The sequence below is a fragment of the Schistocerca nitens genome, chromosome 4 (assembly GCF_023898315.1).
Source record: "Schistocerca nitens isolate TAMUIC-IGC-003100 chromosome 4, iqSchNite1.1, whole genome shotgun sequence".
Lineage (NCBI taxonomy): Eukaryota > Metazoa > Arthropoda > Insecta > Orthoptera > Acrididae > Schistocerca > Schistocerca nitens.
The window spans coordinates 965,264,788-965,408,966 of NC_064617.1; positions in this window are offsets into that span (position 1 = coordinate 965,264,788).

The following is a 144,179-nucleotide window of genomic DNA, read 5'->3' on the forward strand; positions in this document are numbered from 1 at the left end:
CGTTTTCAGTTTCGGTGAGTTGGCTCCCTCGTTCTTCTAAAGGTCGCTTCTCAGCTAGGACGTCCGACGACATTGCGTTTTTGATGTGTAAACAACTTTGCAAATAGCAACCTGCTTTTAACGTTTTGCTAGCCGCGTGGTGTGAGCAAAGGCACTCGTCTGTAATATTCGTGCAGACTCCGTGGCCGAAGCAGGTACATTCCATCTGCCTGCTAAATCTCAAGTCTCCTGCCGTCCGGATCTGTTGATTTGAAAAGTGTTGTAGCAGGTTTGAAATCTCTAATGAACTGCGCATATGGAATAAACAATGAATAGAGCGTAGTCTGAGTTAATAGAGTCTAAGCCAGAAGTAGCCTATACATTTTTAGTTATATTGCCTCTAAATGCTGATAGGGACAGCTTTCAAAATAGTGATGGAAACTACGTAAGCGACATGGAAATCAGTAAGAATAACCACTGAGTAGAGAGACGCTTTGCATAAATGTAGCAAGTTTCACATTCCGTTCCGAACGCTCTGATTAAGGTGATTCATATATTTACACTGCAACGAAGCCAGTTCCTTCTCCCGCTGTTGCGCAATGCAGACGGTAGCGCGTCTAAGCTACGTCGCTACGTAAAGTCGTTAAGTGGGGAAGACTCTTATCTTCAGCAAGTATTGTGACGCAGTCACCCGAATCAGCCAGCGAACCAAGGTCATCCGGAGGGTCTTCCATTGACGTGGTTTCCCGTGACTGCAACGTAGATTGTCTATTATTAAACCGCTGACAGTTCTTAACACCTGTGTACGGCAGCAGGTATCATACAATGTGGAAATAACTGCAATCAAAAGGTCGTGCACTGATGGAGGTGTATTTCGTTTCTTGATAGCTGTTATTAGCTACTGGTAGCGGAAAATTGTAATAAAATTTAAGGCTGAAGCAACTGAAAATATACCGTGAGTGCGCTAGCGCCCCTTTTGGCCGGACAAACGTATTCTCACCCCCTTCCATTTGATAGCCTTCCTCATTGACAAAGTCTGACGTGAATATATTACTTTCCTATTGACGCGATATCGTATGTTCGCTCGTCGATAGAACTTTCTTGTGTGACAAAATTCAGTTAGGTTTGAATTGCTAATAACTACGTAACTTATAGTGCATAAATAGTGTTTCATCCCACAGCGGACAAATCTCGACCGTGTGTTTGTCGCGCAGTACGTGTTTTGTTTGTGACGTCATCTTGCCAGTGTAGCCGCTTGTGCATTGTTGTTACGAATTAGCTTTGAGAAGCTTTGGAAACGTGTTTTCCCAGGGACGCGGATTCGAAAGTCATTGAGGAGAGTTTGTGGAGCACTGCTAGGACGCAAAATGAGACGATAAAAATATTCACCGGAATATAAATAAAAACTGGTATTCCATTGGAAAATCACGTGTAATGAAAGATATCGTCTCATATGACTCATAAATTTGCTCGGAATTATAGAAAAGGCAATTCAGAGCCGAGGAATCCAAAAAGCCTAAAATGTCCAGTGGCGTGCAAATGCTAGAGAAACGGAAAATAAAATGGAGAAACTGTGAAAAGCGATTTCGTAGCTGCTCCATCAGGCATAGTGCGACCAGCGGCATTCCAAAATTCTGATTAATCTCTTCTGTAACGTTAATCCTAACCTGTGTAACCATCGCATTAGAGAGATTGATAACTATATTGCATTTAATACCAAACACTCGTTATGATTTCATACGGATGTTTTAACGAAAAATCCATGATGTGGACCGGAACTGTGCAGAAAATTTTTTTACCTAATCTTTAGAGAAAATATTGTAAAAGGTTACAATTAATAAACAAACAATGGAGGTAATTTTATGGAGAATATTTCTGTTCGAAATTGGAACTAGTTTGTTACTTTGGTGGTAAATATGCAGCTGCACATATCCACATAAACCTCCGAATTTTATGTCATTTATAAAATTGAAACAAGCCTTCCGTAAAGAACAGCATGTCAGTTTTTGTCGGCTCAGGGTTCGTAAAACGGATCGTAAATCTTAAGTATCTTTTTTTTTTTTTTTTTTTTTTTCACTCCTCTCAGGAGCAGCCGACACCTCCAGAATGAAGATAGTTAGCCATGATGCGTTGTCTGTCCAACAGTTTTCCACTGTGTTTGACTCACTGAAAATCGTAGTGTTTTTCTAAATTTTTCGTACTATTAGTCCAAGTTACTTGGTATCGTATAAATATGCACATCTGTTCTCCAACGAACAATGTAATAACGTTGAATCTTAGGAAGTCAACTTGTGGAGAGTATATAGGAGCCATAGCAGGAATGGGGCTTCGTATCTAGTGATTGAGCTGCGTCGGAGAGAGGTCATTACCCCTAATATGCAATTTTCTGAAAATTTTAAACTTCCACTTTAGTTCTGAGTATGAGAAGAACCTAAGCCGACGGGAAACAGAATAAATAACTAAACAAATTCACATGCATGGAGAGATAATTGCGAAATACTCTGTTTGAAAATCGTAATTGTAATTCATCCATGTTGTGTGTAATTTGTTGAGGTCAGCGACTCTGTGATAAATTTATGAAAAAATTTCTACTGCTTCAATCACTTTTTACTAATATAATGTAGATGTAACTGTAATGCACCTGATGAAGACAATACGCTGCCGAAACGATTCGCGTCAATAAATATTAGTAAAAACCGACTGAAGCATGAAAGTTATTTAATAGAGTATAAGATGCTAATTGATCGAAATCCCATGCAACTGGGATGCTCGAAAGTAAGACACTGATACAAGTAAGAAGATAGTGAACGACCCAAGGTGTCCCGTTAAGAGTTCTGCAAAAGCATTGGCGGTAACAATACACGTGGCCGTTCGGTACGCATATAACAACAAGCCATAGCACTTGTAACGGTGAGAAGATACGGTCGATATGTTTCTAACCAGAATGTTGCGCAGGTGAATTTTGATTACGTAAAACGCATTTTTATTTTGTTATCCTTCACACGAACATAAATTATGTCAGGGACAGAGGGGAGAAAAATGTTCGCGCGCAGTATTGAATACAGTTTTGATCCATATTGGGTAGTTCACCGAACTCCGCGACTGTAGCAAAGAAAATGCTTAATGTGGGTATTTTTCAGTCATAACGCAATGTGTTTAGGTATTACTGACACTTTTTACCGCTAAGACGGAAGATTTTAGTCTGATGAGCTGGCAGTACCGAAGTAGCTGCGTTAGTAAAACGGGTACGCTGTCTCTCTCCTCTGGCACCTGCCTACGAATATAGGGGTCCTTTTTTTTTAGCCTTAATTTCTCGTTTTTTTTATGCTTAACATTGTGACAGAAACTCGACTGTCAGTTAGTGAACTTTTTGGTGAATTTTTTACGACATTGTATTATTCTGCTTGGTAATTCCTACTCACAAGGGAACCTCCCCATCGCAACCCCCCCTCAGATTTAGTTATAAGTTGGCACAGTGGATATGCCTTGAAAAACTGAACACAGATCAATCGAGAAAACAGGAAGAAGTTGTGTGGAACTATGAAAAAAATAAGGAAAATATACAAACTGAGAAGTCCATGAGCAAGATTTGCAGCATCAAGGATAGTGTAAGCTCATGAGCGGTCTGGTCCCGTGGTTAGCGTGAGCAGCTGCGGAACGAGAGGTTCTTGGTTCAAGTCTTCCCTCGAGTGAAAAGTTCAATTTTTTATGTAATCAACTTCGCTCTCCAAAATTCCAGAACATGTTCAGATTTGCTTGGACATATGCAGGATTTGACGGTCTACACACGGAAAATTTTGAAAACGTTAAAAACATATGTTTTGACAGAGCACAGGGAAAACTGTGCGACTGTGAAACTGTTGCATTCATTTGTTGCAGTTTATGCAACAAACTCTTATGTTTTCATCACTTTTTTGGGAGTGATTATCACATCCACAAGAAAACCGAAATCGGGCAAGGTAGAAGAATCTTTTTACCCATTCGCCAAGTGTACAAGTTAGATGGGTCAACAACATACTCCTGTCTTGTGACGCACATGCCGTCACCAGTGTCGTACAGAATATATCAGACGTGTTTTCCTGTGGAGGAATCGGTTCACCTATGACCTTGCGGTCAAATGTTTTCGGTTCCCATTGGATAGGCACGTCCTTTCGTCTACTAATCGCACGGTTTTGCGGTGCGGTCGCAAAACACAGACACTAAACTTATTACAGTGAACAGAGACGTCAATGAACGAACGGACAGATCATAACTTTGCGAAAATAAAGAAAATAAACTTTTAATTCGAGGGAAGACTTGAACCAAGGACCTCTCGTTCAGAAGCTGCTCACGCTAACCACGGTTAATTCGAGGGAAGACTTGAACCAAGGACCTCTCGTTCAGAAGCTGCTCACGCTAACCACGGGACCATGGCGCTCCTAAGCTCAAAGTCTCTTTGATGTTGCCTATCTTGCGCATGGACTACTCAGTTTGTATATGTTGCTTATTTTTGTCATAGTTCCACACAACTTCTTCCTGTTTCTCGATTGACCTGTGTTCAGTTTTTCGAAGCCTATCCACTGTGCCAACTTATAACTAAATGTGAGGGGGGTGTGATGGGGAGGTTCCCTTGTCAGTAAGGATAGTTAGTGGCAACCGAAAGGCCAGAAGAGCTTAAATTAATCGCATCCATTCGTGATATTTTATTATGTACGCCTGCGCCTGTCTATTTTGCTGGCTCTGCTCGTTGCGGTGGTTTTACGTGACGTTAACCACAGAAACCGCCGCTTCCGGTGACCATTTTGGGCCACACCACACAGCAGGCTAGAGGCGGAAGGAAGGAGTCGGGATCTGTCACCGTTAGTTCTTTCCTTCTCCGTCCTGGGATAGTAATATTATTTAATTTGTTTCTTACTCGTATGCTAGAGCAAACCGATACATCCTGTCGGTCTTTTCTCTCTTTGAATTGCGCGTTCTTCGTGTTCGTTGACGCACAAACTCAGTTACCAGTAACATCCGCTCGTTGACCAGATTCCACAGTTGCAGCCGTAACAACAAAAGTGTTGGAAAAATATCATGTTTCCAGTCGTGTGTCGCTTCTATAACAGCTCGCAGAGCTATCATACGCCGGGCTTTTAATTTAAAAAACCGCGACCTTACGACAGACAACTCGTTTTCTGACGAAAATCCCGTAAGACAGATGGCTCTCGCTCAGGAATATACGGTGGGAAGTCTACATTCATGTAAACAAACATTTTGTTTCGAAAGAAACAAGCAAACGGTGTGAAGCGAAGCTTTGCGAACAGATGTTGGCAAACATTTCTCATCAACTGCTACTTCAGTTATTATTCTGTTTCCTTAATGTTAGACCCGATAGCCAGCAAAGAATACACTATATTAGGGTAAGTTCTGAAGTTACTTGCGTACGTCCGGTAACGCTTACGCATGTCTAAGCTTTCCGCTTAACTATTAACTACTCCATTCCATCGTGCCACATAAGTCAACGAGGCGATGGAAATTTCACTCGTGCATCAAGCAAATGGCAGCCTTTTATTTAACACAGGGACAATGGAACGCTGCACTTAGTCAGTGAAAGAGATCACTCACAAAACATGTAAGTAGGCTGTTTAGGTTTTTATGTTGGTAACGCCACGTAGGGTTCTGTAGGAAAATCACTGACTGTGCTGTGTGCAGCCTGTGGCTGGTTTGCATTGTTGGAATATTTGCTATTGTAGTGTTGGACAGTTGTATGTGAACAGCACGTAGCGTTGCGCAGTTGGAGGTGAGCCGCCAGCAGTGGTGGATGTGGGAAGAGAGATGGCAGAGTTTTGAGAGCGGACGATCTGGACGTGTGTCCGTCAGAAAAACGAAATTTGTAAGACTGGACGTCATGAACTGATATATTTATATATGAGATGACTTCTGAATATTATTAAGGTGAATACATTGTTTGTTCTCTATCAAAATCTTTCATTTGCTAGCCGGCCGCGGTGGTCTAGCGGTTCTAGCGCTGCAGTCCGGAACCGCGGGACTGCTACGGTCGCAGGTTCGAATCCTGCCTCGGGCATGGGTGTGTGTGGTGTCCTTAGGTTAGTTAGGTTTAAGTAGTTCTAAGTTCTAGGGGACTTATGACCTAAGATGTTGAGTCCCATAGTGCTCAGAACCATTTTTTCATTTGCTAACTATGCCTATCAGCAGTTAGTGCCTTCAGTAGTTAGAATCTTTTATTTAGCTGGCAGTATTGGCGCTCGCTGTATTGCAGTAATTAGAGTAACGAAGATTTTTTGTGAGGTGGGTGATTCATCAAAGGTGTAGGTTATTGTTAGTCAGGGCCATTCTTTTGTAGGGATTTTTGGAAGTCAGATTGCGTTGCGCTAAAAATATTGTGCGTCGGTTTAGTGTTGATCAGAATAAGTAAAGAGAGAAATGTCTGAGTGCGTTCAGGTCTGCTCAGCTGTTTGAAAATCAAATAACGTAAAAGGTTTATCAGCACAGTAATTCATTAATTTTTCTAAGGGGATGTTTCAAACACTTGTACTGCCTGTGCTGAAACGCTGTTAGACCCACATCCCGCTATTTCAACAAGTCACACAGGGCATGAACATAGAACGATTCGTGTGGTTCTTAGAGGGCAGAACAAGAGAAATGAAGCAATATCTAATGTAGCACACACTAACTTGACAGAAGACTGTTAATTTATGGTAAAAATGCGCTAACTAAAATGGTCGGTATCAGGAAACCTAGGAATAATTGTCAATCCGAAACCCTTAGCTGCCGCAGAGAACATTGAGACAAGATTGAGTCATAACAGCAATGGCATAAGCCTTAGATCAACCATTATTCCTAAGATTCATTCGTCATGGAACGAAAGGGAACATTAATATAGGGTAAAAGTCTCCTCTGCCACGCACTTTGTGTAGCATATTTCATAAAACCATTTCATTTCGAACAAACTCGCTACCGATTAACTTATAAATAATTACTGAAACATTTGTACGTATGCACATGTAAACATTAAAACTTACTGTTTTATTCCGTACGACAGAAATTTACAAAAACAGAAAATTTTGGACACCTTATGCCGTTTACATTTTGCCGTTGAATAGTTGCATTTACCCTGTACCTTAATTCTAAGCATTGCTTCCATATTGGAACCGCTGGCGTCAGAAGACGAATGCCACCGGCTTCAGGGAGGCGAACTTTGTATGTCGCGGTGGCTATGGGCCAGTGTGCGATTTGCAGGGGGGGATTTCCCCCCCCCCCCCCCCCCCCGCCCTGTGCATCAGACCATCCCCTCCTCCGGTTTTAGGTTATGCATCCCAACCTGGGATGTTTATTTCCCACGCACTGGAATAAAACTTTACATATAATTTAAATTTGTGGAGCCGAACACTGAAAGTTTTTAATAAGTGTTACTAATAATACTATTAATATGTTTAAGTTTTCTATGATCAGAATAAGTACAGCTTTTCACAAATGTGCCTCTACTTTTTGAATTCCCCTCGTATACCTGTATATAGATGATTTTGTAAATAAGCTTTACCTATAATGTACTTTTAAAGATATAACGAAGGATGGCTTTTCCGATAGTGCATACGCGTGAATAGTGAGTTTCGGCATTAACATCTATTTATAAGTAGCTGTTTAACCATGCGTAACGCCACGGTCCAAGCTAGTGACATATATAATTCTACTAACCCCCTAAGACATCCCCCCCACTGGTAAAAGAACAAATCGCACCCTGCTATGGGCGAACAGCTTTACTCAGAAACCTGTGTCACCGGTTTGCACGCTTCAGACATCCGCCTAAAAGTTGCCGCTGACTGATACGCAATGTCTCCTTAAACCTATACGCAGTGCTGTGCAATACTTGTTCGACATATAGTATCCGCGCCCTTCAAGGTGAGTAAATACAGGGTGTTTCAAAAATGACCGGTATATTTGAAACGGCAATAAAAACTAAACGAGCGGCGATAGAAATACACCGTTTGTTGCAATATGCTTGGGACAACAGTACATTTTCAGGCAGACAAACTTTCGAAATTACAGTAGTTACAATTTTCAACAACAGATGGCGCTGCGGTCTGGGAAACGCTATAGTACGATATATTCCACATATCCACCATGCGTAGCAATAATATGGCGTAGTCTCTGAATGAAATTACCCGAAACCTTTGACAACGTGTCTGGCGGAATGGCTTCACATGCAGATGAGATGTACTGCTTCAGCTGTTCAATTGTTTCTGGATTCTGGCGGTACACCTGATCTTTCAAGTGTCCCCACAGAAAGAAGTCACAGGGGTTCATGTCTGGCGAATAGGGAGGCCAATCCACGCCGCCTCCTGTATGTTTCGGATAGCCCAAAGCAATCACACGATCATCGAAATATTCATTCAGGAAATTAAAGACGTCGGCCGTGCGATGTGGCCGGGCACCATCTTGCATAAACCACGAGGTGTTCGCAGTGTCGTCTAAGGCAGTTTGTACCGCCACAAATTCACGAAGAATGTCCAGATAGCGTGATGCAGTAATCGTTTCGGATCTGAAAAATGGGCCAATGATTCCTTTGGAAGAAATGGCGGCCCAGACCAGTACTTTTTGAGGATGCAGGGACGATGGGACTGTTTATTGACGAAGCCGTCCAGGTAAAAATAAGCTTCGTCAGTAAACCAAATGCTGCCCACATGCATATCGCCGTCATCAATCCTGTGCACTATATCGTTAGCGAATGTCTCTCGTGGAGCAATGGTAGCGGCGCTGAGGGATTGCCGCGTTTGAATTTTGTATGCATAGAGGTGTAAACTCTGGCGCATGAGACGATACGTGGACGTTGGCGTCATTTGGACCGCAGCTGCAACACGGCGAACGGAAACCCGAGGCCGCTGTTGGATCACCTGCTGCACTAGCTGCGCGTTGCCCTCTGTGGTTGCCGTACGCGGTCGCCCTACCTTTCCAGCACGTTCATCCGTCACGTTCCCAGTCCGTTGAAATTTTTCAAACAGATCCTTTATTGTATCGCTTTTCGGTCCTTTGGTTACATTAAACCTCCGTTGAAAACTTCGTCTTGTTGCAACAACACTGTGTTCTACGCGGTGGAATTCCAACACCAGAAAAATCCTCTGTTCTAAGGAATAAACCATGTTGTCTACAGCACACTTGCACGTTGTGAACAGCACACGCTTACAGCAGAAAGACGACGTACAGAATGGCGCACCCACAGACTGCGTTGTCTTCTATATGTTTCACATCACTTGCAGCGCCATCTGTTGTCGAAAATTGTAACTACTGTAATTTCGAAAGTTTGTCCGCCTGAAAATGTACTGTTGTCCCAAGCATATTGCAACAAACGGTGTATTTCTATCGCTGCTCGTTTAGTTTTTATTGCCGTTTCAAATATACCGGTCATTTTTGAAACACCCTGTAGTTACATCAACGAATCTAAATGATATCTGGTGAGGCGTGAACAAGTTCCTCCGGTGCGGTTACACCTCTCGCTAACGTAACTTGATCCGCTGTTAATCTGCATGTACAGACAATAATACTGTTATTCAAGACATGTGCCTACTGTTTATGACCCTAATGTCGGGTAATATTTTCGAATTAAAAGTATTTACACCTGTGTCTAGATTCATAAGGCGATAGTCTCAGCATACGCACTCTGTCACAGACATAGTAGCATTTTCTCCCAGAAACCTATGCAATTTTATTATTGCTACCTTGTGACTCACGTTGAAATCTTAACTGCGGGATATTAAAAAGCCTAAGGCAGGTTTGCACCTCACTGCCATTGCTGTTTTGCATTTACATTCCGCAAGCCATTCATTGTACTTCATCTGCACTCTGCAAAGCAGTGTGAAGTGGGTGCCAGACTGTACTACGTATTATGAATAAAGTTTCTTCTCGTTTCAGTCGAGCAAGGAACGTGTGTAGAATGATTACTTAAACGACCCCGTGCGTGGTGTAGTTGGTCTGATCTTGTCTTACATGGGTGAGGTTGTAATATATTCCTAAATTCTTTTTATAATAGAATTGTTACTTGAAACTTTGTAAGAAGAATTTTGTGGGATGGTTGGCCTCCATCTTCAAGCCTCTGTCAGTTTTTCAGTTGCTCAGTGACGCTCTCTCGTGGTCCAAACAAATCTGTGATCATTCGTGTTGCCATTCTTTTTATGCGTTCAGTATCCCCTGTTAGACATATTTAGTATCAGTCCCATAGACATGAGCATTGTTTTTGGATGGGTTGCATGGGACTTTCGGAAACAATTAGTTTCTGTATTTTCGTGGCATTTTCGTAGTATCCTATCAATAAACCTCGTTTTACCTTCGATTGAACATATGTGATCATTCCGTTTCATTTCCCTACAAGTTGTTACACGTAGATAATTATAGGAGTTAGATTTTACTCCACAGAGCATGGAGGGAAGGACTTCGTACCTATGCCAAGGACTCCCCAATTTATTGCATTCAGTATGAAGCGATGGAAAAACATTGCTCAGCTGCCTCAGTACGTTCCTTAATCCCAGTTGTATTATTTTTTTACAATGACCGCGTAAAGTATACAAAGCTGGCAATATGGTTCTTGCTTAGTCTCCTTAAAATACTTTTAACTTACCCAGCAGAGGTGCATGAGAATGTTTCTTCCAATTCCTATTTAAGTTCCCCGAGGATTTCTTTCGTAGCTGGTTACTAGTAGTTATTTCGAACTATTACGATCGTAGCAGCACGTTTCTGAGGGTGAAATGAAAAAAAAAAAGTGTTTCTCTAACCGACAGCCATTAACGGAACGAAAATATCGAAACTGGAATGAAAGCGCAAGGATAACAACTACAGTGGGATTTGTGGAAGGCAAATCCATTCTGACAGGTACAGAACAGCGAAGAACATAGAATTCGGGTTACGGACGAAACAAAACAAAGTCGGAGTGATGAACGATAGAAAAATTATTATCGCGCTACACTTACAAATTTGGAAGGTACAGCTACGTAAAGAAGACAAAGAATTTGTCACCCAGGAAGAAATATAGAATTAGATGTTGCAACGACAGCGAGGTCATTAGAGACGGAGCACAAACTCTTGATTAGGGAAAGACGGGGAAGGAAAGCGGCCATGCCCTTTCGAAGGAACCATCCCGGCGTTTTCCTTAAGCGATTTAGGGAAATCGCGGAAAACCTGAATTAGGGTGGCTGGACGGGGGTTTGAACCCTACAGCACTACCCTGCTCGGTATGTTGCAAGGAAGGGATATATGAGGAGGAGCTGCAAGTGACAGAAAAGGAATCTGGCTTCCTTTATACAAAGGAAGTCGTGTAGGCTTGAAACGTGGGTCCAAAGGCAGTCGTAAAAAAAAAAAATGACAAATTTTGGCACATGATAAAAGTTACAGAAAGTAGCATGGGAGGAACAGAGCCAACGCAAGACCTATTTGTAGAAGAAAGTCCTGGCTGAAGCAATATGTGTGCCTGGATTGCAGTATGTTAGTCGATAGAGTGAAATGAACGATACCAAACCAGTAGAAGTATTAATTACTAGGAAAATCAATTGAACCACTGCCTGGTTCGGGCGGCCAGCTTAGTAACCAATCGATTGCAGGATAGTCCTAAAATGAGAACAATAATTATAAAATGGAAACACTTTATCCCGAATTTTGTGTAACAGAGAATATAACGTCTTTAATGGAGATATGTAGTGAAATGCAGATGAGTAAGTAGTAGGTTACCACCTCCGGTGCGATTATGCTTAATTAACCATTTTGGTCTTCAAATTAACCCAGTTTTAAGGGTTTTACATTAAGGACAATAATTCCGAATTCTCAGTAGATAATTAATTGACTTGCAAGAATGATTCGAGTCTCTTTTTCTCCGTTAACAATGCGCTAGTTGGGTATCAGTTAATCCATCTGAATAGTTCTGGAAACTGCTTTCGTATTTTGCAAAACAATTTCGATAACAGATTAATGCCTCTTCGCTACAGTGTATATTGCTGCAGAAATTATTCAGTGTAGAATGTTTTATATGTACGAGAAGCGTCACGATGTATGTACTACTGCCGGCCGAAGTGGCCGTGCGGTTAAAGGCGCTGAAGTCTGGAACCGCAAGACCGTTACGGTCGCAGGTTCGAATCCTGCCTCGGGCATGGATGTTTGTGATGTCCTTAGGTTAGTTAGGTTTAACTAGTTCTAAGTTCTAGGGGACTAATGACCTCAGCAGTTGAGTCCCATAGTGCTCAGAGCCATTTGAACCATTTTGTATGTACTACTAATTGGAAAAACTCCATAGCCATATTGAAAGTAATCCCTCGACGCCAATGGGAGTCTGGCATTCTCGACTTTTAGTGTGCTACGCTAGGCCTTGTACCTGTTAGTTCTCAAAATTCAGAACAAATTTCCGACATACTTAGAGATATGTAAAAATACCATACGTGAATTCGTGATTTTTACGTGATTTTTGTAAGACACACTTCAAACATGATACTTGGTTCAAATTAAATATTGACAAAATTGTAACCAAAACACACTTTTCCTAAGCTTATGCACAGGGAACGTGATGCAACACGAAACTTTCGAAAAATCTGTTGCTGAGCGAGTTATTCTGGTAATCAAAGAAGACAACTAATTTCAGTGCGTTAGGTCGTTTTGGAGATTTCTTCTTCTTCTTCTTCTTCTTCTTCTTCTTCTTCTTCTTCTTCTTCTCCCAAAGGCTATGTCTCGTCTCTGCAACTAAATTTATCTCTCACCTGCTGACAATTTCAGGTCAGCGTACTATTTGAATTTAATTCCATCCGTCACGGAATAAGATGATTCTTTCGCTTTCTTCCTCTTCCTTTTGTTCCTTCAACCTTTCCTTCCAATAGAGTGGTCAACAATACGTTGTCGCTTAACGTGTGGCCAACGAATTTTTTTTCGCTCTTTTATATGGCAGTGATCAATTCTCCTGTTTCATCTATTTCTCTGAGGACCCACTCGTTCGATTTTTTTTTTCCTGTCCGTCTTATTTTCAGGATACTACTGCACATCCATATCTCCATTGCTTCCATGCGTCGTGTATCCTGTTTCATTGGTACCCATGTTTCACAGTTATGTGACAAAACACTCCAGACAGATGTTTTGATGGTTTATTTTCTAGTTTCTAATACTAACGTGCTTGCTTGTCAGAAGCTGTTTCTTGTTACTGAAGGCCTGTTTAGCAAGGGCAGTTCTCTTAATTTCCGTGGTTGCACACCTTGTCTCGAGTAACAATGCTTCGTAAATAGTAGAGCTGACTACATAGTTATACCATCTATCTTGAACTTTGTCTATCTTCATTGGTACTTCTGACAATCATTACCATGGCGTTTGAAGTATTCAGTTTGTTTTACTTCATTTAATGTTGACGATAAAACTCACGACATTTTTCTCAGTTCCTACACCGAATTTGCAGTTAATGCAACGTCATCTCGAAACCTTATACAGTTGATTTCCGGTCCGTTGAAATTGATGCCTTTTGGTCTTATGTTTAAGTTTGGTTACGATCTCCTCAATGAAGATATTGAAGAAGTACTGCGACAGTGTGCAGCCATTTCATTCCCCTTGCAATGGACGCAGTCTTTACATTTTTTGTACAGGAGTAGAACAATCTTCAGTCCCTCCAGTCCAATGCTGCATTCTTCACGGTTTTACAAACCTGCTTTCGGCTTACTTTATCGAAAACTTTCTCTGTACGCACGAATGCAATGTATGTCTTCCTGTTGATACAGTTTTCTTTCTAGAATAGTTTTTACTGCAAGCAGAGCTTCTCTGGCTCCCTATCCCGATGTGAAACCAAACTGATCTTGAGATGTGACATGACGTGACAAGATCGAAACTGTTTCCCGGACGCCAAAATTTTATCTATTAAAAAAAAGGAAAAGGAAAAAGCTTCGGCCACAATTCAAATCGAGAACAGATTTTGACATGTTTAGAGACCCTGTAGAGGTCGATAACATACTTTAATTCAGATATTTTACGCCGTTTTTGTTGGAGAGTGTGAAAAGAGATTTCATATGGCCGCGGAGAGCGCGTGCTCTTTGGCGGTTGGCTGCAAATAAAACTTCTCGCAAGAACATCACAAACTTCGGATCTCAAAGATAACTATGGAAGTATGGTTCTGCCTTGAGCAAACACAAACTCCAATTCTTCAATAACAAAACACGTTTCGGTGAAGTTTCACCATCGTCAGTGGGTTCATTTATTTTCTTAATATTGCATGAACATAAATATATAACACTAAGATAATCAATGAACCCACCGAAACATGTTTGGTTATTAAAAAAAACAATAATTTGTGTGTGCGCTATAGTTCCATAGTCACATACTTGAAAGCAAACACCGACAAAAAATGAGCTTTAGCACAGTCTCTATATCGGATGCCAACTAATTTAAATTATGTCCTCTTCCAGAGATGCCCATTGTCTTCGTGTATTACAGATTTAGCTGTCAGTAAATACTTATGCATCTGATGGTAAAGCCACAAATTTATTTAAAAGTCAACATTTTCCACCTTGCCAGTTTTACAGTCAGTCATTTACTTCACACGATCGGCTGATTTCGACGATTTGCCACTTTCAATCGCTTACTCGCAACATGAAGTACTTAAGTAACAGGCGTTCATGTTATGAGAAAGCGCTTGAAAAAGACACATCGTCGAAATCAGCCGATCGTTTGAAGTACATGACTGTGATCGAAATACGCAGAGTTTGATACTGGAATTCTCTTTTCGTTGTCAAGGACATGAGGTTCCAATTTTTAATTTAAAAAAAAATGGCTCTGAGCACTATGGGACTTGACTGCTGTGGTCATCAGTCTCCTAGAACTCAGAACTACTTAAACCTAACTAACCTAAGGATATCACACATACATGCCCGAGGCAGGATTCGAACCTGCGACCGTAGTGGTCGCGCGGTTCCAGACGGTAGCGCCTAGAACCGCTCGGCCACTCCGGCCCGCTTTTTAATTCAATTTCAGTGTTATGCTTCACTAAAATCTAAGACTGCCAAGTTTTTTCTTAAAAAATGGAATTTTTACGGAACTGCTGCTTCTGAAAGGAACAAAGTCTAGAGTGTTTAACGTGTGTTTTTTAATGTAATTTTCGCTTCCGTGAGACAATCAAACAGGAACGACCCACAGTACGCTCTGCATCATAAAAATTTTTGGTTCAGTTAAGCCATTCGTTGGTAAACTTGGTTTTCAGTTGCAACTTTTGATTCTTTTTCAGCAGTGACACGTAATTCGTTACGCGGTCTCGGGACGAATCCATTTTTTAAAAATGCTTCGCGAACAACCAATTGTTTTAATTGGCTTTTGACTCGCTACTCAAAGTGTGCGTCAGTTGTGTTTACAAGAATGCATTTCAAGTTATACATTCACATAATGAATGAACTGCTACGTGAAGTATGATTCGTTTCATATGAATGAGACTTTTACGTGTCCCAGGAAGGTTTAAACAGGAGTCTACTTTTCAACAGGAAAATCGGAATAATGCCACCTAAAGCGGGATAACTGGCAACCCTGCTAAAATTACTAGTAGTAATCTGCAATAAACTTTATTACAAATCCCTTTCGAGAGGATACCTGCTTCAGTCGGACAAGTACGCTGACCAGCGAGGTCAGAGAATGGACTAGTTATCGCGAGAGAACTTCAGAAGCGGTGAACAGTGTCAATTACCAGACGTTAAAGTATAAATGTTTTTTTAGCTTGTGGAAGGGCACGTAATGTTGGTGAACCCTTCCTGATTGGAAGCTACGCGGAAGTCTCGTTCGCTCTCCCCAGCAAGTGCAATTTCCCATTACTTCGCTCCGATATGGGGACGTTACGTCGTTTGTTTTAGCTCGTTTATATGGCTGGGCGCAGTGGAGTGCACGCAGAGTAAAGTGTTATGTTTCGCTCGCATTATCAGATGGGAGAGGACTACACCCAGCGCCCACACCTAACTTAAGCGATGTATTCATCAAGTTGAAGGTTTGTTGGGCACCACAAGGTTTTACTAGCCGTAGATACATTGAAGATGCAATACGTATTCTTTCCATTGATCTGAGAACTCTCTCTCACTGCCTGTTACGGAAGCCTACCGACCAAGTGGACAGTGTCTTGAAAGGAGGATATATGATGAACATCAACAAAAGCAAAACGAGAATAATGGAATGTAGTCGAATTAAATCGGGTGATGCTGAGGGTATTAGATTAGGAAATGAGACACTTAAAGTAGTAATGGAGTTTTGCTATTTGGGGAGGAAAATAACCGATGATGGTCGAAGTAGAGAGGATATAAAATGTAGACTGGCAATGGCAAGGAAATCGTTTCTGAAGAAGAGAAATTTGTTAACATAGAGTATAGATTTAAGTGTCAGGAAGTCGTTTCTGAAAGTATTTGTATGGAAGTGAAATGTGGACGATAAATACTTCGGACAAGAAGAGAATAGAAGCTTTCGAAATGTGGTGCTACAGAAGAATGCTGAAGATCAGATGGGTAGGTCACATAACTAATGAGGAGGTATTGAATAGAATTGGGGAGAAGAGTAGTTTGTGGCACAACTTGACTAGAAGAAGGGATCGGTTGGTAGGACATGTTTTGAGGCATCAAGGGATCACCAATTTAGTATTGGAGGGCAGCGTGGAGGGTAAAAATCGTAGAGGAAGACCAAGAGATGAATACACTAAGTAGATTCAGAAGGATGTAGGTTGCAGTAGTTACTTGGAGATGAAGCAGCTTGCACAGGATAGAGTAGCATGGAGAGCTGCATCGAACCAGTCTCAGGACTGAAGACCACAACAACAGCAATGATGTAGCTTCATTTTTGACATATAACAAGAATTCCGTTAACTTTTGGGCCAGAAAGTTATGCAAGCATCGACACGGGGAACGATTCTAGAACTATTGAATTTCCAATGTGACTCTTAACCGCTGAGTCATCAACACACGATGAGCACACTGTTTTCCGAGAGCATCATGGGTGTGGGTTTTCATCTGAATGAGGGGGGCCCCGATCATATACTCGCCCGACAGAAATTGTGAAGGGCTTGGAATAATACGGGAAACTCGTACAAAATTTGGTACTAGGTCTCGTAACAGTAAATCTTCGATCCTAAGCTCATCTTCAGGACATGATTCAGAATATATTAGCGCTGGGGAAGTGCTGATTGTCCCCTTTAAAAATTGAGGATGGTGGTAGTTCGCACTTTTCTAGCAATAATTGAATGTTCAGAACTGGTTTTTCTTCGCTGAGCGAGAAACTACATGCATAGAGACTTAAATTTGCCGTAGGTAATATGTTTATAGTTCATAGTAAGATGCAGAAGTTTCACATCTTCAGAAACTAGCCGACCATTACGTATCTCCAGACTCCCTCTTTCGTACATTGGGTTACGAGCGTACCCTGTCATTGTTAACAAATTCTTACGGAATGCCTGATGGTGGTCTAAACCTAAAAACTGGATGAGACACGTAAAAGCGGAAGGAAAAATTGAATATAGTATTATTTAAAGCGTTTGTTACCGGCAGAACAGCGCAAAAATATCGATATCCGAAAGCTTTCGATAGGGTCTCTAGGAGAGTGGCTTTGTGCCAAGTAATGAAACTCATAAGAAATACGATCCATATAGTGATTGGCACGCTGCATGCTGCACCGTCACGAGACAACGTGTCCGTTGTGGCACCCTGTGACGTCATAAGGGTTCGCACAGAGTAAGCACTTGCGATGCGGCAAGGCTGCCGGAATGTGGCAGTCAGCAGACACACCAACTTTACTGTGGAGTCCGGAATGTGCACCTCTTGCGCAGCACCCGTCGGCAGAGGGATACAGCAGGTTTGGCTTCGTTAACTCCCGAATCAGCTGTTCTTTGTGTCAAAATGACACTTCTTTTCTCCATCGCCATTGAACGTACATAAGATCTCCACGCAAACCGCCATTATATTGAACTGCGTCGTCGTGTTTCTATTGCTGATTATCTATTTTATTCTCTAACAGTCGACACGCCATGAAGCCCTGTTCCGCAGAAATAAGACACGTGGAGATGCAACGGTCATTCAGAACTTATTTTTGGTGCACGGTAGAGCTGCGGTCGCAAATGTCATTCATATAGTAGCGGAAATGGCGGTGATTTCATTTGTAAACAACTAACTTCTATAAATTTATTAGATTTTTCAATCCATTCGTAGACACTCCGTTGTGGCAAAACAGTGTTCTCGTACTGTACCGAAAGTCTTCGATGAATTTCGGCCGCTAATACGCCTTCCAACCACAGAAAACGGATCACTGAACGTTGCTCTTCTTTGGTGCAAATAGCCAGCGGAGCAGCCATGATTAACAGCACGGCAGCGATAACGGAACTAACCTAGCAGCTTGAAAGTTGCAAAGATATAACAACAAATAAACAAAGCATGCGTCATCAAAGCAAAATGACAGAACTAACAAAATAAACAAAAATATAACTAAATTGCGGATAATAATTGACTTACTCTCGTATATTCTTGTCACATGGCACATTCTGTAACCAATGTGTAGTACGACAATTGCCCAGACTACAAAAGGAGAAAAAACACGTCGACGTCACTACGGAAAGGTCATAATTTTGTGAAAAAAAAAAGAATTTGGTGCATGAGCGAGATTTGAACATGAATCTCCACCTTCGCAGTCCAAGAGCGCGACGACATAACCACTACGTCGTAGCTACAGATTGTTGATTGGTTGTTGTAGGGGAGGGGACCAAACAGCGAGGTCATCGGTCGCATCGGATTAGGGACGGATGGGGAGGGAAGTCGGCCGCGTCCTTTCAAAGGAACCACCCCGGCATTTGCCTGGAGCGATTTAGCGAAATCACGGAAAACCTAAATCAGGATGGCCGTACGCGGGTTTGAACCGTCGTCCTCCCGAGTGCGAGTCCGGAGTGCCGTAGCTACAGAACTGTGCTCGACGCTGCACATCTTGAGCTTGGACCGCTCACTGTTTCTATTTTGCTTCTCTTTTCACAGTTCAGAACACCTTCTTGCTGTTTTCATGCTTGATCCATTGGGCCATCTTACGACTAAGTCTAAGGGGGTGCAATGGGGAGTTTCCCTTCTATGTATCTGAGGTCTGACCACTTGTTTGGCGTAGCAGTAATAAATTATATAGGCTACGCAAACGTTCCTGTCAGTCAGACCATCTATTAGGGTAAACCGTATTAAAATACCTACCCAATTTCCTGAGATTAGCCTCCACTCACAGACAAAACTATAAATTATCCCGGGTGTTAAAAAAAAAAAAATATTCCGTAGTTTGAGAGCTGGCCAAATTAAGAAAAAAAATGTGCGGTAAATATGGGCTTTAAAATACTTTCCTTAAGAGCTACGCTTATTTACTCATATTCACTACAGTGAAATAGGCAACGGCCTTGCCGCAGTGGATACACCGGTTCCCGTGAGATCACCGAAGTTAAGCGCTGTCGGGCGTGGCCGGCACTTGGATGGGTGACCGCCATGTGCTGTTGCCATTTTTCGGGGTGCACTCAGCCTCGTGATGCAAATTGAGAAGCTACTCGACCGAATAGTAGCGGCTCCGGTCACAGAAAACCATCATAATGACCGGGAGAGCGGTGTGCTGACCACACGCCCCTCCTATCCGCATCCTCAGCTGAGGATGACACGGCGGTCGGATGGTCCCGATGGGCCACTTCTGGCCTGAAGACGGAGTGCACTGGAGTGAAATACGTCTCTTCAACTGGAAGCTCTTTGCTTTACGAGCGACCTGCAGAGTGCAGTAAACAAATGAGAACCCATTATTCTGTCTGTCTGAAAGATCAGAGCGTCTAACGTAATCTGCTATTACATGCGACCGTAACAGGTGAACCATCGCTAAAGGAGGAGCTCTATATGGTGTTCATCCGCAGTAAGGAATGTTTTCATTATGCTGGTAAGTGTAAATATTAAATTATATTGCATAAGTATTTCACAGTCTCAACACTGATTGTTCCATTATATCTAACGTATGCCCTGCACTTACGCAAAACTGTGAATTCGGTTCACAGTAACGACACTATCAAATGTTTACCGCATGCTGTATCCGTGGGCAATAACAGATGACTGTGTCCTCATTTGTTTATTGCATTCTGTAGGTCGTCGGTAATAGCGAAGAGCTTGCAGTAGAAGGATGTGTTTCAGGGCAGCGAAGATGAACAGGTGCTCGTAGCCCTTAAGGTATGCATTTTAGAGCCCATGTTTACCGGATATTCTCGGCATGTTTTGGTCCATACTAACACCCTTCAGTATATGGGATACTGTAACACCCTGTATATACATCAACACTCATAATCAGCCACGCCGATAAAATCGTACTGTGTAATTATGGTGTAGGTTTTCCGCCAATTCTTCCGTGTTTCCCGCGGCTCACACTCTGTTAACGTGAACGCCTCATCAAGAACTTCCTTTTATAATGCTATAATTAGATGCTTCCGGTGGTTTTTAATTAACGCTATGAAGTCCACGTTTACGACGTGATATTCAAACGACAGTGATGAATTTCTTTCAGGCTGGCACTCGTTCTGTGAAATGCAACATTCGTTTCAAATTCATTTTCATATTGGGCTCTGGTTGTTAAATTTAAGGGACGGAGCGAGGTGGTACAATGGTAAGATGCTGAGATGCACTAGCGAAATCGCTGGTTCAAATCCCCGTACGATCAACCAGGTTTAGGTTTAGTGGGATTTCCCTGAATCGCTAAAGGGGTGGTTTGCTATCTTTGGCCCGAGAAAAGCATGTTCTTTGAGAATGTTTTTCCCGGGATGTGTTATAGATATCAGTGTCAAATTTGGTCAAAATATTTACTGATATTCCCTCTACAAACTCAAATTTTTTCGAGCGGAAATATCGAAGAGGAAAGGCGAAAGTGCCGTCGGAACGAAACAAAATTTCGATGTAGACCTCCACGCGCGGTATGTCACAGGTCAGCCGGCTCGTCTGAAATCAAGACTGAGTCGACGTTAGCGAAGTATATAAGAGTCTTTAGGAGTTGTACATCGCTTAAGTTATTTGGACCATAGGAAACAAAATGGCGGCCATTTGAAACAAAATAGGGTTTTTTCATCGATTTTACGACTTCGTCGACCAAGTAAAAATATTTATAGTTGATGGATCGGAATAAAAGTGGTACAACTCCCAGACAATTTAGTTAGCTTCGTCGGAAACAATGAATCATGCCATCCCAATCGGTTCAGTGGATCTGAAGTTACCATACCGAACGATAAAAAAACCGTCATTTCGAGAAAAACGCGTTTGAAGTTTTGACTACGTATAAATGCAATATTATGCAACTTACCCTCAATCTGCTATTCCGGGTCAATAAACTAGTCCTTCCTCTTCCTCAGAGAGGGCGTTCTGCACCATCTGGGCCATCCTGCGCTGCTCCAGAGCCGCTTGTACGGCCGGTGACAAGCGGTTTTCGGCCGCTTGAATCCGGTGGTGATCCGAATGCTTGGCGAACTGCGTCGAATAGAGTCCCAGGGTGACGTCCATCGTTGTGATGGTCTTCAGAATTGCTGAATACCCTTCGTTGAAGCTGCTCAGTGCCAGGAAAGTCGCAATCTCCACAGTCTTTGCACCAGAATGCAAATGCTTGGGGGGCTGATTTCCAAACACACGCGTTCAAACTTTGATTTGAGTTCAAATGGGTTCAAATGGCTCTGAGCACTATGGGACTCAACTGCTGTGGTCATAAGTCCCCTAGAACTTAGAACTACTTAAACCTAACTAACCTAAGGACAGCACACAACACCCAGCCATCACGAGGCAGAGAAAATCCCTGACCCCGCCGGGAATCGAACCCGGGAACCCGGGCGTGGGAAGCGAGAACGCTACCGCACGACCACGAGATGCGGGCTTTGATTTGAATTGTGTGTGTTTCCTCCCAAGCACCAGTACAATAACTCTTCCTCCGAAAGAAAAAAACTGTTGCGTGAAAAATGCCCATCATGCAGGTGCATTTTTTTTTGTTCAACCGCGAATAACAAACATTTCCGTTCCGTATTCGGAAAAACCGTTTCAGAGGTGGATTCTGAACACTTTTATGGATCCAAAAATGCAATTTAAAAAAAATCGATTTTTTTGAACCAAAAGATAGTGAACCTCCCCTTAAGGAGAGTGCTGGAATGGTTCCTCTGGAAAAAGTTACCGCATTCCTTTCGCCCAATCCGATCTGGTGCTCCGCTCCTAATAATCTCGTCGTCGACGTTGCGTTAAACTCTAGTCTACTTCTTCTGGAAATCTGAGGCTGGTGTCTGCCTGAAAGCATGAGATGAGACTAAAGCAAACACTGTACTTAACGATGCCCTTCCTGGTGTTCAGACGAATATTGTTGTTTACCTTTTGTATACAATATTCCGGCGGCCGATCCAGTGGTCTTCTTCAGGTGCTGCGATTCGTGTTGGTACGTGTACTTGCTGCGTGGTCTCCAACCAGACCGGACATATCGTCGAAGTACAGGGCACAAAATGGAAATAGCTCATTTGTACATCCGGAAGCACACTATTAATCAGCCGCACAGAGATAGTCTGAGAGATCGTAAAACAAATACGGCTTGGCACAAAATGTTTTTTTAGGAAGTATTTGTCTGCTGTGGTTAATCGTGTGACGTAAATGATTCTCTTTGTGATGTTGTTTTGCTCTGAAAATTCTACAACTCACTCACAGATGTCACATTCTAACATGGAAACACTAATATTGGAACTGTGTTTGTCGATCGTAAAGACATTTTACAGAAATTCTGCACTTGTCGTGCCGAGAAGGTAATTCGACAGCACATTTGGGTGAACAATAGCACCATACGGAATGAGCATTTCTAGGCGACATTACAGTACAGATCCGAAGTCAAATTGTGATGACAAAATTTAAGCATCGTCTCATACAGATTTTGTGTAATGTTTCCCCTGTCTTGTAACAGGTTGAATTGTTCTGAAAAGGCCAGATGCTTGCATGATTCCAAGGAGGACAAGTCGGGACGACCACCCTGAGTTATTCGGGAGGACGACGGTTCAATCCCGTCTCCGGCCATCCTGATTTAGGTTTTCCGTGGTTTCCCTAAATCGCTTCAGGCAAATGCCGGGATGGTTCCTTTGAAAGGGCACGGCCGATTTCCTTCCCCATCCTTCCCTCACCCGAGCTTGCGCTCCGTCTCTAATGACCTCGTTGTCGACGGGACATTAAACACTAATCTCCTCCTCCACCCTGAGTTGTGACCCTGGAGAATGTTGAAAGAGTGCCAAAATAACTCAGTGGTGAGCCTACTACATCAACAAGATGTGCAGCGCAGCAACTCAGGGCATCACGACGTTCTTTCTAGAGGATAATGGAAGAGAAACTGAATATTTTCCCTTGAAAAATTCAACGGTGCCTACCTTTTAAAAACAGGGATGTGGAGCGGCAGTAGCCTTTTGGAAATGAGATGGCGGGCATTTGAAAATGGAACACTTGATTCGCATCAGATCTGGTTTACTGATGAGGCACACCTCCATCTCCACGAATACGTCAACAAACCGAATTGGCGCTACTGGCGGTACATACGTTCAAGCTGCTGCTCCACCTCATCAACAAAAAGTCACTGGTGCGTAGTCGGCGCACGATGCAATACTGGGCTTTGTCAGTTTTATTGACAGACCTGTCGCATCGGACATATATAGACAGGTACTGACGCATGAACTGCACGTCGCGGCCGAATGAACCGGAACTGCTAGTGCATGCGGGATGGAGCACGTCAGCGTTGTATTGTTGACGTCTTCGATTTCTTTCCAAAGACATTTAGAGATCAGATTGTACCCCTGGACTGATTAGCATTCACTGCAGATAATGCGGAATGGTTCCTTTATAATACGCATGTTTTTAGATAGGGTCCGGCTTTAGTAAGACACAATTTTGTTTTTTAACCCATAATCATCTTGGGGTCGAAGGTCTTTTCTTCCGTGTTTGCTTTAACAATACGTATGTTTTTGGATAGGGTCCGCCTTTAGCAAAAAACAGTGGGTTAAAAAACAAAATTGTGTTATGCTAAAGGCGGACCCTATCCAAAAACATACGTATTGTTAAAGCAAAAGACCTTCGACCCGAAGATGATTGGTTGCTCTATAATCTAGGTATCAATCCGTGTGATTATTTCTAATCGGGGTTTCTGAAGGACAGAGTCTTCAAACATGCATATGTAGCACTCCAGGATGTTGGGACTTCAATTTCCAGGGACACAAAATGATTTTCTTCAGAAAGTCATCACGAAATTCAGTTAAAGGCTCTAAACGCTCATTGCTGCAGATGGAAAGCACTCTGAAAACCTTCCGTATTAAATTTCATGTTACGCGGTACTAGACAAAAACCTTCTATATTGTGTAACCTCCCCCTCACTTATCGACCTTAATGACAGTGAAAAATTTAACCGCGTGTACCTAATGGAAATTTGGGAAAGCAATCGTCACCGAAGTTAATCTGTCGGTAAAGAGGGAGGAAAGGGTTACATCTAAATGAAAGGAAAAATGCAAATGAAACTGGTGGAAATTAATTTTGAAAAGGGGTAAAGTTAATAAAGAAAGTAAATGTGCGGCCGTTACGTTAACAATTAACTAGCGGTAATTAGATATTTGAGATTTGGGGGAAATCACGGTCGCCAGTCCTAAGGACAATTACTATAGTAACTGAAAAAGAAAGGTTATTACACATATAATTAGCACTAGAAGCGTGGCAACTGAAGGTTGACACGTGTAGTGTCAAAACTGAAAGTTTGTCAGAAGTAATAAATTTCGCTACACTCCGACTTAATTTAGCAAAAGAATTAATAAAACCGGAAAATCGAAAGTTAATTTAGTGATTGAAGTTAATAGTGAGCTTTCTTTCTGAAGCACATCGAAATCCAGTAAAATACGGTAAGTCTTGGACTACCTCAACAATCATTTCAAAAGCAACTTGACTCTACGCAATTTAGAAACAAGAGATTTAACTTTGAACTTGAATTAAATGATTCTGAACAATTAACAATAGTAAAATTTAGTACGTACCAAGCTGAGCTGCAGTCACAGGTAAGCTGAAATAGGCTAACAAAACTCGCACTCTTAATTTGTGCCCGTGTAATCTAAATATTGTAGCCAGCTATGAATACTTTAACTGAACTTTGAAATTAAAGCAGTGAAATCTAATTATATTATTTTAATGCTGGCGTTTGAATTTCAACGACACTCGGGTTCATTTCGGAAAAGGCAGGGACCCTGCTTGGCAATGCAATTGGGACAATGAGCAACAAAGGTTCATGCTAAGTTGCTGTAATTTTGCGAGGCAAATGGAACAATTTGAAAAGCTGAGGTCTGCCATACAGTTCTGAAACTTTACGTGCTTTTAGTCTTCCTTGTTGGTTGATTGAAGGTTTGAAGCCGTCGATCGAGGAGGTGGCGACAGTCACTCATTGTCGGCCGTCGCTGTTGCAGAAGCTGGATGTTGGCGCGCCTTCTTCTCGACACGGTCACCAGACGAAACGGGCTCTTGATGTGCGCCAGCTAATGCTTCCCGTCCGCGACACCGTGTCAGAAACTATCATAGCAAGTCGAGCGCAATTACATGCTGCCAAACCCCGAAAGCGCGGCAACTCGCGGGAGCTACACACAACACACCTACTCCACTCGCTACTGCAGCCAGACCCTCTCTCTGCCCGCGCTCCACGCGGCAGAGTTCACACTACCAAAGATCCTACACACTTTGATTCTTCACACGACCTATCGATGTAATCGTTCGATAGCAGTTTTCCCTAGGCAAGACCCAGCGTAAAAATACAAATAATATTTACGAAACAAACCAATTATACATCGACATATATATATATATATATATATATATATATATATATATATATATATATATATATATATAGTAAAACAATTACAATATATAAAGGCACAGAAATGTCATATATTCAGGTAACAAAATAAGGAAAAAACTTACAGTACAATAGATGGAAATAGGAGGATATGCATTTCCGGCGTTACAATTGTTCTCCCTGTACTAATGCATTCGTACAATGCCGAGAGTTGAATTTCGCTTTGTGGCTGTTTTAAGATTATGACTGTGAACTAATGACAAACGCCGCCTCTTCTTAGTACGTTGCGTGGAGAGCTTGACTATCACTCGGTCTGTAAATGGGGACGTGTGGCGCCGAAACGCCGCTACCTCACAGCTATCTCGCGGAGTTGCCTGCACGCTACGAGGACGTCGTCTTTAGACGCACTCTGCTAATTCGACTCGGGCGCAATTGAATTAATACCCCGAGGAGGCGTGCTCGGTGTAATTAGCGTCAATTAGGTCCACGCACTTGCTCTGCAGTTTAGTTACGGCGCCTGGACTTCTTAATTAATCGCGCATTGTTGTCCCGTCGCGACACGGCTGGCGCTCCTGCCTGAAATGTCAGACCACGGAAGCAAGTGCTCTTTGCCGTCTTCGGAGAAGTTTGTTCCACGTTCTGTGCCGGAATGCAGGCGGAAGTGCCAGTTGTTAATAAATAGTGTGTGTACACATCCGGCTGCTTCAGATTATGAAAGTCGACATTTGCATTCGTGCTTTGCAAGTCATTGTTCGCAGCTCGTATTACCTCTACTGTTCATGCCAAGAACGAGGAAAATGTAGCTCACTCTTTAGTCTTGTCTCTAAACGTATAATGTCGGAATACGTTGCACTGTATTTTGTACAGGTAGCGTTCCCATAGGTCGTAAATATTTTACGAAAGTCTTATTTTAAAAAAAACACCAGTAGCTGCTTAAATACGATACTTTCAAACACTCTGCATATAATGTCACCTTCGCATCAAGATGTATACAGAAATTAGCTGTCTAGTTCGTCAGTATACTGTGTTTCAGCAACCTGAATAGACACATTGTATTAGGATAACTGAACTATATCACTGCATTTTAATTTGACGACAGGTAACACTGTTCAAATGTGTGCTATTCAAGCATTTCGTTTCCATGTGCGAAAACTGCCAGTTGCAGTACTCGGAACTTTGTATCTTAATTTCAGTGGCGCAAGATGGTTTACTATTTTATTTTTGTCGCTACGGTAAGAATGATACCGTACAGATCGATGTAAATAATTTTATGTAAGTATGCTGCACAGTGTTATGGCAGTTTCGTGAACATTTTCACCGCATATCATTGCTCTGGTAGTTATATGGACAATTGTATCTCATGTGTTTTCTCCATTTACTATACGGGTTACCTAATGATGACTGACTGATAGAAAGTTTTAGTGAATAAAGGTTCATTTCATCAGATGCTCTTGACTGTTCTGAAATGTGATTTTCTTTAGATAGCAATGTATTAGGATTTTTAGATTCATCGCTTTCAACTTTTTCCCCATTAGCTTGTCTCAAGATAAGTGCAGCCTCTGTTAATACAATTTTTCTCGGTCAGTCACTTGTTACCAGCCTGATGTCTTCTTAGTGGCTGGATCTGTCGACGGACAACCGTTGGTGGACGCCTGCTTCCTTATTGTGAAGTAATACTGTGTGTAACTGTATCTCCAGATGAACACCACGCGATTTTCATTCGTTTTTCTGTCAGAGTAGGTAAAACTATGTTGCATTCGTTCCACTGTGCAAAGCAATCGATTAGTGTTCCCAACAGACCAAAGAAAAACTATCCACACTGTAACAAAGGAGAGATAAGTTTATATTTGTTTGTCTGATCGATTTATTCGCCGTCGGTAATACTGTCGTGTTATTTTTATATGCAATGAATAAGTAAAATTCGTGTCGCATCACACACTTGCCATATTAAATGGTACCTGTATACAGCAAACTACTATCAGAAACTTTGTTTGTATAACAATCCAGTATAAATTATAATGGTACATCGGAAGCTATCTATATGTGTAATGCAATAAATTTATCTGGAGATAAAAAATTAAGTCCATGATACATCGAACGCTTCTAACAATAAAATGAAATACTTTGGTTATTTCTATTGTTTACAACGATTTAAAATTCTTCCAGTTAGTTATAAAGATATCTTTATAACTAACTAATAATACGACCGAGTATTGAGTGCACTCGCATTTTATGCCGCTAACGATGCTTAACCAATAAGAGAGACACGTAGTTGACACAACACTAATTATATTTTTCTGAGACTCATCAGTACCGCAAAGATAGCACTATAAATTGTAAGAATTTTCTGTTTGTCATCATAACCTATTTACATAGCAGTCGTTATGTAATATTTTTTTTATTAAGTGACAAAACGGAAGAGATTTACATGGTTTGACTAAATTACAAGAGTCCATTCAATATGTTGCCAATCGGTATACTTAAAAAAAATTGTCGGGTATTCAAAGAGGTATATTTTGTTTCAGGTCGAAATGTCGAACTAAACTGTCCTTTCTATACAATCATCTTATTTACATTCTTCGCAGTCTCTTTGGAATCACTTTTAGCAGAAACTAACGTGGTTTTTTTCTTATTTTTTCCCCAAAAAGTTGCTTCTGATTTCTAGCCCCATCATCAAATGAGCATGTGGTCTGTCGCTAATGTTTTTAATAATTATAGTTTAAAGTGGTCGCTAGCAGTCTTAGCTGGTAGGAATCTAGATGGTTGTTTTCCCATTTCTACGTGTTTCAGGATATAAATCCCATCGTCGGACAACACGGACATCACAAGAACATTTATTACAATGATGCAGTTATTTTTCCGTGGTATCATCGTCTTGGCGTGTGCCGTGAAATTTCGTTGTTCGTCAATTTTGCCATGTCTTCCATAACTAGCCGACTGAACTGTGGTGAATCGTCTGGATGTTAGTACAATAGGACAGCATGTTGTTAGTGAGTAATGTTGTCACATTTGCCTTAAAATGAGTTTCCCATCTCGCAGCTTGTCGAAAAATATGAACAAATTAACTGTCGTGGATGATGGGACACGCATGTTCCACTAAAGTAGTATGAAGTTTTTAGCGTTGGGACGTCTGCATCTCACATCTGCCTAGCGTTAGCATGTAGCGAGATGCTTTCGGAACTTTGACAAAAATATCACAGACTTTGGGCTGGATGTACAGAAGGCTGCGACCCATCAAATGCGGCGGCATCTACATCTACATCGTTATTCTGCAATTCACACTTCAGTGCCTGGCTGAGGGTTCATCGAACCATTTTCATACTACTTCTCTACCATTCCACTCTCGAATGGCGCGTGGGAAAAGGGAGCACCTAAATCTTTCCGTTCGAGCTCCCATTTCTCGTATTTTATTATGCTGATCATTTCTCCTTACGTAGGTGGGTGCCAATAAAATATTTTCTCATTCGGAAGAGAAAGTTGGTGATGGAAATTTCGTAAATAGATCTCGCCGCAAACAAAACCGTCTTTGTTTCAGTGACTGCCACCCCAACTCGCGTATCATATCAGTGACACTCTCACCCCTATTGCGCGATAACACGAAACGAGCTGCCCTTCTTTGCACTTTTTCGACGTCCTCCGTCAATCCTACCTGGTAAGGATCCCATACCGGACAAGTGTAATGTAGGCTGTCTCTGTAGTGGGTTTGTCGCATCGTCTAAGTGTTCTGCCAACAAAGCGCAGTTATCATTGTAGTGAGTCTGTTTCACGAAAATCAGATCAAATCACCATCTTCTGCATTCCAAGAATGTCTGAAGTAACTGTTTTCTTATACATCATAGGCATTGTTTCTCAAACCTTAGTAATTATGCTGATCTGTACATAATTTGTATGTAGTGGGACGTATATACCCCAGAAGACTTCACAGACTACAGAAAACATTGTTGTGTGGTATTTCAAAGCCATCTTCCAATGTTATGTTGAAAACTTGTGTGCGATATTTCTTGTTTTTTATTCTGAGAAGAATAAATTTGTTTTGGGACTGATTTGTTATACTTCTGTCCATAATCGCCATCCTGGTGAAATCAAATATTTAACTCTGAAAATCTTAGGTGCACATGAAATGTTCAAATGTGTGTGAAATCTTATGGGACTTAACTGCTAAGGTCATCAGTCCCTAAGCTTACACACTACTTAACCTAAATCATCCTAAGGACAAACACACACACACACACACACACACACACACACACACACACACACACACATATGCCCGAGGGAGGACTCGAACCTCCGCCGGGACCAGCCTCACAGTCTATGGCTGCAGCATCTGAGACCGCTCGGCTAATCCCGCGCGGCGGTGCACATGAAAACATGGATCTAATTAGGTTCAGGCGCCACATGAGTGCCACTTCGCCGAATTTAAATATCGGTCAGCTTTTAATCTTTTTGGAAGTGAAACTGTATCAAAATCGAAGACAAGTTTCGAACTTTTGTTTTTCCATTATATGCCAAATAAATTTTAACCATGAAAGGGTTAAGCAGCATACCTACAAACCGAGGCTGCTAGCTATTAATGTAAACTGTATTCACTACTATAATCAATCAAAGATCGTAGAATAGCCAGTGTGGCAATAGAGTCTCTAACGCCCTTCATTGTGACAGGGCATTAATAACAGACCTTCACACCGGCATTTGCGATATACGGTAATAATAGTTCTCGCGGTCATATACTGTGCTTACGGGTTTCCCCAAGGATGTGAAACAGTCTTTCTCGACATTAATGGACTTTATGCTGTCGATGCGTGTGTACGGTAACGCGCGCCACATCACACACACACACACACACACACACACACACACACACACACACACACACAAATATTATCGGGTACTCTGCATCGATTGCTAACAAACAGAAAAATCAGCAACTCAAGTACACGTTTCTTCTTTCTGTTCGTTGTACGGTAGGTCCTGGTTGCGCCGAGAAAAAGACATCGTGTGCGAACATTACAGCAGTCGCCGACGGCGCGGGCGCATCTGACGCTTCGTCGTCATTTGTTCGTTGACCTCGTCGTGGGTTCACGCCGGGTGCCACCGTCAGCCAATAATAAGGGAGTAATCACTGGCAGACGGCTAGTTCCGTCAACGTCAAGGTAGCAGCGAAAAATAAGAAGCCGCTTGCTGCTTCGACAGTGATAAAAGGAGACATTTCCTTCTAGGGACGGGGCTGGAATACGACTTGTCCCCACGCTGCTAGCTGCCGGGAGGAAACGTTTCGCCGCTTCACAAATGACAGTTCTCGATATGACTGTCTGGTAGGACGCAAAACATCTTGTAAATGGTGTCTCCAATCACTCGTGGCGCTTCAGAAATATAGGAAGTGTTAAGAGCATTTGCCTTTGGCTCTGAAACAGAAATGATGTCTTGAACGTAGTCTGAAAACCCGTGGCTCAAGAAAGTTCGGGAAGATAAGTGTTGCCTCTGACACGGCCTAGTGTACACTGTTCCTCCAGGCCTGATTTAGGGTAAAATAATGCACATGGAACTAATTAACAAAGCTGAAAAATTCTATGCCAGTTTCAATCATTATTAAATCCATGATTCTGTAAAACTGTTTTAAATTAAAAAGATCAACAAAGAGAAAAAACTGTAACTCATTACGATATCGTGGAATGAAGTATTTATTTTATATTACCGAGAGCAAAATACTCAACCTGCTACTGTTTCCTTTAGTGATATATTTATTTTTCCTGTGACAAGTTTAGGGTGTAGGCCCATCTAATACGGCAGCATAGATTTCTTGGACAAATTTGAAGTGTTTCTCTTAAAAATTAAAATAAATAGTACGCTTCGTGCTAAAAAAAAAGCGTAATTTGAACAAAATCTATAAGATGGCTGTCGGAAGCTTGATTTGCGGCCGGTCGCCGTGGGAAACGGTTCTAGGCGCTTCAGTCCGGAACCGCGCTGCTGCTACGTCGTAGGTTCGAATCCTGCCTCGGGCATGGATGTGTGTGATGTCCTTAGGTTAGTTACGTTTAAGTAGTTCTAAGTTCTAGGGCACTGATGACCTCTGATGACTTGAGTCCCATAGTGCTTACAGCCATTTGAGCCATTTCTTGATTTGAGCCATTTCTTGCTTTGAGCCATTTCTTGCTTTGAGCCATTTCTTGCTTTGAGCCATTTCTTGCTTTGAGCCATTTCTTGCTTTGAGCCATTTCTTGCTTTGAGCCATTTCTTGCTTTGAGCCATTTCTTGCTTTGAGCCATTTCTTGCTTTGAGCCATTTCTTGCTTTGAGCCATTTCTTGCTTTGAGCCATTTCTTGATTTGAGCCATTTCTTGATTTGAGCCATTTCTTGATTTGAGCCATTTCTTGATTTGAGCCATTTCTTGATTTGAGCCATTTCTTGATTTGAGCCATTTCTTGATTTGAGCCATTTCTTGATTTGAGCCATTTCTTGATTTGAGCCATTTCTTGATTTGAGCCATTTCTTGATTTGAGCCATTTCTTGATTTGAGCCATTTCTTGATTTGAGCCATTTCTTGATTTGAGCCATTTCTTGATTTGAGCCATTTCTTGATTTCCGCCCTAAATCTTGCCTTAAAAGTAATTGTAATTAGAGCGTTTCCTTTTCCTCACAACTATATCCTGGAGCAAACGCGGAATTCTCAACCTATCCTGCATAAAGCAAACGAATCTAAGTTTCTGTCGGCTGTATTTCGAACGCTGAAGCTGCCTTCTACTCTGGGACTTGTAGCACCCTTGTTTGGCTTCGCATAGAACACACAGACGCACTGTGAGTTCAATGATGCAACGCTGCATTTACCACGCTGATGACGTGAGATATAATCTTACCACCTATTACGTTCCCTTTTACTTCCATTTCAAACGACGACCGCCTCCTGCCCTTTCCTGCAAAACTGAAATTCTATCCGCTTCCTATTACCCACATTTCGTCTCTCGATCCTTCTGAATACTCATCTCGCATTTTGTTTCCAGCATTAGTTCTTCTGTAATCGCTTGTGTATCAGATCTGTTACCAAGAATGTTATCAGTTGAGCAAAGCACCCATTATACTGCAGAGATCCAGAAGCACACACACCGCCATCTCAAGCTAGTGACAATGCTTTACGGTTCACATTCATATTACTCACTGTTTTTTGGAAAATTTTAACCTTATTCTTTGATCTGGTTGCATACGGGAGCAGTTGGTTAAGCTGTACGCGGCAACAAAAAATTTTTTGCCTACTGCCAATGTTTGAGCTATGGCCGGTTTTCGTGTTGCACGCGCTTGGGCGTAGTACACTGACGTAAAAAGAATTACAGCGCCGAACAGTAACTGATGTAGAGTGATTAAATTTCGGGAAGACATTTGTCTAGGTAACATTTCAGTGATCAACATAGCAAGATCACAGCCTAATGTCAGCGCGAGATAAGTCATTGACGTCCCCTTAGAAAAATTGATGAATTACTGTGCTGATAAACCTCTACGTTATTTGATTTTCAAACAGCTGAGCAAAACTGAACGTACTCAGACATTACCCGAAATGGTTCAAGTGGCTCTGAGCACTATGGGACTTAACATCTGAGGTCATCAGTCCCCTAGAACTTAGAACGACTTAAACCTAACTAACATAAGGACATCACACACACATCCATGCCCGAGGCAGGATTCGAACCTGCGACCGTAGGAGTCGCGCGGTTCCGGATTGAAGTGCCTAGAACCGCTCGGCCACCGCGGCCGGCTCAGACATTACTCTCTTTACTTATTCTGATCATCACTAAACTGACACACAATATTTTTAGCGCAACGCCATCTGACTTTAAACAATCCCTACAAAAGAATGGCCCTGACTAACATTAACCTATACCTTTCACAAATCACCTACCTCACAAAAATCTTCGTTACTCGAGCTACTTCAATACAGCGAGCGCCAATGCTGCCAGCTAAATAAAAGATTCTAACTACTGAAGTCACTAACTACTGATAGGCATAGTTAGCAAATGAAAGATTTTGATAAATAACAAACAATGTATTTACCTTAATAGTGTTCAAAAGTCATTATATATATATATATATATATATATATATATATATATATTCATGACATCCAGTCTTACAAATTTACTGTCTCTGATGGACACACGTCCAGATCATCCGCTCTCAAAACTCCGCCATCTCTCTCTCCCCCCACATCCACCACTGCTGGCGGCTCACTTCCAACTGCGCAACGCTAGGCGCTGTTCACATCCAACCGCCCAACACTAGAATATTCCAACAATGCAAACCAGCCACAGACTGCACACAGCACAGTCAGTGATTTTCATACAGAGCGCTACATGACGTTACCAACATAAAAACCTCAGCAGCCTACTTAGATCTAAACAGCCTACTTACATCATTCAAATGCGAAATGCTGATACATTAATAACCGGTGTAACCGCCAGAATATTGAATGCAAGTATGCAAAAGTGCATGCATTGTTTTGTACAGTTTGTGAGATGTAGTCCCATGCCTGTTGCATGGACGCGTAATGCTGGTCATGGATAACGCTGGAGTTGCCACCCGATGATGTCCCATATGTGCTCGATTGGTCACAGACCTGGCGATCGAGCAGCCCAACTCAACATGTCGACACTTTGTAGGGAATGTCGGGTGACAACAGTAGTATATAAGCGAGCGTTATCCTGTTGGAAAATACCTTCATCAATGCAACTCACGAATGGCAACACAACAGGTCGAATCACCAGGATTGGCATAAAAATCTGCAGTCAGAGGGCGTGGGACGATCACGAGAGTGCTCCCCCTGTCATACAAAATTGCACTCCAGATAACTCCAGGTGTAGGTCCAATGTGTCTACTACGCAGACGGGCCCTCAGTTGGCCTGCTCCTAACCAACATAAGGCCGTCACTGCCACCGTGGCAGAACCAGCTTCCATCATAAAACACAACAGATCTCCACCCTGCCCTCAAGTAAGCTCTCCCTTGACACCACTGGAGTCGCAAATGATGGTGGTTTGGCGTCTGCGGAATGCACGCTTGAGAACGCCGAAGTAACCTGCTTCTAACAGTCCGTTGTGGCATTATGGTGCCAAGTGCTGCTCAAATTGCTGCTGCAGCTAGTTCGATGCGACAGAGCTATGCACAAGCCGGCCGCTGGTGGCCGAGCGGTTCTGGCGCTACAGTCTGGAACCGCGCGACCGCTACGGTCGCAGGTTCGAATCCTGCCTCGGGCATGGATGTGTGTGTTGTCCTTAGGTTAGTTAGGTTTAAGTAGTTCTAAGTTCTAGGGGACTTATGACCTCAGCAGTTGAGTCCCATAGTGCTCAGAGCCATTTGAACAATTTAGCTATGCACAGAATGCAATGGTCTTCCCTCTCGGTGGTACCACGTGATCGTCCAGGGCCCAGTTATCTTGCGACGGACCAATGCTGCCAGTAATCATGTACAGTGGCTACATTCCTGACAAGTGGTTCTGCAGCATCGCAATAGAAACATCCAGCTTCTCGTAGCCCCATTACGCGGCCTCGTTCAAAATCAGTGAGTGTTCATAATGCCGTCATTGTCGCCTTAAAGACATAGTTGACAAACCAACTTACCACATCCAATCTCAAAGGTAACTCAAATGGTTCAAATGGCTCTGAGCACTATGGGACTTAACTGCTGAGGTCATCAGTCCCCTAGAACTTACTTAAACCTAACTAACCTAAGGACAGCACACACATCCATGCCCGAGGCAGGATTCGAACCCGCGACCGTAGCGGTCGTGCGGTTCCAGACTGAAGCGCCTAGAACCGCTCGGTCGCAGTAGCTGGCAAAGGTAACTACCACACGACCGCTACAGTGTGTATTTAAAGCAAACCTGATTTGCATCCTCATAATTGCCCTCCACTCTTACGCAATTAGTGCGAAATTAGAATAGCTATCATCTTTCAGACGGAGAAACGCACCTACCCATCTTTCGTTCATGTCGCACAAATCCTACTTGGTGTTGCAATTTTTTTCTGTCAGTGTATCTGAATCAGCCCCAATTGGTCGGCATATCTCTTGAGATGAGATGCAGAAGCGGGTGTGTTTATAACGGGCCTGGAATCCCACCCATCTCGAAGTTACGTTCGGTTTAACCATTCGTGCAGCGTGTGCAGTATATTAGAAATTTTGCTTTGAAGAAAGTCATTACGTGCTGTGCCATTTGAGCCTTTATATGAATCTAAGTGTAGCCTTTGGAGAAGTAACAATTGTAGTAATAAAAAATACACTCCTGGAAATTGAAATAAGAACACCGTGAATTCATTGTCCCAGGAAGGGGAAACTTTATTGACACATTCCTGGGGTCAGATACATCACATGATCACACTGACAGAACCACAGGCACATAGACACAGGCAACAGAGCATGCACAATGTCGGCACTAGTACAGTGTATATCCACCTTTCGCAGCAATGCAGGCTACTATTCTCCCATGGAGACGATCGTAGAGATGCTGGATGTAGTCCTGTGGAACGGCTTGCCATGCCATTTCCACCTGGCGCCTCAGTTGGACCAGCGTTCGTGTCGGACGTGCAGACCGCGTGAGACGACGCTTCATCCAGTCCCAAACATGCTCAATGGGGGACAGATCCGGAGATCTTGCTGGCCAGGGTAGTTGACTTACACCTTCTAGAGCACGTTGGGTGGCACGGGATACATGCGGACGTGCATTGTCCTGTTGGAACAGCAAGTTCCCTTGCCGGTCTAGGAATGGTAGAACGATGGGTTCGATGACGGCTTGGATGTACCGTGCACTATTCAGTGTCCCCTCGACGATCACCAGTGGTGTACGGCCAGTGTAGGAGATCGCTCCCCACACCATGATGCCGGGTGTTGGCCCTGTGTGCCTCGGTCGTATGCAGTCCTGATTGTGGCGCTCACCTGCACGGCGCCAAACACGCATACGACCATCATTGGCACCAAGGCAGAAGCGACTCTCATCGCTGAAGACGACACGTCTCCATTCGTCCCTCCATTCACGCCTGTCGCGACACCACTGGAGGCGGGCTGCACGATGTTGGGGCGTGAGCGGAAGACGGCCTAACGGTGTGCGGGACCGTAGCCCAGCTTCATGGAGACGGTTGCGAATGGTCCTCGCCGATACCCCAGGAGCAACAGTGTCCCTAATTTGTTGGGAAGTGGCGGTGCGGTCCCCTACGGCACTGCGTAGGATCCTACGGTCTTGGCGTGCATCCGTGCGTCGCTGCGGTCCGGTCCCAGGTCGACGGGCACGTGCACCTTCCGCCGACCACTGGCGACAACATCGATGTACTGTGGAGACCTCACGCCCCACGTGTTGAGCAATTCGGCGGTACGTCCACCCGGCCTCCCGCATACCCACTATACGCCCTCGCTCAAAGTCCGTCAGCTGCACATACGGTTCACGTCCACGCTGTCGCGGCATGCTACCAGTGTTAAAGACTGCGATGGAGCTCCGTATGCCACGGCAAACTGGCTGACACTGACGGCGGCGGTGCACAAATGCTGCGCAGCTAGCGCCATTCGACGGCCAACACCGCGGTTCCTGGTGTGTCCGCTGTGCCGTGCGTGTGATCATTGCTTGTACAGCCCTCTCGCAGTGTCCGGAGCAAGTATGATGGGTCCGACACACCGGTGTCAATGTGTTCTTTTTTCCATTTCCAGGAGTGTACATTTTGTGGCTCATCATTGTTATCAACTAAACCCTCTGTTGTACGCATTGTAATATACTACTAAAGGAACACGTATGATTCAGCAGTTTGAGAAACGGATGTGGAGAGAAGTAATGTAGTACTGTCGCTGAGACCCCTGTGGCTATTTTACAAGCTTCGAAGCATCGTTTTTAATCCAAAAACTATTTTTATTGATTTTCAAAGCAAACATACGTTTATAGCATTTGTAGACTCAGAAAAGGCTTTTGACAATGTTGACTAGAATATTCTGAAATTGTGTAGGTAGTAGCGCTGAAATACAGGGAGTGGAAGGTTATTTACAACTTGTTATAAGTTTGTTATAATAGACAAGGGGCACGAAAGGGAAGCAGTTGTTGAGAAGGGAATGAGATAGGTTCGTAGCCTATCTCCGATGTCATTTAGTATGTACATTGAGCAAGCAGTAAAGGAAACCAAAGACAAAGCTGGAGTAGTAATTAAAGTTCAGGGTGAAGAAATAAAAACTTCGAGGTTTTGCCGATGACACTGTAGTTCTGCCAGAGACAGTAAAGGACTTAGAAGAACATTTGAACGGGAATGGACGGAGTCTTGAAAGCAGAATACAAGATGATCAACATAAGCGAGACAAGGATAATGGAATGTAGTCAGGCGATGCCGATGGAATTGGATTAGGAAACGAGACTCTTAAAGTAGTAGACAGGTTTTGTTATTTGGACAGAAAAATAACTGATTATGATAATAATAATAATTGTGGTGTCATTGCCAGACACCACACTTGCTAGGTGGTAGCTTAAATCGGCCGCGGTCCATTAGTACATGTCGGACCCGCGTGTCGCCACTGTGTGATCGCAGACCGAGCGCCACCACACGGCAGGTCTCGAGAAACGTACGAGAACTCGCCCCAGTTGTACGACGACGTTGCTAGCGACTATACGGACGAAGCCATTTCTCTCATTTGCCGAGAGACAGTTAGAATAGCCTTCAGCTAAGTTAATGGCTACGACTTAGCAAGGCGCCATTAGCCTTAAATAGCTTGTATATAAGGAGTCACTTGTATCGCCAACATCTCCAGATGTCTCATCAAGAACGATGTATACAAGGATGTATTAAAAGTTAAGTATATTCCAAAGATACGTATTTTCTTTATCACATTCATTAAGTCTCCTGTTTCAGACCTCACTCCATCCTTCGTGAGTTAGCGCGTGCATCTTGGCCGCCTCTTTCAATTAGTGTGCGTAGTGTTGGCAAGTCTGCCGACACTACAATAATAATAATAATAATAATAATAATAATGTCGTGTGACGAGGGCCTCTTGTCGAATAGACCGCTCGCCTGGTGCAAGTCTTTCGAGTTGACGCCACTACGGCGACTTGCGCGTCGATGGGGATGAAATGATGATGTTTAGGACAACACAACACCCAGTCCCTGAGCGGAGAAAATCTCCGACCCAGCCTGGAATCGAACCCGGGCCCTTTGGATTGGCATTCTGTGGTGCTGACCACTCAGCTACCGGGGCGGACAAAATAACTGATCATAGTTGAAGTAGGGAGGTTATAAAATGGAGACTGGCAATGACAAGAAAAGCGTTCCTGATGAAGAGAAATTTGTTAACATTGAATACGGTCTTACGTTAGTAGGACGTCTTATTTGAAGGTATTTGTCTGGAGTGTAGCTATGTATGGAAGTGAAACTTGGACAGCAAGAAGATAGAAGGTTTAGAAATGTGGGGCTACAGACGAATGCCACAGATTAGATGAGTACATTATGTGATTAATGGGGATGTGCTGAATAGACTTCGGGAGAGAAGATATTTGTGACAACTCGACTAACAGAATGGGTCGGTTAATAGGACACATTCTGTGACATCAAGGGGTCACCCATTTAGTATTGTAGAGAAATGTGGGCGGTTAAAATTATAGAGGGAGACAAAGAGATGAATATAGTAAGCAGATTCAGAAGGATGTTTGTTGCAATAGTTATTCGAAGATGGAGAGCTTTGTACAGGATTGAGTAGCAAGGAGAGCTGCATAAGACCAGTGTTTGGATTTTAGACCACAATTATTCGAATGCTAAAAACTGATAAAGTGTCCTTCGTCAGCTCGCCTACCTCCCCCTACTGGAGGAATGTAAGTATCGTGTAAACAATAAAAATAATGGTTCGCTGCATATTGCGCGCAGCCACCTAGCAACAACAGCATGTATTGTAATACGACTTCGCGTGATCGAGAAAATGTGATTATGACCACTCTAGCCTCACATGCCTCCCGAAGCAACAATTAACGGTCCAGGTACATTCTGCTGTTGTGACTCTCAGCCGAAGACCGTTCGCCTGACACTCCATCTCCGGTGTTCGCAACTGTCTTCCTGGAAGTATGACTGCGCAGCTAACGTCTATAAAAGCCTGGCGACAATAAAACTGCCAGAAGGTCGGGCTAATAGTTTCTTTTTTTCTCTCTCTCTGACTGTGGGAAGTGTGTACGGATAATAAGTTAAGGGACTCTACGTCATCTTAAGACAAGACGGCGGCTGTGGACTAAGAAGACCTAAAACACACCGGTACTCTGACATCGTAAATGACCGTGCCTTGCCTCTTAAGTGCTTTAATGCCACGTGCTGCGCCAGCTGTCACTTAGGGCCTTAACTCCAGAAGCTAGAGCCTCTTTACGACCAAAAAAAAAAAAAAAAAAGAAAAAATTGTTCCATTAATCTTCGGAATGTTTACGTCGAATTTACTTGACCCCTTTTCTCCGTTCTCCATTTCCATCATCACTGTCCGCAGTGATTAAATCGGCGTATTTCGTAGCAGATGTACGGCAATTCATCAAAGTTTTCGGCGCGCAATAAAAACACGTGAATTCTATGCTCATGCCCGAACAAAGATTGCGACCCTGGTAAAAGAGAGAATTTTATTTCCCTTTCGATTACTCATTAAATTGTCGTAAATGCACAGACGTCAGAATAGTTGACTTATCAGGTTATTCTTGCACAACCGTTGTAGTAAGGCTCACCTTCATATCTCACTCTATCTCTCTTGGCATCACTGCCACACATGATGGACACTAATTCATCCAGGATTTAGCAAGTGAATGCTTTGCTCATAGAAGGTCGTACATTATGTTTTTGGCAGTATTGAGTTTTCACTGGAATGAAGTGGTACGTCACATGAGACACGATACTATAGCAAATGATATCTTTCTTTCTGTTTACAAGTTGAGCTTTTTTGTAGTTCTAAAGTTGACCATCCTGGAAGAACGTTGCATACCAGTGAAATGGTGGATGTGGCTGGTCGGCCACGGTGACCGAACGGTTCTAGGGGCTTCAGTCGGGAACCGCGCTGCTGTTACGCTCGCAGGTTCGAATCCTGCCTCGGGCATGGATGTGTGTGATGTCCTTAGGTTAATTAGGTTTAAGTAGTTGTCAGTTCTAGGGGACTGATGACCTCAGAAGTTTAAGTCCCATAGTGCTCAGAGCCATTTGGATATGGCTGATGTAAGTTTCACTCCAAAGGAAATTGTATCGTTCAATAAAAACACAGACAGGAAACTACATCCATCAAACTGGAAGGTGAATGTCAAGAAAAGTAAGAGGAACAGTGGATGATTTTATATTTCTGTAGCTGGTAAAGACAATCCTCAGAAAAACTACACCAAAATGAAGTACTGCATTTAAGAAGGTAGTATATCACGTAGAATAATTTGTTTGGTCTGGCCGTTGGTTTGAGCAAAACAATGACGGGACAGTGATACTTTTTTTACAGCTACGCTTTTTTGATAGGATATTTAATGGCAGTGGAGCAATATTTTATTGTTTCGTGACATAGCTTTCCACCTTGCGATGGTACTTTTGCAGTAATCGAGAAAAGAAAGGGGTTTCTGATGTCAGATTAGCTATGAACGGAAGCATGTAATATCTGAAGCTTGTTTACGTACACCTTTCATTACAAAGGGAATGAGCCAGGAAGCTTTTATTGCTGTCATTGTCCTTGAAAGAATTATAAAGAGTGACCCAAACTTGAAAATTGCTAGTTAAGTGGTTGAACATAAATGCCGAATATCCACATTCAGTGTATCTGCGTCATAGTTGTCATGTCATTCGCCTTTGGGTACGTCTTTCTCTGCCAAAAACAGGAGAGCAAATCGATCTCAAGTTAATATCCCTACACATGTTATTGTTTCCTTTGTTGGATGTATAAAGGACGTCTTCCTGTATCGGCGGAGAAAATGAGGTGCCTGTTGAGTATGTGTAAATACCTTACTATACAATTCAGGGAATTTTATGTCAACTTAGCTTCTCTATAAACAGTTCAATTTATTTTCCCATTATTTAGTTTTTTTCTTTCTTATTGTTTCTTGTCCTGTGTACTAGTTTTTTTCAGTTTGGACACTGATTTCATAAAGACATTGTATTACGCAGTATGTCAGATAATATAATATTTTAATACTTGCCATTATTTTTGCCACTGCAAGAGAAAATTAATATTTTTTTTATACACACTGTTACTCCACAATGTACTTTTAAAGAATATGCAACGTCCTTATGGGAAAGCTACATAAAAATTAAGATAACTTTGTAAGTATTGTGAAATATGCTCAATGTATGTTGCTGTTCTATAACACATAATTCTGTCACTTGCAAATACACAACAAAATGTGTATATAAATAGTACCAAACGGAAGATGGCTCTAAGCACTATGAAATTTAAATCTGAGGTCATCAGTCCCCTAGAACTTAGAACTACTTAAACCTAACCAACCTAAGGACATCACACACATCCATGCCCCAGGCAGGATTCGAACCTGCGACCGTAGCAACAGCGCGTTTCCGGACTGAAGCGCCTACAACCACTCGGCCACAGAGGCCAGCACCAAACGAAAACAACAATTATTTCTACTTCCTGAAAAAATTTGAAATTCAAGTATTTTTTACTGCATCAGTATCTGTCTCTATAGCATCAAACAAGGTAAGAAATACCGGGAATCGTATGATCCATCCGTCTGAGAATAGCGCAGATGGCGTTCTGTATATTTTCGCGTTTGAACGGGTTGCATTATATGTTTCTGTTGGAGGAATGGTGACCAGCAATCCACTCGCACAAATGAGGAACATTGTTTACAGCACGCAGAAGCAAGCTCACTTGCTACGCACTACACCGTACGAACAAGAGTACAGACCACTGCAGTGTCTCGCAGTGTTAGACAAGGCTGCACAGTTGCACCAAAGAGATAGCTGTCAACCAGGTGTTCATAGTGTCAAGGCTACATGGAAAACAGGGGTGGCTTTCTAGTGTTCGTAGCTAGTACATTTGCCATTCACCTGTATGACTACCTCGTTTCTTACCCTGTTATAAAGGTTTGCTACCGAGAAAACTAGTGAGAAGCTGAGTTCAATAGAACATTTATGTCACGCACTTAGTCAATGTCAGTGACCGAACAGTCTTCAACTAGTAACTGTTATTCCAATTGATTAAATACATAGCTGAGATGTTTTTTGCATGTGATGATGGTCTGATCCTAGACACAAATCGATCATCTGATACAGCTGTGTATTTCATAATGCCGTTCGTAATCACGATTAAAGCTATAAGCCACCGCCACCACCCACACAAAATATTAAATGGATAAATAATATCAGAGAAATGACTGTTGTTGTTTTTGTTGTTGTTGTTGTTTTTGTTGTTGTTGTTGTCTTCAGTCCAGAGACTGGTTTGATGCAGCTCTCCATGCTACTCTATCCTGTGCAACCTTCTTCATCTCCCAGTACCTACTACAAACCTACATCCTTCTGAATCTGCTTAGTGTATTCATCTCTTGGTCACCCTCTACGATTTTTAACCTCCACGCTGCCCTCCAATACTAAATTGGTGATCGCTTGATGCCTCAGAACATGTCCTACCAACCGATCCCTTCTTCTAGTCAAGTTGTGCCAAAAACTCCTCTTCTCCCCAATTCTATTCAATACCTCCTCATTAGTTACGTGATCTACCCATCTAATCTTCAGCATCCTTCTGTAGCACCACATTGCGAAAGCTTCTATTCTCTTCTTCTCTAAATTATTTTTATCGTCCATGTTTCACTTCCATACATGGCTATACTCCATACAAATACTTTCAGAAATGAATTCCTGACACTTAAATCTATACTCGATGTTAACAAATTTCTCTTCTTCAGCAACGCTTTCCTTGCTATTGCCAGTCTACATTTTATATCCTCTCTACTTCGACCATCATGTTATTTTGCTCCCCAAATATCAAAACTCCTTTACTACTATAACCGTCTCATTCCCTAATCTAATACCCTCAGCATCTCCCGACTTAGTTCGACTACATTCCATTATCATCGTTTTGCTTTTGTTGATGTTCATCTTATATCCTCCTTTCAAGACACTGTCCATTCCATTAAACTGCTCTTCTAGGTCCTTCGCCGTCTCTGACAGAATTACAATGTCATCGGCAAACCTCAGAGTTTTTATTTCTTCTCCATGGACTTTAATACCTACTCCGAATTTTTCTTTTGTTTGCTTTACTGCTTGCTGAATATATAGATAGAATAACATCGGGGATAGGCTACAACCCTGTCTCACTCCCTTCCCAACCACTGCTTCCCTTTCATAACTGCCATCTGGTTTCTGTACAAATTGTAAATAGCCTTTTTCTCCCTGTATTTTACCCCTGCCACCTTCAGAATTTGAAAGAGAGTATTACAGTCAACATTGTCAAAAGCTTTCTCTAAGTCTAAACATGCTACAAATGTTGGTTTGCCTTTCCTTAACCTACCTTCTAAGATAAGTCGTAGGGTCAGTATTGCCTCACGTGTTCCATTATTTCTACGGAATCCAAACTGATATTCCCCGAGTTCGGCTTCTACCAGTTTTTCCATTCGTCTGTAAGGAATTCGCGTTAGTATTTTGCAGCCCTGACTTATTAAACTGTTAATTCGATAATTTTCACATCTGTCAACACCTGCTTTCTTTGGGATTGGAATTATTATATTCTTCTTGAAGTCTGAGGGTATTTCGCCTGTCTCATAAATCTTGCACACAAGATGGTAGAGTTTTGTCAGGACTGGCTCTCCCAAGGCTGTCAGTAGTTCTAATGGAATGTTGTCTACTCCCGGGGCCTTGTTTCGACTTAGAAACAATGACTATGTGTTAAAAAGAGGAGGCGAGGGAACAGACGTATGAGAAGCTCTTGCGATAGAATTGCACTCCTTTGGCCATTATTCATTTTGTTTCCATATTAGCAGGCTCAGTACCTTAGCGTTTGAAATAACAGCGGAATGCGTAAATCAGGATGCCCGCACCGGAGTCTGAACCCGCCTTCTTCTGGCTGCGAGTCCACCGTCAACTCTGTGGGCCGCACGAGGTGTTCCGTTAGGAACACACGTACGCCGGCGGCGCTGTGTTATTGGCTTGTTTGCCGTCGAAGCGTGACTTACGTTCCAAGAGGGTACCTCTGGCGCTCTTGCGTGTCTGTGGAGGAGTCGTAAGTTGCTTACCGCCTCGAGCCTGATGCTGAGCCAAACAGTGACCCTTCCCCTATGTCCCATTCTAAACGTATTTTATTGTTTAAACCGTATCCGTTAGTCGTTCCACTACGCGAAAGAACCAATATTGCTAGTCAGTAAGCACGTGAAGTAAAACAGAGTAAGGGCCGCGGAGAACACTGTACATATTGTATTGAACGAGGAAACAGACATGAAGCATTGCTGAAATGTTATCCAATGGAATCCCTAAAAGAAGGCAATGACCTAAGCCAAACGCTTCTGTAACACTTTATGAAATGATGAAAGCAAAATTAAAAAAGTCATGGTGCTTTCGTAGCATTTGTCGATTCAGCGTTCAACAACGCAAAGAGATGCAAGATGTTTGAAATCCTTAAACAGTAGGTATTTGCTATAGGGAAAGATGAGTACTACAGCCGCGCGGGATTAGCCGAGTGGTCTGAGGCGCTGCAGTCATCGACTGTGCGGCTGGTCCCGTCGGAGGTTCGAGTCCTCCCTCGGGCATGGGTGTGTGTGTTTGACCTTAGGATAATTTAGGTTAAGTAATGGCTCTGAGCACTATGGGACTTAACATCTATGGTCATCTGTCCGCTAGAACTTAGAACTACTTAAACCTAACTAACCCAAGGACAGCACACAACACCCAGTCATCACGAGGCAGAGAAAATCCCTGACCCCGCCGGGAATCGAACCCGGGCGTGGGAAGCGAGAACGCTACCGCACGACCACGAGCTGCGGACGGTTAAGTAGTGTGTAAGCTTAGGGACTGATGACCTTAGCAGTTAAGTCCCATAAGATTTCACACACATTTGAACATTTTATTTAATACTACACACCAATTAAATACAAGAACCAGCACTTTGTAGATGACATGACATGGAAAGATTGCATAGTCTCAATCGTCGGTAAATCAAGTAGGAAACGTCGGTTTACCGGTGCGATATCAGGGGACCGCAAAGGCGATTACTTAGAAATCGGTCGTGCGGCCCATCCTAGGTATTGCTAAAGTGTGTGGGACCCGTAATAACAGGTCTAACAGGGGATGTTGAACGTACGTAGAGAAGGGCAGCAGGAGTGATTACAGGTTTGTTTGACCCGCGGGAGGGTGTTACAGAGGTTGAAGAAACTGCATTGGCACACTCTTGAAGATAGACTCAAGCTATCCCGAGAAAGCCTATTTACACAGAATCTGATGAGTTACAGCCGTACATCGAAGAAGTAACGATGGGAATAATGGAACACTTCACAAACGGGATTAAAATTCAGCTTGGAAGGACATAAATGGTATCATTCCCTCATAACAGTGTTGTCCTCCAGAGAATAGGAACCGTTGTGGACTGGAAGCAAACCAAAGTATTTGGAAGTATCAAAAACTTGAAATCATAATTGGAGGCCACATATCGGACGAAGTGAAGGAATTCTGCTATCCTGGAAACGAAACAACCCATGACGGACGAAGCAGCGGGTGGTAAGAAACGATGAGGTACTCCGGAGAATGACTGACTGGAATATACAGAAAACACTCTCTAGCAGAAGGTTAAGGCACTAGGGAATAACTTCCACTGAACTAGAGGTAGATGTAAGGTGCAAAAAATTGTAGGACGAGGCAGAGGTTGGAATATATAAAGCTTGGAGGGTCCCATCGAAACAGTTATGAAACGAAGTTGAGATTATATTCCTTTATTCGCAATCCTTTGCAGTTGAAGATACCGTAATGTTCGTTATGATCGTTTTCTTTGCTTTCTTACTCCATTGTTTTTTGTCATTCTTAAAGGTTCCCAGTGTTTCCGTTAAATGCTGTTGGTCTTTCTTTCATGTTTGTCAATGTATCTCTGTTTCTCTTTCGTAATAGCATATCAGCTTTACGATTCTCTCTCTCTCTCTCTCTCTCTCTCTCTCTCTCTCTCTCTCTCTCTCTCTCTCTCTCTCTCACACACACACACACACACACACACACACACACACACTACAAGCTGTGTAACCCAAGTCGGAACTACACTATCTTAGGCAGCTGTCTGGTGACGTCACAAACCTATCGTTTCTTCGATGCATATAGTGTTCGGTTTGGTGAGCTTGTTTGAATCTGAGACTGCTGTCCCAGTCATTATAGCCTCTGATGATGTCCCCAGCATTGGAAGACGAAACGTTAGTTACAGGCCTCTGACCGCAGCCTAATCCCTATAAAAAATATGTCACCAAGGATGCAAATTCCGGGCGTTGAAACTTCATGGCAGATTGTGTGCCCGACCGAGACTCGAACTCGGGAACTCTGCCAATCGCGGGTAAGTGCTCTACCATCTGAGTTATCCAAGCACGACTCACGCCCCGTCCTCGTAGCTTTACTTCTGCCAGTACCTCGTCTCCTACCTTCCAAGCTTTACAGAAGCTCTCCTGCGAACCTTGCAGACCTAGCACTCCTGAAAGAAAGGATATTGCGGGGACATGGCTTAGCTACAGCCTGGGGAGTGTTTCCAGAATGAGAGCACTTGCCCGCGAAAGGCAAGGGTCCCGAGTTCGAGTCTCGGTCCGGCACACAGTTTCAGTCTTCCAGGAAGTTTCATATCAGCGCACACTCCGCTGCAGAGTGAAAATCTCATTCTGGCTACCGGACGTTGTTAGTTGATCCTGTTAGTCGTGATTTTATCAACTCGACGACTGCAGTTTCTTTACCTCTTTTAACGTACTAATTAAAGGTTGTATTTCGGTTTGACGTACAGGAATATCAGCTTCTATCAGTCATGTAGATACATTATGCAAACTGAGTAACAAGCTTTGGATAGTCTCGTCTGTGTTACTTGGTGAACGGAAATTTTGCACAGGCTCCTTTTTCTCACATCTTAAGTTTCATGAAAGAGCAGCGTGTGAGATACGGCACTCCGCTTGAGGTGGTGTGACTTTAACTTGCCAGGTGTACCGGTATGAAATGAGCGTTAAGATACAAATGTGTCGATAGGGAACATTTGTGTGTGAAGGAGCCTTAATTTTTGTTTGGTTGGTATGACATCTGTCAAAGATATTTAGTATACATAAAGTCATGGAACAAACAACATCATATTTTTTCATCGTGTTAACAATGTTGAATTTTGTACCAGAAAGTGATGATTTGCGGAAAGCATTGATTTTTTGTTTTCATTTGTAAAAGAGTGCTGCAGAGTCGCATCGAATGCTTGTCGAGGCATCTGGTGACCATGCTCTATCAGAAGCAACATGCAAAAGATGGTTTCAACGGTTCAGAAATAATGATTTTGATGTAAGAAATTCAGAACGTGGAAGACCACCAAAAAAGTTCGAAGACGCCGAATTGCAAAGAAATATTGGATGAAGATGATACTTTGAGTCAGAAGCAAATGGCAGCAATGCTAAATGTTGCACAACAAACAGTTTCTGACCGTTTGAAAGCTATGGGAAAGATCCAAAAGTGTGGAAAATGGGTGCCACATGAATTGAATGAAAGACAGATGGAAAACCGAAAAACCATTTGTCAAATTTTGCTCCAAAGACATGAAAGAAAATCAATTTTGCATCGAATTGTTACTGGCTAAGAAAATTGGATTTATTTTAAGAATTCTAAACGGGAAAAATTATGGGTTAATCCGGGACAACCATCAACATCGACTGCAAAACCAGATAGATTCGCCAAGAATACAATGCTCTGTGTTTGGCGGGATCGGAAAGGTGTGGTGTATCATGAGCTTCTAAAACCCGGTGAAACTGTGAATATTAATCGCTACAGACAACAAATGATCAATTTAAACTATGCATTGATCGAAAAAAGACGATAATTGGCCAGAAGACATGGCAAAGTAATTTTTTTACACGACAATGCACCTGCATATAAAGCAAAACTGGTTGAGGATAGAATCAAAACACTTGGCTGGGAGCTGCTACCCCACCCGCCGTATTCACCAGACTTGGCCCCTTCCGACTACCATTTGGTTTCATCAATGGGTCACGCATTGGCTGAGGAAAACTTCGATTCCTGCGAAGAAGTCGAAAATTGGGTGTCTGATTGGTTTGCGTCACAAGACGAACATTTCTATTGGCGTAGTGTCCACAAATTGCCGGAAAGATGGTCAAAATGTATAGAAAGCAATGGTCAGTACATTGAATAAAATGTTTTTACTTTTCAGTTCAAAATTAGTGTTTCCTTTTCACAAAAAAACGCTCATTTCATACCGGTACACCTGGTACTTGCAATTGCTTTGTTCAGTGCGGAAGAAAACGGTAAAGTAGTATCGGTCGTAGCGTTACACAACTCGTGCTCTCCTAGTGAGCGCAATGTTGCACTGGCGTGAAGTACCGGATCCGGTTCAATGAATGGCGCCCGGGTGCGGCATTAATTGCTCTCATTGACTCGCTGATTTGCAGCGTGGGAGCAACTCTATCAGTTCCCTGTGTCAGTCGGCGTTCACACGTGTGTAAAGCATAAACGCGGCGAGGCGCCGTGCCAGAAGTACAGTAAGATCATGGTGCCCATGTGGTCGTAATTCACATCCGTGTGCGAGAGCGAACAGCGGCTATCTCGTCTGTCAAAAATGTTGTCATATTTAACTGCCACTGTGTATCTTGTGATATGGTTGCAAAATTATTGAACAGGCGTGAAAGAAATATTGAGTCAAACAGGAATGCTAAGCGATCAAATAAGCCCGTCACTCCGTAACCGTCATGTGAACGAAATAGGATGTTCATAAACGTTCTGTCACTAATAAAATCACAGAATTAATAAAGCATTTTGTTGATCTCATAACAACGTTTAATTACCTACTTGTTTTGCAATACAAACAGCATCAGCGCAATAAAATCATATCATTTCTGGTTGCGTAAGACTTTTTCTCCCTTTTGCTGGCTTCCAACTCTCAGCTACACACAGTTTGTGATCAAAAGTATCCGTACACCAAAAAAAACACACGTTTTTCATATTAGGTGCATTGTGCTGTCACCTACTGTCAGGTATTCCATATCAGCAACCTTAGTAGTCATTAGTCATGGGAGACGAAAAGGAGACGAGATCTACTCTCGGTCTGACAACGGAAATTTTTCAGACTGCGTTCTATCTCGCCTTCAGCTCCCAAAGATAGGGAGATCCACCAGGGACGATACGTGGTGCGGATTCGACGTGTAACTGTAGGTCCCCTTTCCCATGTGGGATTATCGGGTGTTTAGGGACAAGCAAGCCGTCGAATTGGCGTCCAATTGAAAGATTTGTTGTGTTCGGGTTGTCTGGGGCAGGAGACCAGACAGCGAGGTCATCGGTCTCATCGGATTAGGGAAGGATGGGGAAGGAAATCGGCCGTGCCCTTTCAAAGGAACCATCTCGGTATTTGCCTGGAGCGATTTAGGGAAATCACGGAAACCCTAAATCAGGATGGGCGGACGCGGGATTGAACAGTCGTCCACCCGAAAGTTTTGTATCAGGCCGTTGAGCCACACGAAATAATAATAATAATAATTATTAATAATAATATTTATTCATAGTATAAGAATAAACGATGCAGATGAGATCACTATGCTGGATTTAGTTTTTTATGACTCGTAAGGACTTCCAAAGCGTCTAGGACTGCGTGGTGATTGGCTGATAATTCGTGCAGATCTCTGTGAAGTGGCTTTCTGTAGTTGTCAGAAGGATATTTTGTGAATGCCGATGGTTTTCACGTGCGCAGTAAGATGTTTTGGCATTGATTGCAGTGTGAGAGAACCACTGTGGCGACTTTCACTGGTTTATGCCAATCACTGCATGCCTAGTTCGACTTTAATGTCCTCGTATTGGCAAGTCTTTTCAAGTTGTTTCTCGTCGATTCTACTTTCGTCTTGTATGGCAGTTTCAATGGTACTCTCTTTATATTTCTCCACGGTTGTGGTGTCTGGAGTTTTCTGCTCCAGCATTCGATTTGCCGGAATTCGAAGTCCCACAGTAACCTTGCATGTTGGTTTGCGGTCTCCGCAGTTCCTTGCCACCACCGGATTATAATTTTGGCGTAAGTTTCAGTAGATCACTCGTGCCAGATCATTGTGCTTTTGCTTGTAATCAGCTGTCTTTTTACAACAATTCATGATATAGTTAACTGTTTCGTTAGTTTCTCTGCACTTTGGATCATTTGCTGATTTCTCAATTCTGGCTTTGACGGCGTTATTTCTAGTGGCTCGTTCCAGTGCAGCAAAAATCAGGAATTCAGTTTCCTTATTTAGGGTTCCACTCGCCAGCGAAGACCAGGTCTCTTTTTTTACGTATTTTGCCTTTAATCTTCTTCATGAACTGAACTGAGGGAAAACCGAAACAGAAGAGACTCGAGATGTGGTGCTATAGACGAATGTTGAAAGTTAGGTGGAATGATAAGGTAAGGGATGAGGAGTTTCTACACAGAATTGGAAAGGAATATGTGGAAAACACTAACAAGGAGAAAGGACAGGTTGATACGACATCTGTTAAGACATCAGGGAATGACTTTCATGGTACTAGAGGGAGCTGTACAGGACAAAAACTGAAGAGAAAGACAGATATTGGAATACATCCAACTACTCTGAGATGAAGAGGTGAGGAATTCGTGGCGGGCAGCATCAAACCAGCCAGAAGACTGAAGACTCAAAAAAATCTTCTTCAAAAACTGCACGGGCAGAGTCCGGCATTGGAACGCAGCCTTACCATAATGAGTCTTGGTTTACTGTACCTTGAGAAGCTTTTTGTGAGAGGTGATTTTTTCATACCTTTCACATAGTCTGCCAATACATGCTTATCTTCTTCCACTGTCTGACTCACTTGCAAGATTGGCGTGCCGCCTGCTTTTCAGGATATGGTGCCATTCGACGCCACTAGGAGAGTGGATTGCATGAAGAAGCGACAGGTTTTCTTATTTTTCTGTCCACATCATTCGGCTCTACTTGCGTGCAATTCACAATGGCTGCAACGTATCTGATAACGGGCACGAACCACGTATTATATGCCGTGATGGTATTACTGCGATTCAGCTTGCTTTCCAAAGTTTTTCTGACCATTTGGGTGCACGTCTTGCCGACTGCACTTCTTACCTTCGAGTGTTGTCCATCTGCTAAATGCCTATGTATTTGTAGGCTTATGGCTGTTGGCACTTGATGGTTTGTCCATTTGGCATCTCGCTGCATTTCTATTATTATTACACACGTTACAGGCCTATTATCAGACCACGCGAAACATTCGTGACTACTTGTTCTTCCAGTACTCCTTCATTCGTTCACTAAACGCTCTCTTCCTTTCTTCCGTCCACTTTGGCCTTTGGGCTTTAGGTGCTGCTTTCTCTTACATCATTTCCCACTTGTACTCCTTGTGTCTATAGACGCCTTGGTCCATGACGTCCGCTGAATCTATCTGAGCTCTTTCCAGATCAGTTTTGACTTGTATCATCCAGGGTGTAGTGGTCTTGAGTCTCTCGATGTACCTGAGGATTCTGATGGTGAGTCTGGTCTGTGGGAGTCTGCTTATGTGTCCATCAAATTTTAGTCGCCTCTTTCTAATGTCCGCGGCGATGTTGGAGAACCTCTCTGTGGTGTCCCTGGAGTGAAGCCTATATCCATCGTCCGTGAGTTTTGGCCCGATAATTTGCCTAATGATTTTTCTTTCCTGTGTCAGAATGTTCTCAAGGTCGGCCTTGTGTGTAACATCAGTGTCTCACTGGCGTATAGCATCTCAGGTTTGATTACAGTGTTGTAGTGACGGATTTTGGTGCAGGTGGACAGACATTTCTTGTTGTAAATACCCTGTTTTTTGCGTAAGGCTCTCTTCCTGTTCAATAACCTAGTGTTCTGGGCAATTTTCTCCTTTCCTGTCGGTTGGAGCACTTCACCTAGGTACTTAAAGTGTGTGAGCCTGTTGATCTTGTCATACTTTATTATTATTATTATTATTATTATTACACACGTAGTAGACCCTTTGTGGATCACGTGAAACTTCTACAGTTCTTCCTGCGGGTTTTCCATGAGACCTTCATTTTCTCGCTCATGGCTTTCTTTATTTCATCCGTCCACTTTGTACCGGTCTTTATGGCTCTTTTCTCTGGCTGGACTTTGTAGGGAAGCAGCCTACTCACGCCGTAGTAAATTCACATCGGTCTTTCCATTGTGTGCCAGCCAGTCCGCTGTAACTAGCTCTGACGTCATAAATGTTGCGCAATACTTTTAAAATCAAGCAAATAACCTAAAATGTTTCTAGCATGTCAGGAGTAATACTAAATCAACATGTGTTGAATATCAGTTCGATAACTTGAACCATTTTCGAAATTTGGACGTTTTTCTGTAAAAATCATTGGCGCAACAGAAAAGATCTAGAGACCTAAAAATTTATAATTAGATTCATCTTTCATAATAATTTAATAAAAACAGTACTTTGGGTTTCACAAATTAAAAATTCAGTGGAAATTCATGATTTTCTGGTTTTCGTCTTAAAACTTAAGGAAGCAAGATATATTAAGTAGGCTAATAAATAAGGCTAGGATGTTTATATTTAAGTAGGTTGGAGATACGCTATAACTATGAAGATGTGAGAAGTTTCATTTGAATACCTATAAAACTATAGCGATAGCGTATCTCCAAAGGGCCAGTTCAGAGCTCGTCTACTGCGTGCAGTGTAATTAAATTAATTCTCTCGCCCAAAATATTTAACTTAGCCACGTCAAAATTTTATTATGATTACTTACCTGTGTGCTGAATGCACATTTAAATTAAGAGCTTCATCGGCCATAAGCAAAAGAAGCTATGATTTATTTAATAACTTAAAGTGGTGCATTACTAGCCCAGCGGCTAGTCGGGAGAGCCGATTTGATCAGGCGTTCCCTTAGCCGTCCGCACCGCGGCTTTGTATATAAGAACGCTGCGCGAGGAAGCAAGGCCCCAGTTCTCTCCAGACGCTGAATAGCACGCCATCTGTGTCGGGAGTCGCGTCGCGTCGGTATCATTGCTACAAACAGCCTCGGATGCCGTATTAAGATACTCGAGATACGCGTAACCATGAAATCATTTTCGAGTGAAGTGTTAATTCTGGGTTGACTTTAATTATCGATCTTCAGTTTGCGTATGTCGTATTTTCACGTGCCGCCGCGGGACAAACATTCTACCATTATTTAGCGTGGCGTTTGATGAACCTAATCATCAAATTACGGCGAGCATTCACTTAAATATTTAATTTGGACAGTTGTAGTGGCATCAGCGCATTAGACTCTGAACTGCTCTGTTAGATTGTGTGGATTATTTGTTTTATCTGTGATTTTCAGAATATAGAGAAAGTTTTTTGATGATTGTCTGGGATTTATAATCAAAAACTATCTCCTAATTCCTCAGAGCTATAAGCTGTAACTATAAGTGTATTCTCAGATGAAGTGGGCACTAGGAATTCTAATTACAGGCTTCTCGTTTTGCTAATCACTTTCTGGTTGCCAATATTGTAGTTAGAGAGCCAGTGTTGAGAACGGCGAAAGACAGCATAAATAACATTCTAAATAATAGGAACATTTTTAACAACAATAATTGCACCCGCCGCCGCACATATGGTTAATCGGCCGGGAATTGCAGTGTTTCTACATTCAAATATTTATACAACAGTAAATTTCTATCCGCCGCCCCACAACTTCCCGCTTGTCTATTTTGCCTCTGTAGATGTTACCGTCTGCAATGTCCTGACTGGATAGTTAAGCGTCAGTAAGGTCTCTTCGTACTTGTTCGGCCCATGTCATACCTTTAAGGGTTTCAGTGGCTCTGAGTATCTGGCGTGAGAGTCTATACTCAGGGAATCTGTGTATGTGTCCATTGAATTTAAGACGTCTTTTTCTGATGTCAGCAGCAATGTTTGAAATTTCCTCTGTAGTTCAGTTGGATTGCAGTATACATCCAGCTTCACTTTTTCGTGGTCCAAGGATTTTCCTAATGATTTTTCGTTCTTCTTTTTGTAGATTTTGTAGTAGCATGTTGTAATGGAGTGACAAGGTTTCTGCTGCGTATAGCACCTCGGGTTTAATGGCAGTGCTGTAGTGCCTCATTTTTGCATGCATGGACATGTACTTTTTGTTGTAAGGTTGGTGTGTTCGACCGTAGGCCCTCTTTAGTTTCTGTGCTCGAGTTTCTTGAGATTTATTTTCTAGTCCAGTGGGTTCCAAAATTTACTCCAGTTATTTAAAATGTGAAAGTGTGTTTATCCATCCATATTTTGTGATGAGAGTCTGCATGTTTAAGAGTGTACACAAACAGTGTACATTATTATTATTATTTTCGATTATTCCCTTTTGAGAGAGCGATTGAACTTGAGTAGCCATGATTTCTTCTTCTTTCTTCGTTCTTCCTAAATTCTCTTCATATTTTCACTGTGTTCTCTCTTGCGTTCTTCAGACCATCTTTTTCCCGTTCTGTTCTCCGTATGTTCTTGTTTAAGTGTGTGTTTCTGTATGATGTTTCTAAATTGTTGTCTATTGTTTATGTTGTCTTGTGTGATCCCCAGTTCTTTAATGTCTTCTTCTGCTTCAGTGATCCACTTCGTCTTGTTTTTGCTCTTGTTTACTATCTCAAAGATTTGTCTTGTGAGCCTGCTTTTATTCATGTTGCTGATATGTCCATAAAATTTCATCCTTCTCTTTCTAATGGTGTCTGTTATTGTTTCTATGTCTTTGTAAATCTCTCTCGTTGTCCTATTCATCCAAATTCCTTCCCGAAACACTGGTCCATATATTTTCCTCAGAATTTTTCTTTCCTGCTTTTCAGTCTCTCTGATCTTAGTATGACTATGAATCACTGTAGTTTCTGCAGCATAAAGTGCTTCTGGTAGGACTACTGTGTTGTAATGCCTTATTTTCGCATTGACAGAAATAGATTTCTTATTACAGCGATTCCAAGTTAGCTTATATACTTTTTGTAATCTGAAGATCCTATCTTTATTGGGTATTGAGTTCAGTCCTGATGGTTGAATTCTCCCTCCCAGATATCTGAAGTGGGCAACTTGTGCCACTTTCCCGTATTGAGTGGTAATGGGGAGATTATCCACAGGTTTGTTTTCCATATACTGCGTTATCTCATCGGAGATTTGTAGCCCAGTTTTCTGTGAGATTTCGTGTAGTTTATCCAATGCGTTTGGCTTCCTCTCTGATGTTCGTTAGAATGGCAAGATCGTCCGCGAAAGCCAGACACTTCACCCTAATTCTCTGCTCTTTTTTAATCCCAAGCTGAATTCCTTTTATTTCCTTTTCCCATGTCCTCACAATTTTTTATAGTTTCATGTTAAACAGAAGAGGGGACATTCCATCTCCCTGGCGAACAGCATACATTATTATTATTATTATTATTATTGTTATTACTACTATTATTATTACTTACTGTTGCGTCACCTTCGACGATGGCTTGCCGTGATTTCTGCCTTACCGAGATCACCAGCAATTGTGACTTGACTTTCACTTTCTTGCTTATTGAGCGTTCGCGAGCTCTAAGAGCCCTTCAGCACGGACGGCCGTGCATCTAGGTGCAGAGAGTGGAAGCGGCCCGCTTTACATTGAATCTCAGCCGTCACGTCAGAGGAGAGGCGCAAAGCTTCGTCTCGCGGCGTCTACAGACGTCGTGTACCTTGTCAAGCGAACCGGCGCTCCTCGCTTTTACAGACGGGAGTCAGCGAACTGGTTGCCGGCTGTCGAGTGTGTCACTGCTTATCGCCCTCCCTGCATCTACACGCGTAGAAGTCTGCAAACCCGTGTGAAGCGCGTGGCAGACGGTACTTAACACTGTACCCCGTGTTCGGCTTTCTTCCGACTGCAGTATCGTACGATGCGTGGCAGACGTCACGTCTGAAATGTGTGCCCAGTGTTATTAGTCCAGACCCTTGTCTTCGCGGTCCATACAGGATCTCCATGCAAGGGGCTGAAGAATACCTGCAGATTCTTCACTCAGTACTGGTTCTTGCAACTTCATGTGCAGGCTCTTTCGAACGAGAGTTGGCGCCTATCTTCGAGCGTCAACCTATTCGGATATTTAAGTGTTTTTACGGCGTTCTTCCGCGAGTTACACAAACCTATGACCACTAAACCTTCTTAAAACAGTGCTTCATATCTCACGTAAAATATATATTGTTGTAAGAGAAACACGTAAATTGCTAAACAATTGTTTTTATTTTCTTGGCGACTGCTACGGTCGCAGGTTCGAATCCTGCCTCGGGCATGGATGTGTCTGATGTCCTTAGGTTAGTTAGGTTTAAGTAGTTCTACGTTCTAGGGGACTGATGACCTCAGAAGTTAAGTCCCATAGTGCTCAGAGCCATTTGAACCATTTTTTTTATTTTCTTGCAATTAGCTTCAACGTGAGGTCGCCATCCTGCAGAACTCAATTATTCTTTTCAATTTTTCATGGTGTAGACAAGTGGTATTAACCATCAAAATTTTTTAAGACTTCTGCCGGATAAAATAAATGTCGTGTGACTAGGGCCTCCCGTCGGGTAGACCGTTCGCCGGGTGCAAGTCTTTCGATTTTATGCCACTGCGGCGACTTGCGCGTCGATGGGGATGAAATGATGATTAGTATTAGGACAACACAACACCCAGTCCCTGAGCGGGGAAAATCTCCGACCCAGCCGGGAATCGAACCCGGGCCCCTTAGGTTTGACATTCTGCCGCGCTAACCACTCAGCTACCGGGGGCGGACTTCTGCCGCATGAATCAAGTTTAAAACTAGCTACAGAATAATAGAAACAAAAGCTTTTTAGCAGCTTGCGTGGTTTTTTTAACAACGAAACCTGTGGTCATTCGTGTCGCCCTTCTTTGTATACATTTAGTGCCCTCTGTAAGTCGTCTTTGGTACGAGTCCCACACGCTTAAGCAATTTTCTAAGCTCGGAAGCACAAGTGATTTGCAAGCAGTCTCTTTTGTTGATTCTAAACGAGGTGACCCAATGGTCAGCACAGTGCGATCGCATTCAGCACGACGACGACGACCGTTCGAATCCACCTTCAGTCATCCAGATGTAAGTTTTCTGTGATTTCTGGAAGGCGCTCCAGGCAAATGCCGGGGTGGTTCGTTTGAAAAAAGCTCGGCCGATTTCCTTCCCCATCGTTTCGTAATTCAAGCTTGTGCTCTGTCCCTGATGACCGCGTTGTCGACGGGACGTTAAACTCTAACCTTCCTTCCTTCCTTTTGTAGATAGACTGTATTTTCCACTCATGCTGCCAGTGAACTGTTACTTACAACTAAACGTAAGTGATCATTACATTTCATGTCCCTACAGACTGTTACACACAGGTATTTGTATGAGTTGAGTTGACTGGTATCAATTGTGAATCATGATGTACATCTATAGCAAGCTGCCAATATTTGCACCACATTGAAATCTTAGCAAGATGTGACTGAATATTTGTGCAGCTTTCGAGATAGTATTTCATTATAGGTAACTGCTTCATCTGTGAAAAGTCTGAGGTTACTATTAATTGTCCCTTGCAAAATCATTAACGTATAACATGAAAAGGAAGAGACACAACACATATCCCAGGGACACACCCGAAGTTAGTCCTACATCTATCTATGACTCTCCATCAAAGATAACATGCTGCTTCTTCCTTACCACACTGATGACCATAGATGTTAAGTCCCATAGTGCTCAGAGCCATTTGAACTTCCTTACCAAAAAAATCCTCAATCCAGGCACAAATTTCGACTGACGACCGCGTACGATCGTGCTTTTGATAATGAACGTAGATGTGATGCTCAGTAAAGTGCTTTCGGGAAATCGAGAAATACTATATCCACACTATGTGATCAAAAGTATCCGGACACCTGGGTGAAAATGACTTGAAAGTTCGTGGCGCCCTCCATCGGTAATGCTGGAATTCAAAATGGTGTTGGCCCACCCTTAGCTTTCATGACAGCTTCCACTCTCGCAGACATACGTTCAGTCAGGTGCTGGAAGATTTCTTGGGGAATGTCAGCCCATTCTTCACGGGGTGCTGCACTGAGGATAGGTGTCGATGTCGGTCGGTGAGGCCTGGAACGAAGTCTGCGTTCCAAAACATCCCAGACGTGTTCTATAGGATTCAGGTCAGGACTCTGTGCAGGACAGTCCATTACAGGGATGTTATTGTCGTGTAACCACTCCGCCACAGGCCGTGCATTATGAACAGGTGCTCGATCGTGTTGAAAGATGCAATCGCCATCCCCGAATTGCTCTTCAACAGTGGGAAGCAAGAGAGTGCTAAAAACATCAATGTAGGCCCGTGCTGTGATAGTGCCATGCAAAACAACAAGGGGTCCAAGCTCCCTCCCCGAAAAAACACGACCACACCACATCATCACCACCTCTGAATTTTACTGTTGGCAGTACACACGTTGGCAGATGACGTTCACCGGGAATTCGTCGTACCCACACCCTGCCGTCGGATCGCCACATTGTGTACCGTGATTCGTCGCTCCACACAACGTTTTTCCACTGTTAAATCGTCCAATGCCTACGCTACTTACACCAAGCGAGGCGTCGTTTGGCATTTACCGGCGTGATGTGTGGCTTATGAGCAGCTGCTCGACAATGAAATCCAAGTTTTCTCACCTCCCGTCGAACTGTCATAGTACTTGCAGTGGATCCTGATGCAGTCTGGAATTCCTGTGTGATGGTCTGGATAGATGTCTGCCTATTACACATTACGACCCTCTTCAACTGTCGGCAGTCTCTGTCAGTCAACAGACGAGGTCGGCCTGTAAGCTTTTGTGCTGTACGCGCCCCTTCACGTTTCCACTTCGCTATCACATCGGAAACAGTAGACCTAGGGATGTTTAGGAGTGTGGAAATCTCGCGTACAGGCGTATGACACAAGTGACACCCAACCACCTGACCACGTTCGAAGTCCGTGATTTCCGCGGAGCGCCCCATTCTTCTCTCTCACGATGTCTAATGACTACTGAGGTCGCGCCGGCCGAAGTGGCCGTGCGGTTAAAGGCGCTGCAGTCTGGAACCGCAAGACCGCTACGGTCGCAGGTTCGAATCCTGCCTCAGGCATGGATGTTTGTGATGTCCTTAGGTTAGTTAGGTTTAACTAGTTCTAAGTTCTAGGGGACTAATAACCTCAGCAGTTGAGTCCCATAGTGCTCAGAGCCATTTGAACCATTTGAACTGAGGTCGCTGATATGGAGTGCCTGGCAGTAGGTGACAGCAGAATGCACTTAATATGAAAAACATATGTTTTTGGGGGTATCCGGATACTTTTGATCATATAGTGTACCTTACTTCACTGATCTGCTGTTTTTTAGGAAGTCATGTGAGAAATGTGCGAGTTGGGTTTCTCATGATCTGTGTTTTTTAAATCCAAGATGGTGAACATGGAGGCGATCACTGTCAGAGATACTTCATTACTTTTGAGCTCGTATCATATTCCAAAGATTCTACAGCAAATGAGTGTCAAGGATGTTGGATCTCTTTTGCTACCCTTCTCTTAGACGGCGGTGACCTGCCTTCAAACTACTGGGCACTGTGCTTTGTCCGAGTGGTCTACGACATAGATGAAAGAGGAGCTAATTCGGCAGCAGATTCGCTGTAGAACTGATTGTAACCTGAAAATAAGCATCTGCTACAGAAAGAAAACTAGTCTACACATATATATGTATGTATTTCGTGCTACTTGTCATGCCTTTCAAAAAAATAAAGGCAAAACGCGTATAGCATGGAAAAATTTCACTATATTCAGTTGCAGTTATCAACAGAACGATGGAGATATTTTGTGGGCGAAGTTCATTGTGACAAGTAGGAGAGTAATGAGAATTAGATAGTCGGGGTGATACAGTCGTAGGAAACGAAAGAGTGGCGGCTACAGAAAGAAAACAGGCGGAGAAACTAGTACTGGATACTTACAATATGGCTTTTCCAACTTTTTCTACGCATCCATATCCTCAATGACAGATGAGATACATCTGAGGAATTTAAATGAACGCCCCTTTCAGTTCAATCGCTCACTGCTCATTTACGTCTAACAGGAGAACAGCTACGTTAACTAGGCAGCTACTGCACCGGTTGTCGACCAAAAAAAAAAAACCTCGCACTGCAAAACCTGTCTTAACAGCGGTCTACCTGCACGAGAAATGCCTCTCCAATCCTTAATTAGTACTTCATTTAAATTACAAACTTGGTACTGGTGCACACTTCAAAATTCTTATGCTTGGGAGCCGCACAAACGGTAGTTACGGAATTTCAAGACCGCCATGGTGACTGCCTCGGAAAAGCGCAATGAGCGCGGTTTAAATACGGAGACGACTAATGACAGAGAATTAGGCCGTAACAGATGTAATGTGGGACGCTATGGTAGGAACAATCTTCCGGTCGCTAGAGGAATGGAAGGTGTAATTTCAGGTGCCTCCCGTGCGCGTTGCGGCCGCTTTTATGGGGCAATGGCGCTCCGGCTAGGCACTCCGTGGACGTAGCCATAACAGGTAGGAGCCGCAGCTTTATTTGTGTACAGCAGTAACGGCGGGTCGTACCGACTACCGTATGCTCGTGGTTCGTGCACGCCTGCACGTCCGATGCTTCGACACGACTGACGCTGCAGCACGCATTACTGTCTGCAGAGCGCATTCGCGGAATTATACAGTCGCTGCTCGCCGGTGTTGTTGCCCCCCGCCCCGGAGAGGTCTTCCAGTTTACTGGCAAATCGAATCGACAGCAAAAGCCACAAAAATGAATTAATAATGGGCGTCAGTCTACCGAACAAACAGGTGAACTGAAATGGCCCACAAAACGAGATGGGTAATACGGTCGTAACAGGAACCTCAAAAAAAAAAATGGTTCAAATGGCTCTGAGCACTATGGGACTTAATAGCTATGGTCATCAGTCCCCTAGAACTTAGAACTACTTAAACCTAACTAACCTAAGGACATCACACAACACCCAGCCATCACGAGGCAGAGAAAATCCCTGACCCCGCCGGGAATCGAACCCGGGAACCCGGGCGTGGGAAGCGAGAACGCTACCGCACGACCACGAGATGCGGGCAACAGGAACCTCACCACATTGTGTCCGGGATAATACCGGCGGGGCTACTGTTGAAAGACCTTGCCATAATCTTGGATATTTGTTGTGGTCTTCGGTTCGAAGACGAGTCTGACACACTTCTCAACGCTACTCTATCCTGTGCAATATCCATCTTCTAATGACTACTGCAACCTACATCCATCTGAACCTGCATATTGTATTCAACTCTTGGTCTCCCTCTCCAGTTTTAACTCCCACACTTCTCTACCATAATAGATTGACGATACCCTGATGAAGAATATGTCCTGTCAACTGATGCCTTCTTTTAGTTAAGTTATGCCATAAACTTCTTTCTTCTCCGGTTGTATTCAGTACATCCTCGCTAGTTAAGAGATATGCTCATGTAATCTTCAGCATTCTTCTGTAGCACCACGTTTCAAAAGCATCTGCTCACTTTTTCTCTGAACTGGTTATCGTCCACGTTTCACTTTCGTACAGGGTTAACTCCACAAAAATCGTTCAAATGTCTCTGAGCACTATGGGACTTCACATCGAGGTCATCAGTCCCCTAGAACTTAGAACTACTTAAACCTAACTAACCTAAGGACATCGCACACAACCATGCCCGAGGCAGGATTCGTACCTGCGACCGTAGCGGTCGCCCGGTTCCAGACTGAAGCGCCTAGAACCGCTCGGCCACACCGGCCGGCCTACACTCTACACAAATATATTCACAAAATACTTCCTAGCACTTTAAGTTATATTCGATGTTAACAAATTTATCTTCTTCAGAAACGCTGTTCTTGCGGTTGACAGTTTTCATTTATACCCTCTCTACTTCAGCCATCATCAGTTATTTTACCACCCAAATAGCAAAATTCATATACTCCTTTTAGTATGTCATTCCGTAGTGTAATTCTTTTAGCATCGCCTGATTTAATTCGACTACCTGGGATAGGATAGAAATCTGTCTCACTCCATTTTCAACCACTATATCCCCTTCATGCCCCTCGACTCTTATAATTGCCGTCTGTTTTCTGTACCAATTGTAAACAAACTTTAGCTCCTTGTATTTTATGCATATGGCCGGCCGGTGTGACCGAGCGGTTCTAGGCGCTTCAGTCTAGAACCACGCGACCGATACGGTGGCAGGTTCGAATCCTGCCTCGGGCATGGATGTGTGTGATGTCCTTAGTTAGGTTGAAGTAGTTCTAAGTTCTAGGGGACTGATGATCTCAGAAGCACATCGAAAGCGCAGCCAGAGATGCAATGCAAAACGCTACACAGCGCTGCCAACACAGAAGCAGCCCACTTACAAAAGTTATGATCAATGTGACACTAAAGCACGGATCACAAGGGGATTATTGCTGAATTGCTCAAACTGGCATGTTATTTCGGTATAATTTTTGCTTTAAAGTAAATAAATAAGAGTAGCAAAAAGCAGATGTCAATGGAGAAATTACAGAGACTCTTACCAGATCAGACCTTCCAGTACGTTGTCCTTGATGATGAGTGTTCATCGGAGGTGAGGGTATCATCTGGAGTGCCCCAGGGAAGTGTGGTAGGTCCGCTGTTGTTTTCTACCTACATAAATGATCTTTTGGATAGGGTGGATAGCAATGTGCGGTTGTTTGCTGATGATGCTGTGTGTACGGGAAGGTGTCGTCGTTGAGTGACTGTAGGAGGATACAAGATGACTTGGACAGGATTTGTAATTGGTGTAAAGAATGGCAGCTAACTCTAAATGTAGGTAAATGTAAATTACTGCAGATGAATCGGAAAAAGAATCGTGTGATGTTTGAATACTCCGTTAGTAGTGTAGCGCTTGACACAGTCACGTCGATTAAATATTTGGGCGTAACATTGCAGAGCGGTATGACGTGGGACAAGCATGTAATGGCAGTTGTGGGGAAGGTGGATGGACGTCTTCGGTTCATTGGTAGAATTTTGGGAAGATGTGGTTCATCTGTAAAGGAGACCGCTTATAGAACGCTGGTGCGACCTATTCTTGAGTGCTGCTCGAGCGTTTGGGATCCCTATCAGGTCGGATTGGGGGAGGACGTAGAAGCAATTCAGAGGCGGGCTGCTAGATTTGTTACTGGTGGGTTTGACCATCACGCGAGTGTTACGGAAACGCTTCAGGAACTCGGGTGGGAGTCTCTGGAGGAAAGGAGGCGTTCTTTTCGTGAATCGCTACTGAGGAAATCTAGAGAACCAGCATTTGAGGCTGACTGCAGCACAATTTTACTGCCGCCATCTTATATTTCGCGGAATGATCACAAAGATAAGAGAGATTAGGGCTCGTACAGAGGCATAAAGGCAGTCATTTTTCCCTCGTTTGGGAGTGGAACAGGGAGAGAAGATGCTAGTTGTGGTACGAGGCACCCTCCGCCAAGCACCGTATGGTGGATTGCGGAGTATGTATGTAGATTTAGACCTACTGGATCGTGTTAAGCTAACCTAACCGTGGTGGATCGCCTTGTTGACGAGAGCGGTAGGTCATGTTGTTCTGGCGTGTGATACTAGTACGAGGGCCGTTCAGAAAGTAACCTCCGGTTGATTTAAAAACATACACCAAGTTAAATAAAAATATTTTAATATATACATCTTACAACTACATCTTTGCACTATTTTTCTACATAGTCTCCATAGCGATTGAGGCACTTATCGTATATCTTCACAAGCTTTGAAATTCCTTCTGCATAAAAATCACCCGCTTGTGCCTGGAGCCAGCCTGTGACCGCATCTTTGAGCTCTTCGTCGTCATCAAACCGCTGTGACCCGAGCCATTTCTTCAAATGCATGAAGAGGTGATAATCACTTGGCGCCAGGTCTGGGCTGTAAGGTGGATGGTTGATAACGTCCCACTTGAAGGACTCAAGAAGGGCCGTTGTTCTGCGAGCAGAGTGAGGACGGGCGTTATCGTGCAAAAAAACGATACCGGAAGTCAGCATACCACGGCGTTTGTTCTGTATAGCCCGTCGTAACTTTTTTATTGTTTCACAGTACACGTCTTGATTAATGGTCGTACCACGTTCCATGAATTCAACCAACAACACCCCTTTGGCATCCCAAAACACCGTTGCCATCAGTTTTCTGGCAGAAAAATCTTGCGAGGCTTTTCTTGGTTTGGTAGGCGAATTTGAATGTGCCCACATCTTTGATTGTTCTTTTGTCTCAGGGTTCACGTACTTAATCCAGGTTTCGTCACCGGTCACGATTCTGTTTAACAATGGTTCTGCTTCGTCCTCATAACGTGACAGAAAGTCTAATGCAGAGGCCATTCTTTGAGTTTTGTGGTGGTCGGTAAGAATTTTGGGCACCCATCGTGCACAGAACTTACGGTAACCCAATCTTGCTGTCACTATCTCGTACAAGAGAGTCTTAGAAATCTGTGGAAAACCAGTAGACAACTCCGACATTGAGAAACGTCGATTTTCACGAACTTTTGCATCAACTGTCTGAACGAGTTCGTCAGTCACCAATGATGGTCTACCACTCCTCTCTTCATCGTGAACGTTTTCTCGTCCACTTTTAAATAAACGTACCCATTCACGGACAACTCCTTCACTCATAACTCTCGGTCCGTACACGGCACAAAGCTCACGATGAATAGCTGCTGCAGAATATCCTTTGGCTGTAAAAAACCTTATGACAGCACGCACTTCACATTTGGCGGGGTTTTCTATTGCAGCACACATTTCAAACTGCCACAAAAAGTAAACTAGCGCAGGTACGACGTTCACTCGACCACGGCTTGATGCCGACTGACCTGTTGAGTGCGTGAACGCACAGATGGCGTCGCTACTCCCCCCACAACCCGCACTGTGACCAATCGGAGGTTACTTTCTGAACCGCCCTCGTACATGGTCAAAGCTAACTCTTCGCGTCGCCGACTCAAAAATTAAAATGGGTTCCGTACACAGTAGCTACAAGAGGTACAGTAGCCCCTAAACTGCAGCCACTGTGTACTGAACTCAGACGTTGGCTTGTAGCTGTGTGCGTCACTTGCCGACGTAGTTCCTCGCACAAGGACACGCCCAGTGGGGAGATACACGAGCGTCTGCCGGCGGGCACGCCCCCGGCTGGTCTAGCGAGGCGGTCCGTGCTGTCCTTACTGCCGCGTTCTGCAGGCCGGCTTCCACTCGCCGCGCCGCGGATGCAGCAATGACTGTCGGCGTTAAGTAGCGGACGAGCCCTCTGTCGGCGCTCGGCCGCTCTCTTATTAAGTAATCGCCTGTCACCGCGTACGGAGCACGCCGCGGCTTAACTGAGCCGTATTTCAGCCGAGCCGACGTCTACGAACCGTCGACTTTGCCGAGGTACCCTTGCGTGTCAGGCGCTCTCCAGCGGCCGCTGCCTCGGCCGTGGGGGGAGAGAGCTCCGGGTCATTGTCTCGACTTCGGCGGCGGGCGAACCGGCGCTGTCTTGCCTGGTTTCCATTGCTGCCGTCTCAATGCTTCGAACAGTATTACGAGTGACACCACAATCGCGAAATCCTTGATCCGTCGACGCCCTTCAGCAGATTCTTAGTTACCGCGCCGCCACAGTTCAAAGACAGAACTTGTAAGTAGGATGTTTAGGTTTTTGTGTTGGTAACGCCACATAGTGCTCTGTATGAAAATCACTGGCTGTGCTGTGTGCAGTCTGTGGCTCGTTGGCATTGTTGGAATATTCGCTATTGTAGTGTTGGGCAGTTGCATGTGAACAGGGCCGGCCGGTGTGGTCGAGCGGTTCTAGGCGCTTCAGTCCGGAACCGCGCAACGCTACGGTCGCAGGTTCGAATCCTGCCTCGGGCATGGATGTGTGAGATGTCCTTAGGTTTAAGTAGTTCTAAGTTCTAGAGGACCTATGACCTCTGATGTTAAGTCCCATAGCGCTCAGAGCCATTTGAACCATGTGAACAGTGGGTAGCGTTGTGCAGTTGGAGGTGAGCCGCCAGCAGTGGTGGATGTGCGGAGAGAGATGGCGGAGTCTTGAGAGCGGATGATCTGGACGTGTGTCCATCAGAGACAGTAAATTTATAAGACTGGATGTCATGAACTGAGATATGTTATATATATATATATATATATATATATATATATATATATATATATATATATATATATATAATGTCTTTTGAACACTATTAAGGTAAATTGTTTGTTATCTATCAAAATCTTTCATTTCCTGTGCGTATCAGTAGTTAGTGATTTCAGTAGTTAGAATCTTTTATTTAGCTGGCAATATTGGCGCTTGCTGTATTGCAGTAGTTCCAGTATCGGAAATTTTTGTAAGTGATTCATGAAAGGTATAGATTCAAATGGTTCAAATGGCTCTGAGCACTATGCGACTTAACTTCTGAGGTCATCAGTCGCCTAGAACTTAGAACTCCTTAAACCTAACTAACCTAAGGACATCACACACATCCATGCCCGAGGCAGGATTCGAACCTGCGACCGTAGCGGTCGCTCGGTTCCAGACTGCAGCGCCTAGAACCGCTCGGCCACTTCGGCCGGCAAAGGTATAGGTTATTGTTAGTCAGGGCCATTCTTTTGTAGGGATTATTGACAGTCAGATTGCGTTGCGCTAAAAATATATTGTGTGTCAGTTTAGTGATGATCTGAATAAGTAAAGAGAGAAATGTCGCCGACCAGAGTGGCCGTGCGGTTCTAGGCGCTACAGTCTGGAACCGAGCCACCGCTACGGTCGCAGGTTCGAATCCTGCCTCAGGCATGGGTGTGTGTGATGTCCTTAGGTTAGTTAGGTTTAATTAGTTCTACGTTCTAGGCGACTGATGACCTCAGAAGTTAAGTCCCATAATGCTTAGAGCCATTTGAACCAGAGAAATGTCTGAGTACGTTCAGTTTTGCTCAGCTGTTTGAAAATCAAATAACGTAAGGGGTTTATCAGCACAGTAATTCATTAATTTTTCTAAGGGTGTGTTTAAAACTAAACAAATTAATACAGTGAAGCGCCAAAGAAACTCGTATAGCCATGCGTATTCTAATGCAGAGATACGTAAACAGGCAGAATTCGGCCCTACGGTCGGCAACGCCTGTATGAGACAACAAGTGTCTGGGGCACGTATTAGATCGGTTACTGCTGCTGTAACGGCAGGTTATCAAGATTTGAGTTTGAGCGTGGTGCTATAGTCGCCGCACGAGCGATGGGACACAGCATCTCCGACGTGGGGATTCTCCCGTACGACCATTTCACGAGTGTACCGTGAATATCAGGAATCCGGTAAAACATCAGATCTCCGACATCGCTTAGGCCGGAAACAGATCCTGCAAGAACGGGACCAACGGCGACTGAAGAGATACGTCCAACGTGACAGAAGTGCAACCCTTCCGCAAATTGCTGCAGATTTCAGTGCTGGCCCATCAACAAGTGTCAGCGTGCGATCTATTCAACGAAACATCATCTATATGGGCTTTCGGAACCGAAGGCTCACTCGTGTACCCCTGATAACTGCACGACACAAAGCTTTACGCCTCGCCTGGGTCCGTCGGCACCAACATTGGACTGTTGATGACTGGAAACATGTTGCCTGGTCGGACGAGTCTCGTTTCAAATTGTATCGAGCGGTTGGTAGTGTTCGGGTACGGAGACAACCTCATGAATCCACGGACACTGCATGTCAGCAAGGGACTGTTGGAGCTGGTGGAGACGCTATAATTGTGTGTGGCGTGTCCAGTTGGAGTGATATGGGAATGTTGCAATTTCCTCAGACATTGCCACAACCCGAAGGGATTCCCTCAGGCACCGGAGACGACAGTACAAGTGGAAATCGTTTGGGTTCACATAAAGTGAGCGTAGAGGCCAAGAAATTGTACCAGCTGTACCTATCCACCGACTGTTTACGAGTGACCAATTGAGTGCCTTCAAAAACGTGAATTATTATGTTTTCCAGGAAGTTTTCAAGTTGGGGAACAGGAAGAAGTCAAGTTTGATGGCCAGGTTGGATGTGGAAGCTATTCAGAGCCCAATTCATGCAGTTTCGTTATTGTTATCTTTAATGTGTGGGATTGTGCGTATCCTAGTTGGGTTGGGTTGCTTTGGGGGGGAGGGGGGGGAGACCAGACAACGAGGTCATCGGTCTCATCAGATTACGGAAGGACGGGGAAGGAAGTCGGCCGTGCCCTTTCAAAGGAATCATCGCCGCATTTGCCTGGAGAGATTTAGGGAAATCACGGAAAACTTAAATCAGGATGGCCAGACGCGGGATTGAACCGTCGTCCTCCCGAATGCGAGTCCAGTGTGCTAACGACTGCGCCACCTCCCTCGGTGCATATCCCAGTGAAAGAGCACTTTCTTGCTTGCCAACTTTAGTCCTTTTTCTTTCAGGCAATGCGAGTTTCAAATGATCCAACAACGAAGTACAGCAGGGTCCAGTTATTGTTCTGTCTTTTTCCAAGAACTCAATGAGGATTACTCCCCGGGAACCATTAAAAAAAAAAATAGAGGCCATTACCTTGCCAACTGACAAAATGGTCTTTGACTTCTTCAGTGCACTTTCACTAGCTTTTGCCCATTGTTGTTTGCTTTGGAAAGAATGAAGATTAGCAGTAGAACCTCTCACCATGTGCGGGCAGGCGTTATCTTGCTGAAATGTAAACCCAAGATGGTTTGCCACGGAGGGCAACAAAACGGAGCGTAAAATATCGTCGACGTATCGTTGTGATGTAAGTGTGCCGTGGATGACAACCAAACGGGTCCTGTTAGGGAAAGGAACGGCACTGCAGACTATCATTCCTGGTTGTCGGGAAATATGGCGGGCGACAGTCAACTGATATTCCAGCGCTTTCCAGGCACGTCTTCGGCCTGGAATCTCACTCACTGGATTAAAATTGTCTTCAGTGACGAGTCCCGCTTTGAACTGAGCCCTTATATTTCAGCAAGACAATGCCCATCCCTACTCTGGCCAGCAATATCCTTCACGAGGACATTCAACAGCTCTATCAATCAATACCAGGCCTAGTAACTGGTTCCATAAGGACCAGAGATGGCCAGTGCGTCATTGACTCACTCAGTTTGTGAAGAACTTTCTCCTGAATAAATCACGCAGTTTTTCAGAAATAGTGATAATTTGTCTGTCTGTTCATGTACGTCACATCAGTCTTTTCCGCCCATGCGGATCATTCCTTCGTGGTTCATCTTTGTCTTATACTGTTCAGTCTAGCGAATCAGCTATCACCGGCCAACCCCTAAGTCAAATACGACGCATCCAGTATCGTGGTGCAAACATAATGTTCGTGAGGCAGTGTAACTGAGGATACTATCGAAATACGGACGTCGGAAAAGCTAATAAACCCGGAAGAAGGCTTAAGGGCCAGAGTTGGGCGAACGCGTTGTTAACCCGCTCAGTTTGTGAAGATCTTTCTCTTGAATAAATCAACCAGTTTTTCAGAAGCTGTAATCATTTGTTTTTCTGTACATGTAGATCACAGCTACCGATTTCCATATCATTTAGATAATTCCTTTGTCGTGCGTCTTTTTTTTTTTTTTTTAGAGTATTTTTTCTGTGTCACTGATGTTCCTTACAGCTATTCTCTGGATGGAGTCCAGATTGTGAATGTGCGTAACAACAGAGCACGAAAGCACATTATTAATCAGTCACGCCGAGAAAACTGACAGAACACAAAGTAAAATACAAGGTATGTGATGTATAGAAAGCGAATGCAAGTGATGGTGGTAACCTCCAGAAAGCTGATGAGACGTAAATGTGAAAGTGATGCGGCATTGTTGGCAAGGATATCTCGCATTTGTGAGACTGTTCTTCCTGCGCACACACTGGCCCTTTTCCTTGCAAATATGAGAGTTCTGTAAAATGTCATTTTCTAGAACGTAGCCGGCCGGAATGGCCGAGCGGTTGTAGGCGCTACAGTCTGGAACCGCGCGACCGCTACGGTCGCAGGTTCGAATCCTGCCTCGGGCATGGATGTGTGAGATGTCCTTAGGTTAGTTAGGTTTAAGTAGTTCTAAGTTCTGGGGGACTGATGACCTCAGCAGTTAAGTCCCATAGTGCTCCGAGCCATTTGAACCATTTTGTAGAACGTAGGTCAATGTAGTGGATGCATGTATGGTGTAGTGATGCTTGTGTTGTATGCTGACGATGATGATCATCATGAGACGGGAGAGGGGTCAAACCCGGTGCTGACGTACAGGTTACTCCTCTCGAAAAGCACTAAGGAGCCCACCGAGTCTTTCGTCCCCGTCACATGCTCTCACTTCATGAGACTCTACAGGGAGACTAGGAGTTTAATCCAGTATGTAGGCGCAAAGTCTGGCGATGATGAATTTGCCGGCAATCACTCTCCTCCCCCTGCCATGCAAATAGTGGCTGTGAAAGTTTAATCCGTCACCAGGATTCGAACCGGCTTACGTCAGAGTCGAGGCGATAGCGACCGCGGCTACAGAGATTGGTGGAAACTACAGCTAATGGGGTGACTAAATAGCCCAGTGATGATATTATTTATTTTATTCAAGGAAAAGAGCTAAAGATCTCTGATTTGAACCTTAACAGTACTTGGATTTTTTTTAGTTTTCTGCTTGTTATATTTTTAATTCATTTAAAAAATTACTGAATTCTTAGGTGACTCGCATTGCTTTCTGAAGTAGCGGAAAAGTAACCCGTTTTCCGTTTATACTACCACATGCGCCTCCACAAACAGAGCTCTTGCTTGTAGAGCATAGTACAATGCAGCTGGCGATATGTCAACTTACTGAACTGACGACCAAGAGATACTGAATTTAAACAAAAGAAAGAAAAGTTTCTTAACTGAAATTCCGCTAGTGGTCGATTTTATTCTGCGATATTTTGGAATTCGAAGTTGGGCTGCTCCTGTGATGACTCCGTCGCCGACGTGACGTTGTACTGTCCTCTTCCCTCGCTACGAAACTCGACCGCCAGTTACGACTTACACATTTCACCACGGCGCCTCTGTCATGTCAGTTAGCCTTTACGTTTGCGGCATAGTTGTGCTTACCTCGCACATTCGTTGTTCGTGAAGTACCTTATTCGCTTCTCTGTTACGATAAATGTTTGCGGACCCCAGCGATTCCACTGGAGATAGCTCGAAATATTTTTGTCGCGCATTAACGACTGCGTGTACACGCTCTGTGCCGTAAAGGAACGCACCGTTCTTCGTGTTCTTGTAGCTATAAAAACGGGATGATGTCAGTCTGCAAATGTTCTTTCGTGAGGATTCTGCCGTTGTTAGGGCGACGGTAAAATAATACATCGTAACTGTCCAGTAGAAATCATGAGCAGTAGGTGTCTGGAATTACGAAATGGTACGCAGCGGAATGAGATTTTCGCTCTGCAGCGGAGTGTGCGCTGATATGAAACGTCCTGGCAGATTAAAACTGTGTGTCGGACCGAGACTCGAACTCGGGACCTTTGCCTTTCGCGGGCAAGTGCTCTACCAGCTGAGGTACCCAAGCACGACTCACACTCCGTCCTCGGAGCCTTTCCTATCAGCGCACACTGCGCTGCAGAGTGAAAATCTCATTCTGGAAACATCCCCCAGGCTGTGGCTAAGCCATGTCCCCGCAGTATCCTTTCTTTCAGGAGTGCTAGTTCTGCAAGGTTCGCAGGAGAGCTTCTGTAAAGTTTGGAAGGTAGGAGACGAGGTACTGGCAGAAGTAAAGCTGTGAGGACGGGGCGTGAGTCGTGCTTGGGTAGCTCAGATGGTAGAGCACTTGCCCGCGAAAGGCAAAGATCCCGAGTTCGAGTCTCGGTCCGGCACATAGTTTGTTTTAATCTGCCTGGTACACAGTGCTCCTAGAGCATATGAAAGGTATCACGATAATGGAATAAGAAAAAATGGGATCTAAGGCGAAGTGTCCTGTAATATATCAGTACTGTTACCAGTTGATATTTCATTATAAAGGGCCTTACGAAGGACATGTTTTCGTATTTTATTAGCGGCGCTGTGCATCTAGCACCAGTCTCGGTAACTTCTTTTCAATTTATCAGTATTTATTTACCTTCCCTTTCGCGAAGAAGTGCTCTATCATGTGAGTTATCCAAGCACTCACAGCTTTACTTCCACCAGTACCTCGCCTTCTACCTTCCAAGCTTCACAGAAGTTGTTCAAACAAATTTCGGGCTTGCAGCCGGTCATCGTTCAATACTTCGCACGATATTTCAACTGGGCACCTGCCAGTCATCTTGGATGTCCTGGTTCGAAGGAAGAATGATGGTTCTCTAGGGCATTCAGTTTACCGGAAACCCACTCATACTGATTTGTACCTGCAAGCATCGAGTTGCCATCACCCATCGCAAACCATGAGTTTGCTTAAAACGCTTGTTCATAGAGCTCATACTGTCTCAGATCTATATAGCTTATCTCAAGAACTCGCCCATCTAAAGACAGTATTCAGCGAAAATGGGTATTCCATCCGGCACATTAACAGGGCACTAACAGTTACAACTAAGAAGCAGGAAGTGAATAAAGAGGAGAACATGCCGGAACAATGTTTAGCTTTTCTTCCTTTCGTTGGCAACACTTCGTTTAAAATAGCGAGAATCCTCCGAAAATTTCAGGTAAAAGTGGTTTTCCGCCCACCATCGAAGATTGCGGACCTTGTGGGATCAGTTAAGGACAATCTGTTACTACGAAAGGCCGGAATTTACAAGATACCGTGCCAATGTGGTATGGCTTACATAGGTCAAACCACACGAACCGTGAAAGAACGCTGCACTGAACATCAACGTTACACCAGCCATTTGCAGCCAAGCAAGTCCGCTATTGCTGAACACTGTATTTCTACTGGACATTGTAACCTCCCCCTCAGTTATCGACCTTAATGACAGTGAAAAATTAAACCGCGTGTACCTAATGGGAAATTTGGGAAAGCAATCGTCACCGAAGTTAATCTGTCGGTAAAGAGGGAGGAAAGGGTTACATCTAAATGAAAGGAAAAATGCAAATGAAACTGGTGGAAATTAATTTTGAAAAGGGGTAAAGTTAATAAAGAAAGTAAATGTGCGGCCGTTACGTTAACAATTAACTAGCGGTAATTAGATATTTGAGATTTGGGGGAAATCACGGTCGCCAGTCCTAAGGACAATTACTATAGTAACTGAAAAAGAAAAGTTATTACACATATAATTAGCACTAGAAGCGTGGCAACTGAAGGTTGACACGTGCAGTGTGAAAGCTGAAAGTTTGTCAGAAGTAAGAAATTTCGCTACACTCTGACTTAATTTAGCAAAAGAATTAATAAAACCGGAAAATCGAAAGTTAATTTAGTGACTGAAATTAATAGTGAGCTTTCTTTCTGAAGCACATCGAAATCCAGCAGAATACGGTTAGTCTTGGACTACCTCAACAATCATTTCAAAAGCAACTTGACTCTACGCTATTTAGAAACAAGAGATTTAACTTTGAACTTGAATTAAATGATTCTGAATAATTAACAATAGTAAAATTTAGTACGTACCAAGCTGAGCTGCAGTCACAGGTAAGCTAACATATGCTAACAAAACTCGCACTCTTAATTTGTGCTCGTGTAATCTAAATATTGTAGCCAGCTATGAATAACTGAACTTTGAAATTAAAGCAGTGAAATCTAATTATATTATTTTAATGCTGGCGTTTGAATTTCAACGACACTCGGGTTCATTTCAGAAAAGGAAGGGACCCTGCTTGGTAATGCAATTGGGACAGTGAGCAACAAAGGTTCATGCTAAGTTGCTGTAATTTTGCGAGACAAATGGAACAATGTGAAAAGCTGAGGTCTGCCATACAGTTCTGAAACTTTACGTGCTTTTGGTCTTCCTTGTTAGTTGATTGAAGGTTTGAAGCCGTCGATCGAGGAGGTGGCGACAGTCACTCATTGTCGGCCGTCGCTGTTGCAGAAGCTGGATGTTGGCGCGCCTTCTTCTCAACACGGTCACCAGACGAAACGGGCTCTTGATGTGCGCCGGCTAATGCTTCCCGTCCGCGACACCGTGCCAGAAACTAACATAGCAAGTCGAGCGCAATTACATGCTGCTAAACCCCGAAAGCGCGGCAACTCGCGGGAGCGTCACACCACACACCTGCTCCACTCGCTACTCCCGCCAGACTCCAACTGCCCTGCCCGCGCTCCACGCGGCAGAGTTAACACTACCAAAGATCCTACACACTTTGATTCTTCACACGACCTATCGATGTAATCGTTCGATAGCAGTTTTCCCTAGGCAAGACCCAGCGTAAAAATACAAATAATATTTACGAAACAAACCAATTATACATCGACATAAATGCATAAATATATATATATATATATATATATATATATATATATATATACAAATAGTAAAACAATTACAATATATAAAGGCACAGAAAAGTCATATATTCAGGTAACAAAATAAGGAAAAAACCTACAGTACAATAGATGGAAATAGGAGGATATGCATTTCCGGCGTTACAACATTCAATGGAGTATGAGAAAACAATTATTTTGTCCACAGCAACGTCTTTCTGGGACTCCATTATTAAAGAATCCGTAGAAATACGACTGGTGGATAATCTGTTAAACCGTGACAGCGGCTACCAGCTGGACAGTGCATGGAATCCCATCATCTCCACGATTTGCTCAAATCGAAGACGACAGAGTGCGTCGACGGCCGCGGCAAACAGCAACGCAGAGGGCGACTGAGTTCCGCTATTCCACCAGCGAGGGCGCTGCCGGCGGGCAGTGTGGTTCAACTATCAAGTTTTCGACGCATGCGCAGAATAATTACAGTACGCTATATATTGCGGAGCGGAGAACTTTATCGCCAGTCTGCGACGGCTCACCTGAAGACTGGCAGGTGCCCAGTTGAAATATCGTGAGAAGTATTGAACGACGACCGGCTGCAAGCCCGAAATTTGTTTGAACAGTCAATTCGCCGGGAAAATTTTAAAATTCACTTCACAGAAGTTCTCCCACATACCTTGTAGAACTAGCGCCGTTGGAAGAAGCCACAACTTGGGAAAAAAAGGGAGGAAGATAGAGTTTAATGAACCGTCGCTATCGACGTCGTTAGAGACGGAGCACAAGCTCAGCTTGTGTCATGGATGGAGAAGGAAATCGGCCGTGCCCTTTCAAAGAAACCATTCTGCCATTTGCCTGCAGCGAGTTAGGTAACTCGTGGAAAACCTAAAGCTGGATGGCGGGACGCGGGTTTGAACCGTCGCCCTCCCGAATGCGAGTCTAGCTTGTTAGCCACTGCGCCACCTCGCTCAGAGACAGCTTGGGGAATTGTTTCCAGCTTTAATCTGCCATGAAGTTTCAAATCAGAGTGAAAGTTGATTCTGGAAACAGTCTTCTAGCTTGTAATGTCCTTTCTTCCATGAGGGCCGTTCTCGCAAGGTGGCCAAGAGAACTTCTGGGAGCCAGGAGAAAAGCTATTGGCGGAAGTTAAGCCGTGACGGTTGGTCTTCCGTCGTGCCCGGCTAGCTTAGTCGGAGGATCACTCGCCCGTGAGACGAAGCTCGCGGGTTCGAGTCGCAGAGCGGCACGCAATTTTAATATGCCAGGAAATTTGGTGAGTAAAATTTATGAACAAAAGGGGATAACGAATTAATAAAACAAGAAATTATTATGTGTACGAATAAGTAACGCGTTAAAGGATGACTTTCACAACTGCGAGGAACTGTCGTAGAGAACAGGAGTAGTGAGTTTTAAATTGCAAGTGAAGACTTGGGTTTAACAGTCTCGTTTTTCAGTTCAGCTCTAAACCTGTTGCCGCAGAAACCTGTTGAATAGTGTACACTTCTCTCTAATAAACTACGAGGGCTTAAATAGTCGCCACTGTTTTTGCAAAATAATATAGGCACATGTATCTGTTTCGAGTAGTCACGTTAAACGGCCTGTTTCACGGAAACACATTTAAATTCAGATTAAAAAAAGTTTCCAGTTTTCAAGAGGTATACAATATCTGATGTTGAGTGTTATGCATAACGGAATTTGTCTGAAAAAACATAATGACTTGCTGATACAAGTACTGACAAAATAATAGTTGGGTTAACTCACTGAAACGTTGAAGTCACTACTTAGCTCTTTTTCCCATTAAGCATAGATAGCTGTCTCCATATCATGTAAATGGTCTTGTGTGTGTGTGTGTGTGTGTGTGTGTGTGTGTGTGTGTGTGCGCGCATAAATAAATCATTATTTGATATAGATCCTGGTTCAAATGGCTCTGAGCACTATGGGACTTAACATCTATGGTCATCAGTCCCCTAGAACGTAGAACTACTTAAACCTAACTAAGCTAAGAACAGCACACAACACCCAGCCATCACGAGGCAGAGAAAATCCCTGACCCCGCCGGGAATCGAACCCGGGAACCCGGGCGTGGGAAGCGAGAATGCTACCGCACGACCACGAGATGCGGGCTATAGATCGTGGTATACGATTTGTAGGAAAAATGTCTAATGGCAATGATGATCCCAAACTCTTGATCAATGTTTTATTATAGTTTCTCTGTGCACACCAATGAAACGGAAGCCGACAAGGTGAAAGTAAACGCAATAAAAGATCGCTGAAATTGCATACGCATACGATTTAATAGCATAGCTGTCAATATTGCCATGTGGTATCTTCCAGCCAGCACTTAGCACTAAGAAATTTTTTTCTATTACTCTCAAAAACTTGTGTAATAAAAAATAAATATCATCAAGAACAATAAAGAACCCTTTTTGTAATAATAGAGCCAGCCGCTTTGGACGAGCGGTTCTACGCGCTTCATTCCGGAACCACACTGCTGCTTCGGTCGCAGGTTCGAATCCTGCCTCGGGCATGGATGTGTGTGATGTCCTTAGGCTAGTTAGGTTTAACTAGTTCTAAGTCTAGGGGACTGATGACCTCAGATGTTAAGTCCCATAGTGCTCAGAGCCATTTGAACAATTTTTTTTTCTTTATATTAAAGTATCCATAGTGCGTATCTCTTACGAAAATAGCCGGTACATCAAAAATGTAATGTAGCTGCTTTTTCATATTTGAGAACTTGTACACTTACGCTCTCCTGTCTGCGACAGTAGAAAGCTGGCGACAGATTTCAGCCATAATCTATTTGAAAACAGTTCCGCTGTTTATAACCTAAAGTGATTTCATTGAATTGTTTTTAATATGAGTGTTTTCATAATTATCTCACATTAATGTGGTTCCTAAAACAATCGGTGCGATAAGCTCATATTTATGGTAGCATCGATGTGAAATATAAGGCTTTCCTAGTCTTAAAAATATGGTACATCATCTGTTACAGTAAATTTGTAGAATATTGCGCAGGAATTAATATTGAATCCAAAGTACGAACCGTTGAAAACATACATTCACTCTGTAGCTACAGTTAGAGTTAGCTGCTACGAGGAAGTTCGAAACTCAGCATGATTTTACCTGGATATGCATGCGAGGAGAAAAGTATAACTGTAAAAGGTGACGACTGTCTGCAAGATAGTGACATTGTGTCATTTGTTTGCCTTCTAAACGTGTGGAACCACTACAGGACTCTCTCTCTCTCTCTCTCTCTCTCTCTCTCTCTCTCTCTCTCTGTGTGTGTGTGTGTGTGTGTGTGTGTGTGTGTGTGTGTGTGTGTGTGTGTGTGTGTGTGTGTGTGTGTTTTTTAAGAGAGAGGGGGGCTGGGTGTCACGTGATCAACAACGTAGTTAAAATGACATTTATCTAATAACGCTGAGGTTCAGGGACATTAGGATGGAATTTAGGGACGCTGAAAATCATTTTGACCTCTGAGTGTGCTTAATTTCTGTTATTAACATGGCAAACGCCAGCACTACGACATGTGACATCATATGTATATACTCTCAAATAATTCACTGGTTTTGTGAGCTACGTTATTATGCGTACTGTTAGCTTCAGCTGCTTACCTGGGATGCTTGCGTGTTATATACGACAAATTTTCGCCGTAACTTTCTTCAAGTAGGATTAACTACTTGTGAGTCTTTCTTTGCGTGAATTAGGGGTCGAACAAGCTGGTGCACAAGATAATACTTCCTTTATTGCGTTATCGCATAATTTTTTATGAATATTTCTGGACTTCAGAATTCTTCCACATTTTTTTCCCCACTGCTCTGTCTGATCATTGGTAAGCCGTTACTTTCCATCCTACTACACTTAGCTTTCATTTTCGTTAATTTTATCCTGAATTCAAATTTTCTGCGTATTTGTACCAAGCGAAGATAAATTTATTTTCTTACTTTCAAACAGAAGGTATGTATGTAATTCTGCAGGCTTTCGTGGCCGTTGTCACTGAAGTTAAAAGCTTCTTTTAGGCCGCGTCATATTTCTACTAAAATGATCGACGTTTCGACCCCTATGCTGGGATCTTCCTCAGGATCCTCTGGTGTCGAAACGTCGATCATTTTAGTAGAAATATGACGGGGCCTAGTAACCCAGAAGATTTTAACTTCAGAAGGTATGTATATTGAGTGCATAATTAAAGCACAGCTATGCCCTTTGCATTTCTGCAAATATTTTACTTAATCTTTCCGAGGAGAAGGTCGATGTCAACGTCCTCAGACGAAGGCTGAGTACGTGCGGGGCGAAAAAGAGGTGGAAGGTTAGGGTTTCACCGCCATCAACGGTGACGTCATCAACGACGGAGGGCTAACTCGGACAGAGAGGATAGGGGTGGAAATGGGGCGAGCGCTCCAAAAGGACGCACTTCTGAACATACCGCCAGAAAGAGGCTACAACACTTTATTTTGTTGCAATAATTTCAACTATTTAATAATCTGGCGGACTTGAAATGTTAAAATGGTGTCACAGCCCATTACTGTAATATTTGTACAGCGTGAATCACCTAAAAGTTGCAAATATTGCGGAAATGAGAAGTTGTATTGATGTGTGGTTCTCACATAGCAGTTCGGTAGGCAGGCGTTCGTATTATTAGCCAATCCACAGATTATAATAATACTTACAAAGTATTTTTGTGCTCGCATACACTTCTTTAAATGGGACAATGCCTATTGACCTTAAGGGGCTCCAGAAAGGCTCAAAATCATGAAAAGTTCAATTTTTACTTTTTTGCGTTTTCTGAATCTGCAGACTATTACCTTTTAATAGATATATAATTTATTCAATTCCGAAGACTAACACTATTTTTAAATTTTTTTTGAAATGTGTTCTACATGGGCGTGACCCACTGTGGCGCTGTTAAACTGCTGTCAAATGGTGTTGTTATTAACGTCCGTGTTCATTAGGTACATTTTAGTGATGTGAGATAAAGTATGTGTTGTGGCTAACCTGTGATGGTTCAATATACATCGCTGGTGTGATTGTCGATTGCTTCATGTTTATTTACTCTGTCGTTATCTCGAAAATATTCGTAATTAATTCTGTTTCGCCGGCCGTGGTGGCCAAGCGGTTAAAGGCGCTACAGTCTGGAACCGCGCGGCCGCTACGGTCGCAGGTTCGAATCCTGCCTTGGGCATGGATGTGTGTGTTGTCCTTAGGTTAGTTAGGTTTAAGTAGTTCTAAGTTCTAGGGGACTGATGACCTTAGAAGTTAAGTCCCATAGTGCTCAGAGCCGAGCCAATTCTGTTTCTTGAGTCTCTGTTTTGTTGAAGTATAATAATGAGTAAAAGTAAAGTTATTAGAAATCCTCTGAAGGCTTTTAAGAAAAGGAGAAATGTTGGAAAGCCAAAGGTATGTGTTATTACTGTAAACAATAAAGATGATGAAAATCCCCAACATAGCTTGTGTCCCAAAGAAGAAGACAGTTGGTGTAAATATAACAAAGGATTGCTAACTGGTGAAGTGTACACTCATAAGCATAGTCTGCCTCATGCAATAATGGAGGTGATAAAACCTATTTTCAGAGACTTAGCAGCACCTGAACTGTTGAAAAAGTGTATTCACGGAAAAACTCAAAACCCCAATGAAAGTGTAAATAGTGTTATATGGTCGAGAATCCCCAAGACTGTATTTGTTGGAATAGAAACACTTCACTTTGGTTTGTATGATGCTGTTGCGACTTTCAATGATGGCAACATTGTAAGGTGCAAGGTATTTAGAAATATGGGAGTGAAGATAGGTTCTAACATGGTACGAGCGATGCTTGCTTTAGACAAGGAACGCCTTCGGGCCGCAGACAGGGCTGTAAAGAGTCTAGAAATACAAGCAAGAGTAAACAGGAGGAGGAACAAGAGGCAGCTGGAGGAGGAGTTCGCAGAGGATGAAGATAATCCATCCTATGGACCTGGAATGCACTAAAAGTTAATCCAATCTTTGTCGCTCGATTCCCAAAACTTTTATTTTCTCATACTAATTACATGTTTTCTAAGGATCTTCCAAACATATTTGTTTCAAACTTTCAGTAAATGTTACACAGTACCTTCTGCATAATTTAACACAGCCTTTTTCCAAAAAACTGTATATTTTTGAAAATATAAATAAAAAATTGCAAAAAAATGTTGTGAATTTTCATTACAATTGAAAAAAAATCATCTTTAATAACTGAACTAAAATTTTGTAAAATCCCTGTGTTAAGTTGTAGCCCATATTCCAATAAATAATCTGTAAAAAGTTCAACTTCCTACCTCAAATACTTTGTGAGGAAAGATGTAATTTATAAGCGTTATTTTAACATTGCAAGTATAGGGCATTCCGGAGCCCCTTAACAGGCTAAAAGTAGGGTAAATTAGAATCTCATTGGTTTTTGTTGTAGGATTCCAGTACGAGTAGTTTTGGAAAGTTCCCACATCGAAACTTGTACAGTACCTGTGCTAGTACACATTAAATAAACACACGAGTGCATAAATAATTATGAGGATTGTGACCAGTAACGATACAACTGACCGTCACAGGTTGTGTTCAGAATGACCACCAGCAGGGGAAATACACGCTTCCATTCTGGTGTGGAACGACTGCTGCACTCGTGTTTCAATTCCAGCGGAGATGTCCGAGCAGGCTGCAGTAATACATCGTTTCATATCACCTGGTGTAGACAGCGTCTTTTCGGTTTCTGACAGAAAAACGCACCAGGAGGAGTCGGACAACATATAACTTCCTCCCACATACATTTCGCGTATTGACCACGAGGAGAAAATTTGAGAAATTAGAGCCCATACAGAGGCTTAGCGACAATCATTCTTCCCAAGCACTGTTCGCGAGTGCAACGGGGTTGGAGGGATCAGATAGTGGTACCGAAAGTATCCTCCTCCACACACCATTAGGTGGCTTTCTTAATCTATTAATCTATTGTCCTGATACCGAGCGAGGTGGCGCAGTGGTTAGCACACTGGACTCGCATTCGGGAGGACGACGGTTCAATCCCGTCTCCGGCCATCCTGATTTAGGTTTTCCGTGATTTCCGTAAATCCTTTCAGGCAAATGCCGGGATGGTTCCTTTCAAAGGGCACGGCCGATTTCCTTCCCCATCCTTCTCTAACCCGAGCTTGCGCTCCGTCTCTAATGACCTCGTTGTCGACGGGACGTTAAACACTAATCTCCTCCTCCTCCTCCTCCTATTGTCCTGATTACAATAGCGACTCAGAGTTCTTTGAGATTTAGGTTGGTTGGCTGATTTGGGGGAGGAGACCAAACAGCGAGGTCATCGGCCGCATCAGATTCCTTTCTAAGGAACTATCCCGGCATTTGCGAGAAGTGAATTAGGGAAATTACGGAAAACTAAAATCAGGATGGGCGGACGCGGGTTTGAACCGTTGTCCTTCCGAACGCGAGTATGTTGACATTTAGATCAAGATTTTCCTTAAAAGCTCAATTGCAATTTTTCTGTCGTCATTGCAACTGCAAACATTTTTAGTTTTACGCTCCTGACCCGAATGTTGCAAAGAAATCAGGAATAAGCCCGAAAGTTCCTTCCCCACGAATATCTTTCTGGTACACATTGCACATTTTGTCCGTTATATACACTGCCGTAATGAAAGAGTTATTCGTGTTACGATCGTAGGTCTGCTCGCACTCCTGTATGGAGCGACTCCTAGAACGTATGCTCGGAGCGAGATGATTGTAGCGAGAGGCAAAGGAGAGCAGAGGACAGGTACAAGAGGCTACCTGCCGGCGACCGACACGTCCCGAACTTGTTGACTCGGTGCGTTAATGACTCGGTAATAGAATGCAAAGTGGCCCCTGCTGCTGCTGCTGCTGCTGCTGCTGCGAGGTCATCGCCTCTCCACAGTTCGCCGCTGACGTCACGCTCTTGTTTGGCCCATGTATCTCCACAGATGGGTTCCGTGCCGAACAGCCGGCCTAAGGCATCGCCACTGCTTGTCTGGACCGCCGCCAATCGCTTAATGCTTCGGACCAGTACTCGTACCCGAGAGGGGCACACTTCGAAGCCCCGCCCTCTCGTCCTCATCATCTAGATCTCATGAGGTTCGGTTGTTCCTTCTGTAATGCACTGTTAGGTTCCATGTGTATCGCTGTTTATGTAAACGCTGTTGAAATATCTCTAATGATATCTACATCGACTGCAAAAACTAATCCTTTCTTTCCTCCTCCTCCTCCTCCTCCTCCTCCTCCTCCTCCTCCTCCTCCCCCTCTTCTCCCATCCTCTTCTTTCTCTTCACCTTTCTCTCCTCCTCTTCTTTCTCTTCACCTTTCTCTCCTCCTCTTCTTCCTCTTCACCTTTCTCTCCTACATTTCTTCCTCTTCATCCTTCTGTCCTCTTCCTCTCCCTCTCCTCTGCTTCCTCTCGCCCTCTCACACTCCCTCTCCCTTCTCTTTCTCATCTCCCATTTCCTCCTCTCCTCTTTTCTCTTCATCTTCCTCACCTCTTACTCATATCATTGTGCTCTTCTTCATCCACTTCTCAGTATTTTCATTCCATATTTCCCCTTCTTTTTATTTTTATTTTTTCCTCTTTCTCTTTTCCGTTCACGTCTTTCGTCTTTCTCCTTTTCTTTTCCCATTTTCCTCTTTCTCCTTTTCTTTTCCCATTTTCCTCTTTCTCCTTTTCTTTTACCATTTACCTCTTTATCCTTTTCTTTTTCCATTTTCCTCTCTCTCCTTTTCTTTCTCCATTTACCTCATTCTCCTTTTCTTTCTCCATTTTCCTCATTCTCCTTTTCCCCCCTTTGTCCATTTTCACCCCCCTTTGCCATTTCCCCCCCTCTTTGCCATTTCCCCCCCTCTTTGTCCATTTCCCCCCCTCTTTGTCCATTTCCTCCCCTCTTTGTCCATTTCCCCCCCTCTTTGTCCATTTCCTCCCCTCTTTGTCCATTTCCCCCCCTCTTTGTCCATTTCCCCCCTCTTTGTCCATTTCCCCCCCTCTTTGTCCGTTTCCCCCCCCTCTTTGTCCGTTTCCCCCCCTCTTTGTCCCCTTCCCCCCCTCTTTGTCCCCTTCCCCCCCTCTGTGTCCCGTTCCCCCCCTCTGTGTCCCGTTCCCCCCCTCTGTGTCCCGTTCCCCCCCTCTGTGTCCCGTTCCCCCCCTCTGTGTCCCGTTCCCCCCCTCTGTGTCCCGTTCCCCCCCCTCTGTGTCCCGTTCCCCCCCCTCTGTGTCCCGTTCCCCCCCCCTCTGTGTCCCGTTCCCCCCCCCTCTGTGTCCCGTTCCCCCCCCTCTGTGTCCCGTTCCCCCCCCCTCTGTGTCCCGTTCCCCCCCCCTCTGTGTCCCGTTCCCCCCCCTCTGTGTCCCGTTCCCCCCCCCTCTGTGTCCCGTTCCCCCCCCTCTGTGTCCCGTTCCCCCCCCTCTGTGTCCCGTTCCCCCCCCTCTGTGTCCCGTTCCCCCCCTCTGTGTCCCGTTCCCCCCCTCTGTGTCCCGTTCCCCCCCTCTGTGTCCCGTTCCCCCCCTCTGTGTCCCGTTCCCCCCCTCTGTGTCCCGTTCCCCCCCTCTGTGTCCCGTTCCCCCCCTCTGTGTCCCGTTCCCCCCCTCTGTGTCCCGTTCCCCCCCCCTCTGTGTCCCGTTCCCCCCCCCTCTGTGTCCCGTTCCCCCCCCCCTCTGTGTCCCGTTCCCCCCCCCCTCTGTGTCCCGTTCCCCCCCCTCTGTGTCCCGTTCCCCCCCCTCTGTGTCCCGTTCCCCCCCCTCTGTGTCCCGTTCCCCCCCCCTCTGTGTCCCGTTCCCCCCCCTCTGTGTCCCGTTCCCCCCCCTCTGTGTCCCGTTCCCCCCCCTCTGTGTCCCGTTCCCCCCCCTCTGTGTCCCGTTCCCCCCCCCCTCTGTGTCCCGTTCCCCCCCCCTCTGTGTCCCGTTCCCCCCCCCCCTCTGTGTCCCGTTCCCCCCCCCTCTGTGTCCCGTTCCCCCCCCCTCTGTGTCCCGTTCCCCCCCCCCCTCTGTGTCCCGTTCCCCCCCCCCTCTGTGTCCCGTTCCCCCCCCCCTCTGTGTCCCGTTCCCCCCCCCCTCTGTGTCCCGTTCCCCCCCCCCTCTGTGTCCCGTTCCCCCCCTCTGTGTCCCGTTCCCCCCCCTCTGTGTCCCGTTCCCCCCCCCCTCTGTGTCCCGTTCCCCCCCCTCTGTGTCCCGTTCCCCCCCCCTCTGTGTCCCGTTCCCCCCCCTCTGTGTCCCGTTCCCCCCCCCCCTCTGTGTCCCGTTCCCCCCCCCCCCTCTGTGTCCCGTTTCCCCCCTCTGTGTCCCGTTTCCCCCCTCATAGTCAGCTTTTCTTGTCCCTTATCACCTCTATAGATACCTCGTCCTCTTCCTACATATTCCTCTTCTTCGTTTTTATTGAATAACATCACACAGTGGTTCATGTTCGGGAGGAATGGGATTCAAATGCGCATCCAGCTCTTAGGTTGTGTTAAATGTCTTCACGCAAACGCCAGGATGTTCCTTTAAAAAGAACTTCTCCTGTTCGAGCTTACAATCTATCTCTAATGACAACTTCGCCTTCGTCTCTTTATCTGCTTAGTATTCATTTGCTTCCTCTAATTCATTCTCATATTCTTTTCACATTAGTCGTCTTCATCTTTCTTCTGCTGCTGCTCCTCCTCCTACGCCTCCTCCTCATCATCCTCATGCTCTGATTTTTCTGAGGTTCCATGGTACGGTCCCGCTCTACCGTCAGTTTTCAAAGTAGTCTAATGAGCTGTATGTCAAAAGACGTCGATCAATTAGAATAAACAGCGTCCCGCAGAATGTGAGTTGATGGGGCTGATGACAGAATGCTGTCTGCGCAATCCGTAAACAATTATTTTTTTGGGTCACCTAGTTTGGCTGTTTGTTTGACTCTGTATAGTAGGACGACATTAGCGGCAGTTGCGCCGGCGTCACCACGAGGAAGAAAATACGCCGTTCAGCGGGCACGCACTACCGTTACCTCCGTTCACGGCTGCCTGACAGTAACTGGCTCTCGGCCTTCTCGCGAACTAAATTTATTGCGTTGTTTCGTTTGATTCATGTCATTTACGGACCTGACCGGTCTAATTCCCGTGAGTAGGGAGGGCACTAAAACTGATTCCAGCAAATAAATTAAAAATATGGAAGAGAATTAATAGCCTCGAGAGGACATGAAGGGAGAGTACGCAGGCTAAATATCACGTCTGACAGATATGAAAATACGCTGTCACATTCTCTGACACAGACGTTTATGGCATAGGTGGGAAAGAGCTAGCGAGTGGACGCTGAAGCACATTTTCCGTCAGCCGTTTTCTTTGAAGTGCTGGACGACATTGCATCATTTTAAGGGGCTCCGGAACGCCCTATACTTGCAATGTTAAAATAACGCTTATAAATTACATCTTTCCTCACAAAGTATTTGAGGTGGGAAGTTGAACTTTTTACAGATTATTTATTGGAATATGGGCTACAACTTAACGTAGGGATTTTACAAAATTTTAGTTCAGTTATTAAAGATGTTTTTTTTTCAATTGTAATGAAAATTCACAACATTTCTTTGCAATTTTTTATTTATATATTCAAAAATATACAGTTTTTTGGAAAAAGGCTGTGTTAAATTATGCAGAAGGTACTGTGTAACATTTACTGAAAGTTTGAAACAAATATGTTTGTAAGATCCTTAGAAAACATGTAATTAGTATGAGAAAATAAAAGTTTTGGGAATCGAGCGACAAAGATTGGATTAACTTTTTAGTGCATTCCAGGTCCATAGGATGGATTATCTTCATCCTCTGCAAACTCCTCCTCCAGCTTCCTCTTGTTCCTCCTCCTGTTTACTCTTGCTTGTATTTCTAGACTCTTTACAGCCCTGTCTGCAGCCCGAAGGCGTTCCTTGTCTAAAGCAAGCATCGCTCGTACCATGTTAGAACCTATCTTCATTCCCATATTTCTAAATACCTTTGGCTTTCCAACATTTCTCCTTTTCTTAAAAGCCTTCAGAGGATGTATAATAACTTTACTTTTACTCATTATTATACTTCAACAAAACAGAGACTCAAGAAACAGAATTAATTACGAATATTTTCGAGATAACGACAGAGTAAATAAACATGAAACAATCGACAACTACACCAGCGATATATATTGAACCATCACAGGTTAGCCACAACACATACTTTATCTCACATCATTAAAATGTACCTGATGAACACGGACGTTAATAATACCACCATTTGATAGCAGTTTAACAGCGCCACAGTGGGTCACGCCCATGTAGAACACATTTAAAAAAAAATTTAAAAATAGTTGTAGTCTTCGGAATTGAATAAATTATATATCTATTAAAAGGTAATAGTCTGCAGATTCAGAAAACGCAAAAAAAGTAAAAATTGAACTTTTCATGATTTTGAGCCTTTCCGGAGCCCCTTAAACGAGTGAAAGTGAGATTTGTGCACTGAACAAATGGAAGACACGTCTGTTAATATTAATTTGTGGAATCGAGCGCAATGTAAATACATATTTTCGGAGCCGTCATGCTTCTGGTTGGTGGATGCAACCGGACGGAATACGTGCACACTTTTTGTGAAAGTACGTGACGTACTTAGTGCAACATATCGCATGTTTTGGATCGAGACGAGAGATTCAAATGCATGGCCACCTCACTGACGTCTCTTGATTTTTGAGGGGGCATATCGAAAGCCTCGTGACACCATTCTCCGACGAAAAGGACTTCTTGGCAGGATACTTGCAACGTTTGTTGGGCTCGTGCGATACCTGCTGTACTTCGTACAGTGCGCAAGAATTTTCACCGAGATGTGACGGCTGTATTGGATCTGGTGGTCGTTACTTTTAACTCTGTAATGTACATTGTTGAGCAAACAGTATATTATCTTTGCTGAATTTAAGACGCGCATACATTCATTGTACTTTCTGTTCCTGATATTCCAAAGCTTTCAATACTTCAAGATTACTAAAGAACGTAAGTTTGTACTCGAAAGTTAATACATTTCGGCTCTATCGGCTCCTTCAATCTCTACAAAACCTTTTCAATCACCCGCATTTCATAATTGGCACGCATGGGTCTTGCATAGTAACACTAAATACCTTTCTGTTTGTGAAAGAGCGCACAGTGTCTGACTCACTGATTGCCAGTAACGGTAAAATCCCTGTTTCTCGCCGAGCGAGGTTGCACAACGGTCAGTAATTAATGCCACGAACTCGCGTTTGAGGCAATTTCCGTGGGTTTCCTAAATCGCTTAAGGCAGGGATCGGCAACCGTTTAGTCCTCGCGGACCTCATTGTCAAAAGCTGAAGATCTTGTAGGCCGCACATGTTTTTGAAGTAATATTTTAAAGGCGTAGAATTAACAGTAAGTTAAAATGATAAATTTTTGAAACTTTCTGGCAGATTAAACCTGTGTGCCAGACAGAGACTCGAACTCAGGACCTTTGTCTTTCGCGGGCAAATGCTCTACCAGCTGAGCTACCCAAGCACGACTCACGCCCCGTCCTCACAGCTTTAATTCCGCCAGTACCTCGTCTCCTACCTTTCATGATACATTTCTGTTTTCCTAGAGGCGTTAAAATTTGCAGTATATTAGTCCCAGAAACATATTTGATATTTTTAAACCCAAAAAACTAAAAACAGCTTAAGATGGCTATTACAGCTAGCCAAGAGAGACAATTTAAATATACCAGTCAGTATTGTTGCAATTTAAGAAGAGGAAAAAAACGCAATGTCACGGGATGGAGAGAAAGTTAGTTCGTATTCCGCTATAGATGAATAGCGATCGCTTAGTTATAGAAATATTACATAGATTTGGCATTACCTAAGTAGTCAAGAAAATGTTACGTGCACCCATTATATATATTGTTGATATTGAACTCCAACTGCGCCTTAAATTTTATGTAAATGTAATATGCACTCAGTCGCTTTTCTGAATGGATCACGTTGTACCATCAACTTGTTTTCGAGCCACTGCAAACCCATCATCGGACGGAAGTGTTACAGGTACATTATATTCTGGGCTATGTGCAGCAGTAAACATACGCGTGCGCATTTTGTGTGTGTGTGTGTGTGTGTGTGTGTGTGTGTGTGTGTGTGTGTGTGTGTGCTGGCAAAGTGTAAAATATCTAAAAGAATTTTTCATGGATACAACGAGGCAGTGTAATGTATGTACGCTAAAACATAACGACCCTTTTGTTAAGTAAATTTCCATTATTCACTCCAACACCGTGACCCTAAATTCCAGCCGGCCGAAGTGGCCGTGCGGTTCTAGGCGCTGCAGTCTGGAATCGCGAGACCGCTACGGTCGCAGGTTCGAATCCTGCCTCGGGCATGGATGTGCGTAATGATGTCCTTAGGTTAGTTAGGTTTAACTAGTTCTAAGTTCTAGGGGACTAGGCCGGCCGAAGTGGCCGTGCGGTTAAAGGCGCTGCAGTCTGGAACCGCAAGACCGCTACGGTCGCAGGTTCGAATCCTGCCTCGGGCATGGATGTTTGTGATGTCCTTAGGTTAGTTAGGTTTAACTAGTTCTAAGTTCTAGGGGACTAATGACCTCAGCAGTTGAGTCCCATAGTGCTCAGAGCCATTTGAACCTCTAGGGGACTAATAACCTCAGAAGTTGAGTCCCATAGTGCTCAGAGCCTAAATTCCAGGTGCACATCATCCAGATAATGTTCCCGTAACAGCTGCATCTGATGGGCTTGCAATTGTCGAAAACTAATTCATGCTACAGCAAACCCTATGAGAGTCAGAAAGCGACTGATCGCACAAAAACCGGTCAAGGTATCCTGAATCTCACCGGAACCACAAAAGAAAATCTAAACTTTACTGTTTGTTTACAGAAAGAACTAAATGCGCTTGACGGTGCCAAAAACAGTTTGTGCTGTTTTAGAGCCGCACTAGTTTTTGCAGTCGTACAAGTCCCGGCCAAACTGGTGTTTCGGCTCTGCGCTCTCTTCGGCAATGTAGACGTGCCGGTCTAACTGTTAATAGCACTGGAATTCGCTGACCTACTTGGAACTACCGGGTCCCGTTTCTAGCTGATTGTTCTGGAGTGTTTTTCTTGGGTTAAAACCACATAAAGTCTCTGGTAGTTTTGTTCCGTCTGTTACGACCAGAGCAGTGGTTTCTTCACGGACTGCTAATGACTAGCTTCGGATAAATGGTGTAATGGTCGCATTGCCCCCTCGGAGTTTGTAGTTTCAACTAATACTTTGCTTCCGTAAGTTGTTTTCCTGATGAAAGGGGAACGCGATGGCATTTTTTAGTTACGATAAGCCATCGTCTTATGGTCTATAGTGACTGGTAGCTTAGTTAATAGACAATTACTGTTACGGTGCTGAAGTTAACCAAGATAAACTTTTACAAGTTATATACACGTTAAAGGAAAAAATCTATATTTACAATAGCGCCCGGCAAGAACAGTGACAACTCAAATACTGAATACCCTAAAAGAATCGACTTAAGGAACTATATAAAGCCTACTCTGAATTAGTAGAGGTAAAGGTGGATAAATGTGCCCCCACTTTGTTTTTTTATATAACACCTTTTATTTTTAGTATAATCACCTGAAATTAATATAAAGCATTTCTCTAGTATGTCCTGCAAATAGTTACATGTTTTGGCTCAACTTTTTAATAGTTAAAACAAAATTTTATTTTTCCTGATAGTCTGCGTTTTGTTGCGTCAAGAATTTGTGCTGTGTGCTGGTAATATGGGCCCCAAGGAAGTTTGAAATAAAAAGAAACAAAAATTTGAAAAAAATAATTTTATTTAATTTTTGTATATAATGAAAGAAAGATTCACTCTGAACATTGTTAATTAGTCTACTGGTGGGATGATTTTCACAGCCTACGCCTAGTCTATTCACAATAGTCACACACATAAGCATCTTTTTACACGTTACAAGTGATCCTCTTTCAGCTGCAGATAATGCACCAACTTGCCTTTTTCCCCTTAGGCCGATGACACGAGAAATTTTTCTTTGAACAACACTAAGACCTGACTCGTCTGCCGGCTGGAGTGGTCGAGCGGTTCTAGGCGCTACAGTGTGGAATCGCGAGACCGCTACGGTCGCAGGTTCGAATCCTGCCTCGGGCATGGATGTGCGTGATGTCTTTAGGTTAGTTAGGTTTAAGTAGTTCTAAGCTCTAGGGGACTGGTGACCTCAGCAGTTAAGTCCCATAGTGCTCAGAGCCATTTTTTGATTCGTCTACATTAAAAACTCTGTCTGCAGGATATTTGTAGTTACTGAACGCAGCTTCAAGTAAACTGAAGAAATTGTCGACAGCTTGTTTATTAAACTTATTAGCACGTGAAATCGAAGTTGCGGATGGCTTCAAAATAGACAGAATATTTTTGTGCCGTGACATGAAATGGTCAAACCAAGTTCGACCAGAAACTTCGCCCTTTACAAATGGACGAGGGATTTTATTTCTTGTGCAAAGCTGGTAGGCCACGCGCCTGACGTCATTTCTGGTAAGGCTGTAGAATTTGGATTCCATAATGATAGGATATTTAACCAGTTCGTCCTAAAGTCCCTGTGGTAAAACCGGTGGACGGCCCAGTTTAATATTAACTATTTCTTCGACCGGTTTATCGATTCGTGAAAGCCTTTGGGGCGTAGAACGAGGGACATAGTACACTTTAACCGCTTTTTTTCAACCCCATTTTTTTCTCTTTAATAGCTACAATAGCATTTGACATATTTGCTTTGTCCCACGATTGCCGTTTCGATTTTTTTGGTGGTACAAGATGTCTTCGAGGCCTCTGAAACATAGAGTAGCAATATTTGTAAATGGTCCCATAAAATCTGATTGATTTTACGGGGCCCATAATACCAGCAGCAAAAGGGGCCCATACGAGGTGTGGCTAGAAAAAAACCGGACTAGTACTGGTGAAACAATAAAACGAATGCAATAAGGCTGAAAGTCGCGTGGCCTGTCACGTGACTCTCGCTCCGCCTACTGCTCGAGTTTCATCTGCCTCCTGCACTCAGTCTGCCCGTGGCGTCTGTTTTAAGTAGTTGACGTTTTGTCTGTGCGTCGGAAAATGTTGAGTGTACAGAAAGAACAGCGTGTTAACATCGAATTTTGTTTCAAACTAGGAAAATCTGCAAGTGAAACGTTTGTAATGTTACAACAAGTGTACGGCGATGGTTGTTTATCGCGAACACAAGTGTTTGAGTGGTTTAAACGATTTAAACATGGCCGCGAAGACACCAGTGATGACACTCGCACTGGCAGACCATTGTCAGCAAAAACTGATGCAAACATTAAAAAGATCGGTAAACTTGTTCGACAAGATCGCCGTTTAACAATCAGAGCAGTGTCTGAGTTAACAGGAGTTGACAAGGAAAGTGTCGAACAAGTTTACCGAGTTTTTCAATGTTTGCATCGGTTTTTGCTGACAATGGTCTGCCAGTGCGAGTGTCATCACTGGTGTCTTCGCGGCCATCTTTAAATCGTTTAAACCACTCAAACACTTGTGTTCGCGATAAACAATCATCGCCGTACACTTGTTGTAACATTACAAACGTTTCACTTGCAGATTTTCCTAGTTTGAAACAAAATTTGATGTTAACACGCTGTTCTTTCTGTACACTCAACATTTTTCCGACGCACAGACAAAACGTCAACTACTTAAAACAGACGCCACGGGCAGACTGAGTGCAGGAGGCAGATGAAACTCGAGCAGTAGGCGGAGCGAGAGTCACGTGACAGGCCACGCGACTTTCAGCCTTATTGCATTCGTTTTATTGTTTCACCAGTACTAGTCCGGTTTTTTTCTAGCCACACCTCGTATATCCACCCTCGACATCTTGGGAAAAACGATTTTGCCTACGGTTAGTTTGGTTCGCAACCGACGTTAATTAATGTAAAACGGCATCCCAACAACAAGCCAAATACGTACCTTACCTTAGTTTTAGTAATAACATGTTAGAAATTTGAGTTTTATTCAAAAAAACACTAACCTTTCAAACTTTTGATGACAGCGAAAAAATTAACAGCACAACTACTCACAAACCTTGACAGCTACTACGTCTGCACACTCTACAGTGAAGTTTGGCAACTAGTTCTAGTAGTTCATGTGCTCTCCGCTAGAATTCATGGCCTGTACTTCCAAATATGTAGGGGGCCCATAATACCAGCAGGGGCCCATTTTTCCACCTTTGCCTCTATAAACGTCATTTATATTTCAAGTAAGAAATTTTGGCAGTAAATTCCATTATAATCTCTACAAGAGTAATACGGATATCCGTTTCTGTACTCGTAGAGTGTGAGGTGGTATCAGATAACCATGAATTAATTTTTTGAGCTATCAGTTTTCTTGATTTACCATTATGTAATAATTTAGCTTCTTTTCCGCCCCCCCCCCCGCCCCCATCTAATATATATTACTTACCTTAATATAAGACGACACTCGAACTTCCGTCAGACAAAATTATTACGTAAATTAAAATAAAAGATTAAAAAGAAGTTTAAATTGTTTTACTAGAAAATACGAAATGGTAATAATAGGAAAATTAATACAATTTGACAAGGAACATAAATTACGTACAATTTAGTGAGCACAATTTCCGAAAACATAAAATTCCAAATGGGCTTATATAATCAAGGAACACTCCTCGCCGAGAAAAGGGAGTCAGTACCAAGTTTCTTTATAGCAGAAATTTTCATCTCTTCGCCCAACACCTCCCTCCCCCCTCAACCACTTGTACGTTGCAACGCAAGAAATTTTGTTGTATTTACAACAGCTGTAATCATCAAAACAGTGTATGTTACTTCAGACACGCATGTTTGTCTGAAGGACATCGTAATGCAAGATACAGACACTGCGGTATTAACAGAGACACCGTAATAACCAATGATATTAAAAATTACATTCAACTAACATTATGCAAGGAAGGTTTCGCAACTCAGAATGTGCCGCTCTTCTTGAACGATTCATGCACAGCTGCCAGTAGCAACAATGAAGTGACTGATATTGCAGAGGCAGATCATGAAGTAGCCTGCAGAAAAATTGATACAAATGTCCTGAAGTTAAAAAATTGCGAGATAGTGATAGGACGTTTTACGTGCACGTCCTGACACTTCACACATTTTTTAGCTTCAAAAACTAAAATTGCTCTCTCTCTCTCTCTCTCTCTCTCTCTCTCTCTCTCTCTCTCTCTCTTTCTCTCCTTATCTCCTTATCTGGGAGCCCCATGAAAAGAGGTGCCGCAAGTAATACAAAAACCCAAATATCGCCTTCATTTGTCCGCTTGTTGACTTTCATCATAGTCCTACGTACGTTAAACTTGTCATAAGGTGTCCTCACATTAAACTGACACGTGGCAAGCACATTCTTTTCTGCTACTGATCCAACCGTCTCGGAGCCACTTAAATGCTTCGCGAACAAGAGGGAAATGTTATACCAGGGGTGTGGTTGTTTGCTCAGTGAGAAAATGTCAGAGTAAAAACACGAAGGTTCGGAGTTCAATCCTCGATCGATCCAGTGACTCGCAGCGTTACTTTCACCTCTGCAGCATTCTTTATACTTAAACCTATCGAGTTTCTCGAGAATCCACGTTAAACTGGAGCCTGCCTTTCAGCTAACTCCGTGAGCCCGTGCACAAGTTGGAGGAAGGTGACTGAATTGAGTTGCCAATAAGACCACGCCTAGTAACGCAGCGTGGTGTTCAAACCGGTGTTCGGATGGATGACTCAACGTAGCGCAGTCGTTAAAATACTGGCTTGCGAGAAAAATGTTAAAATCTATGAGTGCTTTTTGATTTATGTCTTTCGTGATCCAGCCTCCATCTTTAACAGAACTGGTGCCCTGCCTCTAACGACCTCGCTATCGGCGTCATGTTACTTCATTTCATTTTTCTCAATCCATGCTGAGCGACGGAAATTATAAATGCAGAGTGATCGACAATTCGCGTACGGCAGCATCAAGAAGCGAAAAAAAACATTGTAATGATATCTTGTTACACAAGAGTTCAGTGTAGTTTGAAAGAAATAAGGGCTCACTGTTTAACGACGCGCCACTATGATTTAAATGGTTTGTATCAGAGATTTGCGGATTTTGAGTTGACCAAATTCTTGTATTTTTAGTATTCAGTTATCCGCTAACGTGAAACCACACATCGGTGGGGTAAACACGGTCCCGTTGTGCCATTGCATGGCCATCAACGAATGTACAGTAGGCTAGACGCTTTTCTTCATCCGACGCTTTCAGTTCCTGCACGCTATGAAATTTTAACTGCAGCATCTCCTTCTGACAAGGGAACCTCCCCATCGCACCCCCCTCAGATTTAGTTATAAGTTGGCACAGTGGATAGGCCTTGAAAAACTGAACACAGATCAATCGAGAAAACAGGAAGAAGTTGTGTGGAACTATGAAAAAAATTAGTAAAATATACAAACTGAGTAGTCCATGCAAAGATATGGAACATCAAGACGAACGCGAGGCAAGGAGCCCCGTGGTCCCGTGGTTAGCGAGAGCAGCTACGGAACGAGAGGTCCCAGGTTCAAGTCTTCCCTCGAGTGAAAAGTTTAATTTTTTATTTTCAGCTTATGTGTCAAACACTTATGTTTTCATCACTTTTTTGGGAGTGATTATCACATCCACAAGAAAACCTAAATCGGGCAAGATAGAAGAATCTTTTTACTCATTCGCTAAGTGTACAAGTTAGGTGGGTCGACAACGTATTCCTGTCATGTGACGCACATGCCGTCACCAGTGTCTTATAGAATATATCAGACGTGTTTTCCTGTGGAGGAATAGGTTGACCTATGACCTTGCGACAACTGTTTTCTGTTCCCATTGGAGAGGCACGTCTTTTCGTCTACTAATCGCACGGTTTTGCGGTGCGGTCGAAAAACAGACACTAAACTTATTACAGTGAACAGAGACGTCAATGAACGAACGACAAATCATAACTTTGCGAAAATAAAGAAAGTAAAGTTTTCAGTGGAGGGAAGACTTGAACCAACGACCTCTCGTTCCGCAGTTACTCACGCTAACCACGGGACCACGGTCCTCTTGAACTAACACTCACCTTGATGTTGCTTATCTTCCACATGGACTACTCTGTTTGTGTATTTTACTAATTTTTTTCATAGTTCCACACAAATTCTTCCTGTTTTCTCGATTGATCTATGTTCAGTTTTTCAAGGCCTATCCACTGTGCCAACTTATAACTAAATCTGAGGGGGGTGCGATGGGGAGGTTCCCTTGTGAGCTCTAACATGCTAAATCTGACAGTGGACATATAGTATCCTCAAACTCTTTGAAGGCAAACGCAGCGTCACATTCCTCACCTCAATTCATTTAGCGTTCGTCGAAATGGACAGTCTTTTGGTTCTCTACGCGTCTGCCACTGATCCGCTTTCCGAGGAATGGGCGATTAATCTCGTTGTTACATTGTTCGGCACTGGAGAATGTGATTATTTTCCACGAAATTCGTCTGCAGTACGTCCATACGAACAACTGGTAAAATGCTGTGAAACAATGAAAATCCTTGCTCTTTGGAAAATGACATGTTTACCACCAAGCAATGAACTACGCAATACTACAGGCGTCGCGTGACCTCTGCCAGTTACATTTGACGTCCTCGTTAGTTATCGCTAATAGCTGTGGTGCTATTTTTTCGTTGCTGATAGGATAAATGCAGTACAATTCCTATCTGCAGACATACATACACGGAAGCGATAAAGAAACTGATATAGGCTAAAATGGTTCACATGGCTATGAGCACTATGGGACTTAAGATCTGAAGTCATCAGTCCCCTAGAACTTAGAGCTACTTAAGCCTAACTAACCTAAGGACATCACACACATCCATGCCCAAGGCAGGATTCGAACCTGCGACGTAGCGGTCGCGCGGTTCCAGACTGTATCGCCTAGAACCGCTCGGCCACTCCGGCCGGCAAACTGATATAGGCATGTGTATTCAAATACAGATACGTAAACAGGCAGAATACGGCGCTGCCGTCTGCAAAGGCTATATAAAACAGCAGGAATCTGGCGCAGTTGTTAGATCGGTTACTGCTGCTACAATGGCACGTTATCAAGATTTAAGCAAGTTTGAACGTGGTGTTATAGTCGGCGCGCGAGCGATGGGACACAGCTTCTCCGAGGTAGCGACGAAGTGGGGATTCTCCCTTACGACCATTTCACGAGTGTACCGTCAACATCGGGAATCCGGTAAAACATCAAATCCCCGATATCGCTGCGGTCGGAAAAAGATGCTGCAAGAACGGGATCAACGATGACTAAAGAGATCCGTTCAGTGCGATAGAAATACAACCCTTCCGCAAATTGCTGCAGATTTCAATTCTGGCCCTTCAACAAGTGTCAGCGTGCGGACCATTCAACGAAACATCATCGAAATGGGCTTTCGGAGCGGAAGGCCCACTCGTGTAGCCTTGATTACTGCACGGCACAAAGCTTTACGCCTCGCCTGGACTGTGGACGAGCGGTTCTAGGCGCTTCAGTCCGGAACCTCGCTGCTGCCACGGTCGCAGGTTCGAATCCTGCCTCGGGCATGGATGTGCGTCATGTCCTTAGGTTAGTCAGGTTTAAGTAGTTCTTACAAGGGGAGGCCGCCAATTGTGAAATTCAGATTCGATTCATACTGCGCATAATAAAAGCTCATGGCCAGAGGTGTAATGTGGCAAAGCACCAAGATGCACTTCTCAGCCGTTGTCGAGAAAATCGACAGTGAAAAGAAACCGTTGCGGTGAAATACTCTCTACGATTAATAATTTTCTATAACGTCGTGGCGCAGCGGTTAGCGCTCGGGTTCGTAATCCGAAGGTCGCCGGATCGAATCTCGCGCCATGCAATTTTTTTATTATTAGTTTTTTGTAATTCAAATATATATATATATATATATATATATATATATATATATATAAACTATTAATGAATTGCTTATGCATGTTGGTGAAGGCGGATCGGTCTCCAATTGTACCGCCTCCATTTTTCCGTTTTTTTTTTTAACAGGGTGTACCAAAGCTCTCCCGTCCGCACTGATTTTCGACGATGTCATAAGTTGCGCTAGGGACCGCATCTACCTTCTTTCGAAGTTAGCAGGCAACTACGCTGTTATGCGGCGGCTCGTTTCGGCCCATTCAACATCTGTCCTTCAAGTGTAACGAGCGAGTAACGGAGTTTATATTTCATACCTGCCACAGCAAATTTGTGTTCGTGGGGTCTCTATTCTAATTCGAACGTTTGACTTACGCTATACGTATTCGTTTCGGAATATCGTTTCTACGTCTTCCGTTAACTATACGTGGTTAACATTATGAAGACAATTAATAACATTTGTGAAATACAACTTTGTTTGCGGAAAACATAATGATGTTCGAAGTCGCCAGTTTTTCCACGACAAACGACTTTCAACAACTTATTATATGCATAATTGTTGCAACTGATTGCCGGGAATTATATATATATATATATTTTGAATTACAAAAAAATACTAAAAAAAGGTTGCATGGTGCGAGATTCGATTCGGTGACCTTCGGATAACGAACCCGAGCGCTTACCGCTGCGCCACGACGCTGTAGAAAATTATTAATAGTAGAGAGTATTTCACCGCAACGGTTTCTTTTAACTGACGATTTTCTCGACAACGGCTGAGAAGTGCATCTTGGTGCTTTGCCACATTACACCTCTGGCCATGAGCTTTTATTATGCGCAGTATGAATCGAATCTGAATTTCACAATTGGCGGCCTCCCCTTGTTAGTTCTATGGGACTGATAACCTCAGATGTTAGGTCCCATAGTGCTCAGAGCCATTTGAATCATTTTTTTTTTTTAACATGTTGCCTAGTCTGACGAGTCTCGTTTCAAATTGTATCGAGCGGATGGACGTGTACGGGTATGGAGACAACTTCACGAACATATGCACCCTGCATGTCACAAGCGAGTGTTCAAGCGGGTAGAGGCCCTGTAACGTTGTAGTGCGTGTGCAGTTCGAGCGATTTGGGACCTATGATTCGTCTAGATACGAATGTGACAGGTGACATGGACGTAAACGTCCTGTCTGATCACCTGCATCCATTTATGTCCATCGTGCATTCCGACGGACTTGGGCAGTTTCAGCAGGACAATGCGACACCCCACACGTCCAGAATTGCTACAGAGTGGCCAACCTCCACAGACGTGACCGTTATTGACCATATCTGGGATTCCTTGCAACGTGCTGTTCAGAAGAGATCTCCACCCCCTCATACTCCACGGATGTATGGACACCCCTGCAGGATTCATGGTGTCAATTCCCTGCAGTACTACTTCAGACATTAGTCGAGTCCCTGGCACGTCGTGTTGCGTCACTACACGATATTAGGCAGGTTATTTATTTAGCGTATGGCTAATACAGATATATCATGAAATTACATTTCTCTAATATCATAGATACCAGCCGGTTACCAAAGCAATGGAAAAACGCACAAGTCATAGCCATCCAGAAACCAGGGAAAACAGGAGAGAATGCTAAAGATTATAGACCGATATCTTTATTGTGCACCACTTACAAGCTGTTTGAACGAGTCATCCTAGGCAGAATAGAAAGTAAAATAGAAGCTGCTCTTCCCCCAGAGCAAGGCGGTTTTCGAAAAGGAAGAGATTGTTGCGACCAAGTTCTCGCCCTAACCACTTTCATTGAAAGAGGTTACCAAAACAAAAAGAAAACGGGCATGGTATTATTAGATCTCACCTCAGCATACGACACCGTATGGACAAAAGGGATACTGTATAAACTGTCAAAAGTCGTGAAATGCAAGAAGATCATAGATCTAGTCAGAAATATGTTGATAAACAGGAGATTCAAGGTATCTCTGAATGGGAAAACAAGCAGCTACAGGACACTACAAAATGGTCTCCCCCAAGGGTCTGTGCTGGCTCCATGCCTTTTCAATTTATACATAGCGGACATCCAAAACCTGGAATCTCGTTCTTTTATGTATGCAGATGACATCGCTATCGCGGCTCACGCCAACACTTTCGAAGAACTGGAAGAAATTTTAAACAGGGATCTGGAACGACTACAACAATATTATGACAACTGGCACCTCAAAGTAAATCCGACTAAATCCGTGGCATCAACAATGCACTTGTGTAACAAAGATGCAAATCGTGAGCTAAAAGTGCAAATAAAAGGTAAATTGTTGAAAAACGATAGAACGCCAAAATATCTGGGTGTTAAGCTAGATCGCACTCTCACATATAAGAGCCACCTGTACGAAGTCGCCCAAAAAATGAAAACAACAAACAACATCATAATGAAACTGGCAGGAACAACCTGGGGATGTTCCACTGAAACTCTACGCACATCAGCACTGGCATTTCTGTATAGTGTAGCGGAATATTGCGCACCCGTCTGGGCCCGCAGTAGGCATGTCAGATATATTGATGTGCAACTTAACGAGACAATGAGGCTCATAACAGGAACAGTAAGACCCACCCCGAAACCTTGGCTGCCCGTCCTTGCCAATATCGAACCACCCTCGATTAGACGTGAAAGAGCAATCCAGAGGTACAAAGAAAAGTTCAGGGACCTACCTCCTCCCCCTGACAGATTGATGTCAAGAAATCCCTTCTGGAAAGAACTCAAACAACAGATTGATATCGATAACCTGTGGAAACAGCAATGGCAGGAAAGCAAAGTGAATAACAGTTTCCTTATTGAGGACCCATCTCAACGAGTTCCAGGCTTCCAACTCCAACGTAGAGTGTGGGTAACTCTAAATCGCCTGCGGACAGGTGTTGGTCGGTGCGGATATTTGTTGAAAAAGTGGGGTTTCTCCCAGGACCCCAATTGTGAGTGCGGAGAGAGTCAAACCATGCAGCATATAGTTGAGTGCGACGTACACGGACTTAACGGAGGAAATCTGATGGACATACATGTGATAAGTGACCAAGCACTTTTGTGGCTGGAAACCCTGAAAATTTTATTGTAAATCATTGTTAATGTTAATTTAAATTTTTATGTTGATGTTTGTAAGTGTATCACGCTTTGCCTGTAGCTGAACGAGAAATAAAAAATAAAATACATATACATATGTACATATTGACACACAAGAAACTTAAGTTTGTCTTTACAACTGAATATCCAGTCCTTCAATCCAGCGCACTGCATCTGGAGTTGCTAGCAGGAAGTCCTCTTTGGCGCCGTGATAGGCTCGAATCCTGCATTCACTGACAATGTGCTGAACAGTCTGGTATGGAGCCCCGCAGTCACAAGCTGGATCAGGCAGCTTCTTCCACTTAAAGAGAGCATCCCTGCATCGCCCGTGGCTGGTACGGATTCTGTCGAGAGTAGACCAGGTCTTGCGTGGTAAGTCGAATCCACTTGGAAGTTTAGCACCTGAGAAGATGTTATGCAGGTGCACATCTGTCACTGCTTCCCACCGACCTTTCCGTTCTTCTAGAGGTTTGAAATTCTTAGGAACCGTGTCAGCAGCATCGCACAGAGTTGGATGACGTGATTTCAGTCTCTTGCGATTTAACAGTGGCAGGTCGCTATGCACGGGTAGGTTAGAATTCCTGGAGATCTTGTGGAATTCTCTCATAAGGGCAGAACGTCTGCGTAGATCAGGAGGCATTATACCGGTTAACAGTGGAAGCCAATAAACTGGAGATCTGATTGCGCCAGATATTATGCGCATTGTCGTATTCAGCTGGGTATCAACAAGCCTTGTATGATGACTGTTCATCCAAACAGGTGCACAATACTCAGCACTTGAGTATACCAAGCCCAGAGCTGAAGTTCGCAGGGTGGTTGCTGAAGATCCCCAGGTAGTTCCGCATAGCTTATGGAGGATGTTGTTTCGAGTCCGCAGCTTTTGAGCTAAGATGTTGTTTGAAGCATAGTGTACGGTCCAGGATGACACCAAGATATTTTGGGTTCCAATTGTGACGAAGAATTCTGCCTCTGAAACTTACCTCCAGTTTTACGTTCGCCAACTGGTTATTTAGATGGAAGCAACACACTCCTGTTTTACTCACACTGGGTTGGAGTCTCCAGATTTTGAAGTAATTGTCTAGTGCAGACAGGTCATTGGCTAAAATCTCTTCTGTTGTCTTCATTTCCTGGTGTTCGACGGCTAGAGCCAGGTCATCGGCATAGCAGTATTTTCTGGACGAAGTGTCAGGTAGATCAGATAGATATAGGTTGAACAGTAAGGGTGAGAGAACTGATCCTTGAGTCAATCCGTTGTTCAGCTTCCTCTCCTTATGTTGCTTCCAGTGATTACCTGGAACTTCCGATCACTTAGCATGCTGTTAATCAGTCGAGCCATTGTTCTGCAGGGTATGATGCGGAGAAATTTGTAGATAAGACCTTCCCTCCACACAGTGTCGAAGGCGGCAGTTAGATCAACAAATGCCACAGATGTTTTCTGCTTCATTTGGTATCCCGACTCTATGAAGGATGTGAGAGACAATACTTGGTCGCAGCAGCTACGCCCTGGTCTGAAGCCTGCCTGATCAACTGGAACGTTCTCCAAGATAGCGCTACTTATTCTGTTATATATTAGCCTTTCAAAAAGCTTGTAGCAGCAGCTGAGTAGGGAAATGGGGCGATAGTTTTCTACCTTGTTGCTGGGTTTGCCAGGTTTCAGAACAGATATTATCTTCACCTTTTTAAACTCAGATGGAAGTTGACCAGTCAGCAGGATGTCAGTGAAGAATTCTGCCAGCCATTTCTTAGCTTTTCCTCCCATATGGATCAGGAATTCTGGGTGGATACCGTCGAATCCAGGTGCATTAAGAGGTTTGAGGTCCTTCAGTCCAGAGTCAATGTCTGAAACTGTGAAGGGATGGGCATACTCAGATGAGGGAGATGCCTTCTTTTTCAGGTCACGAAGCTGTCGTCTGATATGTCTTGTATGTTTCTTGTCAGGAGGTACTCTTGAGGTAGTAATGATGTGGGAAGCAATTTGGTCTGGTGTTACTTCGGAATTTTTTCTGCATGCTGGAGCACTTCCTCCCAGTTTTCTCAGAAGACTCCATGCTTTCCTGCTCGAGTGGGTAAAGTCCATAGTTTTGACTGTTTCTGCCCATTTCTGCCTCCGAGACATGTCCAAGCTGGACAATAGGCAGGTGTACCAGTTTCTTTGACTATTATTCATGTGCTCGACTTTTCGATCGCACTGTATTACTCTTTTTCCCTGTGACATACGTAGGCCAGCAGTGAGAGGTAGCTTGATAATGCGTTGTCTTTGCTGGAACTCTAGCTTTTGTAGTTTCCAACTCGGAAAACATGTTCTGCTACGGCCGATTTGTCAGTATGTCCAGAGCTGCAGTTCCGCATGTATAGAGAGGCCGTAAGGAGTATGAATACCACAATTTTGAAGAAAAGAGGTTGCTAAGTTAGAATGCACATGGATGTTGACGTTGTGCCAACAGAATGGCGATCGATTATTTTAAATCCAGAATGCTCGTGCCAGTAGAGAGAACCGTGCAATAGGCGCCACGCAGCGAATGGTGTTGGCCTCTATATTTGGGCGCTACTCGACCACTTGGCTTACTTCGAAAATGTCTCGAGTAGTCCGAGACCAAACGTCAGGGAATAGTTTTATGTATCGAAGAGGACCTCTCAGTCCAAAAGTTCGCAACAGAACTAAATATACACTCCTGGAAATGAAAAAAGAACACATTGACACCGGTGTGTCAGACCCACCATACTTGCTCCGGACACTGCGAGAGGGCTGTACAAGCAATGATCACACGCACGGCACAGCGGACACACCAGGAACCGCGGTGTTGGCCGTCGAATGGCGCTAGCTGCGCAGCATTTGTGCACCGCCGCCGTCAGTGTCAGCCAGTTTGCCGTGGCATACGGAGCTCCATCGCAGTCTTTAACACTGGTAGTATGCCGCGACAGCGTGGACGTGAACCGTATGTGCAGTTGACGGACTTTGAGCGAGGGCGTATAGTGGGCATGCGGGAGGCCGGGTGGACGTACCGCCGAATTGCTCAACACGTGGGGCGTGAGGTCTCCACAGTACATCGATGTTGTCGCCAGTGGTCGGCGGAAGGTGCACGTGCCCGTCGACCTGGGACCGGACCGCAGCGACGCACGGATGCACGCCAAGACCGTAGGATCCTACGCAGTGCCGTAGGGGACCGCACCGCCACTTCCCAGCAAATTAGGGACACTGTTGCTCCTGGGGTATCGGCGAGGACCATTCTCAACCGTCTCCATGAAGCTGGGCTACGGTCCCGCACACCGTTAGGCCGTCTTCCGCTCACGCCCCAACATCGTGCAGCCCGCCTCCAGTGGTGTCGCGACAGGCGTGAATGGAGGGACGAATGGAGACGTGTCGTCTTCAGCGAAGAGAGTCGCTTCTGCCTTGGTGCCAATGATGGTCGTATGCGTGTTTGGCGCCGTGCAGGTGAGCGCCACAATCATGACTGCATACGACCGAGGCACACAGGGCCAACACCCGGCATCATGGTGTGGGGAGCGATCTCCTACACTGGCCGTACACCACTGGTGATCGTCGAGGGGACACTGAATAGTGCACGGTACATCCAAACCGTCATCGAACCCATCGTTCTACCATTCCTAGACCGGCAAGGGAACTTGCTGTTCCAACAGGACAATGAACGTCCGCATATATCCCGGGTCACCCAACGTGCTCTAGAAGGTGTAAGTCAACTACCCTGGCCAGCAAGATCTCCGGATCTGTCCCCCATTGAGCATGTTTGGGACTGGATGAAGCGTCGTCTCACGCGGTCTGCACGTCCAGCACGAACGCTGGTCCAACTGAGGCGCCAGGTGGAAATGGCATGGCAAGCCGTTCCACAGGACTACATCCAGCATCTCTACGATCGTCTCCATGGGAGAATAGCAGCCTGCATTGCTGCGAAAGGTGGATATACACTGTACTAGTGCCGACATTGTGCATGCTCTGTTGCCTGTGTCTATGTGCCTGTGGTTCTGTCAGTGTGATCATGTGATGTATCTGACTCCAGGAATGTGTCAATAAAGTTTCCCCTTCCTGGAACAATGAATTCACGGTGTTCTTAGTTCAATTTCCAGGAGTGTAGGTCGTAATAGTCTACATTTTATGACCTTTCGGAGATCAGAGCTAGGAGTTCTTTGCATTTCCTTAACACTTCCTGCGTGCAAGAATAACTGTCTTCTCAATAATTAGCTCTAACACAGGACTGGGTGTGTGCCGAAGAACACGAAGAGACACCGTAAAAGGACGACGCGATCGCGGCGCGTTGGCTTTCATTAACACTGGGCAGTTTATTTCGTATCGGGGGTCGTGACTGCTATAAACTTCGACGCAACGGTGCAGGTGCCTCTGACCCGGCAGACCACTTAGGGGCGACGGGATGGGCTCTTAAAATGCGCCCGCCTAGCGCGGAACGGACAATTAATCGCTTAGCGTTACTGCGCTCATGCCGAACACAAAAAGAAGCGGCAATGGCATGCGTGCGCCAGAGGTTAAGGAGTCCGGCCGCGCCGCGTCCTTTGCGGGTTTCCTGCGGCCGTAAAGCAGGCTTCCTAGAAGCGGCGGGCCACGACCCCGGGACTCCCGTCTGTGGAGCCCGACCTCTCCCCGCTGCCGTCGTCATGACAGCGGAGCGTCATCAGATCGGCGCCCAGGACGTTTACTGCTGGTGCAGTGCCCTCCCTCGATCGCCTTCGATTAACTACACTTCTTGCAGCGGTGTACCGTAGGTCTCTAGAAGAGCGTAGCGTTTCAACGGATTGGAAAAGGGCACAGGTCATCCCCGTTTTCAAGAAGGGACGTCGAACAGATGTGCAGAACTATAGACCTATATCTCTCACGTCGATCAGTTGTACAATTTTGGAACACTTATTATGTTCGAGTATAATGACTTTTCTGGAGACTAGAAATCTACTCTGTAGGAATCAGCATGGGTTTCGAAAAAGACGATCGTGTGGAACACAGCTCGCGCTATTCGTCCACGAGACTCAGAGGGCCATAGACACGGATTCCCAGGTAGATGCCGTGTTTCTTGACTTCCGCAAGGCGTTCGATACAGTTCCCCACAGCCGTTTAATGAACAAAGTAAGAGCATATGGACTATCAGACCAATTGTGTGACTGGATTGAAGAGTTCCTAGATAACAGAACGCAGCATGTCATTCTCAATGGAGGGAAGTCTTCCGAAGAAAGAGTGATTTCAGGTATGCCGCAGGGGAGTGTCGTAGGACCGTTGCTATTCACAGTACACATAAATGACCTGGTGGATGACATCGGAAGTTCACTGAGGCTTTTTGCGGATGATGCTGTGGTATATCGAGAGGTTGTAACAATGGAAAATTGTACTGAAATGCAGGAGGATCTGCAGCGAATTGACGCATGGTGCAGGTAATGGCAATTGAATCTCAATGTAGACAAGTGTAATGTGCTGCGAATACATAGAAAGAAAGATCCCTTATTATTTAGATACAATATAGCAGGTCAGCAACTGGAAGCAGTTAATTCCATACATTATCTGGGAGTACGGATTAGGAGTGATTTAAAATCGAATGATCATATAAAGTTGATCGTCGGTAAAGCAGATGCCAGACTGAGATTCATTGTAAGAATCCTAAGGAAATGCAATCCGAAAACAAAGGAAGTAGGTTACAGTACGCTTGTTCGCCCACTGCTTGAATACTGCTCAGCAGTGTGGGATCCGTACCAGATAGGGTTGACAGAAGAGATAGAGAAGATGCAACAGAGAGCAGCACGCTTCGTTACAGGATCATTTAGTAATCGCGAAAGCGTTACGGAGATGATAGATAAACTCCAGTGGAAGACTCTGCAGGAGAGACGTTTGTTGAAGTTTCGAGAACATACCTTCACCGAGGAGTCAAGATGTATATTGCTCCCTCCTACGTATATCACGCGAAGAGACCATGAGGATAAAATCAGAGAGATTAGAGCCCACACGGAGGCATACCGACAATCCTTCTTTCCACGAACAATACGAGACTGGAATAGAAGGGAGACCCGATAGAGGTACTCAAGGTACCCTCCGTCACACACCGTCAGGTGACTTGCGGAGTATGGATGTAGATGTTATTAGAAAAGCTGCTGATATGTGATAATGGTCGCTTATTGCGACGATATGAAAGTCTCATTGAGTTTAGTGAGAGAGGATATTTATCTTTCGAACAACCCCATCCATTAGCATTACCATCAACCGACGGTATTTCTTGGCTCAAATGGCTCTAAGCACTATGTGACTTAACATATGAGGTCATTAGTCCCCTAGACTGAGAACTACTCAAACCTAACTAACCTAAGGACATCACACATATCCATGCCCGAGGCAGTATTCGAACCTGCGACCGTAGCAGCAGCGCGGTCCCAGACTGAAATGCCTATAACAGCTCGGTCACAGCGGCCGGCGGTATTTCATGTTTCAGTTAACTTGAATAGTACTAGTTCTGTTCTCAGACGACTCGGTGTGGAAAAATGTATCCGGTAAGTATGGTTATATTGAGACTGAATGAAGAGTAGGGCGACGGGTCGTAACACATGTGAAATGTAACGTCCACTGTTCAAAGTGCCGTCAATGAGAACAAGAGGTGACCGCGACGTGTAACCAATGGCACCCCATACCATCACGCCGAGAGATACGCCATTATGGCGATGACGAATACACGCTTCCAATGTGCGTTCACCGCGATGTCGCCAAACACGGATGCAACCATCATGATGCTGTAAACAGAACCTGGGAAAAATGACGTTTTGCCATTCGTGCACCCAGGTTCGTCGCTGAGTACACCATTGCAGGCGTTCCTGTCTGTGACGCAGCGTCAAGGGTAACCGCAGCCATGGTCTCCGAGCTGATAGTCCATGCTGCTGCAAACGTCGTCGAACTGTTCGTGCAGATGGGTGTTGTCTTGCAAACGTCGCCATCTGTTGACTGAGGGATCGAGACGTGGCTGCACGATCCGTTACAGCCATGCGGATAAGATGCCTGTCATCTCGACTGCTAGTGATACGATGCCTTTCGGATCTAGCACGGCGTTCCGTATTACCGTCTCGAACCCACCGATTCCATATTCTGCTAACAGTCATTGGATCTTGACCAACGCGAGCAGAAACGTCGCAATACCATAAACCGCAATCGCGATAGGCTACAATCCGACCTTTATGAAAGTCGGAAACCTCCTTACACGAGGCATCACAAGAACGTTTCACCAGGCAACGCCGGTCAACTGCTGTTTGTGTATGAGAAATCGGTTGGAAACTTTCCTCGTGTCAGCACGTTGTAGGTGTCGCCACCGACGCCAACCTTGTGTGAATGCTCTGAAAAGCTAATCATTTTCATATCACAGCATCTTCTTCCTGTCGGTTAAATTTCGCGTAAAGGAGGATATAAGGTGAACATCAACAAAAGCAAAACGAGGATAATGGAATGTAATCAAATTAAGTTGGGTGATGCTGAGGGAATTAGATTAGGAAATGAGACACTTAAAGTAGTAAAGGAGTTTTGCTATTTAGGGAGTAAAATAACCGATGATGGTCGAAGTAGAGAGGATATAAAATGTAGACTGGCAATGGCAAGGAAAGCGTTTCTCAATAAGAGAAATTTGTTAACATCGAGTATTGATTTAAGTGTCAGGAAGTCGTTTCTGAAAGTATTTGTATGGAGTGTAGCCATGTATGGAAGTGAAAAATGGACAATAACTAGTTTGGACAAGAAGAGAATAGAAGCTTTCGAAATGTGGTGCTACAGAAGAATGCTGAAGATAAGGTGGGTAGATCACGTAACTAATGAGGAGGTATTGAATAGGATTGGGGAGAAGAGAAGTTTGTGGCACAACTTGACTAGAAGACGGGATCGGTTGGTAGGACATGTTTTGAGGCATCAAGGGATCACAAATGTAGCATCGGAGGGCAGCGTGGAAGGTAAAAATCGTAGAGGGAGACCACGAGATGAATACACTAAGCAGATTCAGAAGGATGTAGGCTGCAGTAGGTACTGGGAGATGAAGAAGCTTGCACAGGATAGAGTAGCATGGAGAGCTGCATCAAACCAGTCTCAGGACTGAAGACCACAACAACAACAACAGCTCGTCATCTTCGTGGTGTAGCAATTTTAATGGCCAGTAGTGTATAATTCTAATTTGGCACGGCGTAAGACACGTCTGGCGTGATTCGGGATGAGAAACTGCTCCGGTGTAAAGACATGTTGAGAGAGAGAGAGAGAGAGAGAGAGAGAGAGAGAGAGAGAGAGAGTTGGCGAGCAAGAGAGGGAGAGGTTTCGGTACTGCGCAGACAGAGACTTGCTGTATTGATCTCCTGCATTGACGTTACCGTTTCCAGAAGAGGTTATTGGACAACTGAGGGGCGAGTGGTGTGACTGGGACTGGTGGGTCCAGGGCCTTCCGGGAAGCTGGGCGGTCGGCGGCTGCCCCCACAGCCGCGAGGGGGGTCCAGCCGGCCCCCGGCCGCGAAAGGCAGCCCAAACGGAGCGGCCGCCGCACCGGACTGACAGGGACAGGTTCTGGCAGCGCGCCCTCCGCAACAATGGCCTACCTGCTCCCCAGAGACGCTGCGGTCACTGCCTGCCACCGAGCGGCTGATATGAAACTTCCTGGCAGATTAATACTGTGTGCCCGACCGAGACTCGAACTCGAGACCTTTGCCTTTGCCTTTGCTTCGGCAGCTCCGATGGTAGAGCACTTACCCGCGAAAGGCAAAGGTCCCGCGTTCGAGTCTCGGTCGGGCACTCAGTTTTAATCTGCAAGGAAGTTTCGTATTGAGAGTTGCCTGTTCATTGGACACTTCCATTTTTATTCAGGCACGGATCTAGGGGGAGGGGGAGGTAGGCTGGCAGAACGGGGGTATCTTCCCCAGGCGGCAGTTTCAGGGGCCGACAAATTCAATTTCTTGAAGAAAAAAGCTGTGTTTCAGAGAGCGTCTAGCATGCAGCACACTTTGGTCTACCGATTGTTCATATTATTTTGAAACGCGTTCCTGTTGGTTTTTGAACTCTTTTTAACACATTTAAGTTGATATCTGAACGGATCATAAGTAGAGTTTTGAACGCGTGCATAGTGTAACACACCCGGAAGTACGAATGGGGGGGAGGGGGGACCCTTAAACTGTTTGTGCTTTTCTTGACCGTGCGCCCTGTCCACACCACGTACCTGGTAATTCAGCGGCGGTCGTACTGTTCTGCTCCACACTGCTGCTGGCTTGCCTGAAATTATGTATCGAAATATGCAAGCGGGTTTAGGGGAGCCACTCAATGTTAAAACACAACACTGTTCTACACTCCTGGAAATTGAAATAAGAACACCGTGAATCCATTGTCCCAGGAAGAGGAAACTTTATTGACACATTCCTGGGGTCAGATACATCACATGATCACACTGACAGAACCACATGCACATAGACACAGGCAACAGAGCATGCACAATGTCGGCACTAGTACAGTGTATATCCACCTTTCGCAGCAATGCAGGCCGCTATTCTCCCATGGCTCGATCGTAGAGATGCTGGATGTAGTCCTGTGGAACGGCTTGCCATGCCATTTCCACCTGGTGCCTCAGTTGGACCAGCGTTCGTGCTGGACGTGCAGACCGCGTGAGACGACGCTTCATCCAGTCCCAAACATGCTCAATGGGGGACAGATCCGGAGATCTTGCTGGCCAGGGTAGTTGACTTACACCTTCTAGAGCACGTTGGGTGGCACGGGATACATGCGGACGTGCATTGTCCTGTTGGAACAGCAAGTTCCCTTGCCGGTCTAGGAATGGTAGAACGATGGGTTCGATGACGGTTTGGATGTACCGTGCACTATTCAGTGTCCGCTCGACGATCACCAGTGGTGTATGGCCAGTGAAAGAGATCGCTCCCCACACCATGATGCCGGGTGTTGGCCCTGTGTGCCTCGGTCGTATGCAGTCCTGATTGTGGCGCTCACCTGCACGGCGCCAAACACGCATACGACCATCATTGGCACCAAGGCAGAAGCGACTCTCATCGGTGAAGACGACACGTCTCCATTCCTCCCTCCATTCACGCATGTCGCGACACCACTGGAGGCGGGCTGCACGATGTTGGGGCGTGAGCGGAAGACGGCCTAACGGTGTGCGGGACCGTAGCCCAGCTTCATGGAGATGGTTGCGAATGGTCCTCGCCGATACCCCAGGAACAACAGTGTCCCTAATTTGCTGGGAAGTGGCGGTGCGGTCCCCTACGACACTGCGTAGGATCCTACGGTCTTGGCGCGCATCCGTGCGTCGCTGCGGTCCGGTCCCAGGTCGACGGGCACGTGCACCTTCCGCCGACCACTGGCGACAACATCTATGTACTGTGGAGACCTCACGCCCCACGTGTTGAGCAATTCGGCGGTACGTCCACCCGGCCTCCCGCATGCCCACTATACGCCCTCGCTCAAAGTCCGTCAACTGCACATACGGTTCACGTCCACGCTGTCGCGGCATGCTACCAGTGTTAAAGACTGCGATGGAGCTCCGTATGCCACGGCAAACTGGCTGACACTGACGGCGGCGGTGCACAAATGCTGCGCAGCTAGCGCCATTCGACGGCCAACACCGCGGTTCCTGGTGTGTCCGCTGTGCCGTGCGTGTGATCATTGCTTGTACAGCCCTCTCGCAGTGTCCGGAGCAAGTATGGTGGGTCTGACACACCGGTGTCAATGTGTTCTTTTTTCCATTTCCAGGAGTGTATGTCTGGTATGAACATCTATATTCTGAGATGATATGGAAACCACAGGTTGCACTGTCTACACTCTAAATCGTAAATGTTATCTCAACTAACAATCTTGATGATTAACAGTCCAAAGATCATTCGGACGAGCGTACGCGTAGCCGACACGACGCGGGTGATTGTTGATGATGCGGAAGTCGAATGATCGAACGAAAGTTCTTACACTCGTCTCACATACAGGTATCTGGTAATAGTCCTCCTTATCACTAGTAATGATATAACACTGTTCATAAAGCTAATTTTTCAGTTCTCAGTTCACACTTGTACGAGCGTGCGCGTAACCGTCGCGGCGCGGGTGATTGTTGATCATGCGTATCGCGATGGCCGAGCGCACGTTCTCACAATCGCTACAAGACACTGGCACTTGACTGCACTCTTTTATGGTAACTAATTTTTAATGATTCACATTCGTTCATTCTGGGAGACCGAACACGGCGCGGATGATTGATACTCTGCCACAAGCAACGAGAGGATACACAAATTCGTTATCAGCAGCACTGCTCATTTTAAAATTACTTCTTGACTCACTTTCCTCTGAATCACTTCCATATTTTATCACTTTACTGTAATAGCACTTGTAGCAACACTTCAACCTGAATACTAACAATGCTCCTTACATGCAGAGCTACACACTACGCAACGTAACAGTTCCGTGTCCCATGCTCGACTCACTACAGACGCGGCTGCCCGCAAAGATACTCTACAACTAAGCCAGTGATATGACAATACGCTTACAATGGCGTACGTGACGTCTCTGCCAGGGGAATCCCTGTCGCATTTAAAAATAAAAAAAACTCCCCCGCAGACAAAAGGGCACGGGATTATACGAGCTGAGCCGAATAAACCCGACCAGGTGAATGTCAGTCGGCGTTTGTTTATGTTCGAATCGTGCTGTGCCATCACCAAGCTTCAACAACTTGAAGATGTCGGACAGTTGCTCCGTGGAAATACTGTGGAACTTGCACAACGTTATCCGGTGACGAAGCAGCGAAGACAACATATCCGCCGGGAAAGCTTGAAGAGTCACAAAGCAAACTTGGTTTACGTTCAGAAAAGTTTTGCTCTCAGAGCAGAACCCGGCAGACAATCACGCATAAGGAATCATATCGTTAGGAATTGGCGAGAATAGCTAGCGGTGGAATGTATTTTGATGCTGTCTTCCCGGGATGTGATATAGTTTTCTCTTTCGATGAGCCCATTTTACCTGCATCGCGTACAGCTGCCGAGGAGTAAAGGAATACGAACTCCTGTACGCTTCTTGGAAAGTGATTTGCAGACGCTGTTAAGCAAATTTATTTGCAATACCAAATTTTTCTTTGCCTTTCCTTTTCATGACTTATGAAAATTTTAGTTCAAAAAATGGCTCTAAGCACTATGGGACTTAACATCTGAGGTCATCAGTCCCCTAGACTTAGAACTACGTAACTAATTAACCTAAGGACATCACACACATCCATGCCCGAGGCAGGATTCGAACCTGCGACCGAAGAAGCTGCGTGATTCCGGACTGAAGTGCCTAGAACCGCTCGACCACAGCGGCCGGCAAAATTGTAGTGAATACTTTATCTTGACCATTATTTCGGTTTGTTTGCGTTGTAAGTAACATAAAAACTGGAAATAAAGTTGCCGCAAACACACGCTACCCCACGACCCTCGAACTATTAGTTCCGTATACTTTCCGCTGGCCCCATCGCTGCCTGGAAACAACGCTAACATAAATGGCTCATGCCACGCCGGACCCGCTTCAAAAATGCTATCTTTTCTAAACGCTTGGTCATTTCGAGCACCTATTTCCGTCGCTTTCATTTCTGGCCAAGCCCTGCATATACCATAAATATGGACGACATCGCCGGTGTTGGTGGCCGAGCGGTTCTAGGCGCTTCAGTCTGGAACCACGCGACTGCTACGGTCGCAGGCTCGAATCCTGCCTCGGGCATGGATGTGTGTGATGTCCTCAGGTTAGGTAGGTTTAAGTAGTTCTAAGTTCTAGGGGACTGATGACCTCAGATGTTGAGTCCCATAGTGCTCAGAGCCATTTGCACGATTTGGACGAAATCGCTGGTGATTTTGGATCTTCGGAAATTGCAAACTTGGGGTAAGTTCTATGGGACCAAACTGCTGAGGCCACACACACACACACATATATATATATATATATATATATATATATATATATATATATAACGTCTTCCTTCTTTCAACAGGCTTCCACTATTCTAGTCTGGTTCCGCTTCTTGTACTGTTCGGTGTTCTGACCTGACTGGAGAGAATTCTGCTCAGGGAGAAAGACTCGCTTTGTCTGGTGGCGACCTTATCTGATCTGGAGATGCCAGAATAATGAAGGAATTGGGTGAGATTATTTCAGTCACCTGCCCTGCCGGAACTTAGACGAATCGGTCAGGTTGTCTCGAACCTGCTTGTTACATTACTGCACAGTTTAGTGTAATTAGTCGGCGATCGGGCGAGCGACGGTATTCTTTCGCGTGACGGAATGGAACCTCGCAGATTGCTCAGTTCTGGATAAATGGAAGATACTGTGACGAATGCCACCTTTTCAAACCGTCGAGCTGTAGATTATTCGTTAGCATTCTCTCCTGGTTTACGAAGGGGCTTCTTTCTCATTAAATGTTGTGTATTGAGAACTTGCTGTCAGATTGCTCACTGTGAATACCGCCCTTGTTTCTCTTGCCTTTAGGACCCATGTGAAGTTGAAAAGTAAGTCCTTTGTTTTGGTAACAAGATATGTATATATCAATTGTAAGTAGGCTGTTTAGGTTTTAATGTTGGTAACGCCACGTAGTGCTCTGTATGAAAATCGCTGACTCCTGTGTGCAGTCTATGGCTGGTTGGACTTATTGTTGGAATATTCACTACTGTAGTGTTGGGCAGTTGTATGTGAACAGCACGTAGCGTTGCGCAGTTGGAGGTGAGTCGCCAGCAGTGGTGGATGTGGGAAGAGAGAGAGAGAGAGAGAGAGAGAGAGAGAGAGAGGTTACTATAAGCGGACGTTCTGGACGTATGTCCGCCAGAAAAAGGAAATTTGTGGAGATGGATGATTATATATATAGACAGGGTGAGTCACCTAACGTTACCGCTGGATATATTTCGTAAACCACATCAAATACTGACGAACCGATTCCACAGACCGAAAGTGAGGAGAGGGGCTATCGTAATTGGTTAATACAAACCATACAAAAATGCACGGAAGTATGTTTTTCAACACAAACCTACGTTAGGTTTCAAGCGTCAACTTTAGGTTACAATATCTCCGGATGTAATTAACATTTTACAATGCAACAAACGGCACTGATTACGTATTTGTTTATATGTTCAGATGTGCTAACAAAACTAACAGGGTTCCATTTTAAAAAAACGTAGGTTTGTGTTAAAAAACATACTTCCGTGCATTTTTTTATGGTTTTTATTAACCAATTACGCTAGCCCCTCACCTCACGTTCGGTCTGTGGAATCGATTCGTTAGTATTTGATGTGGTTTACGAAATATATCCGGCGGTAATGTTAGGTGACTCACCAACACTGTTAATGTAAATACATTGTTTGTTCTGTATAAAAATCTTTCATTTGCTAACTACGCCTATCAGCAGTTAGTGCCTTCAGTAGTTAGAATCTTTTATTTAGCTGGCAATATTGGCGCTTGCTGTATTGCAGTAGTTCGAGTAACGAAGATTTTTGTGAGGTATGTGATTTTTTTGAAATGTATAGGTTATTGTTAGTCAGGGCCATTCTTTTGTAGGGATTATTGAAAGTCAGATTGCGTTGCGCTAAAAATATTGTGTGTCAGTTTAGTGATGATCAGAATAAGTAAAGAGAAAACTGTTCAAGTACGTTGAGTTTTGCTCAGCTGTTTGAAAATCAAATAACGTAAAAGTTTTTCCAGCACTGTGGTTATAATTTTTCAACGGGGACGTTTCATAATAAACTTCTTTCTGGACGATTTCTGTCCAAACTCAGTCATTTCTTCGTCACTTCTGTGTGATACCGTGCAGTGCTACTACACCACAACGCTGCTTCCAGTCTGTTCATTCTAATCACAGCCTGTGAATATTCTGATACATTATAGGCCACTGAGGTTGCAAGTGCGCAAAATTAGAAACAATTATTTTCTCCTGATACAAAATAAGGTTTCAGGTGCTGAAAGATAGCTTTGACTCCACTTCTGAGCAGTCCTTACTACATGTGCTACGGAGTATTCTGACAACTTACTAAGGCATTAGATGGAAATCACAATAATTTATGTATTGATTTTGATGGATCTATTATTTTTTCACGCTTAAATAAATGTTTAAGGGGACATTGTCACTGCATTGCTGCACGCTGTAAACAGAAAGCAAACACTTGTTTAATTCGTGGTCGGTCTGTTGATGAATCATTGCTTACTGTTCAATGTTCAAACGACAAGCAGGCAAAACCCAATTTCAGTTGAGCTTGAATAATCCTTCCAATTACATTCTGGTGCTTGGAAGTCATACTTAAGTCACAGCTTAAAGTTTCAGCGCTTTTCTACTCACTGCTCAGGGGAGTAGTTCAGGTTTCTATTAAACACACAACGGACGAGGGTAAGTCAATTGTTATCCGCAAAGTAGTTAAAAATTTTTATTGTAGTTAAATAGGAAGCTTACAAGAACATCATTTTGTGTTTCAACGCACTTGGTCCATAGTTGTACAAGCTTCCTGATGCCCTCATAAAAGAAAGTTCTCGGTTGAGCTGCGAGCCAGGAATGCACCGCTTCTTTCACTGCTTCGTCCGAGGCAAATCGACGGCCCGTTAATGCCAGATTGAGTGGACCCAACAATTGATAGTCAGAAGGGGCAAGATCGGGTCTATATGGGGGATGATCCAGTACTTCAAATTTGAGTTTATGGAGAGTTTCAGCAGTGTGGGCAGCAGTATGCGGACGGGCATTGTCGTGCAACAATACACCACCTTTTAACAGCAATCCTCTGCGTTTGCTTTAGCCTGGCAGTAAGCATCTCATTGTAACGTACACTGTTTATTCTTGTGCCCCTTTCCCCATAATGTTCCAGTACTGACCTTGTGCGTCCCAAAAAACTGTAGTCATCAGTTTTCCTGTAGACTGTTGGGTCTTGAACTTTTTCTTTCACGGTGAATTTGGATGTTTCCATTCCATACTCCGCCGTTTATTCTCCGGCTCGTAATGACGGATCCATGTTTCGTCACCAGTAATGATCCTATCTAAGAAGTTGTCCCCATCGTTACAATAGCGATCCAAATGTTTTTTGCAATCTCGAAGCGCGTTTCTTTACGCAACTGTGTGAGTTGCTTTGGGACCCATCTTGCACAAACCTTATGAAACCCAAGTCTGTTGTGGATGATTTCGTGGGCAGAACCGTCACTAATTTGTAGACGATGTGCCACTTCGTCTATAGTTAATCGTCTGTCTAAGAGAATCATTTCACTTGAACGCCCAATGGTTTCTTCATTTGTGGCGATAAGCAGTTGTCCGGCTCCTTCATCTTGCGTAACACTTTTGCGGCCATTTCGAAATTTTTCAGTCCATTCGTAGACACTCCGTTGTGGCAAAACACTGTTCCCGTACTGTACCGAAAGTCTTCGATGAATTTCGGCCCCTGATACGCCTTCCGACCACAAGAAACGGACCACCGAACGTTGCTCTTCTTTGGTTCAAATAGACAGCTGAGCAGCCATGATTAACAGCACGGCAGCGATAACGAAACTAACCTAGCAGCTTGAAAATTGCAAAGATATAACAACAAATAAACAAAGCATGGTTCATGACAGTACTACCAAAATAAACAAAAATATAACTGAATTGCGGATAATAATTGAGTTACCCTCCTATAATTTGACTTGTTGAAGACGGTCGTGGCTGTGTGGGAAGATAACGGATTCCCAAAACGGCTAGCAGCCACTATGACACGGTGTCTCACAATTACTATTACAGGCCTCGAGAGAGGACTTAGTAGATAAAGTTTCTATAAGGAACCCATTCTCGGAAATGCACCATTGGGATGTAAAATAAGTTTCAAGGTCGGATCACTTTCACTGCACGCACACGACAGAGACAGTGAAATCTGACCCCTGTCCAGGAGTCTTAGAAGTTTCTTCCAGTCTGTGTCACAGTAGTTCTGCCATTAGCGCGGCGAACTTTGAGTGCTTATTTGCTGGCACAAATCATACAACCGATTCGAATAGTAATAAGTTTCCACAGCTTGTACCGGTATGCTGAATTTGGGGAAGGCGGTGCGTGCCAGTTTGTGTATTACCGCTGTAACCCTTTGTAAAGCTACGTGAATGGATTGCAAGCGGTCTGGAGTAAATACATTTGAAGTATACTTTTTCTCAGTACGTGTAATGCCGCTCATTCACCAGCTAAAGTTTTTTTAAGGTGGCCTTTGTGTGTAACATCTAAGTCGTTATTCAAACCTGTTCTGCACATCGTATATCGGTAGGAGGAATCTTCGTGCTCTAAAAACACGAAGGCGCACTTCAGCGTAACAAAGTAGCTACGTGTAAGCTCTCTGTGAGCGCAATTTGTGAGCCGTCTGTAGGCAGCCGAGGGTTTTTTTTCCCCCTGAGTAGGCTTGCGTTAGCCAGCAGAGGGACTCCTGCGTTGCTTACCTATTACTACATGTCGAGCGGCAATTATTTTCAAATGGTTAGAGTATCTACTCGATACACAGATACTACAATCTGTGTGCATTTTTCCACGTGAGTCCGATAAAAAATTGACTGGGGTCGCTGAACACGTAGGTAGAACGAAACAGATCTGTGCTAAGAGTGTGGTCATTTGCAGAAACAGTTTTACGTAACGAGCAAAAAGCGAACGGGTTAATAGGTTACAACTGCCCCCAACCAGAAAAACAGACGCTTATTTTGATCAGTGACAGAAGACGCGTGTATTCCTAGTTATTTTTTCACAACAACGATTTTTTTGAAGATCAGGAACGAAACGCTCAGATTAAAAAGGATGTAAGACGCAGTCTTAGCTATCTTCCCCTCCCCCCCCCCCTTTTACAGTTCAGGCTGTACATTGAAGAAACAATGACAGACAGAAAAGTTCCAGGAGCGGTACTGAAATTCAGAGCGAAAGCATATGACTGTTACCCTTCGTGAAAGTGAGGAATACTTGAATGGTGCGTTAACTGGGATGAAGAGCCTAATCAGCACATACGATGGATGGAGATTACACCGAAGAAAGAGTAAAGTAATGCGTAGTAGCAAGGGTGAGATTAGCGACAAACTTGACATCGAAATTGGTGACCACAAAGTAAACGAACCTTCGAAGCAAAATAGTACATGGTGGGCGAAGGAAGGAGGGCATAGAAAGCGGAGTTCCACATACAAATGGGGTATTCCTGGCCATAGTAAGTCTACTAGAATCAGAATTAGGCCTTCATCAGAGGAAGACATTTCAGAGAATGTACGTCTGGAGCACAGCCTTGTATCTCCTTCGCCGTGAGAACCCGCCCAAGTGTCGCTGTGATGCAGGGCTGACTGGCAGTCCTTTAATTTACCAGCTGCACTTCCTTTAATTCTAGGTGACGATGCCTCTATAGCTGACTCAGTTTTACGTTTTATCCGTGCAACTGGGTTTTATCACTCACTCTAGTGTGGGCGCTCTCGCATGATTTCTCAGGCTACGCCCACTCCAGCGACCAAAATAGTGTCTTCTATGGTAACAAGTTGTGTTGGTACCTCTATCAACGCTTTCCAGCTGGAGGATCTTCGTCTGTAGTCGAGTGGTTGACCTTGTACCTGATCCATCAACCACTGTAGTATGTTTTGCTCTCGTTAACTATTTGCTCTGCTCCTTTTAAGTGTCCTCTATTGTGTGTTATTACGGTGTTCATTTTAGCTCTGTACCCCTTGGTGTTCCCTCCCTCTGGGTGCAGAGGTTACGCTTTTACTGCATAGGCATTTTAAAAGTATCTCTGTTTGGAACAGGGGACTGATGACCTCCATGTTTAGCCCCCATCAAACCCCAAAACCAACCAACAGCCTTGTACCGAAGTGGTCGTAGACTTTAGGAAAACTGGAAGAGAAGGGAATCGAAGCGTTTGGGATGTGGTGCTATAGAGAGGGAAGCTGAAAATTAGGTCGAGTGATGAGACATGAAAAGTTTCTCCGCAGAATCGGAGAGGACTGGAATTCAAGGGGCTGGACAGAAATACGGATACACAGCGAGAAATGAGTGCTTGAACATAAATCTAGCCAAGCCTGTAGGTTGCATTGTTGTATTTGACCACGAACGGCACCTGTACAATGTACTCAATACGTTGTGTCAGTCGCAGTCAGAAGAGTGTTGTGTGTAGCTGTGAGAGCAATTTTCCGAAGTTAGGTGACTTCGAATGGGCTAATTGTTGGTGCTCGTGTGTTTGGTGCTTCGGTAACGAAGATAGCTGAAGTGTTTGGTGCTTATAGAGGCATCATATTGAAGATTTATACCGCTTAAGGGGCTCCGGAACGCCCTATACTTGCAATGTTAAAATAACGCTTATAAATTAAATCTTTCCTCACAAAGTATTTGAGGTAGGAAGTTGAACTTTTTACAGATTATTTATTGGAATATGGGCTACAACTTAACACAGGGATTTTACAAAATCTTAGTTCAGTTATTAAAGATGATTTTTTTTCAATTGTAATGAAAATTCACAACATTTTTTTGCAATTTTTTATTTATATATTCAAAAATATACAGTTTTTTGGAAAAAGGCTGTGTTAAATTATGCAGAAGGTACTGTGTAACATTTACTGAAAGTTTGAAACAAATATGTTTGGAAGATCCTTAGAAAACATGTAATTAGTATGAGAAAATAAAAGTTTTGGGAATCGAGCGACAAAGATTGGATTAACTTTTTAGTGCATTCCAGGTCCGTAGGATGGATTATCTTCATCCTCTGCAAACTCCTCCTCCAGCTTCCTCTTGTTCCTCCTCCTGTTTACTCTCGCTTGTATTTCTAGACTCTTCACAGCCCTGTCTGCAGCCTGAAGGCGTTCCTTGTCTAAAGCGAGCATCGCTCGTACCATGTTAGAACCTATCTTCATTCCCATATTTCTAAATACCTTGCACCTTACAATGTTGCCATCATTGAAAGTCGCAACAGCATCATACACACCAAAGTGAAGTGTTTCTATTCCAACAAATTCAGTCTTGGGGATTCTCGACCATATAACACTATTTACACTTTCATTGGGGTTTTGAGTTTTTCCGTGAATACACTTTTTCAACAGTTCAGGTGCTGCTAAGTCTCTGAAAATAGGTTTTATCACTTCCATTATTGCATGAGGCAGACTATGCTTATGAGTGTACACTTCACCAGTTAGCAATCCTTTGTTATATTTACACCAACTGTCTTCTTCTTTGGGACACAAGCTATGTTGGGGATTTTCATCGTCTTTATTGTTTACAGTAATAACACATACCTTTGGCTTTCCATCATTTCTCCTTTTCTTAAAAGCCTCCAGAGGATTTCTAATAACTTTACTTTTACTCATTATTATACTTCAACAAAACAGAGACTCAAGAAACAGAATTAATTACGAATATTTTCGAGATAACGACAGAGTAAATAAACATGAAACAATCGACAATCACACCAGCGATATATGTTGAACCATCACAGGTTAGCCACAACACATACTTTATCTCACATCACTAAAATGTACCTGATGAACACGGACGTTAATAATAACACCATTTGACAGCAGTTTAACAGCGCCACAGTTGGTCACGCCCATGTAGAACACATTTCAAAAAAAATTTAAAAATAGTTGTAGTCTTCGGAATTGAATAAATTATATATCTATTAAAAGGTAATAGTCTGCAGATTCAGAAAACGCAAAAAAGTAAAAATTGAACTTTTCATGATTTTGAGCCGTTCCGGAGCCCCTTAAAGGGCATACAGAGAACGTGGAGAAACATAATGCGCCAAGTCACAACACGGACGAAAGTGTATGTCGAATAATCGTGACAGACGGCCATTGAAGAGGATTGTGATGAAAAAGTAGACGACGACAGCTGCAAAAGGCCCTGCAGAACTGAATGTCGCGCTCGCGGAACTCTGTCAGCACCAAAACAGCACGATGGGATTTCCAGAAGCAGGGAATTGCAAGTGAGATGGGACTCCAAAACCACTTATCACTGATGCAAATGTCCGTGACAGGAAAAAGTGGCCCCGAAGGCATAAAACCTGGAGTATGGAGCACTGGAAGAAAGTCATTTGGTCGGATGAGCCTTCTTTCACGCTGCTTCCTTCATTCGAGACAGTGGCTAGATTGGACTGAGTGAAAAATTGAATTGTGCAAAAAAATTGGGCCTTTGTACGGGCGCTGATGACCGCGCAGTTGAGCGCCCCACAAACCAGACATCGCCAACATCAAACATTGCTTCCAACTTTTGGTCGAGTGTACGTCCCACGAGTGAAACATGGCGGAAGTTCGGTGAAGATTTGGGCAGCCACGTCATGGTATGCCACGAGCCCCATGATAATGCTGCGAGGTCGGATTACTGCCAAGGATTATTTCAACATTTTGGCTGATCCGGTCCTCACCATGGTATAATGTTCGTTCCCCGATGGTGATGCTGTGTTCCAACACGACAGAGCCCGTGTTCACACAGATCGCACCATCCAGGATTGGTTTTGTGAGCACGAGGATGAATTGTTCCATCTCCTGTGGTCACTACATTTACCAGATCTCACTATTATTGAGCCTTTGTTGGCCGCGCGGGATTAGCCGAGCGGTCTAGGGCGCTGCAGTCAGGGACTGTGTGGCAGGTGCTGGCGGAGGTTCGAGTCCTCCCTCGGGCATGGGTGTGTGTGTGTTTCCCCTTAGGATAATTTAGGTTAAGTAGTGTGTAAGCTTAGGGACTGATGACCTTAGCAGTTAAGTCCCATAAGATTTCACACATATTTGAACATTTGAGCCTTTGTTATCTGCTTTGGGAAAATCGGTGCGTGATGGCTAGCTACGTGCATCACCATTACCCAAACTCGCCACTATTTTGCAACAGCAGTGGTATAAGATTCCCTTGGAAACCATCCAGGGGCTGTATTTATTGAGAGACGACTAGGAGCTGTTTTTGAATGCCAATCGGTTTCCTACACAGTGTTGGGTATGGTAATGTGTTGCGTTTATGGTGCTGTTATATTTTTTCCCATCCTTTGTATGTGGGAAAAACTGACAAAAAAGTGGGTCAGCATGTACGTTAAGACGTCTAGGACTACCTTCCACGGTACTAGAAGAAGCGATTGAGGATAAAACCTGTAAGGGAAGACAGAGACTGGGTTCTTGTTGTTGTTGTTGTTGTTGTTGTTGTTGTTGTTGGTGGTGGTGGTGGTGGTGGTGGTGGTGGTGGTGGTGGTGTGGTGGTCTTCAGTCCTGAGACTGGTTTGATGCAGCTCTCCATGCTACAACATCCTGTGCAAGCTTCTTCATCTCCCAGTACTTACTGCAGCCTACATCCTTCTGAATATGCTTAGTGTATTCATCTCTTGGTCTTCCTCTACGATTTTTACCCTCCACGCTGCCCTCCACTACTAAACTGGTGATTCCTCGATGTCTCAGAACACGTCCTACCAACCGATCCCTTCTTCTAGTCAAGTTGTACCACAAACTCCTCTTCTCCCCAATTCTGTTCAATACCTTCATTAGTTACGTGATCTACCCATCTAATCTTCAGCATTCTTCTGTAGCACCACATTTCAAAAGCTTCTATTCTCATCTTGTCTCACTTCCATACAAGGCTACACTCCATACAAATACTTTCAGAAACGACTTCCTGACATTTAAATCTATACTCGATGTTGACAAATTTCTCTTCTTCAGAAACGCTTTCCTTGCCATTGGCAGTCTACATTTTATATCCTCTCTACTTCGACCACGATCAGACTGGATTATGGCCAACAAATAATTAAGGACGTATGGCGTAAGTGTTAATCTAAGAGGAAGACATTGGTCGGCTCGGGAGAGAAAATGTGTGCGGGCCGCATTAAACCGGTCAGAAGACTATGACAAAGGGTCGGCCGCGGTGGCCGAGCGGTTCTAGGCGCTACAGTCTGGACCCGCGCGACCGCTACAGTCGCAGGTTCGAATCCTGCCTCGGGCATGGATGTGTGTGGTGTCCTTAGGTTAGTTAGGTTTAAGTAGTTCTAAGTTCTAGGGGACTGATGACCTCAGCAGTTAAGTCCCATAGTGCTCAGAGCCATTTGAACTATGACAAAAGAAAAGGTAAACTTTCATGTTCCGTTATGAGCTTTTAATTCGAATATTTTCTAAAACACTCTTTTGTGCAATTTGCTGGCAGTACAGGTATGTCGTGGTTGTGCGTAGATCCTCATTACGGTTGTCGACCGTCTGAAAACCTAACCAATCTAAATGCATGAGTTGACATATGAACTACAGACACACCTTGAACTGTGTTAATATTCATGTTGACGCACCCTAATGCGTAGTTCACAGACGGAAACCTGTTGTGTTGTTTCTTTATGTTCCTCCGCAAAAAATTGACTGACGAAATGATTTTTCAGTAGTTACAGTGCCGGATCCCGAGAGAAACAAGCAAGGCACTGTCAAGTGAGTAGGCTATTGCTCGGGGTCAGCTGCCCATAAAACTTGGGCGAAAATGGAGACGTTCCATTTTTTTTTCGCTCCGGTGTTGAGCTGGTTCACTGGGCGGGTCGCGCAGTCCAGCCAGTTGGAAACAAGAGCACGGGACCCGCAGCTTACCCAACGGCGTACGCGAGTCGAGTCGACTACTCGAGGCGGCGGCTGGCAGGCCGTGTTGGCGGCGCGCGGTTGGCAGGCCTGGCCGCCATGCCCTGCCCGTGACCCGGAGCGGGCGACTGGGGCCAGAGTTCAGAGCGGGGGTCACCGCTGTCTGTCGCTGCGCTGGGATGGGCGGACGACTTGTCCCACTCAGCGAGCTACTATCTCTCTCTCTCTCTCCCTCTCTCCCTCTCTCTCTCTCCCTCCCTCCCTCCCTCCCTCCCTCCCTCCCCGTGTAGACGAACTAAGCTGTCCCGCACTAAAAACGCCCGGCACCCTAAAATGACTCCCTACTTACTCCGAGAAAAGTCCACGACCCGCCTCACTGTTCGCTAGTAAGGCACAGCGCTGGAAATGCAATCTACGGAAGAGTAGTGTCATTTCCATATATTTGCATCAAAATACTAGGCGTGTTTTTTTTTAAGTAAGTACCGTTTTGAAATTTAAAAAAAAAGACGTGCTAAGATTCTCAATAATTTTATTTTTACACGAAAGAAGAAAGATTAAGGAAAGGCAAACCTACGTTTCTAGCATTTGTACACTTAATGAAACCTTTTGACAATGTTGACTGGAATACTCTCTTTCAAATTCTGAAGGTGGTAGGGGTAAAATACAGGGAGCGAAAGGCTATTTACAATTTGTACAGAAATCAGATGGCAGCTGTAAGAGTCGAGGGGCATGAAAGGGAAGCAGTGTTTGGGAAGGGAATGAGACAGGGTTGTAGCCTATCCCCGATGTTATTCAATCTGTATATTGAGCTAGCAGTAAAGGAAACAAAAGAAAAATTCGGAGTAGGTATTAAAATCCAAGGAGAAGAAATAAAAACTTTGAGGTTCGCCGATGACATTGTAATTCTGTCAGAGACAGCAAAGAACTTGGAAGAGCAGTTGAACGGAATGGATAGTATCTTGAAAGGAGGGTATGAGAACATCAACAAAAGCAAAACTAGGATAATGGAATGTAGTCGAATTAAGTCGGGAGATGCTGAGCGAATTGGATTAGGGAATGAGACACTTAAAGTAGTAAAGGAGTTTTGCTATTTGGGAAGCAAAATACAGGTGATGTTCGAAGTACGGAGGATATAAAATGTAGACTAGCAATGGCAAGGAAAGCGTTTCTGAAGAAGAGAAATTTGTTAACATCAAGTATAGATTTAAGTGTCAGGAAGTCATTTCTGAAAGTATATGTGTGGAGTGTAGCCATGTATGGAAGTGAAACATGGACGATAAATAGTTTGGACAAGAAGAGAATAGAAGCTTTCGAAATGTCGTGCTACAGAAGAATGCTGAAGATTAAATTGATAGATCACATAACTAATGAGGAGGTACTGAATAAGGTTGGGGAGATGAGTTTGTGGCGCAACTTGACTAGAAGAAGGGATGGGTTGGTAGGACATGTTCTGAGGCATCAAGGAATCACAAATTTAATATTGGAGGGCAGGAAGGAGGGTAAAAATCGTAGAGGGAGGCCAAGAGATGAATACACTAAGCAGATTCAGGAGGATGTAGGCTGCAGTAGGTACTGGGAGATGAAGAAGCTTGCACAGGATAGAGTAGCATGGAGAGCTGCATCAAACCAGTCTCAGCACTGAAGACTACAACAACAACATCAAAATCAAAGCCTGTACCTTAATTTACTTTTCCACATAATTTCAGTCAATATTGAGGCACTTGTCATAACGTTGTACCAGTTTTTGAACATCCTCCTCATAGAAGTCTGCCGCCTGACTTGTTAGCCGCTGCATCACCACTGTTTTGACTTCGTCATCATCCTGAAGACGCTGACCGCCCAGGTGTTTCTTCAAGTGCAGGAACAGATGGTAGTCACTGGGCGCAAGATCGGGGCTGTACGGAGGATGATCTAGAGTTTCCCATCGAAAAGATGTGATGAGATCTTTGGTCTGATTCGCCACATGCGGACGGGCATTGTCTTGCAGCTAAACGATGCCCTTACTCAACTTCCATGGACTGTTGCTTTGATTCTGGTCCGACATAGGCCACGCATGTTTCATCGCCCGTAGCAATTTGGCTTAAGAAATCATCACAGTCGTTGTGGTAACGCTCAAGGAAAGTCAATGCACTGTCTAAATTTTTGATTTTGTTTACATCCGTCAACATTTTCGGTACACAACGTGAGGACAATTTTCGGTAATTCAAGTGCTCGGTCACAATGCCATACAAAACACTACGAGAAACATTTGGAAAATCATCACGCAAGGAGGAAATCGTAAAGCGTGTTTTCTCCCACCTTATTGTCCACTTCCTGCACCAAACTTTCATTAACGACCGAAGGACGCCCACTCCGTTGTTCATCACGCACAGTTGTGCGGCTATCTTTAAATGCTCTCACCCACTTTCCATCACTCATAATGTTTTCTCCGTAAACTGCACAGATCTCGCGAAGAATATCGATCGCTTTTAGGCCTTTAGCACTAAGAAATCTTGCAACAGCCCGTACTTCACAGTCAGCGGCACTCACTATAATCGGAGGCATCCTAAACACTCAGTACACAACGTACACAAGGAAGTATCAGACTGTAATGGCGTCAGTGCGTAGATTAAGGTACAGGCTTTCATGTAAAAATAAAATTATTGAGATATCTTAGCACGTCTTTTTTCAGTTTCAAAACGGTACTTACTTAGAAAACACGCCTCGTACTTGTGGCTTCGTTGTTCAGTCTACAGTCGCTACACGACAAATTTTAAGGACCAGGATTTGATCTCCTGCCACTCCTAGGACTTTTTTCCTATTGCTTAAAAAATAATTGTCAGAGGTGCAACAATCGATAATGTGAAAAATGTCACTGTTGCTCGGAGTCGATTTCAAAATATGAAGAGGACATACCTTTTCCAATAGAACCGTACTTGGTAACGCACTATCGTGTTCAAATCAACTTTCAATTTGAAAGTAACTCTCCTTTACCCAAAAAAAGAAAAGTTTTGTCGTATGGCGTGTGTCGTCCTGTTGTAAGTGATACCAGGTCATACAGTGACGACTCAAAGATGCGAACCACTGTCCATGGAGACACTGGATGCCGCCTGGTAGGACTGCAGCTACTTGACGTGTAAGCATGTAAGTGGAGCAGAGGCGAATCGTGAATGATTCTTACACAATAAGGGTTACGAACGGGGAAATGCGCTCTCGTAAAAAACTTCGATAAAGATCAGATTCCTACGGCTCAGCACCTGTGAAAGAGCATCGCGGAGCTGGCAAAGCTAATCACCTGTGCGCATACTACTGTCGTGAACGTATGTGGTTGAAGGATGGTGGTGACCTCACGTGTTGGCGATAAGGTGTTGGAGGTCGCTGCTCATTTCAGAACATACACTCCTGGAAATGGAAAAAAGAACACATTGACACCGGTGTGTCAGACCCACCATACTTGCTCCGGACACTGCGAGAGGGCTGTACAAGCAATGATCACACGCACGGCACAGCGGACACACCAGGAACCGCGGTGTTGGCCGTCGAATGGCGCTAGCTGCGCAGCATTTGTGCACCGCCGCCGTCAGTGTCAGCCAGTTTGCCGTGGCATACGGAGCTCCATCGCAGTCTTTAACACTGCTAGCATGCCGCGACAGCGTGGACGTGAACCGTATGTGCAGTTGACGGACTTTGAGCGAGGGCGTATAGTGGGCATGCGGGAGGCCGGGTGGACGTACCGCCGAATTGCTCAACACGTGGGGCGTGAGGTCTCCACAGTACATCGATGTTGTCGCCAGTGGTCGGCGGAAGGTGCACGTGCCCGTCGACCTGGGACCGGACCGCAGCGACGCACGGATGCACGCCAAGACCGTAGGATCCTACGCAGTGCCGTAGGACACCGCACCGCCACTTCCCAGCAAATTAGGGACACTGTTGCTCCTGGGGTATCGGCGAGGACCATTCGCAACCGTCTCCATGAAGCTGGGCTACGGTCCCACACACCGTTAGGCCGTCTTCCGCTCACGCCCCAACATCGTGCAGCCCGCCTCCAGTGGTGTCGCGACAGGCGTGAATGGAGGGACGAATGGAGACGTGTCGTCTTCAGCGATGAGAGTCGCTTCTGCCTTGGTGCCAATGATGGTCGTATGCGTGTTTGGCGCCGTGCAGGTGAGCGCCACAATCAGGACTGCATACGACCGAGGCACACAGGGCCAACACCTGGCATCATGGTGTGGGGAGCGATCTCCTACACTGGCCGTACACCACTGGTGATCGTCGAGGGGACACTGAATAGTGCACGGTACATCCAAACCGTCATCGAACCCATCGTTCTACCATTCCTAGACCGGCAAGGGAACTTGCTGTTCCAACAGGACAATGCACGTCCGCATGTATCCCGTGCCACCCAACGTGCTGTAGAAGGTGTAAGTCAACTACCCTGGCCAGCAAGATCTCCGGATCTGTCCCCCATTGAGCATGTTTGGGACTGGATGAAGCGTCGTCTCACGCGGTCTGCACGTCCAGCACGAACGCTGGTCCAGCTGAGGCGCCAGGTGGAAATGGCATGGCAAGCCGTTCCACAGGACTACATCCAGCATCTCTACGATCGTCTCCATGGGAGAATATCAGCCTGCATTGCTGCGAAAGGTGGATATCCACTGTACTAGTGCCGACATTGTGCATGCTCTGTTGCCTGTGTCTATGTGCCTGTGGTTCTGTCAGTGTGATCATGTGATGTATCTGACCCCAGGAATGTGTCAATAAAGTTTCCCCTTCCTGGGACAATGAATTCACGGTGTTCTTATTTCAATTTCCAGGAGTGTATGTCGACGGAGGCTTGCCTAGTCTATAAAGCTTGGTAGGTGGCGATTTGTGGCAGATGTGATGACAAAGTACAACACTGGTGCTGGAGCAGGTGTTTCGGAGCACGAACTTCAGCGCACATTGTTGTACACGAGGCTTCGCAGCAGACGACTGCTAGAGGAACCAATATTTACCCAACGACATCGTTCATGTACGACTTCAGAGGAGGCAGGATGATCGAGGTTGGACTGTGGATCAATGAAAGAATGTCGCCTACTAAGATGAATCACGTTTCTTGTACGCCATGTCGATGATTCTGTCAGGGTATGCCACCATCCATGTGAACCGCTGTTCGTAACATGAATCGCACCACCGACAAAGGGTGATGAGGACTGTATTCCATTATCGAGACATTCATCTGTGCTTCGATGGGAAACGTGCTCCTAATCGAAGGCACCACGCCAAATGTGGACTACTTGAACATTTTTGTGGCCTAGTTGCTTTCCGGAATGCTTGGAAGTCTCCCCTGGGGGCGATGGAGTCTCCAACGTGATAACGGCCGGTGTCTTAAGGCTAGAGTAATGCTATGGTGGGTTGAGGAACATCGTAATGAGTAATCGTTAATGTCTTGGCCTCCAAACTCGCCTGAGCTGAATCCAGAGGGATCGAGCGATTTGGTGCACTGGACTCGCATTCGGGAGGTCGACGGCTCAAATCCGCGTCCGGCCATCCTGATTTAGGCTTTCCGTGATTTCCCTAAATCGCTTCAGGCAAATGGCGGGATGGTTCCTGTGAAAGGGCACGGCCGACTTCCTTCCCCATCCTTCCTTAATCCGATGGGACTGATAAGCTCGCTGTTTGGTCCCCTCTCCCAAATCAATCAACCAACCAACCAACCAATCCAAGGGAACCATCTGGGACGTTTCCCGGCTCTTGCCATGCGTCCTGAAATTATCAATTTCTAATTTACGGGTACTGCGTGACCTTGGTGTAGACATCTGGTGCGACATATTCCAGAAGCCTACCAAAAATTTGACGAATCCATGCCGTGAAGAATCGCTGTTGTAATGCGTTGCAGAAGTGTACCAGTACGCATTGAAGGCAAGGGACGTCCTGTTATGCCTTACCAGTGCGCTAATACGAGGGCAGTTCAATAAGTAATGCAACACATTTTTTTTCTGAAACAGGGGTTGTTTTATTCAGCATTGAAATACACCAGGTTATTCCCCAATCTTTTAGCTACACAACACTATTTTTCAACGTAATCTCCATTCAATGCTACGGCCTTACGCCACCTTGAAATGAGGGCCTGTATGCCTGCACGGTACCATTCCACTGGTCGATGTCGGAGCCAACGTCGTACTGCATCAATAACTTCATCATCCGCATAGTGCGTCCCACGGATTGCGTCCTTCATTGGGCCAAACATATGGAAATCCGACGGTGCGAGATCGGGGCTGTAGGGTGCATGAGGAAGAACAGTCCACTGAAGTTTTGTGAGCTCCTCTCGGGTGCGAAGACTTGTGTGAGGTCTTGCGTTGTCATGAAGAAGAAGTTCGTTCTGATTTTTGTGCCTACGAACGCGCTGAAGTCGTTTCTTCAATTTCTGAAGAGTAGCACAATACACTTCAGAGTTGATCGTTTGACCATGGGGAAGGACATCGAACAGAATAACCCCTTCAGCGTCCCAGAAGACTGTAACCATGACTTTACCGGCTGAGGGTATGGCTTTAAACTTTTTCTTGGTAGGGGAGTGGGTGTGGCGCCACTCCATTGATTGCCGTTTTGTTTCAGGTTCGAAGTGATGAACCCATGTTTCATCGCCTGTAACAATCTTTGAGAAGAAATTGTCACCCTCAGCCACATGACGAGCAAGCAATTCCGCACAGATGGTTCTCCTTTGCTCTTTATGGTGTTCGGTTAGACAACGAGGGACCCAGCGGGAACAAACCTTTGAATATCCCAACTGGTGAACAATTGTGACAGCACTACCAACAGAGATGTCAAGTTGAGCACGGAGTTGTTTGATGGTGATCCGTCGATCATCTCGAACGAGTGTGTTCGAACGCTCCGCCATTGCAGGAGTCACAGCTGTGCACGGCCGGCCCGCACGCGGGAGATCAGACAGTCTTGCTTGACCTTGCGGCGATGATGACACACGCTTTGCCCAACGACTCACCGTGCTTTTGTCCACTGCCAGATCACCGTAGACATTCTGCAAGCGCCTATGAATATCTGAGATGCCCTGATTTTCCGCCAAAAGAAACTCGATCACTGCCCATTGTTTGCAACGCACATCCGTTACAGACGCCATTTTAACAGCTCCGTACAGCGCTGCCACCTGTCGGAAGTCAATGAAACTATACGAGACGAAGCGGGAATGTTTGAAAATATTCCACAAGAAATTTCCGGTTTTTTCAACCAAAATTGGCCGAGAAATAAAATGTGTTGCATTACTTATTGAACTGCCCTCGTACGTCAAAAACTACACGCTAAGACACATCCCTCTTAGCAAGTGAGCAACGTTCAGACAAGTGGTGCCGAATGCTTCAAGCAGTATGGGGAGCTCATGATTCCTCTGTCACCGGCGAATGACAAGCGGACCAACAGGTATCCATTTGGTCGTCCTGTAACACCGCAGTAGCCTGAAGATGGTGTAACGGATCAACGAAACCGCTTGCGTAAGTAAATGCAAAAGGTACGGTGGCAGGTGTTTTAATTTTCATTTCGTGTTGAGCAGTCTAAGTCCTTGTAACTATCGACTACAGTGATGGACATAAAAAGAAATGCACCATTTAATTCATCCATGGTATTATTAGGATAATTCGAAAATGGGACTCCCCTAAAAAGGAAAAAAAAAACCTGACCTCATTTTTACAGAATGTATCTGGTCTGTCATCGGACGTATTTGCACATTTACACTTCTTGAGTCTAGTTATAAACAATCTCCCCGAATTAACCGAAATAGTTTAGTGGTTTTGCTTCAGGATGGCTACCGAATACTATTGGGGTTGGAGTATACGCCATGGCTCTCGCCATCTGGAGGAAATCAGGTACTACACACTACTGATAGGTGTCGGTGGTGACAATATCTACACTCCTGGAAATTGAAATAAGAACACCGTGAATTCATTGTCCCAGGAAGGGGAAACTTTATTGACACATTCCTGGGGTCAGATACATCACATGATCACACTGACAGAACCACAGGCACATAGACACAGGCAACAGAGCATGCACAATGTCGGCACTAGTACAGTGTATATCCACCTTTCGCAGCAATGCAGGCTGCTATTCTCCCATGGAGACGATCGTAGAGATGCTGGATGTAGTCCTGTGGAACGGCTTACCATGCCATTTCCACCTGGCGCCTCAGTTGGACCAGCGTTCGTGCTGGACGTGCAGACCGCGTGAGACGACGCTTCATCCAGTCCCAAACATGCTCAATGGGGGACACATCCGGAGATCTTGCTGGCCAGGGTAGTTGACTTACACCTTTTAGAGCACGTTGGGTGGCACGGGATACATGCGGACGTGCATTGTCCTGTTGGAACAGCAAGTTCCCTTGCCGGTCTATGAATGGTAGAACGATGGGTTCGATGACGGTTTGGATGTACCGTGCACTATTCAGTGTCCCCTCGACGATCACCAGTGGTGTACGGCCAGTGTAGGAGATCGCTCCCCACACCATGATGCCGGGTGTTGGCCCTGTGTGCCTCGGTCGTATGCAGTCCTGATTGTGGCGCTCACCTGCACGGCGCCAAACACGCATACGACCATCATTGGCACCAAGGCAGAAGCGACTCTCATCGCTGAAGACGACACGTCTCCATTCGTCCCTCCATTCACGCCTGTCGCGACACCACTGGAGGCGGGCTGCACGATGTTGGGGCGTGAGCGGAAGACGGCCTAACGGTGTGCGGGACCGTAGCCCAGCTTCATGGAGACGGTTGCGAATGGTCCTCGCCGATACCCCAGGAGCAACAGTGTCCCTAATTTGCTGGGAAGTGGCGGTGCGGTCCCCTACGGCACTGCGTAGGATCCTACGGTCTTGGCGTGCATCCGTGCGTCGCTGCGGTCCGGTCCCAGGTCGACGGGCACGTGCACCTTCCGCCGACCACTGGCGACAACATCGATGTACTGTGGAGACCTCACGCCCCACGTGTTGAGCAATTCGGCGGTACGTCCACCCGGCCTCCCGCATGCCCACTATACGCCCTCGCTCAAAGTCCGTCAACTGCACATACGGTTCACGTCCACGCTGTCGCGGCATGCTACCAGTGTTAAAGACTGCGATGGAGCTCCGTATGCCACGGCAAACTGGCTGACACTGACGGCGGCGGTGCACAAATGCTGCGCAGCTAGCGCCATTCGACGGCCAACACCGCGGTTCCTGGTGTGTCCGCTGTGCCGTGCGTGTGATCATTGCTTGTACAGCCCTCTCGCAGTGTCCGGAGCAAGTATGGTGGGTCTGACACACCGGTGTCAATGTGTTCTTTTTTCCATTTCCAGGAGTGTATTAATCTACGGCACAACGCTCTGAAACACTGTGACCATCATTTCCAGATGCTGATGTGAACGTGTTAACATGATGCGTTTTCTGTCGGAGTCCCGGGATGCTCTGCGGGCACACGACCTGGATATCCGGGAATTTTACCTGCCTTCGTCTCTTGTCTAGTGGATAAACGTTGATTCACATCATTATTTAAACCAGGAGTTGAAGCACAGATAGTGGTTGTACGGTGTGTGCACATAAGGCGAAGGCTGTGGACAGTGATTTTATTCTAAATACAACTGTAGTAAAAGTAGTAGAAACAGCGTAAGTAAATCTTTCACTTAGGAACTTTACCTGAAGTCACACGTTTCTGAATGTGTAGGAAATAGAAAATAAATAAAATAAATAATAAGAGGTGTAACTTTGATAGGGGGCTCTATTTCATTCTATAATCTTTCATGCAACACTACATCACACATCTATGAACTATTTAGTAAATATGATGAACAATATACTTATGTTTTAATAAAGGGAGATAAAATATAAAAATAAATATATTTGTGCCATATCAACTAATAGGTGTATACAGGACGTGTCTTCTAGTGTTTTATAAATTAAAAAAAAGTTTTAAAATTTAAAAAAGTTTTACCCACCTGATGTAATTTAAATGTTTTAATAATAATAACCGACTCACAAGGAGTGAATATGCAAATTTTATTACTTGATGATAAATAAGAAATAAGTCGGACGACATTGTAAGAATTTTACTTACGTTTCATTTTATGTCATTAAATTTGAAGTGGTTTACTTCCCTGGAGGTTTATACGTAGTTCATCTAGATAGCGTCATGCAACCAACCGATGTGTTCTCCACACAGCCCGCCTTCAGCAAACAGTAGAATTCAATGAACTGTGGATGAAGCCCGACTAACAGGCATTACATGCATTGATCAAAAATGATAGTGGTATGTAATACGAGGTGCATTCAAGTTCTAAGACCTCCGATTTTTTTTCTCCAGACTGGAAAGACATAGAAACATGTGCATTGTTTTAAAATGAGGCCGCGTTCATTGTTAATACGTCCCAGAGATGGCAGCACCGTACGGCAGATGGAATTTTACCGCAAGCGGCGAGAATGAGAACTGTTTTAAATACTTAAAATGGCGACGTTTTCCTTACTTGAACAGCGTGCAATCATTCGTTTTCTGAATTTGCGTGGTGTGAAACCAATTGAAATTCATCGACAGTTGAAGGAGACATGTGGTGATGGAGTTATGGATGTGTCGAAAGTGCGTTCGTGGGTGCGACAGTTTAATGAAGGCAGAACATCGTGTGACAACAAACCGAAACAACCTCGGGCTCGCACAAGCCGGTCTGACGACATGATCGAGAAAGTGGAGAGAATTGTTTTGGGGGATCGCCGAATGACTGTTGAACAGATCGCCTCCAGATTTGGCGTTTCTGTGGGTTCTGTGCACACAATCCTGCATGACGACCTGAAAATGCGAAAAGTGTCATCCAGGTGGGTGCCACGAATGCTGACGGACGACCACACAGCTGCCCGTGTGGCATGTTGCCAAGCAATGTTGACGCGCAACGACAGCAAGAATGGGACTCTCTTTTCGTCAGTTGTGACAATGGATGAGACGTGGATGGCATTTTTCAATCCAGAAACAAAGTCCAGTCAGCTCAATGGAACCACACATTCACTGCCATCAAAAAAATTTCGGGTAACCGCCAGTGCTGAAAAAATGGTGTCCATGTTCTGGGACAGCGAGGGCGTAATCCTTACCCATTGCGTTCCAAAGGACACTACGGTAACAGGTGCATCCTACGAAAATGTTTTGAAGAACAAAAACCTTCCTGCACTGCAACAAAAACGTCCGGGAAGGGCTGCGCGTGTGCTGTTTCACCAAGACAACGCACCCGCACATCGAGCGAACGTTACGCAACAGTTTCTTCGTGATAACAACTTTGAAGTGATTCCTCGTACTCCCTACTCACCTGATCTGGCTCCTAGTGACTTTTGGCTTTTTTCAACAATGAAAGACACTCTCCGTGGCCGCACATTCACCAGCCGTGCTGCTATTTCCTCAGCGATTTTCCAGTGCTCAAAACAGACTCCGAAAGAAGCCTTCGCCGCTGCCGTGGAATCATGGCGTCAGCGTTGTGAAAAATGTGTACGTCTGCAGGGCGATTACGTCGAGAAGTAACGCCAGTTTCATCGATTTCGGGTGAGTAGTTAATTAGAAAAAAAATCGGAGGCCTTAGAACTTGAATGCACCTCGTATACAAACCATACGAATTAAGCAATTAATTGCTCAACCTTTTTATGACATCATCTAACTATGTATATTTTGTATTCTTAGCATTGAGAATGGCTAGTTTCTAGCTGAGATCTAGATCTGCCAATGAAAGTAAAAAAAAAAAAAAAAAAAAAAAAAGAATTAGAAAGGACGACTGATGCTGAAATCTATTGTTTACAAGTACTACTATCACAGTTACTTCAAATTCCATCCCTTCTTTAAAAAATGGAAAAGAGAATAACTGGTCCCGGCGATACATTTTGCGTGACTTCCGGCCGAGTACAGTGTGACGTCCGTTCTCTGTGACCCGTGAACTCGCCGGAGAGTGGGGTCGCCATTTCCTGCCGCACAGTGATTTCCGCTTGGCAGAGCCGTCTGTGTCCACACGGGAAGTTCTCTGGAAGGTGAGAACGTTAATAACGCTCCGAGGAAAGTTTACGGTCTAAAAGAGTAAAAGAGATCGCGTGGTCTGGTAACCCCCCCCCCCTCTTTTCACCAGGTGGCACCTGTGAGTTGTTGAGGTGCGCGGGAGAAAGGAGGGAAGCCTCATCTCGTTCATTTCAAATGAGCCAAGACCGCGAGGATATTATTCCTCTCACAGTACAAAGTAAGCAATACAAGAAACTGACCCTTTTCCGCTCAGAGTCCTAATGTAGTCGTCCGTTGAATATGTTCTGTTATCGGCTCGACACACAGGGGAGAGTCAAAGTAAAGGAAAAATTTTGATACGGAAACTGTTATTGGGGAGCCAACACCACAAGCAACATTGTTTATCCACATAATCTCCCTCAACCTATTTGCTATTGATCCCTCAGGAGTAATCTTTGTGGCATCCACTCGCACATTGCCTCCACAAGGTCGAGGACTGAAGAAACATTAACTTCATGCGTTACCAAGTACGGTTCTATTGGAAAAGGTATGTCCTTCTCTTCCTCCAACCATATTTTGAAAAAGGTCAGAATCACCCTAAGTTAGGTCACGCCTGTACGGTGAGCGTTTCAGCAGTTGAAAACCAGGATTTTTCAATCCACAACTGTGTGCTCACAACGATTAATGGAACTCAGTACGTTATTCTGAATGGCGAATAATCCACAGAAGCTAAAGTGTGTGCGTGCAGGAAGCGTAATATGACCTACAATGACATAATTTTATCAGGCAGGATCAGCAGCGCTATAAGATTGTTCGTTGACGATGGTATTGTGTGCAGGCAAATATGATCGTTGGACGATCGTAGCAACTACACAAAGAGTTCGTCAGAATTTCGATTTCGTGTAATGAATGGCATCTCTATTGAGTTTTGCCGAAATCTCAGATAATGCCTATAGCCAAGGGGAAGAACCCGATAGTATCGCATTACTAGATTGGTAGTGAACGTTAGGTTTTGGTGGTGAACAGTACGTTTCTCCGTGGTTACCTTTTTTGTTACCTACTTTTCTCTGCCCGTCTTTTATGATTCCCCTTTTTAGAGACATTTACACCTTTTAAACTGCACTGCCTACTCTGGTATTCATTACCGCACTATCCATAGCCTTAGAGATCTTCAATCGCATCTAATAATTCCTCAGTACTTCAGTATCCAACTTCTTTGCACATTGGTTCTTCCTGATGAATGTCTTACATTGGCTTTTCATCATTACTAAATTGTCGTCCGATCCCATACCTAATCTGGGGTAGCCTTACAGTCTAATGTCTGATTTCGGAATCTCTTTCTCACCATGGTGCTGAAAGCTGAGAATATTACCGAACTACCAGTTTAATAAGTCACGGTTGCAAAACACTATCACGAATTCTTAAGAGAAGAATGGAGAAAGTGGCAGAAGTCTCGGGAAAGATCAGTTTGGATTCCGAGGAAACATGTGAGGCAATACTTACCCTAAGACTTACCTTAGAAGATAATTTAAGAAAAGTCAAACTTACGTTTGTAGCATTTGTAGGCTTAGAGAAAGCTTTTGACAATGTTGACGGAAAGACTCTTTTTGAAGTTCTGAAGATAGCAGAGGTAAAATTCAGGGAGCGAGGTCTATTTACAACTTGTACAGAAACGAAATGACACTTATGAGAGTGGAGGGGCATGAAAGTCAATCAGTGGCTGAGAACGCAGTGAAACAGGCTTGTAGCCTATCCCCGATGTTATTCTGTGTGTAGACTGAGGAAGGAATAAACGAAACCAAAGAAAAATTTGAAGTGGGATTTAAAGTCCAGGGTGAAGAAATAAAAACTTTGAGGTTTGCCCATGATGACACTGTAATTTTGCCAGAGACAGGTAGCGACTTCGAAGAGCTGCTGAACGGAATGGGCGGTGTTTTGAAAGTAGGATATAAGATGAAAATCAACTAAAGTAAAGCAAGGATAATGGAATGTAGTCATGTTAAATCAGGCGCTGCTGAGGGAATTAGATTAGGAAACGGGACACATAAAGTAGTGAGTGAGTTTTGTTATTTAGACGTCAGGATTACTCACGTTGACGGAAGTAGAGAGGATATAAAATGTAGACTAGCAATGGTAAGAACAGCATTCCTGAAGGTAAGACTGTTTTCAACGTCGAATATAGATTTAAGAGCTAGAAAGTCTTTGATGAAGGTATTTATATGGAGTGTAGCCGTGTATGGAAGTGACACATTAACGATGAACAGGTTTAGACAAGAAGCGAATAGAAGGTTTTGAAATGTTGTGCTGCAAAAGAATGTTGGAGGTTAGATGGCTTGGCCACGTGACTAATGAGTTTACTGAATAGAACTAGGGAGAAAGGAAATTTGTGGCGCAACATGACTAGAAGAAGGGATCGGTTGGTACGATACATTCTGAGACATCAAGGGATCACTAATTCAGTACTGGATGGAAGCGGGGGGCGGGGGGGGGGGGGGGGTAAAAAAGACAAAGAGATGAGTTCAGTAAGCAGATTCAGAAGGATGTAGTTGTTATTCAGAGATGAAAACCGTGCACAGGATAGAGTAGCTTGGAGAGTTGCATCAAACCAGTCTGCGGGCTGAAGACCACATCATCTCACCGTGACGTATTCCAGCTGGTATCTTCCAGTGTCACGAGGCTTTTCCAGTTATATCTCCTCCTCTCGTGATTTTTGAGCATTGTAACACTGTGTGTGTTCCGGCTGAAATAGTATAGAAAATCGATAACACTGCTTCGAAATGCAGTGGCTTCTGGAGTCATCATCAGTTATCTGCTATATTAGCAGGTCATTTGCCTCTCCATTTTCTGCGATCCATTGCTTCCTTCCTAAGGCCGCTGTATGTTGTTCCGTCCGTCATGTCATCCAGTATTTGGAATCTCTTCCTTCCTCGCTCCCTTTTCCCTTCTACATAACCTTCTAAAACTGTTTTTATCAATCCGTCATTCGTTCTTAATATATGCCCAATCCAATTTCTTTTTCTTCTTTTTATTACATCTAGTAACTGTATTTTCTCTCCCACTCTTCTCAGTAACTCTTCATTTTTTACTCTGTCCATCCAACTTATTCTTTCCATCCTCCGCCATGTCCAGATCTCAAAAGCCTCCAGTCTCTCTCTGTCTTTCTTCCTCATAGTCCATGTTTCAGCGCCATATAGAAGAACACTCCATACAAGACATTTTACGAGTCTCTTCCGAAGTTCTCTGTCCAGACCGCTGCAGAAAATTCTCCTTTTCTTATAAAATGCCTCTTTTGCCATTGCTATCCTTGTTTTAATTTCTGCGGTGCACTTCCAGTCGGTGTCTATCCTGCTTCCAAGATACTTAAAATTTTGCACCTGTTCTAATATTTCTCCATTCAGTAAAATTTTTATTTCCTTATTTCCCCCTAGTGCCAATGCTTTTGTTTTATTTGTGTTAATTTTCATTCCATATTTTTTCCGTTAGTTTCAATGGTGTCCACCAAATCCTGTAATTCTTTTTCCCTGTGGCTAGAAGGAGCATGTCATCAGCAAACCTCAAACGCCCAACTGTTCTTCCTCGAATTTCAACTCCTTTGTCATGTAATGAGCATTCGTCAATCATATTTTCCAAGTAGAGGTTGAAAAGAGTAGCTGATAGACAGCATCCTTGTCTTAATCCTTTTCCTAGTCCGATCCAGTTTGTACTTTCTCCTCTCATTTTAATTGAGGCTTTTTCATTCAGATATAATGAGTGTACAAGTCTTCTGGTTTTCCAGTCCACTCTTTTCCCTCATTATAGTCGCCAGCTTGTCACAAACCACATTGTCAAATGCCTTTTCTAGATCGATGAAGCACATGTATAGGTCTCTACCTTTTTCAGTAAACCTTTCTCCCAAGATTCGTAGGAGCCCTATTGCATCTCTGGTGTCCGTATTCCGTCTAAAACCAAACTGCTCCTCGCCAAGATTCTCCTCCATTACTTTTTCAAGTCTTTTATTAATTATTCTTTACATCACTTTGGCTGCATGTGGAATGAGGCTGATTGTCCTGTGCTCGCTGCATTTCTTGGTTCCTTGTTTTTTTCGGTAATGGAATCATTACTGTTGTCAGAAAATCCTCAGGCCATTCACCACTGTCATATATTTTATTGCATAACCTCAATATTTCTCTTATTCCATCGTGGTTCAAGCATTTTAATATTTCTCCCGGTATCGTATCTCTACCTACCGCTTTGCCATTTTTCGTTGCAGCTATGGCAGACTTAACTTCTTCCATTATGATGCTTGGTCCTTTCTCGTCATCACTTACACTGTTGTGTGATTCAAGTTCCAGAGTTTCTGGTTTGCTATTTGTGTCATACAGCTCTTTTAGACATTCTTCCCATCTCTGGAGGACATCGTCACGATCTTTGTACACTACCTCTTCGTCTTTACTCAAAATTTCCATAGTATCACTTTCTGCTCTGTTTTGTTCCCATGTGGAGTATTTGGGTGGATTTAGATGGCGTTGTTGAATTAGTACCGTGAAGTTGTTGTTGTTGTGGTCTTCAGTCCTGAGACTGGTTTGATGCAGCTCTCCATCCTACTCTATCCTGTGCAAGCTTCTTCATCTCCCAGTACCTACTGCAACCTACATCCTTCTGAATCTGCTTAGTGTTTTCGTCTCTCGGTCTACCTCTACGATTTTTACCCTCCACGCTCCCCTCCAATACTAAATTGGTGATCCCTCGATGCCTCAGACCATGTCCTACCAACCGATCCCTTCTTCTAGTCAAGTTGTGCCACAAGCTCCTCTTTTCCCAAATTCTATTCAATATCTCCTCATTAGTTATGTGATCTACCCATCTAATCTTCAGTATTCTTCTGTAGCACCACATTTCGAAAGCTTCTATTCTCTTCTTGTCTAAACTATTTATCGTCCACGTTTCACTTCCATACATGGCTACATTCCATAGAAATACTTTCAGAAACGGCTTCCTGACATTTAAATCTATACTCGATGTTAACAAATTTTTCTTCTTCTGAAACGCTTTCCTTCCCATTGCCAGTCTACATTTTATATCCTCTCTACTTCGACCATCATCAGTTATTTTGCACCCCAAATAGCAAAACTCCTTTACTACTTTAAGTGTCTCATTTCCTAATTAATACCCTCAACATCACCCGACTTGATTCGACTACATTCCATTATCCTCGTTTTGCTTTTGTTGATGTTCATCTTACACCCTCCTTTCAAGACACTGTCCATTCCGTTGAACTGCTCTTTCAAGTCCTTTGCTGTCTCTGACAGAATTACAATGTCATCGGCGAACCTCAAAGTTTTTATTTCTTCTCCATGAATTTTAATACCTACTCCGAATTTTTCTTTTGTTTCCTTTACTGCTTGCTCAATATACAGATTGAACAACATCGGGGAGAGGCTACAACCCTGTCTTACTCCCTTCCCAACCACTGCTTCCCTTTCATGCCCCTCGACTCTTATAACTGCCATCTGGTTTCTGTACAAATTGTAAATAGCCTTTCAGTCCCTGTATTTTACCCCTGCCACCTTTAGAATTTGAAAGAGAGTATTCCAGTCAACATCGTCAAAAGCTTTCTCTAAGTCTACAAATGCTAGAAACGTAGGTTTGCCTTTCCTTAATGTTTCTTCTAAGATAAGTCGTAGGGTCAGTATTACTTCACGTGTTCCAACATTTGTACGGAATCCAAACTGATCTTCCCCGAGGTCGGCTTCTATCAGTTTTTCCATTCGTCTGTAAAGCATTCGCGTCAGTATTTTGCAGCTGTGACTTATTAAACTGATAGTTCGGTAATTTTCATATCTGTCAACACCTACTTTCTTTGGGATTGGAATTATTATATTCTTCTTGAAGTCTGAGGGCATTTCGCGTGTCTCATACATCTTGCTCACCAGATGGTAGAGTTTTGTCAGGACTGGCTCTCCGAAGGCTGTCAGTAGTTTTAATGTAATGTTGTCTACTCCCGGGGCCTTGTTTCGACTCAGGTCTTTCAGTGCTCTGTCAAACTCTTCACGCAGTATCGTATCTCCCATTTCATCTTCATCTACATCCTCTTCCATTTCCATAACATTGTCCTCAAGTACCTCGCCCTTGCATAGACCTTCTATATACTCCTTCCACCTTTATGCTTCCCCTTCTTCGCTTTGAACTGGGTTTCCATCTGAGTGGTTTCCATACGAGTGGTTCTCGTTTCTCCAAAGGTGAAGTTACTGAGCAAAATCTAAAAATTATTGTTGCTCGTAATTATTGAATTTCCCTTGAATTTTTCTGGCTGTTTGCCAAACTCGCGGATAAAACTCGATGCAGTGCACGGTTTGAATGGTGAGGCAGTGGCAGGACTGGTGCGTTTCCGGCCGGCGTGCAGTTGCAGCGGGCGCGGATGCAGCGGCCGCAGTGCGCATGCGCGGGGCGGCGTGACCCCCACCTGCGGCCTGACCCCGGGCGCACAATGGGCGCTCATCACGCATGCGCGGTCGGCCGCCGTCGCCTCCAATGCGACCCCTTGAGTTACGGCCGGCCCGGCCGCCGCTGCGTAAATTTCTGCCCGACTCGCCGCGCGCTTTTCGCGGGCCCGCATTAATAACTTGAGCGGGCTGCATCTGCCGCTCCTCCACCAGGGCTTGCGTTCCTTTCTTTTTTTTTTCCTCCTCGCTCTCTCCGAGCTGCAGACGACCGCGGAGTCTCCGCTCGTAAGATCTGTGGCTTGTTGCCCACCTTCGCCGTACATACTACCCGCAATCACTTCCGTGTGCTGACGCGCTTCGGCCCACGGCAGTATTTGCTAACCGTAGGAGCGTAAGTTACACGTCCTGCGAAGACCTAATACTATTTCTGCAGTAATGGTGCAACTTCGGGATCGTAGTTGAGAAGGTTATTTCTAGTATCGTTTCTTCTTCTTCCGTGTCCGGATGCACCAATTATATCTTCCCTTCCCAGAAATTAGCAACGTAGATTGCTTTGTCATTGACTTTCAAAATATCATCTTTAGTGCATGTCATAGACATACCTGGGCAGATCAGTAGGTGGTCCAAGTCCTGTATTGCTCCGCATTCACACCTGTCGCCATCACTGTAACCCCATTTAAATAGGTTTGATTTGCACCCAGTTACTCCAGTGCGCAGCCGGTTTAATGACCTCCAAGTTGTAAAGGGTAGTTGAAATCCTGCAGATGCCTCCTCAAGTAGTTCCATTGTGGAGTGTGGCACCATTTCTTCCCAAAGAGATAGCCGATTGCGGCGGGCTTGGTGGCGAGCTCTTCAGTAGTTTCAATGAAACTCCTGCGGGATTTCAGCCGGACACGTTGTTTTCGGTGCATATGCATCGGGTGTCGAGGATCATTCTTTTGTTTTGATCTTTCGATCTCGGCGGCTACTTGTCTGCGGATAGTGGGTGGTGCTACGCCTATGATGGGGTAAATGATGTCTGTGGGAGTTGGTTTGAGGCATCCTGTGGCAATAGGTAGAGTTTCGTTTACGGCGACGTCAACTTGCTTAGTGTGAGCAGAGTTCCTCCAAACTGGCGCCGCATATTCCGCTGCTGAGATACTCAGCACCAGACCCGTGGTGCGCAAAACATGTGCTTGAGCTCCCCACGATGAACCTGTTAGCTTCCGCAGTATGTTGTTCCTGGCACAGACCTTTTTTTTAGTGTTGTGACAGTGCT